The sequence below is a fragment of the Phaethon aethereus genome (genome assembly GCF_964289735.1).
Source record: "Phaethon aethereus genome assembly, chromosome: 1".
NCBI classification, from domain to species: Eukaryota; Metazoa; Chordata; class Aves; order Phaethontiformes; family Phaethontidae; genus Phaethon; species Phaethon aethereus.
The window spans coordinates 58,077,880-58,218,729 of record NC_138575.1 but is presented as its reverse complement, the minus strand read 5'-3'; the positions used below and the strand labels follow the sequence as shown (position 1 = coordinate 58,218,729).

At 52.9% G+C, this 140,850-nt stretch overlaps 4 protein-coding genes across 5 annotated transcripts; 2 read left to right on the top strand and 2 right to left on the bottom strand.

The window, feature by feature from the left end:
- Window positions 1-6,553: 6,553 nt before the first annotated feature.
- On the bottom strand, window positions 6,554-19,904 carry PDGFB (platelet derived growth factor subunit B; the record flags this gene model as incomplete). Its single annotated transcript, XM_082014118.1, has 6 exons — window positions 6,554-6,690; window positions 7,099-7,240; window positions 8,994-9,199; window positions 9,693-9,776; window positions 13,012-13,108; window positions 19,749-19,904. 6 exons carry the CDS (start codon window positions 19,902-19,904, stop codon window positions 6,554-6,556), a joined length of 822 nt encoding a protein of 273 aa, XP_081870244.1.
- Window positions 19,905-55,497: 35,593 nt separating this feature from the next.
- Window positions 55,498-64,224, bottom strand: RPL3 (ribosomal protein L3; the record flags this gene model as incomplete). Its single annotated transcript, XM_082014577.1, has 10 exons — window positions 55,498-55,607; window positions 56,338-56,457; window positions 56,955-57,050; window positions 57,543-57,644; window positions 57,934-58,094; window positions 58,488-58,674; window positions 59,896-60,031; window positions 60,918-61,086; window positions 61,695-61,887; window positions 64,219-64,224. The coding sequence occupies 10 exons, from the start codon at window positions 64,222-64,224 to the stop codon at window positions 55,563-55,565; spliced, it is 1,215 nt and encodes a 404-aa protein (XP_081870703.1). The 3' UTR covers window positions 55,498-55,562.
- A 2,460-nt stretch (window positions 64,225-66,684) lies between these two features.
- Window positions 66,685-84,343, top strand: SYNGR1 (synaptogyrin 1; the record flags this gene model as incomplete). Of its 2 annotated transcripts, none has more annotated exons than XM_082003975.1 (4): window positions 66,685-66,783; window positions 79,850-80,087; window positions 81,550-81,695; window positions 84,125-84,343. In XM_082003975.1, the coding sequence occupies 4 exons, from the start codon at window positions 66,685-66,687 to the stop codon at window positions 84,341-84,343; spliced, it is 702 nt and encodes a 233-aa protein (XP_081860101.1). The 2 variants fall into 2 exon arrangements, with proteins under 2 accessions (XP_081860101.1, XP_081860102.1); XM_082003976.1 differs by lacking the exon at window positions 84,125-84,343 and adding an exon at window positions 82,845-82,943.
- A 9,558-nt stretch (window positions 84,344-93,901) lies between these two features.
- On the top strand, window positions 93,902-102,283 carry TAB1 (TGF-beta activated kinase 1 (MAP3K7) binding protein 1; the record flags this gene model as incomplete). The annotated part of the gene is made up of 11 exons (XM_082000199.1): window positions 93,902-93,934; window positions 94,756-94,892; window positions 95,083-95,236; window positions 95,872-95,958; window positions 96,525-96,663; window positions 97,148-97,261; window positions 99,594-99,705; window positions 99,814-99,958; window positions 100,351-100,573; window positions 100,873-101,029; window positions 102,076-102,283. The coding sequence occupies 11 exons, from the start codon at window positions 93,902-93,904 to the stop codon at window positions 102,281-102,283; spliced, it is 1,509 nt and encodes a 502-aa protein (XP_081856325.1).
- Between the last annotated feature and the right edge of the window lie 38,567 nt (window positions 102,284-140,850).

Genomic DNA, 140,850 nt, shown 5'->3' with positions numbered 1-140,850 from the left:
CTGCAGTGGAGCTGCTTTGCCCAGCATCTCTAAACCGTCCGTCCTTTGTTTTTGCAGTTCACGCAAAAAAAAAATCACAGCAAACATTTTGAAACGCGCATCGACTGTCAAGCCACAAAGCTCCCTGCTGCCCAGGTCCCTGCTGTGTTTGGGTTGCTGCTTAATCTCTTGCAAACAGCTCCTTTTATTGAGTTAGTAATTACAAAGGAATGGTTTCCCTTGAGGCTGCTTTCCTCCTGGCTTTGCCTCGGCCTTTGCTGTGAGACCAAGGCAGTCCATCGTGCCCGAGAGTCCCGTTTGGCATCTGCCTGGCTGAGGGAGGAAAAACGGTCAGTGAGCCCTGCCATAATTTCATATTTTGTTTTCTTTGCCCTCTTGGCTCCTCTGCCGAGAGCCCCAGGGACCCACCGCTGTGACCAGGGCTCTCGCATCAGCCCCGTGCCTGCTCTGCCTGCAGGGAGGCCCTGGCATTTGGGGTTCCTTCCAGTTCCCACCTTCTTCCTGCTCATTTTTTGTGGGGCTCTGTTGTTCCTTTAACCCTGCGATGAAAGCCGAAAACAGCCGAGTCTGCCTCGCTTCCTCGCAATATCTTTTAAGATGGGAAATTCCCAAGCCTGCAACAAGTTCACTTGGTCATGGGCAGATCATGGCGTGGGGGGAGGCTGGCATCGTTTGGTCACGGGCTGTGTGAAGGAGAGTGGAGAACAGCTGCATGCACAGGCAAGGCTGTTTGGGTTTTTTTTGTTGGTGGCTATTTTCCCCTAAATAGCTTTTAATTCTTCATATTTTCCTCCCTCTTTGTACCCTGCTTTTCCCTTGGCACCGCCGGCTTCTCCACCCCCAGGGCCCACCAGGCGCTGGTGCATGGACAGGGAGACGGGGCCACCCTCCGACACCTCCCCGTCCCACCCCGGGATCCGGCGGGATGGCAATGGCTCCCACCGAGACCTCTCCACGCGTCTGGAGCGTGGGCAGGTGGGGCAGCAAGACAGGGCGGCCATCGTGGGGGGCACGGGTTATTCCAGCGAGGCGTGACCTGCTCACGGGGAGGGGAACGCCTGCGTGGGCTTCCTGCCACATGGCTGGGCTGAAGAAGGCTCTTCCTTCGAGCCACAGCCAGGTGTGGGGGAGAGCTTAAGCTGGTCGTATCCTGAGCACCAGTAAAATAAGCGAACAGTCAAGGGTTTTCCTGGGCCCGGAGAGGAATCTCTTGCAAACTGATTTTTCACTTCATTTAGCCATGCAACAGCTTTAGCGTTGCAAACCCTCAATGCTAAAAAGCCCAAAGCCTGGCTTTAAAACACGGGAGTTTGCTTTTTGCACCTGAATAGCCCAGAAGCTCGCTCTCCCGTCTGCCTGCCCCTTTCGGGTACCGTGTTCTCGCAGGAGGACCCACTGCCGAAGCCTCTCTCCACTGCCTGGAAAGCTGGATGCGCTTCCTCTATCAAAAGATGAACCTCCTGTTGAATGACATATCCCGAGGCTGGGCCTTTAGGTAAAGCAGCAGTCGAGCAATTAAACCAGGGAGCGTTTCCAAGGCTCCCCGGTTCCTCCGAGATCACCTGTAGCACCGGGCGAGCCAAGCTGGCATCCCCGCACGGACGAGATGCTTTCCATCGGCATGCTGCAGCCCTCCTGGGGTTTATTTCGGGATTTATTTCCCGAGCTTGGCTTTGCGGGGTGGATGTAAACCACCTGCTCCAGCCTCGAGAAGCGGCGTGGGCACCCGCCTTCCTGCACCCCACGCTGACCCGTGCTGAATGCGCGCCAAGGCGCTGCGAGCAAACGGCGTTCAAGCGAGCGCCCGAGCAGCTGCTGCGAGCGGACGCCAGGCGCTGCGGAGGTGTTAGCTCCAGGCGCCCGGGCCCATGGCTTCTTTCAGCACCTATTCATTTCGAGCTGTTAAAAGCAGAGGCGCACGCTTGCGGATGGGGTTACATGCCTCTCCCGGGACCGCCGCAGCCAAGCAGCGTGCCGGCCCCCGGGGATGCCAAGCCCTTCCTCCCACCCCCTGGTCTAGGCTGAGGCACCCACGCTTCCTGTGCCTTGTACCTCTCTTTGCACCCATTACTCCCCAAATTCCCTGCTGACGGGCCCTCAAGCCCAAAGAAGTCTCACGCTTCTTGGGAGACTTATTCTTTCTTCTCACCACATTATCCTAAGGAAATCAGAGCAGGGGTGCGATTATTATCCTCGCTGTGATTTTGCCCATGCTATCCATCCTCGGGACTGGATAGAGCTCACCGCTACTCCAGCTCCCTTCGGAGGATCAGGGAAAATGTGTCCCCAGCCGAAAATGAACCATGCTGGAGCGGATCAGGCACCCGGCAGTGCAAGGCTTGTCCTTCAAGGACAGCCTGGAGCACACCCCGACACCGAGTTCCCCAGCTTCACCGTCACAGCACAAGCCCCCACTTGTCTCTACGTTCCTCAGAGCTGAGCCATGGACTGGGGGTGCTGTGCGTGTGCCAGGGTGACCCCGAAACTGAGGTACGGGGCAGCAGCTGCCTTCACTCCCTGCGGCCTCGCGCCCGAGTGCCAGATGTGCGATATCTCCCTTGCTGGGAGGAAAGGGAAACGCAACGGCCTTTCCGACCAAGGGAAGGACCGCCGTTGTCTAGACGATGTGACTAAGGAGGGAAGGGTACAACTGTTTGTACAGCTTCGGGGAGTGTAAACAGTGCCGGCTGTCCCAGGCTCTTCAAAGCGGTGGAATCCGGAGATGGGATGAAAGCGCAGGGAAATTCTGGCTGGGTGTCTGAACAGAGCAGCTAAGGAGAAGGGGACCTCTTTGAGACGAAATCCCCAGCGCCTGAGTCACTTCAAACCAGCCCGAGCGCTGGCGACCGGCGGGAAGGAGGAGGGCAGCGCCGCCGGCCGTGGGCAGGGCTGCGCGTGGGCTCCCAGGACTTTCCCAGCTTTGGTCGCTTCTCTCTGCAATCTCAGAATAAGTGTCCTGAAAACGAAACTGGAGGCCCTGGGAATCCCGCTCTGCCCCATGGTGAGCTGGTTTGGCCTCCACATTTCATACAGCTCACAAAAGAAATAGAAAATGTTGTTTGAGAGGTTTGGTTTCCTTTTTTGCCTTTTTTTTTTTTTAACAACTTTAAATACAGTACTGAGTATAAATTAATCTTACATTTAAAAAAAAAGCAAAAAAAATCAAAATAAAATAAAACCTCACCATCTTTACAAACCAAAGGAAACAGATTTTGGAACAGGAAAACAAAGTGTCTTAAGACTTGAGGGCTTGGGAACAGAGGGAGGGAGCAACGTGCCACCTTGCCAGTGGAATGAGAAGTGCTCTGGGCTTGCAGGAGGCGAGGGCTGCGTCCTTCCACCACTTGTAACAGCTCCCAGGTTGCAACTTCACCTCCTCCCCCCAGCTCCCTCCGGGGCTTTGCCCCGCAAGAGGGGTGCGTGTGTGTGCGAGGGGAGAAGCGGCCGGAGGCAGGAGGGGCGGGGGACACCGCCGTGCTAGCTCTGCACAGGCATTTTCTTCACATGTAACTCTGCAGCGCCCAGCATGGCACGATCCAAGACCGGGACCCCAAGGCGACACTGGAAATTCTCATCGTACGTAAAGCTTCTGCTAATGGCAACCGAGTATTGGGTGTGCAGAAATAGCCCTTGCCCATGGAGTCCTCCTCCCTCCTCTGGAGCCAGCAGTGGCCCAGGAGGGACTTTACAACTGACTCTCCAGTTGTTCTCCGAGACCTCCTCAGAAGAGCTCGTTTCTGTCTCAGATGGCTGCTGCCAATGGCAAAGACCATCCTCATTTCTTTTTCTATACCTACACAAAGCTGCCCATGTCTTGGAACAACTTCCAAGCTAGGTGGGCTGGAAACATCTAATGGGCAAAAATCCAGAATGAATTTGAGAGGGAAAATATAAGGAAAATGATGGGAGATGTGGGGACATTGGCATGGAGAGAGCAGGGGAGGCATGGTGCGCAGGACACCCATGAAGGGTTAAAAACCTCGGGGGAATGACATGATTCTGCTTTCAGGACCACAGAGCAGGCAAGGACAGCTCACTGAGATTAAGTCATGCTTCTAAGTTTGGCTGTTGTTGGTCTTGCTGTGGTGCCACTTCGCCTCCTGCAAGGAAGTTTTTTTGTGCTAGGAGGGTTGGTGGAGAGTGAGAGAAAAGGGCAACGAGACAGAGATCAGATGATGTCTCTGCCCGTCCCGGACCTCGCCGGCACGTTGCAGTAACAGTGTGCTTTTCTGCCAGCCCAGCGAAGCCGATGCATGCACATGCCCCTGAGCTTCCTGCCACTGGGGAATGAAATCCATTTAAGAACATATATATATATATATTTATATATGTATGTATAAATACACATACACACACACGCACGCACACGTATATATACACACACACACATATACACGCGCACACATACAGAGCGAATTTAAAAAATAATTTGAGTCCAAGCCTGGAAAGTTGAATTCTCCACCAGCATGTGCAAAGATGGCTCCCCTTGGCAGGGGCCAGGGGCGTGGAGACGATCCTGCTGCCATCTGCTCGTTCCCCACAATCCAAACACCTTCCAGTCAGCACCAGGAGCAGGAGGGGAAAGGGAGGGGAGGAATGCATTTGGCTTCTTTGTTTTGTTGTAGGTGTTTTTTTTTGTTCTGTTCCCCGAGATGCTGTATATCTTAGTGGTTTTGGTTTTTCTTTTTTAAAATAAAATATACACAAGCACGTTAAAAATATATATCTGTCCAGGTAGGGCGATAAAAGTCCTTTAGTGCATTTTCCATCATCGGTCACCACTCGCAGTCTGAGATACGCCTGTTTTCAAAATGTAGGTCCAGTGCAAGGGTTGATCTCAGCCAGGCCCCCAGCCTTACCAGAAACACGACAGGAAGGGAGAATATTCTCCTTCTGCCCTCTGTCCATTTTTTTTTCCTCCTCCTCTTGGAAGAAATTGGATCCACTTTCCCTTTCACATTTTCCATCCTGTCCTCTGGAGCAGGCAAGGCATTATCCTGTCCTCATCATATGTTGTGGCTGCCGGGGTTCATGGTTTTATTCGTATTTATTTGTTCTTTTCTCATATATATATATATAGGTCATGTTTGTCCTTTTTTTTTGCATGTAAAACTTTAAAATTATGCTAATAAATGAAAGAAAGGAGAGGCTTTGGTGGGAGAAGGTCCACTGATGGAAAGGGAAGCACCAATTGCCGTCTGAATCAGACGTCGAGGCAGACGGACAAAGAGGAAAAGTTATCACTCCAAGGACCCCATGGGGGCAATACAGCAAATATATTAAATAAACCTGGAAGTGAAACAAAACCAGAAACGACATTAGAAGATGTAACCCTCTCCCCCTGCAACTCCCCTCCTCTCCCATTTTCTCCTCTGGAAATGTTTGTGTGGAAGTGCCAGATTAGAAGCCCAGGAGGGCTTTTGACCTTCTCTATTTTTTCCCCTGGACAGAGCAGCTAAGGAGAAGGGGACCCTGTTCCCTGGACAGCTTGAGCCAGAGCTGAGATTTGCATGGGATTGCATCGTTTCTACCCTGGGAACCTTGGGCTGGCCGGGAAGATCCTGGGATAATCAGAGTTCTGATAGTCTAAGTGTGGGAATACCAATCCCGAGACACCGCCCGGTCACCCCTCGTCCCCAGCTCCTGAAACACCACACGATGGAAGCACGTCGTCCCCCTCTCCTGAGGCAGGGGAAGTGAATGTGAAGTAAGCGGCCCAGGCTCTTTCCAGGGGCCACGGCAGAGCTGGAACTGCTGAGCCATGGGCCAGGGCTTTCCCTGTTAGGCTGTGCCACCCCTCCCTAAATTCAGTTCCCCAGGTCTGCGCCCTGGCTACTCTTTCTTTTCTGCACCTTTCCCTCTCTCACAGGGAACCAGGCCTTATTCTCCTTTCCCTTGTACCAGTGAAATTCTTCTGATGATGAGGGAATTACTCCTGTTTATACAAGTCAGGGAGAGAAGAATCAGACCCTGGGCTGACAAAGTCCAGATCTCTTGCCAGAGATTCCAGTTCTCCTTTCCCCTGGTATGACCTTTCTTATGCACACAGGCTAGGAGAGAGATGAACAAAGTGTTGCTGCTTTTCCGTCTTTCTGCCAACTCAACTAATGAAATAAAAGGAAAAGGGATCCCCAGAGCAACATTAATTCTCTGCTTTCAACAGAGAATCAATAGAGAAAGGAGAACAGGAGTTGCTCCACAGAAGGCATGAATTACATGGACCCCGGGGGGATTTAGGTGTAGAGAGAAGTCGGGCTCACTCTGCCTGTAAGAGAGCAAGTATGGTTGCAGCGTGATCCTTCCACCTCTGCGAAAAGCTATAAAGCCATAAATAGGATGCACACATTGGGTCCCAGCCTAGTCCTTCCCCCTCCTTCAACCTAGGTTTTATCACACCCAGGCCCTGCAGTAGCCCCACACTGAATGAGCGGCTGGTGCTGTGGGAAGCATCCGAGGAGCTTGGGCAGAACCATGTCCTGGGCGAGCATCTCTCCTGACTGGAAAAGCAGCTTGCTGTTACCTGCCTTGTGCTCTCTCTCCCCGGCCAGCACTTCTATGCTATGAGGATTTCTTTCAGCACTTTCTTATCGTTGACATGCTTGTACTTCTTATGTTTCCTCTTCTGCGCCGGCGGCCGGCGTACTCGCTGCCTCTGTGAGACAGCGGCTGTGGTGAACGACGGTGACAAGCCTGCCAAAACAGAGGGGAGAGTGTCTGTACAGCGAGGGGCAGCTGGGTCATGTTGAAATACCTTTCCACACACACTATCAACAAAGAGCTCTGCAACAGGAGGGCCACAAGGCCTCCTTCTTCTGTTTTTCTATCCCTTATTCTCTGTTCTCCACAGCCTCTGCTCTCTCCCTTTTCCCACAGTGACCTTCCCCTCACCTCTCACTTTCCCCTCCTTCATTTCGCTTGGTTCCAGCCCCTTGCTGGCAGCCAGACGTCCTGGGAAAGGTCCCTCGGCTGGTATAAACCAGCAAAGGCCCATGGGATTCACTGGAGCTAACCAGATTGAAACCAGCGGAGGGCTCTTCCCTCTCTCCCCAGTCTCTCTTCTCACGCCTCCCTCCGCTCTACTAATGCCAAGATCCTTACGTCTCTGTTCACGCGGCCCTGGCCGGCTGTTCCTGGGGGGCTGACGGGACACCGCTTCACACCGACACTGCACATGGTCCTCCAAAGGCACAACGACTTTTTTGAATTTTGGCTTCCTTTGGACAAATTCGATCTTGTTCACCTATTTGGAACAGAGAGGCGAGCAAAAGATTAATACAGCTGTGGCTCCCACTCTGTAAAAATAATCAGTGTCGGTACGCTTCAGTATTGGTTTTCTTCCTAAAGGGTCAGAAGGCAGCTTATAGAGCACAGTTCAAATTCAGGGGCGTGTGTATGGGAGCTAATTCTGCACATACCAGCAGAGCAGACCTAGACCAGGCAAGTTTGGATGTGACTGGTTGTTTCTCCCATTCCTAACTATTCTTATAGTGCTTATCCCTGCTTAAGCAGGGTGACTGGTTGATCACAGACAGAAACATGGGATGTGCAGAACACTCTAGCCTGTTTCTGACAGATGTGATGGCAGAGACCTGGGGGCAGCCAGAATTAATTCCCACAGGATCCTACAAGAAGGGCAAAAGGAGAAAAACTCAGGCCCGATGCAAGCAAATGCAGCTTCACCAGCTCTGCTGAGGCCTGTCTGAATTTGTCTCAAGCTCTTTAATAACTTGCAGGGCTGAAGCCCTCAGCTCTGTGTTTCTCGGGAAAGGCGGTACTCTGGAAATTCCCTCGGACTCTCCACCAGTGCTGACTCAGAGGGAAGACTCACTGTTCCACATCCCACCACAGGGCACGAGCTTTCTAGGGGGTCCTCCCACTCCAGGAGTGGCCAGACCTGACCCCACTCAGCTTATCTAACAAGACTGTGGTCCCTGAAGTGCTCCGCAAGCTATAAATACTTGCTCTGCCGCGTGTCTGGGATTGAATTCCTCTAAACCCACTGCCCCCAGCAGCATCCCTCAGCCAGCGCCGAAGCAGCCAGGCTGTTTATCTTTCCTTGAAAGCCCACTCCACACGCTTCAGACCACACGCTGCTCACTAGACAAACACTTCCAGCCAAACAATAGAGAGACCTCTGTCCTCAAAGAAACCATTTCCAGGTCACTTTTTCAGGCTGGCTTTTGACCTCTCACTTGTTTTTTCCACAAAAACAACTCCTGCTCCCCCCACATTTTTCCCTCATTCAGCCTGGCTTTTCTGAGAAAGGAATTTCCTGATGAAAAGGGCTGCGTGAATACAACCTCTCCCAGCCAACCTCTGCCGCCTGCCTGGGGGAGTCTCTTACGGCTCAGGCAGAGGATTAGTATGGGATGAGTATTATTTTTAAACAAGCTGTCTGGGAGGAAGCTGTGAGGAGTTCACTGGTAGCTGTGAGGAGGGCAGGATCAGAGCAAGAGGTTACCCATCAGGTGTCTGCTTGCTGCTGGAGCGGGTCAGAAGGTAACCATGGGGCTGAGAAAGAGGAGAAGCTGCTCCAGTGCGTGTCCTGGGAAGAAGCTGCAGCAGCAGCAACAGGGGGATGGAGACTCACACTGCAAGACCTCCTCTTTTTGCACCACAAACAGTTCCTGTGATGAAAGCGTCCTGTTTCTTGTGCTCTAACACAACAGACAAGGCCGCCTCCAGCCACAGAAATAGCCCCGAATGGAACTGCAGCTGGGGACGGTGCCCTGTAGCTCTGCTACGGTGACAGTCCCCAGCTGCTGGACAGCACTGGCCCTCCCAGCAGCTGGCACGGACGTCACCCCCCGTCACCCCGCGCCAGAGGCTGCAGTGCTGTGTGGCTAATGCAGAAGACGTGACTGCAGAGAGGGTGTGAGGGAACAGACAGCTGTGTGAGCCTCGCACCTGAGACCCGCTGTGGTTTTGGCTTTGGGGGGTAGGGATGGAGGTTGGCTGTGGGAGGAGGGAGCAGCAGGAGGTATCTCCCTTACCTGGACATGCCGGACGCGAATCTGCGTGGGTCGACACTGCACGTTGCGGTTGTTGCAGCACCCGGAGCAGCGCTGCACCTCCACGCAGGGTGGCCACACCACAAAGTTGGCGTTGGTGCTGTCCACCATGTTGCGGGAGATTTCAAAGACCACTGCCCGTGTCTTGCACTCTGCCAGGACAGCTGGCTCTGCTGCTGCCAGAGCATCTGTGGAGGGCCAAGAGAAGAAGGGGAGATGAAACGGGCTTTGCAGCTGTTACCAACCCACTGCAGCCACCTCTGCTGGAAGAGAAAGACCCCACACAGCGCTCACACACACACATATGTTCTTTCTCCTTCTCCCACTCCTCCAGCTCCCTCCCTGGACAGGGCCATGCCTTGTGGAGGAGGCCCCAGTGAAACTGTGCTTCTCACTTCAGTGACGTTCCTAGGCAGGAGATGACAGTTCTTTACAGCAAATCCGCATCAGCGAGATTTAAAGCAGAGCAGCTTGCAGAGCTCCCGACTCCCTCTCCTGCCCTCCTGGGGTGTAACACCCAGCTCCTATGGGAGGCCCAGACCCTGCTTCTCATCTGTCTACACATCCATGCCCACTATAACTTCTACCCCCACACATGTATCACAGACGTGCATCTGCACCCACCCACAGCCCCTCAGATGAGTGCCCCAACAATCACAAGGTGCAACACTGCCGACTCACCTAGGCTTCGTCGCTCTCGAGACAGGACCACGGGGTTTTGACCGGTCTGAGTTGCATTCAGGTCCAGGCTTGAGCTGTCCTCCTCTGCAAAGGGAAAAACACGACCTAATAGCACCGGGTAGAAGCAAGAGAAGACAGCAGGCACTTGTGCTCTGCTCACTAGGCAAAGTGCAGACATGTGGGATAAGCCATGGCCCCAGTATGTCATGCTAGGTCTAAATCCACCAGCAAGGCCACAGCTGTGCTGGGACATGGAGACTCTAGGTTTGCTCTTTGCTCAGGCTAGGCAGTTCAAAGCAACAAGCCTATTGTGAAAAAGGGATCCCAGTCAGGTCTGGGAGAGGAAAACTCCAGCTCAAGAACGACAAAGCCTGCAACAGGGCTTTCTGGTGTCAGAGAGGAGTAGCAGAGGGATCCAGATCAGCTGGCTGAAACCAGGATATGGCAAGGAGGATCAAAGACCAGATTGGACCAGCAGAAAGGTTGGTATATAACACTGAGGTGCCATGCTGGGATGACTTGGGACTGGGAGAGTTGGGGTGTGAGGTGGCAGGTGAAGGGGATGAATGGTGGGAGGTGAAGTGCTTGCTTTCTCTCTCCCAACCCACTGCAGCCACTCTAGGTTAGAGTCAGTTTTATGGCAGAAGAACAGAAAAATATAGTTCAAATTACTTTTGCCCTATACTAGTCTAAGGTAAGCTGCAGGATCTGGAGGTAGTTCAGTCAGCGATGAGAGAGGAAGGCAGATAGCATTCAGGCCAGCCCTGAGCAGTTCCCTCCCACCCCACTGCTTTTTCCCATAGGAAGTGCTGAATAGAGAAATGCCCATAATCCCCATGGAGCACTCCAACACACAGCCCCTCCTGAGCTCCGGACAATGGCCGCGCTCGGAGATAGCTCCCACCCAGCCACAGCTCTTTCCTTCTCTGACCTGCTTTAGCAGCTGAAGGAAGCTGAATGGACGTCAGCATCAAGGGAGCAATTTTCTTAAAGGGAATTTGGGGCCAGTGGAAGATCTCTGTTTATCAGATGTGTGGAGGAGCAGACTTCCCATACCTATCATGTCCCATCCCTCTTCCTCAGTCCTGCCCTAGTGCAGCCCTCTTATAAGGGGGAGCAGGGACTTTGCTCTCCGCTCAGCTCTGAAGCAATTGCTGAAGGACTTGGGATGGGTGCACAGAGGCTGTATTCACAAGGCAGGAATCATGTGCCCAAGGAGTTAACATCTACATGTGAGGTGAACAGACAGACACCCTTTAAAGCAGCTGGAGAGAGGTGATCAATTCTAGGACACCATTCATCTCACTCTGAGGCAGACACCCAAAATGATATCTGGAGGATTACGCTCTAGAAAGGGCATGTAGCTCTTCCAGGGGGCTACAGAGGGTATCTGGATGACTGGCTTAGGATGGTCATGCCTGTTTTGCTGGCAGCCACAGTTAAGGTCTGCAGTAGTGTCTAAGGTCAGGAGAGCAGGATCTCAGCTCATCTGCCCCTGGAGCTGCCTAATCCTGGCTCCCTGTGCAGTCAGTGGAGGGCAGCAGCTGTGACATATACATGGGGCATGGACAGCACAGGGAATAGCCCCAGCCGCTTTGGGGTTATTTTGCTAATACACTTATTTGCTAATACACTAATTCCACACAGAGGAAGCAAACAGTGATGCCCCTCGGTCACTACCTGGAAGCAGGTGAGAGCCACAGGGTGCAACAAAGAGAAAGCTTTGCAGCACCGTTTTCTGTTTCGCTGACCAGCCTTTCCCACCTGGGACCTGAAGTGAAACCAGTGACTCAAAGCTCTGCAGCCCTCTCCCATACCCCTGGGCTTTTCAAGCCAACAAGAGAAGCCCATTTTACTTCTTAATTGTGAGGGCGGTTAGTAACTGTGATAGAGAGGTATCTGTTCCTTAGACACCGGGACATGACAGACTGCATGCATCTTCCCAGCCACTCCTTCCCCACCCCGCCACGCTGTGCCACCTGGCATCTTATCAAACGAGGGTGGGGGCTGCTTTTTGTGCAGAGGTTGAGTTTATGAGAGGAGAGAGAGGGGGGAAAAAAAAATAGCAACAACTGTTGACTAAAACAAATCTCCCATTGAAAACCAGGTCCCTCCCTCCCCCAGGTTGTCCTTCTACACCCCGGGTCAGCACTGAAGACAGTTGGGGTGGGGGACACCAGCCTGGGACAATCCAGCACAGCTAATTTTGGAAGTTGCCCCATTGTGTGGCTCATGGAGGGAACTGGCGAGGGCAGGGAGCGGCCGTCGCGGTGGTGGGGAGCCTCGTCGCCTCTTTCTAAGGCAAACAATAGCTGAACGCAGCTGGTGCCCTCCCCCTCGCATTCCCCCCCCTTGCCCCTCCAGGGCCGTTTTGAAAGGCAGCGGGAATGCTTTTGAGACTGCGCCAGTGGTTGGACTGGCATAGGAAACAAAAGCAGGAAATTCTGTTCCCCCATAGATAGTGTCTCGGCAAGGATTACAAAGCTCCAAACAGACAAAACACGAGAGAGAAGGCGAGCTGGGGGGGCCGGGGGACGACGGGCGGGAGCAGGGTTAGAATAGAAAGGAATTTGCTCTGAAGAGACCGTTTATAAATAAATTCCTGGGCCAGCCCAGCCGCCGAGGCGCGTGCTCCAATTCCCCCACGTGCTGACCCCTCCAGGCTTCGCCGCCCCTGCCGCTCACTGCGCTCAGCCCTGGCCAAGTGACCCCGAGGCACTGCAGCCCCCGGAGCTCTTATCTACAGGCAGGAGGTGAAGCGACACTACCCTGACTTAGCCCCTGGTCCGTATCTCACCCGTGGACACGTGCTCTGCTGCTCTCTTCCTAAGAGCCTCTGGGAGCCAGCAGCCTTTTGTAGATGCTAAACCTAAGAACTCACTCGGCCCTTTCCTCCTCTATCACCCTATTTCCACCTCCCATGCTGCTCCAGCATGAGCCCTCAGTGAAACCACAAACTCCACCTCCTAAGCTGATCCTTGGCCAGTTCAAGCCCTGCTGCCTGTGCATCTCTCAAGGTGAAAAGTGCTGACCTCAGTTCCTTCCACTCACTTTGCCCACCTCCTATCATTTTTGGAAGCCAGTGTTCCTCAATAGACCACGCAGTTGGGAGTATATAAAAAAAGGCATCTAGTTGTCTAACTCCTACAGGTTTCAGGGTGGCTGGGAGTGTACATAAACAGGTCTTGGGTCCTGAATGGTTCCTGTATTTACAGCAAGGTCTGTTGATAGTGTGCCTGCTGGAAAACAGAATATTCCCTCCCTTCCCCTCAAAGAATTAAGAAAAAATAGAGGAGTGTTTGGTGAAGAGGAGATTTACCTACGGAGTCTATCCGCAGGGCACGCTGGAGGTCGCTGATGGAGCGCACTGAGCTGCCACCCAAAATCTCATAAATGTCTTCAGGTATGGGGTCCCCCTGCCAGATGACAAAAAGAAAAGAAAGGGAGAAACAAGTGTTAGAGAGGTGATCTGTAAATACTGACTGCGTCACGGAGCGGGAGTGGGGGGAATCGAAGGAGCACAGAGGAGGCACAATAGAACCAGCAAAACGCTAACACATGCCCTCATCGAGGCAGGAGCTTGAAACCTGAGCAAAAGTGAGAGACCCCCTCTCACTGCCTCTCACAAAGCAGCCAAGAGACTGAAAAAGCCAAAAAATGCCCGGGATGCGCTGCAGAGCCTCGAACACTATGCAAGCAGCCAGCAAGGCTTCCTTCTCCGGTGCTGTATGACTTCTCCAGGTGGCCTGTCATTCCTGCTGCCTGCAGTAAAGGCGTTTTAACAGACTTCCCTTACGCTATCAGATAAAACCTTCCCAATATTTCCCTCTGTTATGAAACTCCCTCACGGGCTTTGTCAGATATCGTGTGTATGTGCGTGTGTGTGCGCGTGTTTTCAAACCACAGTGGCCCAATAATATACATCATTTGCATGCTCTTTAAAAAAAAAAAAGGTGGGGGTTGGAGAGGAAGATTGACCTTCGCAGCTGAGGCTGCTCCGGCATGAGCCTGCGGTGAAACCACAAACGCTGCAGGGAGGACATGAAAGACTGTTCAAGGTGGTGGGCTGAGGAGCTGATTTGGATGCACAAACACATGGGAGTTTGGATGTCATTGCATGCCAGTGCCAAAAAAACTGAAGTAAGCAGGTTTATAGACATCAGACGATGGGCCAAATTCAGGGTTTGCGCGGGCAGGTGCAACGCCATCAGTCTCTCGGGAATTTGACTCTGGCATCAGGCTTGAACGGGCCCCAGTGACAGCACTTAACAAGACTACAAAGGAGCAGTGTGGGAAAGCAAGCACTGATTAACACATACTTCCAAAAGAGTAGAAAAAGAGACGGAGGAAAGCACTGGCCAAAGTGTTTGCTTAGCTCCTAGCTCTCTTCATTCAGGGCTACTCATGTGGAAAAGCTGCTCTTTCAGCCGGGTGCTGGATGCTGTCTGAGCCACAGCCCTACACATGCCCCTGTAACTGAGAGGAGAACTTGGCTCGTGTGCTTGTGAAATGCAGGGATTTTCATGTGGGTTTTTATGGGCAGTTGGTGGCATGTGTGTGGTCCTTCTAGTGTACAGCTATTCCCTCACCGCCTGCCTTCAGTGCAGAACATTTCCCTTCTACTTGGAGTCAAGGAAAACTGCCAGGCAGGTGGTTAAACGTTGGTTTTTAAGCCTTGAGGGCTTTAGCCCAAACCTGCAGACACTTTTGCATGGCTGCTTGAGCCTGGCGCCCTCCCACACGTGCTTGTCCCTTGGCCACCCGCCCTTCGCCTCTACTAACAGGGCAATAGGAGTGCTCCCTCCTCAGCCCCGCTAGCCCACCCTCTCATACTATAACTTAAACTAGGACACGGTGGCTTGAAGGACGCTGCAGCCCAAGTCACGGGGCAGAAACCTGCTGGGATAGCTGCAAAGCAGACAACGCCAGCGTCTTAAACCTCCACAGCCAGATCCACCAGAGAGCTCGAGTCAGATCGAGCCTTTCTGCCCCACTCCGTCCCTGTCACTGTCACATCTCACCACAGATCTGGCTGTCCGCCCGCAGCAAAAAGCAGATTTTACATCCCCAGGCATTACTTCCTCAGTCTCCAAGGGAGAGGGCAGCAGCATCAGTGATGAATGCACAGCGAGAGAGAGACTTGTATAATTCAGGGATCACTGAATAGCTGCAAAATGAAGATGCCTTCTGACAACTCCTGCTGCGTGCGGAAGAGTGGGACCAATAGCCCAGTGCCGGAGAGGCTCCGCAGTGCTTCCCTGCCTCGCGCCACACACATTCACTGGAAAAGGGATCATTTGCAATTCCCAGTACTTGCAGCCAGAGCTCAGCGCTGGGCAGTGAAATTGCAGGCTTTTTAATGTTTGCACCTGTCAGCCAAATGCATTTGCGTACGAATGCTGCTGTGCGTGGATGCCCCTGGTCCTTCCTGACACTTAATACGTGTAGGAAATGGAACTTTTTTTTTTTAAACTCCAGCACTCACTGGGGAAGAGCGTGGGCAGGTGTTATGAGACTCGGTGACTTTGGAGGCAAGCTGGGAGGTGTCACCTTGCTAACTGAGCAGGGGGAACAGATACGAATCAGGGATTGCAAATGCAGGCCCTCAGGAGCTGGATTGCTAGGGACTGCCTGTAGGAATAAGCTTCACTCCCTGCTCACAGCGTCAGTTTTAGGTGCCAATTTTTTCTTGTTGCAGATACTATCAGCATGGCTACGGCATATCACCAGCCCACATGGCTCATAATCCTGTCCTCCTCCCTGGGGTTTGTGAGGCAGCTCTGCCAGTGACAACCGCAAGCCTGTGAAGCTCCTCACTTTCCTCTAGTGCTGCAGAACCGTGTCCAAGGCTGGCTTAAGAGCAGCTACGCAGACCTGAGCTGCATAGCTTGTCCTTGCTGCCTTTGGAGTCTGTGACAGGGAACTCTGACTCCCCATCCCAGCCCTATGCCTGGGAGGCTCTGAGACTGCGGCACCGCACACACCCAGGCTCAGGGCACTTGGTGGGGATGGGACACAGGGCAGCAGGGGTCCATCAGCCACCTCCACCCAATCCCATGGGGTCAGAAGGTAGAGGAGCATTGCAGGAGGTGGGATCCCCAACAGACCAGCCCAAGCAGCTGGTGCTTTTCCTGCTTAGCAGCTCCTCTGGAATTATTTGTCTAACACAAGTTAACAATCTCCTTTTTTAACGGCGCGGCAGATCAAAGAAGACTTTTGTCTCAATGGACTCCTGGCGGGCTGTCAAGTGCCCCAAGGCCTGGCCTCGTATTCCTGCGAGGCCCTGAATTCCTAGAAGAAAGTAAGTTTGTTCTTCCCTCCCTCCCTCTGCCCCCAGTGCCTGGCTCTCCCCCGAACCGCAGGGGCACCCCCCACTCTGCCAGTCCCCTGGCAGGGACGTCCCTTCCTCCCCTCTGCTGGTGCTTGGGGGGGCGAGAGCCGTGGCACACCTGACACAGGGCAGCAGAGCACCTGGGCAGGGGCCCTGCCCGGCCAGCAGTCGCTCTGCGCTGCGGCTGTGACGCTGGGGCTTCTTGGCGCGTCAGCTTTTGCCTCCGTCCTCCCAGACATCAGCAGCACTGTTTGGCCGCTGCAAACCCATGCACACGTGCAGCAATGCCCTGCAAAACAGGACAGTCCCCTGTCCCCGCTCCCCAAAATCAGCCTCCTCCTAAACTCCACCACCCCCATGCCTCTGGAGCTTTCTGCCAACATATGCTTTTGAGCGCCAGGGATGCTGAAAGGTCCCCTTGCCATCAGCCGCTACCGAGGGCCACAAGGGAATATGCAGGGCTGTGCCCTGGTCCTCCCTCCAGCTGTGCACAGGCGAGGGTGTCAGAGCCTTGCCCACAGGTGTGTCTCTCTTGGTCACACAGCAGATACAGAGGAGGAGGGAGCAAAGGTTGTGCAACTGGCAGGGCAGGCAGACCCTCAGGGCTCAAAGAAACCAGCCAAGGACACTCCCAAGACGAGGACTCCTCCAGTCCTCTTTTTTGAGGCGGTGTGTCTACACACCCACGTGTGACCGCACATAGGACAGAAGGGTAGCAGCAGCACCAGACCAGGGCAGGGAAGCACCCAGCTATCTGCTCCTCTGCCCAGGAAAGGAGGACTTTCCTGAGAGCCTCCACGCTGACCACAGCAGGGGATCTTGGCAGCAGGGTCTCAAGTGATCAGCCAGGCGAAGAAACCCAAACAAACAGTGTTTTTTAATTCCCTCTGAAGCTGATGTGAGGACCCTGAGGGGAGACTCCACCACATTCCCCGGCAGAGAGCAAGACCTGCAGCATCTGCCACCGGCCCGCTGAACCCCAGAAGCTCTTGCTCCCCCGGCACAGAGCTTCCACCCTTCCAGCACCACTCCTGGCTACACGGGGACCCCAACATCTGCTGGCCAGAGGACTACATGTGTCTCTCCCCACAGCAGGCACAACCCTGCTCACACGAGCCCCGTCCACGTGGGACAGTGGCTTATGTTTTCCTTCCTTAGAAGAATCAAACAACGTTTGATCTAGCTCACATTCCTAAAGTACAGCCAGGCCTACAAACCCTTTTCTCATTTCAAGGGGGACTCCGCTGCCCCACCCTGCTCCTCCACGCTCCCCCCACACCTCCCCTGTGAGGGCTGGAGGCATTTCCACCCCCGGGGCCGGTTGTGTACTAGCAGCACTGGAAACAGCGCAGGAACCAGGGTCATTCTCTCCTGCTGCTGCGCATCAGCTGATGGTGAGAGGGAGGCAGGGACGACTCGCCTGGCTCCTTCCACCAGTGCACCCCAGACATGTCATCCATCCTGGCTTCCACCGCTTTGTCCTTGTCACAGTCGCATGCTAGGAAGACTCGGGAAGAGCCCCGGAGACTTGCACCAGGAAGACGTGATGCAGAGCTGGGCCGAGGTTATAAGCAAAGCGCCTGGCCGCACCCCATTCCTCGGGAATTCCAGAAAGCCCTGCCAGTGGGGCTTCACCCCAGCACAACCACATCGGGCTCAGCCCGTCTCTGTAAGTGTTGCAAGGCAACTATTGCAGTCCCTGGGGCAAATGCAAATCGGTTTAGCATCCTCGCTTCCCAACTGGCAAATACCTTCCCGCTGAGGCTCGTACTCCCTCCTGCTGGAAGAGCTCCAGGGCCCTCCAGCTCCAGATGGGTGTGATGGAAGAGGGAGAACGGACTGAGGAGGCTCCATCTCCAGGCTCAGGCCTCTGCTGATCAGGGGGAGCTACTGTTCCCTGTGCACTTTCTACAGCAGGGCTGGGGAGGAGGTGCAAGCCCCTTTCAGAGGATGACTACGGTTCAGAGCCTGGTAGGAGTCATGTTGTACACGCCCGGTGAAGGGGTGCAACACACTGCCCTCAAAGTAGATGTGGGGGCTGGCTGCAGGCAGAAGCACCAACTCAAGCAGAAACCTTCTTGGTTCTCTGGTCATAAAATGATGAATACTATGATTCCTCCCAAGAAACCTAGAGCAAGAATTCACAAGCTCTAACCCTGCTAGGCTGTCAGAGAGCTGTGCAGTCTTTTAATGTGATTACAGCACAGAATGACAGCCCCCCTTCGGATCATACACTTCTATCTTCACCCTGCCCCAGCGCCAACCATAGCTGATGTTTCACATTGCATGTGAGAAAGAGATCCGAGCCACCCACAGAGGAAATACCATCCTCTGCCCAAAACAAACATAACCACTGGGCAGCCCACAGCTCTAACTGCTTCCCTTTGTGGCTTGGGCAAGGGCAAAATGGGCCCATAAGGAGGCGATGGGATGCTTCGCACCCAACCCCTTCCCGGCTGCCCACAAGAGGGGATGCCTGAAAATGAGGAAGAAAGAGAAAGAAATGATGCAAAGGGAGAAAAGTTTTGGTGGAAGGATATTTCGTGCCCATGACAGCACCCAGGCTGCAGATCTGACCCATGGTTTTGCCACCTTGGGTAGCACTGAAGTGGGAACCGAGTATCGTGCATAAACAATCGTGCCGGGCTTTCCGATCCCCTCAAACTGCACACGATCAGACCATGAACGTGGCAGGAGAGGTTAAAGGATTTGGGGTCCTGGGGCTCCCCTTCCTTAACCACAGGAAACCAAAGAGGGTTGGAGCGTACATACGTCAACCAAATCCACCACCTGGCCCCCACCCTGCGCCTGGCTTCTTCCTGAGCCGAGCGTGCAGGAGGGCTGCAGGACAAGCTGCTTGCGTGACCGTGCAAGCACAGCAGAGACACTCATCTCCAGCCTTCTCCCACGGCTCCAGCTAGAAACACACCTTCCTGAATAACCGTGCCACCCCAGCATCGGTGCCATCCAGCGTTGGTGCCTCTAGCCACGCTGTCCCCTTCAAAGCCACCCTGCCCTTTCTCCATCGGCCCCTCGGTGATGCCAGCTTGGGTGTCACGCTGTATGTTATTCTGGAGGTGGCAACTAACCGGGCCTCGGTCCCTGCCTCACGCACGCCGATGCCAAAATAACCGGAGGGAGCGAGATGCCCTGCGGAGCTGCCACGCCCCGGGGTGACAGCCGCTGGGCAAAGCCGCCGGCGGGGCAGGAGGCTGCGGGCTTGCCCGGGGCTCCCCGGCAGCACCCCTGCTCCCGCATTAGCCAGGGACCACTTCAGCCTGCTCTCCCCTTCCCCGGCAGCCTGGGAGGTTACACGGGGGTGGGTTTGTTTCCACGCGAAGCCTCTCCGGAGGGGCCCCGTCCTGAGGCGAGGCGACCCCTCCTGAGGCGGGGGGGGGAACATCCCACGCCGCGACGCGGGAAGCCGGCCCAACGGTTGCTCCCCCTCAGGGTGGGGGGTGGCCGGCTCTGCCCGCCATTAGCGCGCTCGCGCCCCTGCGGCGCCCTTCCCTCAGAAAGGGGCAGGAGAGCCGCCGCCCGCCCCGGGGCTCCTCGCCTCCCGCCGTGCAGCTCCGCTCCCCCCGCCCGGCCACTCCGGGGCTTCACCCGCCGCACCTGCGGGGCGAAAGCAGCCGCCGGCGGTCTCCAACCCCCCCCCCCGCCGCCTCCCCGCTCTGGGGCTCGCAGCTCGGCAGCACCGCCCGCTGCCGGCGACGGAAGCTCACCTCCAGGCGGGCCAGGGGCAGGGAGAGGATGAACGCGAAGACCACGCCGAAATTCATCCCGACTTCAGGCCCCGCCGGCTGCGGGCACATGGACGGTGAGCCCCGGGAGGGAAGCGGTTCCCGCAGACAGCCCCGCGGCCGCCCGGCCTCAGGCATCGAGGGCGCCGCGCGTTCCCATTTCCCCTCCGGGCCGGGCTGCTGTGGTGGGAGAGTTGCAGGAGCCCTTGGAAGAGGAGGTGGTGGTGGTGGTGAGGGGAGAGAGAAGTAATTCTCGGTGACTCGCCTGCCTCTCTGCTATCTCATAAGCCCGGTGGTAAAAAAAATGCAGTCCCTCGAAATTATACGCATCCGGAGTCTGCGTCTCCCTCGCTGCAAGGGATGCTTCAGTATTGCCTTTTGCTAGGTGGTCCACATGCTATTTCTCCTCTTGATTGTCTTCCTTTTAAAATATATATGTATGTAAAAGATTTTACATGCAGGTTAGCAATGACTCAATGTTCTTAGAAAAAGATGCACAAAATAATAATTAAAAAAAACTTTTCCAAAGTTTAGTACAAAATCCAAAAAATAAAATCTTCTTTAAGGTGTCCTTTTCTTAAAAATGCTGCTTCTCTTCCTTACTCCCGCTTGCTGTTTAGCGAAAAGTTGCTAGTGTACACTGAATTTCTTCCCCTTACATTAGATTCTGGCTCGCGTGCCTTCTTGTTCGAAGTGTTGGCGGTTTGCTTGGACGTGAGGTTTGCATTGGGTTTGGAGACAGGTGAGAGCAAATGTTTTCGCTCTGGGTTGCGTGTGTGTGTGTGCGCGTGCGTGCGTGCACTGAGCCTTGACAAGCCTCAGAGCAGAGCTGCTGCTGCCTCCCGCGCTCTGTTGCAACAAGAAAGGGGGGGGGGAAAGAAAAGGCAGAAAAGGTAAAATGAACGGGGAGGTGAGCGAGCCGATGGGTCTTTATTTTAGTCTGCAAGCTGCAAGAGAGACTAAACTGGCATTCGGGGCTGCTCCTTTTATAAAGGAGAGGAGATGGGTGGAGCATAACTTGCCATCCTCCTCTTGGCTGGGTATCAAGGCGAAAAATCTAGTGAGGGAGTAGCAGTCCATTGCTGACAAAATAAAAAGTGTGTTAATTTAAATGATAAATTAATTAAAAATGACTGATGCTGTAATAACCCGTATAATGTGGCTTTAATATCGCGTGAGGAATGGGGACAGAAATTCCTTCCTCCTCGGCAAGAGATAAGAAGAGAGGAGTTCCCAGCACGGTAGTTTGTTATTTTTTTGGCCCCGGGTTCTCGCTGTTGCAGTCTGGAGCCCATTTCTCTAAGCTCAACTCGCCTTCTTCCCTGCCCTGCTACACCACTAGCTCTGGGGAGAAAGACAGCTTTAATATCTTACATCTCTTTGTGTGCAGGAAAAAAAAAAAAAAAGCCAGAGAAATTTAAACGTTGCTACAAGACAATCTGGTGTTGCTTATGGCACTGGGAGGTATTTTGCTGCATGATTATCTCCACAATGTAATAAACATCTGAAGGGAAATTAAGCAAGCAGATATTTGCTGGGGGGAGAGGGATGGGGAGGGGAAGGTTGCTAACAGGTGAGTTCAAGAAAGAGTCATATCCTATTGAAAAAACACCCGTACACACACCCTCCCATCTACGTACAAGTTATCTCCCGGTGCGGAGTTGCACACTCGCAAAGCACACTCCAGGCATGACCAGGAGGGGTTTCTGCACCATCTTTGTGCAGGCTCGTATCCACCGATCCATTCCTGCACCGTCATGCACGGCAGGCACTCGGCAGGCGTTCGCTCTGAATCCCAAGCATCTTCCCTGCTTTTTCTATGCTATGCACACGCTTCTATTTGAGCCGCTCACATGCACAGCTACGTGCAAATTTTGTCTCATTCACACATCCCTGGGCATCCATGTGTTCTCCTTCATTCTCTCCCTCTCTCTTCCTTTCTCACATACGTACACCCACCGGCATACCAGTGGCCTCATCTCACAGCATCACACATGCTCCCTTAGACTCTGTAGGTGCTTGCGAGTCTCATGCAGCCAGCCCGCTCTAAAACACATGGGCTCACACCAGCACTCACGTATGCACCATCCAAAGTGTCTGGGTACGAGAAGCAGCTATCAGAACCAAGGAGCAGGCAGCCCACCAAATGCTCTTCTGTAGTAGGCATCTGACAACACCCCCCAGCTTGGCTAGCTACACCCCTGAACCTGACTTTGGTCTCACAGATGTGGATATTGGTCAAGAAGCACAGGGTCACCAGAAGGACTGGGGGTCCTCCATACCTTTCTTAAAATAGCATAGCTCCTCTGCTCCTCCCATCACAGAGACAGGTAACTCAAACACAAAATGAAAGGTCTTACGGTAGAGCAGCATGTCAAGATGCTCTTGGGTCACAAGGGATCACCAGCACTTCACCCTGACCCAGAAGAAGAGGGGGCAGATTTCCCCACAGGTGGGGAGTTCGTCAGAGCCAGGCCACCTCCAAACCCCGGCCCATCTGAGGTGCATAAGTGCAGAGATAAGGAGTGTCCTGGGAAGCCCTCAAACTGAGTCTGAAGTGGCTCGGTCCCAATTTTGGAGCTCAAGTGGGAGGAAGTGGAAATGCAATGCACACCTTTGCTCGCTTCCACTGCCAGAGCGCTTAACAGGACTTTACCTTAGATGCTCCAGCTGTGCTAGCCCTGTCCCACCCCAAATTCCTCAGGACGCTCTTAGAATTCCCCTCATTCTCCATCCTGACCTGCCAGCAGCGTACCAGACATTTCATGTGATGACAATTTGGCTCTGACCCCCCGGCAGTGTGAAGCTACTGCCCTAATGTCTACCTGGGCGCTGAAACTCCTTCTGAAATCTGTAGGAGGCTCCAAAAAAAGGTTTTAAAAGGGTGTGGTCCATGTCGCCTCATTCCAGATGGCACTGGCCAAAGGAACTCTGTAGCCCTGGGCTCCTTTGTGGTCAGCAGGGGGAAAGCCAAGGGTTTGGGATGGCCAAACCAGCTTCCGTAAGTCCTTCTGTCTGTGTAGAGGGAGCCGAGTGCAGCTAGGTCCTGAATGTCCTTGACCCCATTACGTGTTTTAAGTTCATAAGGGGTAAATGGAGGCTCAGGTGTCCTTTGAGGATCTCTGCCCTCGAATAACCTGGTGTGGTTCTACCACCTTCACACCACCTTGTTCAAGCTGTGTAGGGGGTCCCCCTCGCCATAGTGGCTGCCTGGCCAGGACAGAACAGCCTGCATGTGGGAGGGTTGATTCAGCTCCGCATCGGGGGGAGACAGCACTGCCGGAGCGGAGAAGGACTCAGCAGTAAGCTAGCAAGGACTGCTGCAAATTTCTTGCTCAGTTGAAACAAGAGCTGCTGCAGGGCCTGGTTTTTGGGGGGTTATGTGTGGTGTGGTGGGGGTTTTTTTCTTAAATATCCGGCTACATTACATGCAAGCTGGGATAGAAATAGAGTTATTTATTTTCATGTGGATGATGCTGGGCAGTTTTTAGAAGCTCGACATCAGAAACAAAAAGCGAATTCCCACTGAACCTCCAGACAGCAAGGAAAAGGATGTTTGGAATTTGACTAATCATCTACCTATGACCCTGCCTGGAAATAGAGCAAAATTATATTCAAGCCACTCGGGCTTCAGTTGCTTTTCCTACTCTTTCTGCTTTTAAGACAGGCAAGATTTTTCTCTAGTGAGGTCTTTAAATGCAGGCTGTGCCAGTCTTACTGGCATTGAGTTCAACAGGGGTGCATGCACTTAAAACTGCTGTGCCCTGAGCTGGGCGGGTACTCCTTTGATTCTCTTGCTTTTGTGAAATTAGTTTGTCATTATCCCACAAATCCCTAAATCTGATGGGGACGACTCTACCTACCCCTCACCTGGCCTGCGGGGTGGGCGTGGAGGCCTGCGGGGCTATCGATGTCCCAGGCGTCACAGGAAAAGAGTTTGAAACCACCATTGCATATGGCGAGAAGATATTTCAAGGCTACACGAAGCAGCTGGACCATAAAAACGTCCTGTTAGAGCATTGTGACTTGACAAGGTCGGGTGGCAACTATGGTAGCTGGCAATGGCCCCGCAGACAAACCGCAACAAAAACAGAGATTTCATAAGAGCCTGTAGCAGGGGTTTCTTATTAAAACACTTTCACCACCACTACAGCTTTCTAACCTGCGAACAGCTGAACTCATCTCCTCGGTTATTTTCTTATCACTAGGGAAGAGGGCAACACGTGTCTGAGGACAATAGGCAGTTCCTTGCTGCAAGACTGCTCTCCCCTCATCTCATATCGGTGGAAAAAATGATCTACTAGCCACCATCCTCAGAGGCACGATGTGAGGGGTGATATCTTTTTTTATTTTTTTACCTTTTTTTAGAGCGGGGAGAGAATTGTGAAACAGCAGGAAGAAAAACAGGGCTTACAATGGAAAGCAAGACTCAGTCTGAACAGCTGAGTTGTCTCAGCCTCTCCATGATGAGTCCTATTTTGAAAAACAATCAATGGAAAGAAATTAGGAGGTGTTGACAGCCAACGTGTAGTCAGCCTGCCCACGCAAGGTATCTAACTTAGGTGTTGCTCCCGCTACGGTCTCTAAGTTCAGGAGAACGATGAGCAATCCCTACGCCTACCCTGTGGGGCTGCCGCAGCCGTCAATGGAGGGGAGCAGCCGTGACACTGAAATGAAGCACCTAGAGTAAGTTTCATGCCTAGTTTACACCAGGAGGCCCATTCCATGGGCGCATCAGTTTTGCGCCATGCCGCCCGCTTGTATGAGGTTTGTCCCGACCCAAGCGATCGGAGCAGAGTCATCGTACGCAGCTTATGCCGCTGTTTGCCCCAGAGGCTGCTGCCATGGGAGCTGCCCCGACTTCCTAACGACTGAGTTTGGTCTAACAGAGGAAGAAAGCAGGAAAGGAGAAGAGAGACCAAAGGAAGGAGACAGAGGCAGGCAGGGAGCCTGGTGTTTATATTTGATGCTGGAGGAAGGCAGAGCCTCGGGGTACCCAGGACTTGCATAATTCGCCGTCTCTCCCCTGCTGCTGGCAGGGGAAATGCTTTCCAAGGATGAGTAAAGCCCTTGCAGAGCATCTGGCTCCCGGGGAAAGGGAAGGTGTCACCTGGCAAGCAGGCATTTGATGGGGCCTGCCTCTCTCTCCCAGGCAGAGGGGTTCCCCCTGCCCCTCACCACCTCCGTCATCTCACACATTCCTGGCAGAAACCTGGCAGAGAAGAGAGGATGGGGAAGGGGGACGAGCGCACAGACTCATGCAGGGGGAAGAGCAGGGACCCTGTCGATGGCAGAGCAGGCCACGCTGGCTGCGGCTTGCAGCCCCACGCTTCAGGGTGAAGGAGAAGGCAAAGGCATTTCACATCACCGCAGATGGGCAGCTCGAGCAGGATTCAAAAAGAGAAGGCAAAGCTGGCGGGACTGATTTCCCAGCGCTTTCCCATGTGCATACACGTTCCAGGTGGGGAGGAGGGGATGCAGCCTTCCCTGCTCACGCTACCATGTATTTCTGCCCCCACCCCCAGCCCCAAGTTTAGGGTAGAAGGGAACAATTTCCTTACTCTGGCAACCATCCATTATGTCTATGGATCTGCTCCCCACCCCATTCCCCCTCTCTTTCCTGTTTTGATGGAAGGAAAAAATGTTCTGCTTTCCTTCTTTATTTTTCCAGACTGGTGAATAGCACTCGAAAGGAATTTCTCTCCCTCCCCCTTCCCCTCTCCCAGTATAATAAATGTATACATATGTGTGTGTGTGAGTACACCACACATCACAGGTCATCTGTTGTTTTTGAAGAGGCATATACTATTTTTGTTTCCAAATTGATTAGGTGGGCAGCGGTCCCCCGTTCCACTGACGCCACCCCAAACACCGCTTCCCCTGCCCTCGGCCTCCGCCACTCACCGTCTCCCCATCCTTTGCCCCTGGGTCCGCAGCGAGCGGCGGCGGCGGCGGCAGCAGCAAGAAGGAAGCTTGCTGAGCTGGAGTAAAAATAGCCCCAGCAGTTACTCAGCTCAGAACGTAACATGACTCATGATGTGAAATGAAGATGAGGGTCGAAAACCAAAAGCAAGCGGCTCTCCCTCCCCCCCCCGTCACCTGCTATCGCTGCTCACGTCGCAGAGCAAAACCCACTTTAAATCCTGCTTGCCGGGGGTCAGGGCACCGGCCAAGGCGGAAAGCCCCGTGTGCACTACCCGTGAGAGCTGGTTCTCCCGCCTGCGCCGATTCAGTTGCGCCGACACCAGCGGCGGGTGGATTTGGTGACGCTGCGGCCAACCCTCAGCTCATTTACCTCCCGTAAGCCCCGCGCACGACTGGCATCCCACTGACAGAGCGGGGCGAAACGCCCTGCGGCACCCTTGTGCCGGCGTAGCCAGCGGCTGGTTCGCAACAGCGCAAATGCAGCCGGGCACCCCCCTTTGCCTGCACCCGCCGTGGCCTCAGCCTGGGGGGGGGGAGACGAGCGGGTTCGTGCCCACAGCCCGCCCCGCGCCCCGTCCCCGGGCAGGGTGCCCCCCGCGCGGTGTGGAGGACACCCCGCTCCCCGGGGCGCGGGGGGAGAGCAGCACCCCTGGCATGGCGGGAGGCAGGCCGTCGCTATCTGCGGGCCTGTGTAATAAAGGAGGGAGCTTAAAAATAGACTTTGAGCTACAATGCCGGAAAGGCAGTGAGACGTATAGAGCGGGCGTGTATTTATCCTACACGCCCTGCGTCCGATGCCCCGCTGGCATGGGGACCTGCCCCAAAGCAAAGGAGCCACTCGCTGGCCACGGGCGCTCGCCGAGGGGCCCACGTGCCAGTCCTCACCGCCGCCTCGACCGCGGATGGCGGTGGGTGCGTGGGGTTGAGGGGACCCCCGAGCTCTGCCTCGCAGGTACCAGAGCTGCTCAGAGTTGCTCACCCACCAGCCCGTCCCAAGGGTTTTTTTGGAACAGTGGGACACGTGCCTCTTGCCCATGCCGGACTGACCCGATCTGCAACTCCTCCACCCCCCTATACCCAGACAAAGTGGCATCTCTCAGGACAAAGCCTTTCAATAGATCCCCTGCCCTCTGCCCTCTCCTGAACAATGAGAAATCAAGGAATATTGTCCGAGCTGAATAAAAAGATCTAAATTTAGAGTGTCTGATGTGTTCTTGGTTTCCTGCCATGACTCCCCTCCTCCTCCCCAGCCTCCCTCTTCATTGCTCGCTAGCCTTGTGCACAGAAAGGTTTCTGATGGGGTGAGATCACCACCAAGACCCTGTCTCCCCAGTGATGAGGCAGAGGGGAATTCCGAGTTTGACTCTAGTCTCTATTTTTGTAGGGCAAGGAGGAGGAGAGCACACCGTTTTTTGCCTCACCGGCGTAGATGTGCAGAGAGGAGAGGGAAACCTAAGGTCAAGAGAGAGAGGGAACTTTCTCTCCCACTTCAGTCTCCTCGTGTCCCGGCCCTGACGTGCCCCAAACACTCCGTCCATACGTTTCCACCTGCTCAGGACATCCTTGCCTCCAGGTCTGCCACGGCGAGTCCTTGGAGCAGTGCTGCCCCTGTGCTGTTCCAGCCCAGAAGCCCTGGCTTGTAGGACCCTCGCTGCCCTCCCACTTTCCCTGAGCTAGTCTGGCAAGAAGCAAGCAGCTCAGAAAGAGCAAATAGAGGCAGAAAAAAGCCTGACCCAACCGAAAAAAAAAAGTCAAGAGGGGAGGGAGAGGAGGGGTGTTATCCAGCAATGTACTCCTGATGTTTAAACAAGGGACTCCCTTGGGTTTGTGCCTGATAAGGCTGGGTGTCAAGGGAATCTATTCATTTGTTTTCCTCTTTAAACAAAAAGGCCTTCCCATAACCACAGTGAGGAGGGAGCCAACACCTCTTGATGAACAGACTTGTCTTAAGTGCACACATGGGAAGCCTTTCTGTCTTGCTCCTGGAGAAGAAAAAAAGCCTAGACCGGGAGTATTGACCACAGTGCTCAGTATCAGTGGAAAGGGGAGCGTGGGCCAGCAGTATTTTCTGCATGAGGATGGACACCAGGAGCTACGTTGAGCTTGCCAGCACATCTGCGGGGTGTCTGGAGGTGCAGAGGTCCTTTCCGATAGCGGGATTCAGGCAGATGGGCTGGGGGACTGCCTTAAAAACAAGGAAAACTCCTCCCGCCCTCCCCCAGCGTTGAACAGAACCACCCGAGAGCCTCCTCCGACCCTTCCCGGCTTGGTGGCTGAGTCGGCGAGCAGGTGGAGCAGGGCTTCGAGGCCAACCAGGCTCTCCCACACCTCGCTCCTCTTTCCCTGGCTGCATGATCTGGCAGGGGGGGAGGGGGAGAGGCGGCGATTTTGAGTCTTTTTTTTTTAAATTTTATTATTATTATTAATTTCTCTTTTGCCAAGAGTTTGGGGGCTGGCTCTTCGGAATGGTGCTCACGTGTGCCAAAGACAACAGGCCAAGCGTGCCAGAGCCATCGGTGGGACAGGAGGGGTGAAGGAGCAGCAGTGGGTGCTCACAGGAATGGGGAGAGCCACCACAGCCCCGGCCGATGTCGTGTGAGCAGGCAGAGAAACCAAGCGGGGCTGGACTCGCTGGGGCAGCGGGGAATGCCCCCCTTCCTTCCCTCTCAGCCAGGGTGAACGGCACGTGGGACTCAAGAAGCAAACGGGAGAGCAAGGAGCCGTTTGTTGGTGGAGGGTGAGTATAATGCCTGTTCCCAGCTCGGAGGGGTTGGCAGCGCCAGAGGTGGGGAATGGAAAAGCTCAGGTCTCCCGTTCCACATGCCGCCTCTGCCAGAAAGCATGAGGCTAATGGATGCAGCAGGGTGGGAAGGGAAAAACCAGCCTCAAGGCCGGTGGAGATGAGACCTCTTACCATGGTCTGGCTTGTCACCAGTGTGAGGGAGCAGCAAGAACAGGGCTGCTCCACAAGAGAGGACAAGCCAGGAGCCAGGAGTGACCCCAGCCCAGCTGGTGACCCTGCTGATCCAGGTACAGTCCCTCAGTACCTGAGCAGAGACAGAGAAGGGACTGGAAATGAAACGACCTATAAAGTGGGTCTAGAGTCCATCTAGGAAAACCAGTCAGTACGCCAGGACGGCAGGAGACAGGACCAGACGTGGGTACAACCTACAGCACAGCTGGGGTTAAATGGAACTCCTGGGCCATGAGGATGTCTGGGTGTAAGTCCCAGGTGAGGCTGGCCAGGACAGATAAGGCCCAGTAATGCACCTGGGGTCTTGGCAACCATCAAGGTATGTTCTCACACCTCGTGGAGGTCTGGGCTCGATGGACGGCTCCTTGTGAAATGCCCTGGCTGCTGTTGGTTGGGTGACACATAGCTGGGGCAGGGACATGGACCTGGGTCAGGATGGTGGCACAAAACCAGGGCAGGGTCACAGTGGGGAGACAGGGGACTTGGGGCTAGGTTGGGATCATAACTTGGAAGCAAGGCAGAGACATGAATCTGCTTCAGAGACACAGAGATGGAATAGGGGTCCCAGAGGCAGGCAGATATGGGGAGGCGTGCCAAGACCCCACTCCAGAGGCAGTGGTAAGTGACATGGGAGAGCCAGCACTGAAAAACAGCAGGGACAGAAAAAAGGATGCAGTAGTGTCCTAGGGTCACTGAGGAAGCAGTGGGGTGCAAGGTCCATGGCCTTCACCCAAGGAGGAGGCGTGGGGCCTCAAAGCCTGAGGACCAGGCTCCATCGTGCACAGCTCAGGGCTGTAGAGACCTCAGCTCATGGTCAACAAGCAGCAGGAGCGGGGCTGCCCCACACAGGTGACTGACCCAGGGCCAGGCACAACCCCAATGCGGTCCCGCAGGCGATCATCAAGGTGAGGATAGGGTCAGATTCCACTCACAGCCCCAGACAAGGCAAGGTCCAGTCAGGAGCAGCAGGAGACAGGGCTGGAGACAAGGCTGCAGCATTAGGTTCAAGGTGCATCCTGGAGACAAAGCTACCACCAGTTAACGTCTGGAGTCCATCTAGGACAACCAGTCAGGGGAAACCAGGACAGCTGGGGACAAGGCCCGGCACAGATACACCTACAACATAGCTCAAGCCAGAAGCAGGTACCTGGAGCTGAGCTGAAATGGAGCTCCTGGGCAGAGGGGTGCTGGTACCAGCTGAGCCTGGTTGGGGCCATGTGCTCAGGGCACTGCCAAGCATTAGCCATCCCCATGGCAGGACATTGCCAGCTCTTCAGGGTGTGGGGCCCGTAAATCTGTCCCTGGTGAGGCTCACCATCCAGGCAGGATGTTGATTACCTAAACCAGCCAGAGGGAAAAGAAGCTTGAAAGCCAAGACACACCTGAGCAACACGTAGTCAAGCTGAACTATCCTTGCCTGGCCTCATCCTTCTTTCACTCACTCTCCCTTTCCCTCTGGAATGATAACGCAAGACACTGCCTCCATCTCTGAAATCCATGCCAAGAAACTTTTATTTTTAAATTCACAAACAATGACCTAGCAGCTGCTCCAAGGCTTTTTTTTTCCTTTCTAACAGAGTGGAAATTATATATATATTTAATTAGCTCATCGGAGCTAAATTTCCCTTCCCACCATTCTTCATTAAAGGCAGATGTAAAATGACCCCCGACTCCAATCTCTATTGAAGGGGGTGTGACCCCTCTCCATCTAACAGAAGTTACCAGAAAACCAGTTTCTCCCATCCTGCCTCTTTGCTTTGTCCAATTGTTGGCAGAGGGAGCCAAGAGTTTAAAATGCCATTTTGGCTGCCTCACCATTATCTTGGGCAGAGGGAGGGTTGAGATACCTCAGAGAATGGAAAACTCCCGATAAAGTAGGGGAGTGTGGTATAGATATACGCTCATGTCTCGCAGGCCCTTGCACCCAGCTGGGATCCAAGGATGCTTTCTTCTGGGTAAAAAAAAAAAAGAACTTTTTTTTTTTAAATACCAGCTGTCTCAAGTTCTTGCTGGACCTGAAGTCAGGCCCAGCCTGAAGGTCTTTACCTTCTGCACCCAAACACTAGCCCTTCCCCATGCATTGGCCATGAGCCACTCCAGACAATTCTCCTGACCTCACGCAGGGCGAACGTGGCCCGGGAGCTCCCCGCAGCCTTGCACTGCCCGGACGGGGCTGCCTGCACCACTCGCACACTGCGCTGTGGGCAGTGCTGCCAGCGCCAGCAGAGGACCATCATCACCGTGTTAGGATTGTCTGACACAGAGCGTGCATTCATCGGCCTAAGCCTCCTGTTCACACCTCTGATGAAAATTTGATTAAAACATGGAAAACATTTTGTTTTCTTCGTGTTACTGCTGAAGGGATTCCCTGAAGGCATTACTTTTCTTCTCCTGTCCCCTTTTTTGAGGAAAGCTGCTGGGCTGACTGCCCTGGTCCCTAAGGATCCATGTGAAGGAGAACATGTCCCCTTTTTTCCCCCCTGCCAACCTGTCAAGATATTTGTGTGGGAGACGGAGTTCATTGCACACACGTCCTGCACAACCACCACTCCCTGGTTTGAGAAGGGTCATGTGCTCCAAGGTGCAACAAGACCTCGTCCTTTCCACTGAAGCAGCCAACCAGGGATACCTGAAACACGGATTTTGGTACCTTTGCCACATCTCAATCTTTCTGCCATCCTCCTTCTCATTCCGCCCCCCCCAATTATTTATGGTGTGGAGCTGGACTTGTCTTAACTAAGCAGAAAATAATAGCATGCTGGATACTTCTGTCATGCTTGTCTGCCACAGTGACTTGGACTTGACTCCAAGTCATCGATCTAGGTGGTTGGCTCTTGCTTTGAGAGGTGTCCTACAGGATTTTGGGATCATCGGTCACTGCATGCATATGCTGTTAGACCCCTCTGGACACCCCAGCCTCCCAAGCCAATCTGCATGGCATGGGTCCAAGACAGGACATGCCCGACCAGCTTATTTGGACCTGGCAGCTGTTGGCAAGTCTGGGCTTCTCTGCATCGCCCCAGCCCCGTGCTAGGTATGCCTCAAAGTTTGGGAGTTGTTTGCTTACTGCCTTAATCTCCTCCAGTGTCTGAGCCACAATAGAAGGTCAAGTCAGACGTAAAGGCCGGCTCCTGCTACTGCTCCGGAGTGACTGCGAATAGGTCAGACTTATCTCGAGAAAACACAGTTTCAGGAATGGCGCAGCCCCTCTTGTCAACCTGTCTGGCCTCTCTTTCTCCTTCGTCCCCACCCCACTCGCTCCCTGCTCTGCGGGGCTGCCGGGGCCACGGGAATCTCAGCAATGCCAGTCGCACAAAGCCCTCTCCGGTGACAATAGCTCCTTCCTTCCTTTCCCCGTTCCTCCTTCCATCTCTGCAGCTCGCACATGTTCCCAGGGCTGCTCCCTGTGCCTTCCAGAAGGTCCTGAGCAAAACCTCCCTCCCACCCTCCTCCCAAAGCCCGACTGGCCCCCACTGTACAAGGCAGCCAAGCGGGTGCTTTTGGGGAGGGGGGGTGTCCCCACAATGCGGCTGTGCTTGGGAACAGACGTATTCACATCTCTGTCTGTGACTGAGGGTGTGGTTTCAAATTTGGCGCAAGTTGCTTGGAAAAAACTTCTGGAGAAAGTGTCTCTCCTGCCTTCTCCCCTCTCCCTCCAGCTGTGCATTCCCTCTTTTTTTCCCTGTTTTTTTCATTTTGCTGGGATCATTTTCAGCCGGATTAGCTCCAACCTGCCACCCTGCCACCTGCTCGATTGTGCTGACGTAGGAAGCTGGAGAAGGCACGGCCAGGATGGACGCACCAGCCCTTTTGCTGGCAGCAGAAGCTTACACCTGCGGAAACCAATCCTGAAACCACCCGCTCCCAATCCCTCTCTCTTCGTGCTGGGGCATATCCCTATGGCTATGTAGGGATATATGTATCTATGGCTCTGCCTCCACGCAAGAGATGCTCCATACACCTCCAAAAGGCCACATAAGCGTGTGAAGGGAGATTTTTTCCATATAATTTCTTGCATGGGGAAGGATGTCATACAAATGGCCCAGAGGTTCTCTATGGACTCGTGGGTGTCCCCGTATCTGTGCCTGTGGGATCATCTGTGTTTCGTATGTGAGGTGGCCATGCACCACAGCACAGCTTTGCCTTCTCCTTGGCCACATGGAATTTAATGAGCCTGGAACTGGGAGACAAACCCACATGAGCTGCTCCGTTCTTTTGGGCCTCGGCAGAGGGAAGTGAGGCTGGGAGAAGCAGCAGGGCTGCCGTAACCCACTGTCTTCCCCCCCTCCTCCTCCGCCTGTTTCCTGACACAATTCCTATATAGGACAAGTTTCTGTTGCAATCAACTCTTAGGTTAATGAAACCCTGAATTAACCCCCCTTTTCTCCCCCCTCTGCAGGGAAACGGTCCCAGCAGGCAAAGCAAATCCCGGGTATCTGTTATCGCTCTGAGGGAGGCACATTCCCAAGGACACATGTGGGAACTCAGGCTGGAGTGTCCTGCGGGGAGAGGGCTGGTTGATATGGACCTTTAATCCCCCCTGCACATGTGTGCACAGGGACACTGACCACCCTCACCAAAGACATAGGAAGACAGGGAGGGAAAGGTGGGATTCTGTAATTGGGATTTCTCTTACCCAAGAGACAGCAACCCCCCAGGACACCAGCAGGTAACTGGGCAGTAGCTGGTAAAAGCATGAGAGCTTTCAGGCTTTGCCTGGCAAGGTGTTTGCTGGCCCCAGACAGGCTGGTTCACCGGTGGTCTGGAGGGCGACCTGGCTGTGTGGCTTGGAAGAAATCATTGGATTTGCAGAGAGGCTGCTCCCTTCCTTTGGGAGCTTTTCTACCCAGGAACAGAGCTAGTGCAGGGCTAATCCGGCTGCTGACTTAGGCAGGGGTGGTGAGCACCTTCTAAAATCCGCTGATGCTGGGCTAATCAGTGTGTTTTTCTGATGTGGTGCCTTTCCTCATTCGAGGTTTGCTCTGAAGTTCCTTCCTGACTCTACATGTTTCCAGAGACTTTTTCTGCCTTTAGCACTGATGGAAATTGACAATCTAAAGCCTTCAGTATATTAATACTGTGTATTTGTTTTCCTGTCTCTTCTTCTGGACTGAGGGGTTGCAGCTTAGCTCATGTGGGGCTGGAAGAGCCTTTCCCTCTGCCTTTTATGTTCAAGCTGGCACACTAAAGGAGCAGGCTTCCCCCTCATTTGCACCTTTACTGCATCCCAGATGTGGAACGATGCTGGCCTCCTTCTGCTGAGGGACTGGGCTCGTCAGGAGCCAGCGGCAGTGGGGTGTTCTCTGGTCCTGCTCTAGCTCCGGGCAGGGATGCAGCAACGGCTCTGGATGATAAAGACCTGTGATTTTTGCCGAGAGGTCGTATTGGGTAAAAATGCCAAACTTGGACTGATGTTTCTCTAAAAATGCAGGCAAGCTGGAAGGGCCTGTGGGGAGGGAGCACGAGTTATACAGAACAGGTCCTTTAGTCCTGTCTGGCACTAGCAATAACAGCAACAATAGTAATATTCATCATCATCACAGCATTCAGATATCAATTTCCATCTTGCAATTTCTGTGTGTGCACTGACTCATTTATTTTCCCTGGTGAGACAGGGAGGAATTGTTAACCCATAGCAGATGTGGGGAAGCAGACATCCCAAGTCCTGCAGAGAGGGACAGTAGTGGGGTTTAGTCGATAAATCGGTCCTTGCCTTCTAGTTCCACGTCCACAAGACTCTGTGTGGTAAGGATCTACTAAAAGACAACTAACCTGTCATGGTTCCTCAGCCACAAAGGGCTTGGAGAATCAAAGTAACCATCTCTCCAAAACTATTTGAGATCATTTTTTCCCTAGCAAAGCTGTTACGGTGTGTGGGCACGTGGGAAGGTATTTACCACCACTGTAAGCTCCCGAAGTCCCGTTATGGACCTTAACTCTCAGCGCCGAGGCTCTGGCACCTCGCAGTGGGACTAAATCGGCTAAGAAGCATATCTAACCGCGGAGCCATCCGCGTGACGCGTGAGCCACCGAGTGCCGTGAAAGGCAGGCTGGTGGCTGAAGCCTTTTTCCCAGGGCAGCCTCCCCCGCTCCCAGCTGTGCTGGGCAGGACCCTCTTTGCAGCCATGGGACCGTTGCGTCTGCAGCTCCGTGTCATCGGCGGCTGTGCCTGCCCGGATTCAATAGCAGCCATTGTCCCTGGGAAAGGTCACTCAAGCCAGGCACGCAGACAGCAGCGAGCGTGGAGGCCGCTGCTGGAACAACGGAGCATGGGGAAGGGAAGCAGGGGCAGAGGGCAGAGGGGGCCAAGGGGATGGAAGGGGCAAGGACGTCGGAGGAGGTCTGGGTTGCCTCCTGCTTGGGGGAGGTTTTGGGTCTGTACATGGTGAGGAATCGGCCAATTTCCACAGGGTTACGCTTGCGTTTGTGTGGGCAGCACCTGGACCCTCGCTGGGAAACGTCTAACACCAGAAAGCTCAAGGCTTTCCTAGGCAATCTGCTTTTCCCATTAACTGGCTGCGCCTTTCTTTTCTTCCCATCTCGAGCGCAGCACTTGCAGGATTTTAATGGTTTTAGCACCACACCTACAACAGACATCATCTAGTCTCCACTTACATGTCTCAGTCCCCAGACAAGTGTTGTGATTTAGTATGTCTGACCTGGTGCTGTGTGACATACTGAAGGAATGTCCTCTGCATGGGATCCCATCGCCTTTATTGTCCCGAGGAGGTGCTGCATTCACAGTACCGGGCATTTTTACACCTGTTCAGCGAGACCTTCTCTCCCCAGCCTGTTAGCATTGGGTTATTTTGTGCTTCTTACTGAAGCTTTACAAAGAAGCAGGTCTGGAACCATTCTGGCAGTCATTTCCTTTCCTCTCATCCCCTCTCTGGAAAACACACTGGAATTTCGCTAACAAATATTCCTCCAGTTTCACGATCCGATGTCTGGGCCATGATTTGCACCCTGGTTTCTGTAGCACAGCTTCCACCAGCCCAGGGTGGGCGTCTGCCTCCACCAATTCCTGCCTGCGAGGATATCCATGAAACCACTCACAAAGTCAAAGCAATTGCCAGCATTTTTTCCTAATCTATTCATAGTTCTGTATGGCTTTAGTCAATGCTCTGGAAGCATATGCCATTGGGTGATCATCTTGCATTTGAACAGCTGCTAATCTCTGCAAATTTGCATTCACCGGGGTTTTTAGCCTCCTTGTTAATCTCAGGGCATTTGGTTTTGGGGTTTCTATAACAAGTATTTTTTAATTTTCGAAAGCAATTCTCATTATTGGAGGGATCACCCTGGGACAATCATTCTCCAGGGAGAACAGAATGGAGATAAATTAGAGATGCATTTAATTTTAATTCATTTAACATGCCCAGGATGAGCTGGAGGGTGGGCAGGGCAGCAGGGGAGAAAGAAAAGTGAGAGCAGTTTGCCCCCGGGTACCCATTGAGAGAGGCCTGTCTCATTACGTTATGAGACATCCTCATTTAGGAAAGATCACAGACCTGGGTTTTGCCCCAGACCCTGTGGAACCTCGCTGTGCCCCTGGATATGTCTGCAAATCTCCAGGAGACTTCTCCATTTTGGGATCCTTCTTCCCAAACTATTGCTTCCCAACCTTCTCCCTGTCCTTCCTCTGCCAGGCAGGGACTAAGCAGAGGGAAGGCAGAGCTTCTTTTCCAAACTCTGCCTGCCAAAGGAGGTCCACCAAAGCACGCTGCCAGCAGGAGACCCCGGGAGAGCAGACTGTGCGGTGCTGGTTGCACCGAGCTGGTGAAGCCTCCAGAGCCTGACTTCCCCTGGCTGAACCTGCTTGAACCTGCCCTTGTGTTCTGCCAGGCTTCCTTACGTTGGCACCGGCTCCTCTTCAATGAAAAAATAAGGGGACTTTCCCAGGCATCCTACTTTAGTGGTACCAAAACGAGACAGCTCTGAGAACGGACTGTTCTCAGCTACGAATATCCCTCTGCCTTTGCTGGGCTTGACTCTGCAAGGAGCTTTGGTGGCTGCTGCTATTTGGGTCAGAGTTCCTCTCTTTGGCTGATTTCTGCTTTGGACTCCAGTTATGATTTCTGATCCATTTTATTCCAAATCAGCACATCAGCCACAGGCAAGTTCTCAAGACCTTCAGAGACGTGCTTCTGTGAGAGACCTCAGCTACTGAGAGAAGGGTCCTTGCAACTTCCAACATGAGAAAAGACAGTGGAAATATTTGAGCTTTCTTTGCCTTTGGCTGTACAAAGATTTCATCCCCTATCCCTGTGCTGAACAGACCCTTTTATTTTGATTGCCTTATGACCACTTCTTCAGAGGTTTGTCTGTGCTACCTAAAGTCCCCAAGCACTATCAGAAAAGGACCGAGCAGCAAAATTAAGTACTTATTTTCTTCAATATACCCATAATCCTGGGATCCTGTTGCCAAAACAGAGTTGTTTAGAGCCATTTGAGATGTCTTAGGGTATCTGAGACATATGAAGGGGGCTGGCAGATCTGCCACGGGACTTACTGGAGACCAACACCCGTCTGGAGTAGCAGCTGGAGGCCAGGCAGGCTACGCTACTGCATCTAAAATGAAACTGGATACCAATATTTGGGGAACTGCATCAAACCACAGTTGAGTGAGTTACGAGTGCATCCCCAACTTCAGCAAAACAACCTCAGGATGAATAAAAATCCAACACCTGAATGAACGCGGCGCTACCAAGCCTTGCAAGCACCCTGTCCTCTCTGCCAAATCAAATCCACTTCTTGCACTAACACTGAATCGAGCTGCTTGTCAATTCTGCAACAAAATAATTTCATCCCTGCTCAGGCTGGCCATCTGTTCACTCTTTGGATTCACATGATTTTATGCCATAGCTCTGTAACCTGATGATCAATAGCTTCACCATTTCTGGCAGCTGGCGTGCTGCGTAAAATCTTTCCCAAGTGCTCTTCTTACATGGATGGGTGGAAGGAGCCTTGAGATTTCATGATGGTGTTGGCCAGCAGTTTCTTCTTGCTGCTGCCAGAATGGAGCACGGGTCTCCGCCATCTCTGCCTCTCCTGCATGCAGCGGCATCGGCTATTTCAGCTTTTCTACCTTCCCTTGAGGACCTCGCTGCTTCGGGGACATCTAACCACCTACGGCTACCTCCCTCCCATCCTCAGCTGGCAAACTCGACCCGCTCTGCTTGTGCTGGAGATTTAATTGGCTTTGGTCACTGTGCAAGTGTGCTGCGGTTCATTGCAGGGCTGATAAGAGCCTGAGTTTTATTTCTCAGCCTCAATTACATGGCGCTGATCAAGGTCGCGGTGAGTTGTGTCAGAATAACGTGGCTGGGGCCACTGCGCACTGCCCGTGCTGGCTACCCAGCTGAGCGTGTGCTGGGACTGGCACAAAGACGTCGCACCCCCAAAGCAAAGCAAACGGCGCTCTGTTCCCTGAGGGATCTCCGGTGTGTTTGATGAGGGGTGCAAAACCCAAAGGGGCTGCGGTGGGCGCTCAGGTGAGGGCAGAGGTGCAGGCATGGTGGGGAGCATGTGCTAAGGGGTCCCTGGTGAGCTGTGGAGCAGGGAGTGCAGGCAGCCGGGAGCCCCGTCGCATCCACAGGGAGCAGGGGAGGAGAGGCCCCTGAGGAACAACAGGACATTGAGTTGCTGTATCTCTCCAGGGCGAGGGAAGCGGAAAGATGATAAGAACCCTCTCGGATGAGGAATTCCTTCTCATTTTCCCCTTTCTGTTTGCCTTTTGTCAGACAAAACTCGAGTCTCAGGCAGCTTACTGGGACGCTGAGCTGCCAGCACGAGAAGGGACGGCCGCAGCCACCCCTGTGTCCATCCCCAGAGGCACGTACCCATGCCTGCCACCCTCTCCAGTGGGCCCCCACGGGAGCAGCTCAACCCCAGCCTCCTCTCCATCCCCCCGTCTGACCCATGTCCTCGGGTCCCCTTGTGCAACGCCCCATCGATTACCATCAGGAGCTGTAACCTGAGCAGCGACTCGGAAAAGAGGAGTGAGATTATGGGCGGTAAAGCCAAGGCTGATAAAGATGGCAGAATATTTGGGTAGCTTTTCATTGTGGCACTACCTACCTGGGAGGGAGTAGGGAACATCTGAATGCCTGCCCACACTGGCTCTAGTCTGGGCTGCGCACACCTTTAGGAGAGTCAGTCCCTCCTAGCCCTCGGCATCCTTGAGCCCTCCAGCTGCACTGCATGGTGGTGGTCTTTCCAGCTACCACCCAGCAGAGGCTCCTGCAAGCTTTGCCTAGCGAGGCCACGTTCTTAATTCTCAGAGGCCCCAAGTCCATCTCCGGCCTCCACAGATGTGGTGGGTTTGAAATGAGCAGAGGTCTGGGAAGAAAGGCCCAGAGGATCAGCCTTACCAAACCACGAGTCCCGTCTGTAACTACCTGAACCATCTCCAGCAGAAGAGGTTGACTTCCAGCTGCCATTTCTAAATCCAAAGACAGCCACTCTGACTGTGTAGTCCGACCCCCTTTTCCCCTGCCCTGCATGACACAGTCCAGAAAATCTTGCTTGCCAAGCCTTTCCCCCAGCCCACATTATTGTGGCTGTGATGCTTCCAGCGACCTCTCCTAACGATGTGGCACAGCGAGGTGCGAGCACATTATGGGCTCGGCGGGAGCTCTCTGGGAGACGGGAAGAAGACAGAAAAGTTGCAAGCAGTCGGACCCAGTGAGGCTCAGCCTGTGGCCAATTTTCTCAAGAGAGGCTCAGCTGCACAGCGCTCGGGAATCCCAGAGCATGACTGGGCTTGCTGGTTGCCTCCTCAGCAGATATGACTGATGAACATTTGGCTGGAGATTTGGGCTGTGGTGGTGCCCAGCTCCACACCTTCCTGCCTACACCCTCTTGCCAACAACAGGGAGATTGGCCATTTGCTCTTGCAGTTCAAGAGGAATAACCTGCCAACTCTTTGAGGTGGGCATAGACATCCAGGCCAGGGTCTACCCATTGGTGCGAAGAAGCAGATGAGAGAAAAAACAAGGAGAAGAGGCTGGATGATGGAGGAAGAAGGCCAAAGCATGGAGCTGATGTTTTATCTGTGGCGTGGGCACAAACCCTTGGAGCAGGAGAGGGATCCTGCCTCTGTCTAGGGCAGGATCTGGAATGGCCCTTTAGCACTGGAAAAGACTGCAGTCCTTTTAGGAAGGGACTCTTGAGCACAGTTCCCAGTGAGATGACTTGGAGATGGTCCCCAGCCCATGCCACTCAACTATGGGCAGTGCCCAGTCCCCTGCGGTGCCACGGCTGGGACACACATGGCAGGATGCCCGGGGATGGGCTGCTGGTCCATCAGCCATCCCAGCCTCTGATTCATTCCTGCTGTTTGTTGCCAGTCCTTGCCAAAGGGAAGGCTGAGGAGAGCACGGGAAGAGAGGCTGACTCATCCTCAAAGCCCAGGTGGCTGTCCTAGCCGAGGGACACCTGAGGGCTTCCGGCGTGGCAGGAAAATGATAGGAAGGGCAAACATTCCCGGAGGAGCCGTGTGGAATAACTGCAGGAGAACAAGGGTTTCCCTGCCGCATTGTGTGCCTCTGCATCTGGGAATCTCATCAAGCCCACGCAGCAGAGTGAGCTCATAGCCACGGTGGGAAGGAAAACCCAGGGCTTTGTCCGCCCTGAAGTCTCCTCCAGCCATTGCTTTGTCTCCCTGTTGTGCTTCCAACACTGGTAGCTGAGTTACTACCCCCTTGTCCCACCATGAGTGGGTTGGGGTGATGCCGTGGTCCCTCATGGTGGGATGAGAACATAGGATGGCCCTCAGGAAGCATGTCTTGAAGATACAGGCACACCTCTGATAGCATCAGTCACCTCCCTGCCACAGCACACCCCTGTGCCAACACCTCCAGAGACCAAGTGCTCAGGGGAAAGCAGGGGCAGAGAGCACTCAGGAGAGCAGAAAGAAGGGAGGAGGGAGAAGAAAGTATGGATGAGGGCAGAGGAGATGGTGATCCAGACAATGGGAACTGGAGCCAGCCAGGGAAAGCTTGGGGCTGAGTTTTGGAGAAGTAGGTGAGATGGAGGTGGAACTGCTGTTAACAAATAGTGTATTCGACCTGGCAATTGAGATAGATCATACAGCAAGATTAGAGGTCATGGAAAGTGTATTACAAGCTCTGCATTGCTTTTATTCACTGGAGACTGTTGGAAAAACAAGCAGGAAGGCAGCACAATGGGTCCCCCAGCCACGGACATCTCAGCACACATTTGAAAGACAATGGAGAAAACGATTAACTCCAAGAGTCCTCTATCCTGTCTGCAGTAAGATGCATGCCTTGTTTTGCCTGGCTAGGAACTAGGGATCACACGGACAATGCCAATTAAAAAAAAAAAATCTCAAAAATTTCTTCAGGGGAAAAAGGGGGTGGGGAGAGGGGAAGCATGACGCAGCCGCCGGGATTAAGCGCAGCCTGAGTAAGCTGGGCCTTTGGCGGAGGCTGACTTGCGACGGAAAGCAGGTCTGCACATAGCCTGGCCTGCTGCAGTGGGACCCCTCCTCCGTCCCAGATATGGGGTGCTTTGTTTCGAGGACGTGATCTGGCTGCTGGTTCCCACAACCCCCAGGTGCTGACCACCAGCCAGGCCTGCAGAGGTGTCCCACCTGGCCGCCGAGGGCTGCCATCCACACCTGGATCTGCCAATGCCATGGCTTCATCCTGGCGGAGGGAAGGGCTAGAAATCCACACGCTGCGGAGGAGAGGGCACTTGGAGGCAAGCGAGGGCCTCGGGGGCTCAGGGCCGCAGCCAGCCGGCCGTGCTGTGGGGCCATGTCTCACCTGCACCCCTGCAGACAGGAGGGCAGCCCGGGGAGTGGCAAGGAGGGTGCTGGGGACCTGCCACCCCTCTTCTTGCTCTGGCACTTGGTCTTGGCTGAAAGGACAAGGTCAGGAGCATCCTTGCTTGAGGTGCCTCCAAAGGTCTCTCCAGGAGGGAAATTTGTAGCCTGTCACCCGTCTTGATCAGATAAATTATCAGATTAAATTGCTCTTCCATTGGTATTCTTTCTGGTAACAGATGGTGGCTTCCTTTTCCAGGGCCCAGGAAAGCTGTGTCTCTCTCCTCGTGTGCTGCCACATCCCCACTCATGACCACATCCTCCCCTCTGTGGATAACCATTGGCAGCTCACTGGGCTCTACTGAAGATTTTGAAATTCAGACAGTCCCATTTGTCTGACAGATGAGTGGAGGGACCCCGAGGGACCATACAACCTTCCCTGCATGAGGTGACCTGAGTCCTTCAGCAGTGACTTGTCTGCATGACAGAGGCAGGCCAAAAAGCATGGGCATGGCCTCTTGGGACTTCTGGTCGCCACATTGACGGGGCTTCCCCGTGCCTCCCTGGGAAAGCACCGCTGGGGATCATAGCTCATTTGAGCGATGACAAACTCCCACGCACATGCAGTGGAAATAAATGGGATAACGTGCTTGCAAGGTCCCTCAAAGACAAGAAAGGCCCAGTATGATGTTCATGTTGGTCTCCTGATTCTCCTGCTGCTGCAACATCAGCCTGTTTACACTTCCAGTCCTCCCAAAGCCCATCTCATGATCCCCATGGCCTCCCCCGGGTCAGCAATATCACCTCTCTGCCACTACGCTGCTCCCTGCTCAGTCCTGACCCACGTGTATCCTGTTTGTGTGGGCTTGGAAGGTTTCAATCGCAAATTCTCATTTCAAAATGAAAAACGGGGTGGGAGGAAACAAGTGCTACAAGCGGAGGAAGGCTAGGAGAAGTGGAGGAGGAGGGAAGGTGTGGGGCAACCCTTCCTGGGAACACCTGCTGCAAGCAACCCCCTCATCATTGCTCTCCATGGAGCCCCGGGGAGGTACCGTCACATCTTGGCTCTGGAGGAGAGGGGATATCCTTAACATCACTTCTTAAGGTATTTTGGCTGAGCATCCGGTCCCCTCTTCCTCTCCCTGAGTTCCTGTTCTCTGCAATGAGTGGTGACCTCAACTCGGGCTGTTGAATTCAGAGGCATGAGACCTCCCCATGGTCCCTTCTGGGCCAGTGGGCTACTTGGTTCATTTCCTAAGTCTAGAAATAACCTGTTATTTCAGAAGATCCTTCCCAATCTTGAAATTAGCCTCCTCGAGGGTGCTATGTTTGCTGCTTTGACTCATATACCCTCTTCTTCCCCCTCCTCCAGCCTGGAATGGTCTCGGTCCCTAATTTAACCATGGGTTGATGTAGTGCTATGAGCTTGCAAAAAAATGGAGAGTCTCCAGCTGAACAGGTCCTCCCTGGAGGAAAACAAAGCCTTACACAGGGTGGGGAGGTTTTGCCACTCCCTACCTCCTCAGCTCTCCCTGGTGTACCTCAGCAACCTATTTCCATTGCCCTCTATCCCTCAAGCTTGCTTTTGGGGCACCTCTGTCCCTGGAGGTACTCTGAGCATCTGTTCCCTTGCCAGCACGGTCCATGAAAGAGAAGCCTTTCCCGATCCTGAAAACATCCCTGCTGTAACCTCCATTCAGCACGTGACATTGCTGATCTCCCCTCCCTCTGCTTGCCCTTCCATGTTTCCCTTCCCAGCCCTGCTCCGGGACACGTGTGACAGCCCCCAGGTCTGGTCTGCAGCAGAATGTGCCTCCATCTCTGGCTCCAAGATACACCAGCCCCTGGCTGTATCCTACTCCCTGGGAGCATCTTAGCTTCATGATTCCCAGCCCTCCTGTCCTTGGCAGCCTTACCCCCTCCACCACCTGCCCCAGGAACCACCGTTCAATACGAAGAGCAGCAGGGCTGGATTCTGCTTCCAGATCAGCATTTGTCTCATGCTGGGCTCCAACCCTCGCTAACCAACACACATCCTCAAACCTTTTGTATTCTGCATAAACATCTTTGCCTAGACCTCCTAAAGGGCCGAGCAAGAGAGGAAGCAATAGTCTACAAAGAGCATGAAACCTTTGCAACATGGTCTTAACCACTTGTCCTTCACAGATGCTGACAAGTCCGTCTGTGCTACTCTGAGTGAGGCAGGGGCTGCACAGGGAGCAAACCAAGATATCTAGGACCTGAATGTGCTGCAGAAGGCCAGCATGTGTCAGGGATAGATGTAGAGCCCAAATTTCCCACTTCTTGAGTGCCCAGTTTCCAAGCTGGGTCCCACAGAGCATCCCACAAGCCACCCAGCACCTGTGGCATCCTCCCCATAACTGGGAGCCCACAAAGCATCCCACCTGCCACGTTTTTCCTTGCCTCCTTGAGTCATCAGAGCCCTGTGGCCATGGCCTGCCTGCCAGGCAGAGCTGGGCTCCGGGTTCCACGAACAGGGAGAGAATCCAGGAGGAAGAGCAGATGCCGATAAATTTGGAGCATAAGGAGGCAGAAGAGGACTCGCAGCCTGGCGGAAACCAGCTGCTGGTGCGGGGGTAGCCCAGAGGAGGGGCGGCAGCAGCAGCACGGCGAAGGGCAAGGTCGCAGGAGCTGGGGGGAGGCTCGAACGGGGAAAGGGGGTGAAGCCGGTGAAGAGCATCCGGAGATGTAAGTGAGGTCAGGTAATTCCTCATATAGCAGTTCCTGCACTACTCTGGGAACAGACAAACAAGGCCTTCCTTCCTCCCGGCTTCCTCCTCCTCGGCAGCTCTCCTTTTCGGGAGAGGCGGCCAGCTCCTCCCGCATCGCTGGCTGTGTCCTACGGGGTGACGCACTTGGCCCTCGCTGCGCTCCGCGGCTTCACACCTCCCTGCCCCGCATGGGCAGCGTGGGCAGAGGGCTCCCACCTGGGACCCACGCAGGGCAATCACCCACCGGCGGTGGTCCGGGGTGGCACAGAGCAGCCGGGCGGCAGCTGGTGCCGCTTTGGGGAAAGGTTGCAAAGCACCTGCCCACTTCCCAGCGTGGTGAGGTTGCGGCTGCAGTTTTAGGCTGGGAAAGCACAGGAGAATAGACCCGAAATCTCCCGGCAAAGCCGCCATGGGCACTTGACCAGGTGTCAGCTCCAGCGCTGGCGAGCCCGAGTGGCAGTGCTATTTTAGGGACATATTCTTTCCCTCTGCTGGGGCTATTTTTGGAGGCTGAGTGGGTACCAAAAGGACCCGGATATGTTGCAGATAAGGGGCCAGTGACATTTTGGCGCTCGTGTTTCATCCACAAACACTGCTCACGAAGGCTCACCCTGGGAATAGCAGCACTCCAGGCAGCAGCAACATCCTGGCTGTGCTGCCCTTGCCGCAGGCAGCGGGATAGGGATGCTGTGAGCTTCCCCCCAGCAGTGCCACCCCGCATGGCTCCACGGTCCCCCGTGCTCTCACAGCAGCGCTGAGCCTCACGGCGTCACTGGTGGGAAATTCTTCCCCATGGCTCTGGAGCAGGCAGTGCCATGGGGATGGGGTTATGGGCCGAGAGGGTCTGCGTCTGATGGGGCTGGGACTGGCTCCTGCTCCTCAACCACAGAAAGGTCTGAGATGTGTGTGCTGCCCCCCATAACGCAGAAAAGGAGGGTCTTCATCTCAGGCAGCTGTGGTACACATCCTTTTCTTGGAATTAGGGATACAGGGACTGGATGGGGGGAATTTCCTGGGCCAAGCGTGTCGAGGAGAAGGCTGCAACTAGTGTCGTTACCCTCCACTGCTAAGCACGAGGCCAGGGCTTAACGAGCTCCCCAGCCCAGCCTGGCTGGGATGCCTGCATCCTGCAGGACCAGGGGCTGGGAGACCCAAGGGCTTTGCCCTGTACTGGGAGAGCAGGTTTCCTGCCCCAGGGCCACGCAGAAGAGCCCGTGGCACCCAAGATGCAGCACTGCTGCCCACATCTTCAGGAGAGGAAGCACATGGGGACTTCCTTGGGACACAAAGGATGCAGTGGATGGGGACATGGACGGGGGCTGTTCGTGACTCTGCAAGGCAGAGGCTTGCACGCTCTTCCCGGCCCCGAGTGAGACCCTCTGGCCTTTTTACTCAAAGTTTCCATTTGTGCCCATGGGACAGAGGGCCCGTTGTGCATGCGGGGCATGGGGACAGCCCTCCTGGCATTTCGGGGTGGCGGAGGGGAGAGCTTTGAGACGGCGGCGGGGCTGGCACCCACGCCACTGCTGCGCGCTGCTCTGTTCCCACAGCTGCCCTCGCTCCACTGCGCCAGCAGCTGGTGCCGGGCTAGAGGACATCCCCCTGGGTTGCCCTCCCCGGGGCTTCTCCGTGCCAAAAACTTCGGCATTGGCCGACTGCTTCCTCCTTTCCCCACCCAGGGCTCCCCCGAGGTCTGCTTGCACCCCAGAACTCGGCGCGAGGGTCTCGGGCTGGGGGAGACGGAGGCACAGCGTCTGGGGCAGGAGCTGTGCAATAAACTGGAACTGAGACGACTTGTCTGGGCCGTCTCCAGCACAAGCCCGTGCATAAGCCCTTCTGAATCTCCGTCTTTGTTCCCCTCGGTGGCGTCGGTGGCGTCAGTGGCTCTTCGCTCCCTCCAGGAGATGATTCTGCTTCCGTCGCTGCCGTTTCCTGTGTTTCTCTCTCCCCCCTCGCTCCCGTAGAGCCAGGCAACACCGGCACAAAAACAGGATTCGAGCTGCTGGAGAATTACTCTGATAACAATGACCGAGGAGACAGTCCGCTGGATGGGACCCTCCCCGGAGCCAGACTGAGTGGGGGCCCTGGCCAGCTCACGCCAACCTTTGGTACCCCCTCCTCCTCGTCCCCTGGCGCCGCTGGCGCACAAGGGAAATTTCAGGCAGGGGAATGAGCAGCCAGAAGGGGGAAATCCTGGGTGACCCGCTGCCCACCAGCAGGTCCATCCATCCCCACACCTTGGCCGTGGTGTCCAGGCACAGCAGCTCTGACACTGTCCCCACGACAGCTCCTGACCCCACCAGTGGTCAGCAGAGCAGCAGGGACCACACCGTGCTCTCCCTTGCCAACCCGCCCAGGGGACAGAGAGTTTTCGGGGAGCAGCAAAGGGCAATGGCGATCTGGCTTCATCCGTGAGCAGAGCTGAAGGCAGCTCTGGCTTGCAGGCAGGACCGAGGGATGTAATGCCTGCAGACATGCTCCATGCAGCAGTAGCTCTGGACCCGCACGTCCATTCATCCGCCCTGGGCACGCCCAAGGGAGAGCTGGGATTGCTTAGCATCCCAGACGGAGGTCTGAAATTTGGGGAACCCTCGCCCATGGCCCAAAAGCCTCGTCCAGATCTAGCTGTGTTTTTGGAGGAGGTCCCATCCCTGGCTGCCGGCCACCGCTCCTGGCCGAGGAGTTGCCGCCCTCCCAGCGTGCTGGAGGAGCCGTGGGGGGGACATCATCTGCTTCGCTTCGTGCGAAGATGGCCGGCGCAGCTGAGGCACGGGAAGAAGGAGCCTGAGCGAGCCTGGCTGACGTTGCCTGAAGCAAGCTAGGAAGCGCAGGCACGGACCGATCCGCTGGCAGGTCTGGAGGCAGCAGCAAGCGCTGGGAAGGAGCTGCCGAGCAGGATCGCAGCTGGAGCCCAGAGAAGATGTGTTTGTAGCCTCGCACTGGCTTGTTGAACAAGCCGGGTCCATACACGCGCGGGTGTCTGCGCCGCCCTCCCCCTCACAGGTGCTCGCTCATCCCTAACCGAGTGCTCCCTTCGCCTTGCACGGCGGGGCCTGCAGCTTGGGGGACAGCAAAAATTGACTCTGCGTGACAAAAATCACCCGAGCGACATCCCCCCTGGCTTTATGGCCTGGAAAGCATGCCACCATGCCCCACTGTAATGGGGCATCTGCTTCCCACCGGGGCTGTGGGCACCTCAGAGGTGGTGCAACACAAGAGATGTCCTGGAGATGGAGGAGCTCAAAGAAGTCCTGCCTGCCTCACTCAACAGCCGGCAAACATCAGTCTTGCAAAGCAAAGCTGGAGTAGGACGCTGTCTCCAGCCTTGCTGATCCCGCCAGCCTTACTGACCCCTCCAGCCTTAGCCCTGACCTTGCTGCTCCAAGGGGAGATGGCCACCACCCTACATTGTAGATACCGAGCAGATGCACAGGACCTCAGAGCAACTAGTAGGACAGAGGCCAACCATAGGCGTGAGTCTGTCCTGCCAGGGCCAGGGGGTTGTAATCCCCCAGTTACCGGCCATGCTGCTGACCCATAAATTCCCAGCGAGGGAGGAAAAGCTGACTTTTGGCCAACACAGGAGGTCTCTGACCAACAGAGGCAGGAAATAGCTACGGCAAGCGAATAAATAAATGGTGCAACCGTAGCTCTGCCTTACATGGGCTTTGTGGGGAGTTTTCCTTTGTTTTTCAGGTTGGCTATTTATACCGCGGAGTGTGAAAATTATGTCAGCGAAACCTCAGCTCTTGGCCATGAAGAAAACCAGCCTCGAGAACTTTTGCAGGGCTGAGAGACCTCCTTGAGCAGCAAGACTCAGAGGCTGTTTGCAAGGCTGGCAGAGCCAGCAAGAAACCTCAGCTGCCATGAGATTCCTGAGGAGTCCCTTCCGCTTCCACGCACCCAGCTCAGGAGGCCAGTTGTCCCAAACACATCTAGATATGTCTCTGCCTCTGTAAAAGTCGGTCTTGTCTAAGATGGACTCATAACTCCCTCCCAGAACATCTCCAATCCATTCCCAGCCTTCCCTTTCTCACTATCTTTCTTTTTTGCCCCTTTTTTCTCTATCCTGTTCTCCATCTCAGCCTTTAAGGGTTTCAGCTCCAGCCTGCTCAGCCTGGTGGTGTTGCCCCAGGTCTGCTTTGAGAGACAGGGGAAGAGGGGACAGGACATGTCTCTCCTTTGTGGGGCTTTGCTGCTCCCCTGGGAAAGCCCAGGAGGTCATTTTGGAAAGCTGAGCTCCCAGCCAGGCTGTCCCCAGGCTTCCATGCGGTGGGAAAGAACAGATTCCAGCCCAGAAAAAGAAGGTCCACCAAGTTCAAGCTGAGCCTGCCCGGTGGGGAGGCAGCAGTGGCCCTGCTCTGGGAGAGGGGAGGAGGAATACACCCTCCCTTCCCATCACGCTTGTCCCCTGCAATTCGGAGCGGCAATGACGAGCCCACATGAGGCAGCCAGTGAATCCTCAACCCTCAGCCCTGGTGCCCGTGGGCAGGGGCGGCTGGTGGTGGGGTGGGAAGGGAAAAGCCAACAGAAGTTCAAGGGTTGCCGGTGTACTTGAGACGAGAAAAACTCTTTCTGGTGACACATGCGTCAGGTGTTTCCAGACAATAACAAAACCTGCCTGAGGTCATCGATATTTAATTAGCAATGGGCTCGTTAAACATTATCCCGGGGGCGGGAAGGAGGGGAAAAGTTCTGAACTGAAGAGAGAGATTTAACTCTTTGCAGAGGAAGAGGAGGAAGAGGGAAGGCTGCCTACAAGGAGAAGGGATCTCCATGGTTGGGCCCCATCGGACTCTGACATTAGGCGGGCTGGAGGGGAGGAAAAGCTTTGGGGTACACATCTTGCTCAGGGCTCCAAGAGAAAGAGGTGCTTTGCCCCGTGGAAATTAAAAAAAATTGGGAACTCAGCACTCCTGCACCCCAACAACCCCAGGGAGGCTGAGTGCAGCGAGGCTGGTGGCTTGTCTGGTTTCCCCGCCGGAGCCCTCCCGGCTGCGGCTGTGCAGTGGCTGAGGCACCGCGGTGCTTTCTCTGGGGAGGCTGAGTCACGGCCCTGCTACCTGCGCGGGTTCGCACCTGGGTCCCTGCCTCGCCGCCGTCTCCCCCGTTTCCTCCGGCGGCTGAGCCCCTGGCACCTGTCCCATGCCCCCACCCCGGGGAGACCCAGCTCCGTGCCCCAGGGACAAGGAGGAGGAGGAAGGAGGCATGGGAAGGCCTTACCTAGGGCTTCCCTCTGGAAGGAAGGCTCAGGTTGAAGAAGAGACGCCAAAAGCTCGGAGTCGGGGGGGATGTGTGCATTTTGGCCCTCCAAGCACAGCCTGACCCCCCGGCGTGCTCCAGGAGGAGACGCTGTGGAAGTCCGGCTCACTCTGGGGCACAAGAAGCAAAGCAGCATGCGATGGAGGGGGAAAGACATGTCGTCAAGGGAAAGGAACCGCTTTGGGGCTGCAGCTTTCATACCCTTCACGCTCCCTCCCCGGTCCTGGCTGGTGCTGGGCGGGAGCTGCTTGTGCGCAGCAAAGGAGGGGGCCAGGCTGCACACCGGGAGCCACTGCTAGCGGAGCTGGAGCGTCCCGGTCCCCGCAGGCGCTGCGTGTGGTTGTGGGGGGGAAGCTGCGGACCCTGAAACAGGGAGCTGGCACCTGACTGCATGGGGCGAAGGGCTGCCGTGGCACCTCCACATGGAGCAGGGCAGGCACCCAAATCCCGCTAGCACCCACCCCGCTCTGTCCTTCCCCCGGCCCCGCACTGTCCCCCTGCTGCTCCCTGCCACATCCCCCCCTCCAAAATCCCCTCTTGGCTGCCCCGAACCTGACACCCGTAATTACCCCTAAGATCACAGGGACCTGCTGAAAGAGCGAGCGCAAGCCAGGCTGGGAGGAGGGACATGAAAAGCAGCCGCAGCCCCTGCCCGCAGCCGGGCCCCCCCCACCGCGCCAGCAGCCCCCCGGCACCAGGGACACCTGGGGAAGGCGCCTGCTGGGAGAGGGATGCGGGAACCTGCTCGAGAGACAGACAGGACAGCGCAGCCCGGCTTGGGATGTGGCCAGCCGCCGCTCCCGCTGACTGGCCAGCGTCCTCGGGGTCTACTCCTGCCCCACAGGGAAGCCCCTCTCGGAGGGCAGGAGGGTGAAGCTGAGCCAGCGTTCGCCCACCACCTCCTCTGCTTGCCAGTGGCCGGGTGCCGGGGGGCACCTGCTCCACCCCATGCAGAGTGCGGGGGACGGTCGGCCTTTGCCCGTGCGCGGTGTCACCTCCTCAGGGCTGCTGCACACTGTCCCTCCTGCGGCCCCGGCAGTGGTGGTTGAGGTCTGCCACCCGTGAGCCCCAGGGAGGGATCCCCAGAGTAAGACGGCCTTTGGGGAAAGGGTCTGTGGAGATCCCCGATGAAGCAGCAGGGAGAGAGGTCTCGGCTGGGATGGGGTCAGCAGCAGCAGGTGCCCACAGCCAGGATGTCAGCCCCTCATGTCACTTGGTGACACAGAGAACCCAACCAGCGCAGCTGTACCGAGCTCCTGGGACCTCACCCTCCCCTTTTCCCTGCTCGTCACTAGGGCCAGGCACCAAGGAAGAGGAGGGAGGTGTGGGACAGAGAAAAAAACTCCTGCCAGACACCTTCCCCTCGCCAGGAGCAGGCGTACTCCTGCTTTCTTGCCTCTGGACACAGTGACATCCATGGGCACCGCCTGCACAGGAACCCTCAGACCCCGCACGCGTCTTCACGGAGGACCCTCAGAAGTGGGAGAGGGGATGAAGCCAAGCTGGGGAAGGTGCTACAGTCCCAGTCCCCCTGCACCTCTTGCCCACGAGCTCTGAAAATAGAGGAGGGTGGGGAAAAATGAGCAAATCCCCCATTTTGGGGCAGCAGAAACAGCAGCAACGACCCCCCGAGTCTTCAAGTGAAGGAAGAGGCTGCAGCCCCGGGCAGGGTGGAGCGGGGAGGCAGATGCAGGGATTTCATCTGCGAAGAGCGAGGAAATGTCCCGGAGCTGTTTGATCTTATTGTATGGAGGGAAGCGGGAGTGGGCGTCCAGCCTTGCTGGAACCAAACAAAGATTATAAATACCTCCCGCCATCAACAGCCCTTTGCCGACCCGGCCTGCCACGGCCCCGGTTGCTGGCTTATTCCCAAGGGGAAAAATGAACTTCGGTTTCCATCCAGCCCTCGAACGCGGTGGTGGATAGGAGCCGAGTGCATGGCAGACGGCTCCGGCCGCAAAGCTGCGGGGGGATTTGTCTCTGGGGGAGGATGTGCGTGGCGGGAGCCTCTTCCATCGGCCACAGGTACGGCTGTGTGCAGCAGGAGTGGCTCGTGCTGGCTCCACTGTTGCTGGCACCAAGAAAGAAGTTAAAAAAATATATTTAAAAAGCCCTGTAATGTGGTGGCTGGGCATGAAGCAAAGCCTGAGCCCAGTGAACAGCCTCGGAGAAGTGTCCCTGTATCCCTCAGGGCACCGGGCCAGACCCAGGCGTACGCCTTTTCCTGCTTCAATCCTGGGGTTTGAATCCGGTGCCGCACGTGCTACCGAGAGTGCCGCCTGGCATGGGGGGGTTCGGGGCTGGCGGGGGGCCGAGCCCCAGCGCTGCCTCTGGAGCAACACTTTGGGAGTCCCGAGGACCCTGGCACGGCGGCTGATCCCACCGAGAAGGGAGGGCAGCCCCGCACCACATTTTGGGGAAGCTGGGAGGCAGCAGGAGATAAATCTGGTCTTACCCGCCGTGCCCAGTGGGCACCACAGAAACACGTGATTCCCCAGCGCCAGGCTGGGTGGGATGAGAGGACTTCCCAAAAGCCATGTGGGCTCCCGTAAGCCCTGTGCCCGGTCGGGGAGCAGCGCTGCACTGGGACCACTGAGACCCACCGAGCAGGGAGGCTGTGGTGGCCATGGGGACGGGGGGGCTTCGGGTCCTGGAGCAGGGCTGCCCACCACCCCCAGGCCCCATGCAGGGAGGGCCTGACCTCCGTGGGGACCCATCTCACCGCCGCATCCATCCCCCCCAGGTCCTGCAGGCACTTCTAAGCGTTGGTGAGAAGCCAGAGAGTTGTCAGGTACGAAAGCAGTCCTCGGGCCGGGGGGCTGCAAATCAAACACACGCTGTGCTCGGAAAAGCCCAGCGGAGTTGCTCCAGCACAAAAGCTGCCGCGTGGCGCGTGAACCCGGCCGTGGCTCCCCTGGGGCTCCTTCGTCAGCCCCTCTCCCCCATCGAGCATACTTGAAGCTCCCTGCCTGTCACTGGGATCAAAGGCAGGGGCTGGGGCGGGAGGCAGGGGCGTCAGCTGGGCCACTTGTGAAGCTGGTGGCGGGAGCCAAGACCTCCAACTTGAACTTGTTCCCCCCCCCCGCCCCCCCGGCATCCTCATGCGCTTCTAATGTCTCCGCTCCAGCGTCGCAGCTGCATCTCGTTTCATCTCCGGCAAGGGAAAGAGGCAGCGCCAGAGCCAGATGTGCCCAGGGAAGGCTGGAAAAGCGGCCCCCCCGCCCCAGGAGCGCTGGGTCCCAGCCCCTGAGCTGCTGGCAGCTGGGGAGCACCGGGTGCCGGGGGTGAAACCCAGCCCCGCTTCCCAGCCGCAGCCCTCTGGGCACCAGCTGGGACGGGGCACGTTCCCACGGTGCCCAGCACTGTTTCGGCAGGATCAGGGCCGTGCCTGTCCTCCCGTGGGTCTCAGGTTGGTCCAAGCGTCACCGGGGCATGGGATCTTTTCTGAACAGACAGGGGTGTCGTTGGCCATTTTGGAGCAGGGAAGATGCGCTTACGCAGTGCCACCACGGCGCTCGGGGAGCTGCAGGGGATGAGACGACTGTGCCAAAGAGAAAGAGCTCAAGGTCAAGAGAAGGTGGTTTAAAAAAAAAAAAAAAGCCACCCTAAAGCCAGTTTCTGAGCTCTCGGGAGCTGTTGGACCAATGTGTGACCTGCACTGTTTGCTACCTATTGCACTGGGGACTGTCCCCAAACCAGAGGACAGAAGCTCTACAGGAGCTGCAAGGCTGGGGGGATGAGGGCTGCCAGGTGGACCCAGCCATTAGCAGCAGGAAGCTTTGCCAAAACCAGCTCAGTGTCTCCCAGCTTCGCCCTCCACCCGCATGGCTTGGCAGGGACCTCCCAAACCTGGATCCAAAGAGCTCCCAAGCAAAATGCCTGGGAGGCATCATGGGGCTTTAGGGAGCCCTCGGAGGGGCCAAGAGGGACCACGTAGCCCTGGGTTACCTGACATCAGCTAAGCAAGGTTCTTCTCCAGGCCAGCCTCACCAGTGAGCCCTTGGGGACAAGTGTCCCGCACACCATCTACAGAGGGAGGAGCGCCACCTCCTGACGTTGGGTGTCCTCTTATCCCCAGGATGGAAAAGAATTAAAAACCACTTTTGTGGGGTTTTCCCCCGATCCAGTGTTTTATCAGTCAGCAACCATCACTTCAAGAATAAACAAACCAAAGTCTGGCACTGGGTCCCAAGCTGAAGCAGCTCCTCCTGCTAGACATGCACCAAACATCTTCAGCAAGGACAGCGTTCCTTCAGGACTGCTTCCTTCTTTCTTAGGTGCTAATTTGACTAAAAATCCCCCCTGCTACCATTGCCACTTCAAAACACATTCACCAGCTCCCCAGCCTCCACCAGAGCCCTCACCACAAGGGCCGATTTGACAAAATGAGGTGCTTTTAACAGATTTTCATCAAGGTGGCACATAGCTCATCATGAATGCTCATCCTCCACAAGTCACTATTTATCACAATAATCCCAGTTCCCCCTGACTGGTTTGATTGAAGCAGCAGTAGTCAGCAGGGCTGGCTTAGAACCAAGTGCTTGCTAGCCAGCTAGCACATACATGGTTTAAAATGCCCATCTCCAAGCCAAGCAAAAAGACCACCTAAGGCTCCCTAACGAGCAGGAAAGCCTCAGTCTGGGGAGCTGCTTTTAAAACTGTGGCCACAAGCTAGACCAAGGTTGGAAGTGCCACTTCCCTGCATTGGGGGAAATCCTAATTTAGGGCTCTTCTCTACCTACGTGCTGATTTGTGACTTGTGGGGGGGAAAAAAAAATAAAACTAATGAGCAAAACCTCTCTCGTTACACTTGGCTGAAATCAGGCAGCAGGTTCATGTGTTAAATGAGGCTGACAGGGAGCCAGCCAGCCTGAGCAGTCATGGAGTCTGGTTTCTAGGGAAACAAGGTAAATGTTTTTCCTCCTTCTTACCACCTTTTAACTCTTAGAATGTTCTCACGCATCACCACAGGAACTATTCTCTACATCCACCTTTTCTCATTTCAGTTAGAGCAAATAGGATCAATCTGGGTCCATCTTTGGTGTGTAGACCTGGAGTTACTGCCTCAATCACTGCCATGTCTCCAATTACAGAGTGAAGGATATGCCAGCACCATTATCTAAATTTACACAACAGCCTTCAGTCAGACTACAGGCCGCAGTGCAGGTGACCTCACTACTGCAGCTGGAGGCAGACAAGCACTAGCACTGCCTTTCTTGGTATAAGGCCTCAGCTCCCATAGCCACCATGCTTGAGTCAGGTCTGGTGCTGTGCGCAGAGCCAGCCTCTGCACGCAGGCCCCGCGTCTCCCCTGCCCGTCGCCAGGGAACAGGGCTGGGACCACCAGCCAGAAAGTCCCCCCCCAGGACCCGATGATCACTTTGAGCCATGCAGGAAGGTAGCACCAGCAGCATTTGCAGCTCTCCCTCCTCCTTGGAGGGTGGGATGCAGAAGTCACCCTTCTCTCCTCCCAGGTGGGCCTGTTCCCAGCCACCATGCACAGCTTTTCCAGCAGGGATGGGAAATGGATTCGGGAACACAGATGTGCTGCAGAGGTTGGAATTTACTCTCAGAACAGCAATGAGCTGCCTTAGCAAACAGCATGCAGGTTACATCCTGTCCATCAGACAGAAACTGGAGGGTTGCCATGGCAACAACAGCCAGCATCAGCCACCTACCCAAAATTTAGTGATGTTTCAACAATCTGAAGTAGTTTCATTAATTCCAAAACCAGCTTGATTCAAAGGAGCTCTCTAGCCACCTGGCAGAGGATTAACATACAGAATAATATATCAGCAACTGCAAACAAATGTAGGGCTCCTGCTGCTTTGCTATTTCACACAACTAGAGGGGACTTCCTCTGACCCAAAAACCTTTGCTCTCCAAAAACATTAATGACAACTTCCTTCTCATTACAGGATGCTGTTACAAGTTGGATGCTCATGAATTTGAGCTTTACACACTGCTTCAGTTTGGTTGATCCCACACACAGGGCCTGCAGCAATAGCACCAGACCTGACACAGCTACGTATCAACAAAGAGACCAAATTAATTTCTTTAAAATATTTATTTTTTGGTCTGAGAGCACAGAGGCCACAGGACTGTTCCACACATTAAGCTGTCTCCTCTTTTGCAATTCGATCTTTCTTGAGAGGTCCCTGGGAAAAAAGAAAAGAAACTATGTAAACAGCAGCCTGTAGCCAACACCATATCACATCCCAATTACAACACTGTCATTTCTTCTCCTCTTGCTACAAAGAAATTAAGGCAAAAGCAGCCCTCAGTGTTGCAGCCAGCTGGAAATCCCAAGCCCCATCCCCACAGCTACAGGTTTTGGGGGAAAGCTGAACTTGAAGCAGCCACACCACACCAAACCGATGACTTCATACGTAACAGAAGAAATGCTGGTGCCACCTTGTGGAGAAGCTCCTGTGCAGCCCGCAAGCAGCTGGGTCAGAGCACCATTCAGCAAGGGCCTCACACCCCAGGCTCCCCACTTGCTTTCTCCAGCAAGTGACAGATTGAGAATGCCACCTGCAACCCACTGTGAGGACCATCACTCAGAGCTGCTCTCACAAGAAATGCAGTTGCAAAGCCACCCCCCATGGGTGTCAGATACTGCTCTGTGTTTGTTTCCACCTGTGCCCAAACATGGCAACACCCCTCAGGCACCAACGGCTGCCTGCCACAGGGGAAGGGAGACCCCAGCCCTTGCTGTGGTTATAACCAAGCTGGCAGAATGAACCCTCTCAACTGAAGCTACACACTTTGTTTCACAGAAATGTTGGCCCTGTGGTAATCAAAAGGTCAAGCTACCAACTGCCCTTAGCTGAAAGGCAATACAGAGATATGCAATACAAAGCTGCCAGCTTCAGAAAGTGTCCTTACCATGAAAGCCTTCTTCTCCTCAGCTGTCTGGAATCGGCCGTGACCAAATTTGGAGGTTGTGTCAATGAACTTCAAGTCAATCTTCTCCAGGGCTCGGCGCTTGGTCTGCACAAGCAAGGACTACAAGAGAGACGCCAGGTGAGTACGCAGCAGCAGCTTGCAGCCTGCCAGTATGCTGGCTGCTTCTCCTTACCACTTCCAAGTCACTCTGACCTCATGCTTCCGCTGCTATTATGTGCAAGGAGCACTTACCAATAGGCCAGCCAGCACCTTTGGCCTTCAAGGCTGGCCAAAGACTGGTTAGCCCACACAAGCATCAGCGAGCAAGCCCAAGCCTGCCCTCCAGCATCCTTACAGTCCACAGGACTTCTCAACCCTAAAGCACACCCTTCACTGCAAACAGCCCAGGGCTGAATTAACTGAGGAAAGAACCTCATGCTACTCCCGAGGGCATTGATAAAAGGCAGGTTTGTGTGCACATGCCCAACACTCTTCTAGACTTTTCTTTCTAGCTGGCTACATGAATCCCCACAGCAGCAAGCAGCAGCACCGTACCAGAGGCAGTGCAACCAACTTAAGCTGTTCCAGCCCATCTGACCACAGGCCACACTACTCACCTTGCGTAGGGTTAGGACCCTCTTCTTGGTCCCAACAACACAGCCTTTCAGCATGATGAAGTCATTGGTCACCTCACCGTAGTGGACAAAACCTCCCTGAGCAAGGAGAGAACAGTTAGTGCTCCCTACAAAGCAGGACCAGCGATCATGCCTGCCTAAAGCTCAATGTTCTCACAGCACTTCTGGGTCTCAGCCATTCCCACATTTACTGAAATCCCGTTCCCAGTATTACCTTTCACTGGTCAAGTTTCTTGATATAACAATTTACTAGCTGCTGTAAGACTTTTGCTAAGAACAGCAGCAACAAGATGCTGACAAAACAGCAAAAGCTGCTCTCCCTAAGTTATTCCTTATTTACAAGTATAATTTCTAGGTTTGTAACATCTCTCTATACTATTGTCACACATCAAATGCAATTAGCAAGTTACACAAGTCAATACTGAGAATGACTATGCAACACCACCTCCCACAGCAGCTGAGTGCTATCTCAAGAGCTCTTCATGCATTTTGCAACTTGCACCAGGCCCATTTGCCTCTTAAGATGGCAGCTCACAACCAGACTTTCACCACACAGCTGCAACAACTCACCAGAGGGTTAATGCTCTTGTCAGACAAGTCATAGTCAGTTGATGCATTGTTTTTTATCAGCTTTCCATCCTTGATTTGGTAACCCTGGCCGATCTTGTAGATCTAAAAATAACAAGACTTTCTACTTAGCAAAACAAAGAAAGGGCTTGTCATCAGCCAAAACACAAACAATTCTACATAAGGTTGGAGAAAAACGTCTATTGCACTTTGAAAACATGTGGCCATACAAGGATTTTGTGGTTATCCAACATAATGGACTATGGTTACTGCCTCCAAGATTGCAATCAAAGAGCAAAGTGTCCAAAGCAGAACTCTCCACACTTATTCACTGTCATGCAGTAAGTGACCGTGCCCAGCTCCCATTTCCTCCCAGCAGTTCAGAGACACAAACCTTCTTATTGATTTCAGTCCGGTGGTGATACCCCTTCTGACCAGCCCGGGCCACAGAGAAAGCCACACGAGCGGGGTGCCATGCACCAATACAGGCCACTTTGCGCAGGCCCCTGTGAGTCTTGCGGGGCAGCTTTTTGGTGTGCCAACGGCTGGTAACACCTGAAACAAGAAGCAAACAGTGTTGCTAACTATTGTCAAGCAGAGGTGTCACCAAATTGTTCAACTAGAGTTTAAGTTACCTTTCAAGCTGCTGTCCACAGGCAACAAAAGGGAAGCCCAGACACAGCATCCCAGCACCCTGCCTCAGAACCACCCATCCTCCTTCCCTGGCTGTCACTGGGTTGTGTTCTCAGAAGGAAGGCAGCATGGAATGACTCCTCATGGATGTCGGGCACTGTGCCCAGTGCTTATTCCATGGTCTCATCATTGAACCGTGACAGCAGTATGGATTTACCTCCTCTGCTCTTAGCCCACACACTTGGGGAAACTCAAGGCTGGATTTCATTGAAGTCTTTATCCCAATCACAAGGATGAGAACTTCCATGCATTTACCTTTATATCCTTTGCCCTTGGTGACTCCAATGACATCTATCATCTCATCCTGGCCAAAGACACTTGACACAGGAACCTGCTGTTCCAGCTTCTCCCGGGCCCAGTCCACTTTCTCAGCAACAGTGCCACCATTGACCTGGATCTCCATTAGGTGAGACTTCTTCTGTCTTAGGGGAAGCAAACGCATCTAGGAAACAAAGGATGAAATTCAGCTCCTGCTCTTTCAAGATGGACCTTTCATTGACTACCCCAGTAGTGTTCTGGACCCAGCCTAATCAGCTTTTCTAACTAAACATATCCTTTTCCAAGATATAAATCTTCAACACACAAAAGTAAAAGGCCCTGCTTTAAGGCTGTGCTGTAGCTTAAATGACAAGTCACAGTATCTGGCAGTTATATGCCAGCCACAGGAACTGAGAATTGTCTCTAAGCCTACAGCCATCAGTCAAACTCCATCCAGGAAGAACAGTAGGTAACAAGGGTCTTGAATTGAAAGAGGGTAGATTTACATTGGACATAAATTTTTTAGTATGACTGGTAAGACACTGGCAGAAGTTGCCCAGAGAAGTTGTGAATGCTCTGTCACTGGGAGTGTTGAAGGTCAGGTTGGACAGGGCTTTGTGCAACCCGATCTGGTGAAAGACATTCCTACCCATGGCAGTGGGTTGGACTAGATGATCTTTAAAGGTCCCTTCCAACCCAAACCAAGTTATGATAAAGCCTGCTACAGCGAAAGACACTTTGGGTAAGGTCACATTTACAGTTACTTCTGTATTTAGCACAGAGGGACTGATACAAGTCTTACAACAGCAGCTGCAATATTACCTTTGCTGTCTAGTATGGGAAACAAATTCTAGTAAGATTAGCAGTCATAACTAGACATCTTACTGCACTTACAGCGAACTCAGATTTAGCTACATTTCCCAAGTGTGGCAGAGCACTGATGGCTAAGGGAGATACCATGACACCACTCAGCCATGCACCTCCTCCAGCTGAGGAACAGAAGTCACCAAAAGCCTCCGAGTGTTTGCAGTCCCTATAAAACACAGCCTGAAACGCTGAACACAGGAACCCCAGAGTTAAGTGTTCAGCCTGGTTTAATTTGTACCTGGAATTAAGAGACCCCAGGTCTACATGGTATGAGCAAAGGACTGAGTCCAAGAAGTTCCTACCATGGTTCAGTCTTTTGGACACTGCTTCAGAAGATTGAAGCAGTTGCCCTCAAGGTTCCTCAAGCACCTTGTGAGCACCCGCTCTGTACAGAGTGAAGAGAGCTAGTATTTGTACTGTGCTGAACAGTTAGCATCAGGCTGCAGGGGAGGGTAGAAGTCTCCCTCCAGAGATGGATCAGGCTTTATGCTTGCTCTTAGCTGTTTCCAGTGTACATCTGAGTCCTGCAGGCACTTACCTGAGTGTGAGCCATGACTCTAATAACCTGGCAGTATTTCTTCATGCTATTGAAATCTTTCTCCAACTGCTTTTTGCCCTCCTCATCTTGCCACTTCTTGCAGTATTTGGTGAAGGCCTTCTTCTTGGACTTGTGCCTTCAGGAGCAGAGCAGAGACAAGGTTTGGCTAAGCCCTTCATCAATCCCCTGGGAAGTGGGGATGAGCGGAAGGAGCTGCCACCTCAGCTGGTTTCGGCTCATTGCCAGCTTCTAAGAACTCTTTTCCACTGGCAAGCGGAGCCTGGAGCTCATCAGACAGAGGCAAAGTTGCCACAGCTGAGCGGAGCTGCCATGAATTCCAAAGCACATTAACAGTCACAGTACAGAAGACTGTAGAGAGATGTCAATAACAGAAAAAACAGATCTTTAAAGCAATTGTCAGGTCACTGCTATCCACTTTAGAATACTGTAATTTCCCCCCTCACAAGCCGGAGCTATGCCCAACAGTAAGGTCATTACTGTAACGCCCTTGAGATCATTATTGCTCTACTCAGACTTCTGGGCCTGCAAAGTTCATAAACAGGCTGTAAGCTCTAGACACACTGGAGCCGCACTCAGGCAAACGTGCATACTTTGAATCACAACAATAATGCCTGGAACAGTAATCAGAAGTGGCACTTGTCTTCCCCTTTCCTGAGAAAACAGGGCTACAGTCAGGACTCGACACTCAACAACAAGCGCCAGAGGCGATTTCCTTATGTCCGCCCGTCGAAGTATCATCACATGTAGCCTGTTAAAGACATCTCAGGCAAAAACCAACACTGTCATGCCCACACCAAGGCGGCCACTAACTAACATTAGGCAGTCACTCTCCCAAGAGCCATTCCTACAGCCTGTCCCATTATTAGGCCAGTTCATCAAGGCCAAATACTAATTGCTGAAAAGCCTCTTCAAAAAGCTGTACTAGCATAACCTGTAACCCAGCAGAAAAAATACACCACGGCAGGAGATTAAGGTATCAAGCAAAAGCCCTGCTCTCTTACCAGTTCTTGTAGAAGCGACGCTTACACTCATCACTGATGTGCTCAGCAAAGATGGTCTTGAAGCTGCGGAGACCACGAGGAGTCTGCACATAGCCCACAATGCCCACAATGACCATGGGAGGAGTCTCCACTATAGTGACTGCCTCGACCACCTCCTTCTTGTTCACCTCTGGATGAAGACAAATACAGCACAACTAACACCAGCATCAGCTACTAAACATTGTCTGTTCTTGCTCACTCACAAATGCTTCATGTGAAAGGTTAAATGAGTCAAGTTCTTTTCACAAAGGCCAAAATGATGCATGGTAAAATGACCAACGACAAGTTTTAATTTAGTGCCTTGCAAAAATTTGAGGCTGGCTCAGTATGAAGTACAGACAAAGCCTGACAGGCAAAATGGATGATAGCGAGCAACAGAACTGCATTGAGGACTCAGCAAAATAAAGCTTGAAGGCAATTTACTTATGTCTGCCCCTCGAGAAGAGGGCATCACAAGTAGCCTGTTACAATACACCTAAACCAAACCATCAGGTGACTGTGCATCTCAAAACAGGACTGTTAACAAGACAGCCCCTGCTAGACATGAAGTCTTGCCACTGGGACATCACTCACATTGAAGTGGGAGGGGTTTGGGCGCTTTATACTCCACCCACTCAAGGACTTTGAACAGGGTAAAGTCAAGCCAGGACTAAAATCCAGAGCTACTAACAAACAGGTCATCTTTCGCCATTCATAAAGAAAACCACCTCCTCTATTAAGAGGAACATTAATACATACTGGATCCAGGTCTGTCGACTTCACGAACAATGTGGGTCATGCCAGCTTTGTATCCCAAGAAGGCAGTGAGATGGACAGGCTTGCTGGGGTCATCTTTGGGAAAGCTCTTCACCTTTCCCCTGTGCCTGCTACTGCGCTTGCGGGGCAGGAAACCCAGAGACCCATGCCTTGGAGCTGAGAACTTGCGGTGAGACTAGAGAGAAAATAAACATTCAGTGTTTGCTATAAAGATTCGCTTATGCCCACTTAAAGGACAAGGCCAATTCTCTTCTTGTCCTGAAACAAGACATTTTGCATTCTATAAATTCTTCACAATTATCAGCTGGTTGGCTTCTGAAGTCCACTAGAGTGTTTTAAGAATGTAATCATCATGCCCCAAGTATGTCCTTCCTAGATTTCCTTGACGGCCCCTCCCATTAAAGCTTATTTTAAGACACCACCAAGTCCCACTCTGGTTAGGGAACCATACAAGCTGTAGTTTGGCCACAGCATGCCAACAGAATTTCAATGCACCCCAGAAGCCTAGAAATGGAGAAGTACAGATAACTTTATGGTATGTCAACAGATCACTAACACTATGAAAACAAGCATTATAAAAACAAATTTATGTTTTAAAAGCTGCAGTAAAGCAGGATTTCAACATCCACATTTTGAGCCATCTAAGATGTTCTCAACTACCAGCCCTGCAGCCTCCCTCTGCAACCGGAGAGCCAAGTAAGGCTGGGTTCTACCCAGAGAACTTTTAGCCCAACTAAGAATTACCCATCTAATCTCAAGCCCAAATTTAAGGAGAATACTGTACAACTGAACACGGTGCCTAACAACCAGTAACTAAGAAATGTCTTCCTTTAAAAAAACTTGATCCTATAGACGACAAGCGGTGAACTGCATTATTCGACTGACTACTCCGTGCGCTCGCACCCCCCGCCACGGCCTCACTGCGCTTGCAGAAACGTACCAAGAAGCCTCATTCTGACCGCTCTCCTGGCCCGCAAACGCAGACCTGCGGGCCTGTGACCTGACGGCCTGGTCAAACAGACATTACTGCCGGGACCTCTCTAAAGAGCACCATCTCCCCGCTAAAAAAAGCGACATCAAACCCCGCCACGAGTAAGGCGCCCTCCTGCCAAGCCCCCACAGCCGCCCGCCACCGAGACCCCGAGCGCCCCCAGGCACCAAGCAGGTCCGGCCGGCGTCCCCAGGGCAAAATCTCGCCCGCCCACGACGCCTGCCGGGGCCGAGACCCGAAATAAGCCCCGCGTCGCCTCCCGCAGGGCCCATGGCGCGGCGGGAGCGGGGCCGGGCAGCCACCGGGGGCGGGATGGCGCCGATCCCCGAAGGATGGCGCGTCCGGGCCCGGGCGACGCCACCACCAGCATCACCCACCATCTTGTCCCCACGCCGGGCCGGAAGGGCCGAAACCTCCCGCGCGCGCGGCTTTTATAGGCGCCCCGCCCCCGGTGACGTGTGCGCAGGTGCGTGCCGCCCGCTGGTCTCGCGAGAGGTCGTTGGGGCGGTGCGCGTGTGGCGCTACGGGTCCGTAGGCGGCCGTGGGGCGGGGCTGTGCTGGTGCTGCCGGGTCACGGGAAAAAGAAAACATACAGAGCACGTGGCGGGGTTTGTTGAAAATGTAAGTGCCTACACTCACACGTCATAACCGATAATGTGATGTTGTAGTTCAAAAAAGCAAAGGGAAAGAGGAGGAACGTGATAAAATACAGCAGCTCCTTACAAAGATGTTTAGCTGCGGTTCTGTCATCACGTTATGCAAAACCACGATGTCCCTGTGTCATCATTCAGATGTATATCATGTCAGAAAGTGTGCCCTACTGCAGTCTTCCTCCTTGAACTGGCTAGGTGTTTCCAGGAAAATAATGTGCTTGTTCCACGCTGGGAGTGAGCTCCTCCCTCGCCAGAGCACCCCAGTGTGGTGTTTTAACTGGTTTTATTAAATAGCTCCAGATTCACAGGAAGCTGTAATGACCCCTGAGTCAAAAGGCACTCGGCAAATCTTCATCACAGTTTGCAAAGGATGTAAGGCGATGTGAAGAAACCCAGTAACAAGAAAGAAAAAAAAAATTAAAAATTAATAAAGATAAAACAGGTTTTGCTGCTAGCGTTGGCACCCATTACTTTTGCATATATCTCAAAATAAGAAAAAGGCATTAAACAACTTCTTTCATGCAGGGACACATTCTCAGGCCGATCATGTGTTCTTCAGGGGCTGCGTCCTGCTGCGTGTTCACATGGTGCTTGGTACAGCACAGCTCCAAACTCAATCAGGGCCTCTGTGTGCTACTGTTGAATTAATAATAAACAATAAAACCAATGTAGATGCTAAAGTTATTCTGTGAAAGAGGAACTGAAAATAAGACTTTCGGTAGAACCTGCCTGGGGCTGTTGATACTCATGCTATTATTTCTTTTTCTCCATTTACTGCAGTTCTGGCACATGGATAAGCACCGTCAGGACCAGCCACGTCTCTGGGAGATGTTGGCCGGCTTGGCCCATGCCAGAAACTCACCAACATGGGGGCTGGCACCGGAGCGTCTCTTCAGGGTAAGGGCAAAGCGGAGCTAGAGTTACCCAGCTAGAGTGAAATAATTAAGGAGGGCCTATCTGAGTGTTGAACATGCTTAATCAACTCCCAGAGACCTTCCACCTCCCCAACTCCAGTCCCTGCAGGTTAAATAAAAGCTAAGGCTGGAGGTTTTGCTGGAGGGGCTCTGCGTGCAAACCTGTGTGAAAAAGCCTGTACAGACTGAGAGGTGCTTCATTTGGAGGGTGTTTCATTGCCTGCCCTAACCTGGCAGACAGTGGTAAGGGAACCACTACAAACTGGAGGGCTGAGGGTCCAGCTGCACTGGCACTGCAGCTCATCTTCCCAAAACAGAGCTGTCCCATCCCTGGAAATAGGTCAGGTTGGACAGGGCTCTGAGCAACCTGATGTAGTTGAAGATGTCCCTGCTCACTGTAGGGGGGTTGGACTAGGTGACCTTTGAATGTCCCTTCCAACACAAACCATTGTATGATTCTACGGCTGGATGTGATGGGGGAATGTCCATCCTGGACCACCAACCTGCCCCTCAGAAGGTGCCCCACAAAGGATGAGGGATGGTTGCTCATTTTTTAGGGTGCTACTCCTAGTGGGTGACCAAGGGTGGGCTTTAAATGCTCTTTTATATCCCACATACATTTGCCTCTAGCACCCACACTGGGCTGTTGATTTGTGGAGTCGATTCATAGACTCTGCCAAGAAAATGGATTCGGACTTGGGCAGAATGAAATGGTGCTAGAGGGGTGTCAAGCACATTCCCCATCCCACTGGTCTGCCCTTTGCTCCCTTGCTGCTAACCTGACTCTCTGCATAGGTGTGACCTGGAGGCGAGCAGGACGTAAGCCATCCAGCTGGTCATTCCGCTTCATCAGCAGCGTTGGTTGCAGCACCATCACTCTGCCTGAGTTCGGAGTGGAAGCAGCTGGTTTTGCTGCGTACCTGGCTTGTTTGACCAGGTCCAAACCCTGTTCATCCAGAACACCAGAGCATTTTGGACACCTATTAGCAAAACCAAACCTTTCCCACCTTTCATTAATCTCCCCCAAGTCATGGGGATTTAGCTTTCAATGTGGCAGCTTTCAACATGGGCACTTTGTACTTCTGAGCCCTTCGAAGCTGTCCTGGCGCTGTAAGACATTAAAAAGTGCTCACAGTGTTCCCACCTTGCCCTTTGGCTGGCTGCATCCAGCAAAGCCCCTGCCTGGTATCTCTGTAACGAAGAGCTAGAGATGTCCCATGGTTTGCCTGGTGGAAATGCGGCGCAGAGCATCTCTGCTCGGATGAAGTATTTGAGCAGTTGGTCTTTGGTTGTCTTCAGGCTGAAGTGGACAAGCAGACTCAGAACGCTTTTGGCTTCTGCTGCTGAGCTTAGGAAACCACGTTACAACCCAAGGGCTTGCTTTTAATTTCACTCATATTGATACAGATTACTGGGGACTCTGAAGCCGACAGACCACCGGTACGCAGCCAGTCTGTGCAAAAGGCACAGGGCCGAGGAGCTTGAGCCGCCTCTAAGGCTGGATGGCTTCTCCCCAGGCCTCCATTCCTGGTTGTGCTGGTGGCCGTGGCGGTGCTGTGGGCATCGGCGCAGCCCAGGTAATGCCGAGGCTGCAGCCTCGGATGTGAGGTGAGTATCTTGTAATCTCTGCCTCCCGCAGCCAGGGGGTCACCCCAAAACCTGCAGTCTTCATGTTTGCAAAGGACCTTTTTCCTGCTGCCCCCTCCCAGGGACGTGGTGCCTGTTGGGTGAGGGGTGTTAGAAACGAGAGCCTGAGGCTTTGCTGCAGTGCGGGTTGAGGCTCACCCAGCACCTCTGCAGGGAGCACCCAAGGGACCGACCACTCCCCTTGGACACCCAGGCGGGCCAGCCTTCACCCCCGTCTCTGGGGGCTGCAAGTGGCGAAATACTGGTGCTGGGCGGCATGGCAGAGGGTAGAGGGTGTGAGCGGGCAGGGGGCTGGCCCCGCACTTCTGCTAGGCCCTACCAAAACAAAGCGGGGCAGCACCCCCGCCTGCCCCTCTCTGTGGTGGTGGGCTGCCTTTGTTCGGCGGCGGTGTTCACACACACCCCCCCCAACACGCCCCACACCCCCATGCCGCACCCGCCGTGCCCTCACCCTCCCACACACGCCCCCAAGCACCCCCTCCTCACATTCCTGCCCCACGGACACCGCACTCCTCTCTTCCCTGCCCCGCGCGATGAGCCGTGGGCGCAGGCAGCGGCGGCGTGGGGGGAGGGAGTGGGTGCGCGCTCCCGGCGCAGCGCGTCCCCGTGAACGGGAGCGCGCGGCTCGTCGCCGCCGCCGCCGGGCTGCCAAGCAGGGCTCGGCGCGGCGCGGTGCGGCTCGGCTCGGCGCAGCCCGGCACGGCTCGGCGCAGCCCGGCACCGCCCGCCGAGCCACCCGCCCGCCTCCCGCCCACCGCCGCGCCGCCATGGACGGGGGCGCCTTCGGAGCGGGGAAAGCCGGGGGCGCCTTCGACCCGCACGCCTTCATCCGGCAGCCGCACACCCTCCTGCGGCTCGTCTCCTGGGTAAGGCCCTGCCACCGGCACCGGGCGAGGCGCGTCCCGCCGGGCTGCGGGGGCGCGGGGCTCCCTCCGGGGCGGCCGGCCGCTCCGGCCCCAACCCTGACCTCTCTACATACCCGCGTGCATATATGTATATATATATAAAAAAATTATTATGTTATATGCTATATACCATTATATATTATTGTGTGTTATTATAAGTATAAGCCATTAGGTATTACCTATTTATTGCTATATATCTTATATATGCTTGTGTATGCATATGTATCCACATATATAAAGTTAGAGAGATATCCATATATATAGATATGCATATGTCCATTGATATGTCTCCACACATTTAGATCCATACAGACACAGATGTATATGTATACGCCTCCATAAGCATTTATGGCTATATCTCTGTATATATATGCACGTATGTTTGGATGTATGGATCTATCTCTGGGTTTGTGTATCTCCATATGTGTATATCTCTCTATATATATCCATATATGTGTGTGCACACACAGATGTACAGCCGTATGTACATATAGATCCCAGTGTATGGATATAGGGCCATGTGGGGTGGGAGCACTCTGCTTTGGGGTTTGTTCCCTGGGGAGGGAAGGGGTGAGCTGGGTTGGGCCGTGACCCCATCTCCATATGCTGTTTTGGGGGTGGTGGTGGGGTGGTGTCTTCTCTGCCCTCTACACCCCTCATGCTGGTGGGTTTATGGTGGGCGCGGGGAGGCAGCGGGATGTGGGGTGATGTGGGGTGATGTGGGGGGAGCTGGGGGTGATACTGCAGTCCTGGCATGGCTCCCCAGCAGGTCGCGATTGGGGGTGCTGGGCTCCGGCTGTGCCAGGGCAAGTCGGGGGGGTCTGGGGGCTGGACGTTGCTCTGTGTTTTATCCTCATCTTCTCACCCCCCACAACCTCCGTTCCCTGTAATGCTTTCCCCTCTGTACTTTGTGGGGAAGGGGGCAGGGGGAAAGGGGAGGGTGTAACAGGGGCGGTGGGGAGGGCACGGGGTGCCAGGGGGAGGCCTCTCCCTCTTCCCGTGACGCCGATCCCATGGTTGCCCGTGGGGCCAGCGCGTATGTGCAAGAAGGTCATTGGGATTAAGGGAGCCAGAGCTGCAGCACCGAGCTGGCGGGCGAGAGATTGAGGTCTCGGCCGGGAGCGGAGAGGGGAGGGCAGGGAGAGAGCGCGGAGGAGACACATGCGCACCGGAGCGAGGAGGAGAGGCGTCAGGCTGGCTTTGAGAAAATAAAATAAAAGCAGTGCCAGGTGGGGGAAACGAGGAGGAAAGGGAAGGTGGCCTGGCTTGCTGCCAGCAGTGGGGACGCAGCCCTTGTGCTCCCAGCTGGGTGGGTGATGTCCCCTCTGGGTGCTGTGAGTCGGAGGGCAGCCAGAGAGCCCTGAGACAGCTGAGGACATGGTTAATGCAGGCAGTCTGTTCGTCCGTCCATCTGCCTGGGTTTGTTTATGGAACAGCACATCATGCTGGGAGCGGACTGGCAGTGCTGGGGCTGCTGCTGGGCGCCGGGCAAGGGGGTATGTGTGCCCCCCGCTCCCGGGCGGGTGGAGTGGAGCCAGCCTGCGTGCCAGAGGATGATGGACATGATGTGACCTACAAAAGCTCTCCCGTTGCTAATCTCTGTGGCAGAATTTCCTCTTTCTCTCTCTCTCCCTCTCGGTCTGCTGGTTTTTTTTTCGCCTTCATCCGAGCACTGCGGGATTTTGGGTTCCCAGAGGTGCCAGGTGAGGGAGAGAGAACAGGAAATATGTTTATTTTTTAATTAGGCACCTACTCTGCTTCACATTATCTCAGACACTGTCGGCTTGCTCGCTGAGCTCCGCTCCATGCCCCACAAGGTCTCACCAGGCAAAGGGCGCTTCCCAGGGACTGGCATCTCCTTGGGACCCTGTGTTTTTTCTCCCTGACTATCTGACCTTGACAGAGGACAGGACAGGATTTAACCTGGACACTTCATTTGGCCATGGAAATTAAAGTCCTTTTGCAGGAGCTGGAGGTGCTCCACGTCAGCGGTCCAGCAAGAGGGGCTGGCCTGGCTGTCATGGCGCAAGACTATGCATACACCTCTTCTCTCCCGAAATAAAAGTTCCTTCTGCTGCTTTTCTACCGGTTTGGTCTTGTCTATCCTCCTGAGCATCTCTCCCTTTGCAAAGCTGGGGAGTGACAAGCTCACCCCAGATACCACCATGTGGTTTTGGTCTTTTTTTTAACTTGAGACGAAGAGGGGTCCTCATGGGCACTGAAGTTCTATCTCAGGCTGACACAAGCATCAGACCCTTTATGGGCCGTTACATAAATTGGTTGAACTTTGCTGAAAAACGAGTGATTCATGGGTTTTTTGCTTTTCTCACTCCCTCTGGGAGAGCGTTCAGCAGCTCCAACAGTCAGGGCCTTCCACTGTAAATCTATTTGTGGCTGGGTTTTTATCCATTTGTTTCTGTGCTCTTGTGCCCTTCAGTTTAAATGGTGCTTTTTCCTCCCTGGTGTTTTCCCCTGGGTGTATTTATAGACTGCGATCACATCTGCGCTTAGCCTTTCTATCGCCAGGCACTATGAGCCAAACTCTTCCTGGTGGCAAAGGGCTTTCCCTCCCCGTGGTCTCTGTGAGTCCTTCCTTTCACCTGCTCCTGCATGCACTGGAAGTACCTCGCCTGCCATCTCCTGAGATCTCGTTTGCCTTTACCCTGCTCGTGGTGTGGGTAGTCCGTTGTCTCCCTGGGGCAAGCTGGAGATTCCTTTTGGCCCGTTTCATGTGATGAGCTTTCACTGAGAGCAGAAATTCTCATGATCGTCAGTGACCTTGTGCTCAGGTCATGCTGCCTTTTAGCAGACTTGATGATGTCAGAGAGGTGCATATGGCTTTTTACCAACAGGCATCAAAACTGGCTCCTTCCTAGGGAGTTTGCAGCCCAACTGAGATGGTGGGAAATCTCCAGGGAGAGCTGGATCAGGAGCACTTGGGGTGACTGAAGATTATTTGTGTTGCTTGCTGAGGAGGAGATGGGATAGGTTTGACAAGGACGATGCTAAACTATGGAAAGAGGTTAGCAGTTCCGGAGCATGTGTCCACCGCGACAGTGTTGTGAGGCAGCTCAGGTTTCGTGGGTGCTTTGGAGGTTGGGCACAGCAGAGTAAGTATGTGTCTCCCTACAGAAAGGATGCCTGGTATGGGTGCTGGTCAGTGGCGGTGGTCCTGCAGAGCGCCCGTGTCAGGTTTGGATGTTCAGCCTCAGCGCGAGCTGTTCCTCTGCTGCTGCGTGCCCCATCCGCGCTTGCCTGGATGAAGCAGCACCTTGTAGCACAGGGAGGCAGCCCTATGGAGCAGTCCTTCCTGAGCATCTCTGCTGAGGATGCCTCCAAGGGCATCTGCATCTTGCAGTGAGGGGACTTGTCCAATCTGACAGGGCTGAGGCTTGCCGACGAAAGCAATGTGCTGCTGGAAGATCCTGGAGGCTTCTCCACATCTCTGTGGGGAAGAGCGAAACGACTCCCTATTCCCAGCAGTGGCGAAGACAAAATTCAAGCAGCTCGCCCTTGTTGTGATGGGTGGCTGGGGTCTACTCCCAGTCCTGGTCTTTCAAGGCATTGCTCCGCTTCGCTTGCCACCAGCTGCAACACAGAGGCATGCTCTGAGCTGAGCTGCATCGCACAACTGGTGCCCCACACTAGATGAGACATGGGTGCATGGGTGGGTTTTTTACCACCTTGATATATAGACCTGCCTTCAGCCTACTCTTAGGTGACCCAACAGCTGGAGCTGGTGGAGCTGGGTGACCCGCACCGAGCTAGAGCTGTGCTACGGTGCATAGCTCCAGTATCGTTCCTGAAATAAAGCAGGCGAGTGTGGGCGCATCCCTGCGTAATCCTGTCGCGCCCTGACCCACAGAACTCTCCACAGCCGGCGCGGGGGAGCTGGGAGGCTCCTTTGCAACCTGCGGGCATTGGATGTAGCTCTGGCTCCATAAATAAGTAAAATGCTAATTGAAAGAGGTTGTTCCACGTGCTCCTGACTGCTTGGAAACCTGCTTGCGGGAGGAACTGCAGCACTGCTTGATGTAAAAGCCTAACAAGGCAAAAGTAACTTGCTTTTTGGAAGTAGGCCCAGCTAGGTGACTTGAGTATTTCCAATGGCAGCCGTGCAGGCAAAGCAGCCCATTAAAACTTGCCACATGGATTGAGACACCAAATCTCTCTCTGACACCGAGAGCACTGCCCCTCCGGAGGGAGGCTCGGTGAGGAGAGGTGCTGCCTGCCCTCCGTCTCCTCCTCCACCACCTGCTGCCATTGCCGCCGTGTCCCCTGGCTGGTGTGAGCGCCGGTGTTTTGAGCCAGGATGGGAAGCGCTGTGCCCTGTCTCTGCAGGCACGGCGCGTCCCGGGCGGCTCTGGCTGAGCAGGCAAGGCAGGTGAAGGACGGGAACCGTGTCCCCGGCCTTGCCATGACGGGCTGGCGCCTGCAAGCTGGAGGATGGGGACAAACCCCGGCGTGGCAGGGAGCCCCGTCTCCTGTCTTGCCGGCTGACGCCCTGCTTACGACACTGCTTGTCTCTTACCCCAACACCGCCCTTCACCGTGCGGAAAGGACACCCGGCGTGGGCTTGCAGTGCCAGTTAAACTGAGCCTTAGAGCCTGGGGGCCCTGTTAGTCTGAAACCAGCTGCAGCCTCCACCTTCTTTCTGTCCCTAGCTGAGATATTCCCCATGTTCATGGACCACGGCTGTGCTCTCTCCCTCTGCTCCTCCACGTGATTTTTTCCTGAGCCACCACACTCGCTGGCTGCGTGCTTGTGAGAGAGATTGGCGCACGATGAAACACAGCGGTTCAAAGCATCTGCTTTGATTCAAGCCCTAGGTACAGTTCTTCTCTTCCCTGTGTTGGCTTCAGGAGGGTTTTTTGGGGATCACTGTGGGTGAGAGGCCATGTCACAAGATGAACAATAGATGTGCACAGCCACAGGGTTGGATTTGGATTGAAGATTCAGCATTGAATTTGAGTTGGAGATTCAGGGTTGCATACAGCAGGTCATGTTGTTTCCAGCATAACATTTCCATGAAAAATCTTGGAGCAGGAACAAATCTCTCATTAATGGAAATTGCCAGATAAAAATCTGAGAAATAGCACATAGGGACCAAAGACAGTCAGAAATATGAGGGAAAAAAAAAGATAATCATATGTAATCTGCTATTTCAAAACATGAGTAGCAAAGAAACTGCATGGCAATGAGACATGGCTAAGGTAAATGTTTGTGGCAAGACAGGGCAGAAGAGAGGACTAGTGTGGTGGTGAGAGGAGCAGACGCAGGTGGCAGTGGATGTGGTTCTCCATCTAGGTTAGCACAGCCAAGGAGGGAGAGATGTGTTGCTAGAAAGAAAACTGAACTCTTCCTCATGGAAAAAGATGTGGCTTTTTGAGTGGTCACTTTGCCGAGCAGTGACCTGGTGATGTAGGGACCATCTGGAAAGCACAGAAGGACCTGGATACCACCATGGAGATATGGCCATGGGGAGCTGTTGCTAGGAGCGGTGGGACAGAAGATGCTGTTTGGCCATGGGAAGAATGTGAGACTTGTGGGATGGGATGGAGCTTCTTGAGGTCATTCTCTGGGACACAGCTCCCTGTTACACCAGTGGGCATCTTCCCACAGGAAGACTCTTCCTCCCTCGCCGGGGTGGCATGCAGGGCCACTTGGCCAGAGCCTGTCTGCTGCCGGAGGCTTCCCAGCTGCTGGCTCCCAGGGTGCCGCAGCATAGCCCTTGGGCTGCTGTGGGGGAAGGATCGACCCAGGCTCCCAAGCGTGGGTCTGGCAGGAGGCAGAAGGGTTAATGGCCGGCTTTTGGGCTGCTAAGCCATGTGTGAAAAAAGCTGGCTGGTGAGGAAAGCCTGTCCCAGATCCCGTGGCAGGAATTAGGGATGTGGAACCTTTCCCCCCTCCATCACCTGCTCCGGCTCAGCTCCGGCTGGGGAGCTGGTGCCACGTGGCTGCTGGCCAGGGAGGGTGAGCTGGGAGGGACGTGCTGGTGTACCCGTGCTCTTCCCCGTCCCACTCTCAGAGGAACTGGGTACAAATGGGTACGGGGAGGCTGGCCGCTCCAGCACCCGCTCAGGGCTCAGACGTGCCATTGAGACTGTGGGCAGGAGTTGTTCACTGCCTGCGTGGTGCTGGCTGGAGGGAATAAATAGAGGCTGCCTGTTTCCAAGCTGCCAGTACCATGCGTATCAAAAGCTGCATATGTTTTCTTCAAAATGAACTAAATACAAGTAGATTTAATGATGATAACAATAATAATCCATGTCTGTGCAGGGCTCTCCAAAGCTTCCCAGAGACTCCATTTGCGAGTGGCTGAATGAAAATGAAAGCCAGATCATCTCTGCCGGTTTATAGTTTGCACTCTCCCCAGCTCGTGCTTTCTTTTGAAACAGATTTATTCCTGGTCATTACAAGGTCAGACACAGAAGAGGTTATGGCTTCATTCTGCTCGAGGTTGATTTGATTTAAAGTCCCACGCAGAATATTATGTCACCAAACTATTTCCTCTCTATAACAGAATAAAAAGGGGGTTTGGGAGGGGGAGAGGCAACATGCAGTGTGACAGCCTGTGACCACAGGGCACCGCAGCAAGCCCAAACAGGCGGCTTGACAGAAACCCTCTTCAGCCTCATCCCCACTACGACCGTCGTGGGGATCTCGGGGATGAAGTCAGGAGGCAGCATGACGAACTCCTGGGATGAGGTGCAGGAAAATCCTAGTGCACCGCCGGAGGCTGGCCGTGCTGTGCATCCATCACATGATGCTCAGGAGCATCTGATGCACGGCTGGGAATGGGCAGCGTGGTGGAAAGCCTCACATGATGCTCAGGAGGTTTCGCACGGATTTCTGCGGGGCTGAGCCTCCAGTGGCGAGGTGGGGAGGGACTGGAGGGCCTCTTCTCTGAGGGCTCATCTTGCCTTTGCCTCTGGCAAAATCAGATCACCCAGTTCAGTGAGATAAAAAAAAAAAAGAGGTCTTTTATGGTGGGATGCAGCCTTTTGCCTGTTCTGCACTTTTCTCACTGTAGCGAGCCCTCACATGCCTGTAATGGCCAGCACGAGCCCCTTGAGAAACCGGCACAGCCTCTCCCCGTCTCCTCCCCGCAGTGCTTAGCATTATGTGCATTTTGCTGCGCCTTTCAGCAAGTTGCTCTGTCTCGGTCAGCTTTGCTAAGTGCTTGTCTCTGGGCTTCGCTGGGTGTCTCGGAGCTCCTGGATGAAAACAGAAGTCTAGGAAAATCATTGCAACAACTTGTGTTGATGCGATGTTTAAGGAGCGGTGAGGTCCAGAAAAGCCGGGTTCCATCAGCAATGCTGACTTGGTCAGATCTTCTCCATGTGCTGTTTTCTATCCCTTTTTTTGAGCGTAACCCAATATATTATTACTGCTTATTAAATGCACACCTCCAGACAGGCTGCACGCCTGCTCAATTAAGATTGGTCTCGGAGGCTTAAGAAAACCCTCTCAACCTAAAAATCTAGTTACTTCAAGTCCTATTAACTGACTTAAACAGCCCCGCTGAAGAAATGAGGCTGCTGAGGTGCACAAAGCTGGGGCTGGCTGGCTGGTTTTCGTCGCTGAGCACAGTAAAGCGGCTTATGGTCCTTCTCCGTGGAGCAGGAGGGTGCAGTGCTTTGCCCCTGCCTCCTGTCTGCCTTCGGACAAGCCACTTCCCTGTGTCTCGGTGCTCAGTCAGGGGAAGACTCCTGCCATCTTCTCCTTGCCTCCTCTTCGCAGCTGGGTATGTATTTTGGACCATTTTATTAGTGGCTGTAGGCGAGGCCTTGTGCAGCGAGGATTCGCCATGCCAAACGGGTCGAAGGAACAAGCAGTGGTAACACGGGGGGCAAGCGGCTTGTGCCAGTGCTGCTGGTAGCTGGCATTTCTTCAGAAGGGCTGCAGGTGTGATGGGAAGGGGAATGGAAGTGCTTCATCCTTGCAGGCTTGGTGCTTTTTTTATAATCCAGTCAGCATTCATCCTGCACCTGCTGCCTGGATCATCTTTGCACGGGCACAGATTGTGAAATCAAGGAAATAAAAAATACTTTTTCTTTCTAAGATGACTTGCTATGTCAGGGAGCTTCCACCCACCCGTCCTCTTACTGACAAGTAGCTGCCATGAATTAAGTGTGCAGCAGTTTCTCCTGAGGGCTGCGAGATCTGGGCTCTCATAATTTTTTCTTGAGAATTTGTTTGTCTGTGGACCCGTCACAACAGCTTCTGGGTACAGACCTCACGGGGATAAAACGGGTGAGGCTGCCTGTCGGCAGCAGCGGCAGTCGCCTCTTCTGCTCTCCAGCTCTGCCTGTCGGTCTGAGACCTCTGGCTTGAGCCTGCCCGTTCCTGCCTAGTCTCTGTTACCCAGCCCAGCAGACTTTGTCCTCTCTTCATGAAGCACCAGGGAGCGGAACGTGGACCAGAGCTGATACCAGTAGAGAGGAAAACATGGATAGAAGGAGACATCCCTTAAGCTACTGTGCTTTGGTCCATAGCAAGCTTTCCTAAGGACAAAGAGTATTTAGGGGTGGCTGTTTCAGGACACAGAAGATAAACATCTGCAGTGACTTGTTCTGCTCACAAGTGAGAATACCCTGAGTGGAATCTCTCCAGAAAACTCCTAGGATCGGATGCTTGCCATTAAATCAAACCTTGAGCACCTCCAGGCTGTAAAACAGGTTTCTCTTCATGGGAGAGAAGTTCTGGCATCTTGGCTAACCAAAGATGGAGAAAGGAAGTTAGGAATGCCACCTCTGCTTGAAATTTTAGGGAGAGGGAGATGTCACTCTGATCTTGTGACTCTGAGCTCTGTCTTCATGAAGGGCCAACATAGGTATAAAGGGCAAAATGCAAAAAGGAATGGTTCTGCTTCTTCACTCACAGATGAGAGCCCTTACAGGCTAGCAGCAAACCCAAAGATAAGAGCAGAGGGAAGATATGTATCAGGATACGAGCAGAGTAAACAGAGGTGTCTCTGGGGAGAGGCCATTACAGAAGTTCATTCATCCCAACTGAGTAAGCAGAGACTCGCAATACAGCTCGTTGCAAGGGTTGACCTGGCTCAGGGAATTGGCATTTTACCAGTTTTGATCCCTAAACCAAGACTGAACACCAGGCTATGCCACTTTTCAGGCTGTTTCTTATCTTCCAAAGAGAAGCTACGCTTTTTTGTCTAATGCTTTGGAAAATGGGGCACCCACTTTGTAATCCCAATATAAGGAGGTTGGTGCTTCAGGTGGCAGCATCGGTGCTGGTCACAGCCTCACATCGGGACGTCACTTCAAGGAGTCTGTCAGCTCCCCCTCAGGTTAGAGGAACACGGTGTTACTGCTGATGATCTTAGGCAGATCTGTCAGCCCAGCCTGTTGAGAAGGTGTGCGAGACTTCCCACTGAAAGAGCCTAGCTGTAATTGTGTGCAATTCTGCTGCCTTTCCCAACCACGCAGGCTGAAATTTCAAAGACCAAACCTTTGCCTCAGGCAGAAGAGATTTTTATTTGATTTTGTTTTTCACAGGTAATTTCTGCAAAGTATGATCAATCTCTATTTTCAAGAAGAAGGAGGAGGAGGAAGACAAATCAGTTGTTTTACTTCCAAGCTTAAAAAGCTCTTGTGAACTTTCAGAGAACCCATACAATACCCACACTTAGGAGCAACGGCTTCCAACTTTTTTAGTTTGCTCTAGTGTGTCAAAAATATGCCCAATGTCAACAACCCAAGTGTAGTCCAATTATGAGCCTTGGGGTGAAAAAATATTATTGGTGTCAGTGGATACTTGTTAGAGTTTGGCAGTTGAGATGTGGTCAGCGTTGAGTATCTGCCCAAGGGCTGTCAGGGACCATGAGTAAGGTTTTTCCTCTGGTTCTTGATGTCACCGGTCAAACAGCAGAGGTCTGTGCTATGGATCTCAGGCATCCAACCCCAGTGATAATAGATGGTGTATCAGGTTGGTATTAATCAACAGCTATTTTCCCCTGCATTCACAAAGCTGCTTCTCCACTTTCTAGGTTGTCTGCTGAGTGCTCTCCCGGTGCTTGGTTGGGTTAAGTGGTCCTGGCGTCCTTCTGACTTAGCAAACCCTCAGACCTACCTCCACTCCCTGCAGGAAACTTGGCCACCTCATCTTCTTGTGTGCTGCTTCTCCTTGGGGATTGGGTGGTAGTTCCAAGGGTGCCAAGCTCCTGTCGCACAGACAGCTCCCAGGCTAGCAGAGTGCTCCAGTAACATCTTAGCGCACGTCATATGTATGTTCACCTCACACTTGAGGTCCTATTTCCCGTCTGCCTGGGGCCTTTGCAGACAGCCTGCAGGCAAACTGTTCTTACCAAGGGTCTCAAGATGCCCTGCAAATTAAAATCTGTACGTGCTGCCTTAATCTTCCCCTCTTTGTCCTGTGGCTGTGAGGGGAAGCTGTTTATGTGAGATGCAGGGCCGGGGCTGCTGTAAATAGCTCTCTGCTTTGGTGAACCTGCTGTGTCAAAGAGGAATGGCCTTGTGGCAGGTGACAAAGGCTAAGCCTATGAGCAAAGATTAGACTGGCAACTGTGGATTATGGCATTTCTACCTGGACTCACCCTTAATTCTACCTGATTTAAAATAACATGTAGAGGCAGTGGCAATGACGAGTAGGGAAGGCTCATAGTGGGCCTGCCAGGTGGACCTGGAGGCGAGATGTTTGGCCCTTGAAGTCCTTAGGAAGGTTGGAGGGTGTTGGCATACAGGTGAGTGGGCAGAAGGATAGGTGGTGTCCATGGGCTGGGCTGATGGAAAACTGGTGGAGAGAGGTGTGTGATGTATAGGGAGATGGGGAGAGCAGGAGCATGGCAGAACGGAGCTGTAGAGCTGTGGATTGTGGGAGGGTGGATGGGGAAAAGAGCATAGTAGCTGGATAGATAAAATTAGTGAACAAATGCGTGGTAGAAACAATGAATTCCTAGAAGGCAAAGGAGTGGGTGGGAGAATAAGCGCAGACTAAGAGGATTTACTGACAGACTGGTAACAATGGATGAGGAGAAGGCTGAGATACTCAGCAACTTCTTTGCCTCAGTCTTCACTGCCAATCTCTCTTCCCACACCTCTCGAGGGGATGGACTGCAAGATGGGGACTGGAGGAACAAAGTCCCTCCCACTGTAAGAGAAGATCAGGTTTGAGACTACCTGAGGAACCTGAACATACACAAGTCTATGGGACCTGATAAGATGCATCCCAGAGTCCTGAGGGAACTGGATGATGTAGATGACGAGCCACTCTCCATGACATTTGAAAAGTCATGGCAGTCCCTGGTGACTGGAAAAAGGGAAACATTGCACCCATTTTTAAAAAGGGTAGAAAGGAGGACCCTGGGAACTACCGACCTGTCAGCCTCGCCTCTGCGTCTGGGAAGATCATAGAGCAGATCCTCCTAGAAGCTATGCTAAGGCATATGGAGGACAGGGAGGTGATTCAAGACAGCCAGCATAGCTTCACCAAGGGCAAGTCCTGCCTGACCAACCTAGTGGACTTCTGTGATGGAGTGACTACACCAGTGGACAAGGGAAGAGCTATGGATGTCGTCTATCTGGACTTCTGTAAGGTCTTTGACACAGTCTCCCATAACATCCTTCTCTCTAAATTGGAGAGATATGGATTTGATGGGTTGACTGTTGGGTGGATGAGGAATAGGTTGGATGGTCGCATCCAGAGGGTAGTGGTCAATGTCTCAATGTCCAGATGGAGATCGGTGACGAGTGGTGTCCCTCAGGGGTCTGTATTGGGACCAGTACTGTTTAATATCTTCATCAGTGGCATGAATTCAGCAAGTTTGCACATGACACCAAGGTGAGTGGTGCGGTTGACATGCATGAGGGACGGGATGCCATCCAGAGGGACCTGGAGAAGTGGGCCCATGTGAACCTGATGAGGTTCAACAAGGCCAAGTGCAGGGTCCTGCACTTGGAGCAACCTCTGGTATCAGTACAGGCTGGGGGATGAAGGGATTGACAGCAGCCCTGCTGAGAAGGACTTGGGGGTACTGGTGGGTGAAAAGCCGGACATGAGCTGGCAATGTACATTCACAGCCCAGAAGGCCAACGGTATCCTGGGCTGCATCAAAAGATGTGTGGCCAGGGAGGTGATTCTGCCTCTCTACTGCACTCTCATGAGACCCTACCTGCAGTACAGTGTCCAGCTCTGGAGCCCTCAGTGCAGGAAAGACATGGACCTGTTGGAGTGGGTCCAGAGGAGAGCCACAAAAATGATCAGAGGGGTGGAACACCTCTTCTATGAAGAAAGGCTGAGAGAGTTGGGGTTGTTCGGCCTGGAGAAGAGCAGGCTCAGGGGAGACCTTATTGCAGCCTTCCAGTACTTAAAGTACTTATAAGAAAGATGGGGTCAGACTTTTTAGCAGGGCCTGTTGCAATAGGACAAGAGCTAATGGTTTTAAACTAAAAGAGGGCAGATTTAGACTAGATATAAGGAAGATATTTTTCACAATGAGTGTGGTGAAACACTGGCACAGGTTTCCCAGAGAGGTGGTAGATGCCCCATCCCTGGAAACGTTCAAGGTCAGGTTGGATGGGGCTCTGAGCAACCTGATCTAGTTGAAGATGTCCCTGCTCATTGCAGGGGGTTGGACTAGATGACTTAAAAGGTCCCTTCCAACCCAAACTATGCTATGATTCTATGACTTCCACTACTCAGAGCCTTTGTACACAGGCACCTGCACCAAAACCATATCCCAATTTACACTCCACGTCGCCTCCTTGTGTGTCTGTGGGAAGCCACCCTTACTCCAGACTGCAACTGCTGTACATCGCTTTAGATCAGATGGATAAAAAGGCTCAATCTTAAAGTGTCCTATTTTAAGTTTATCCTCAGAAATAAAATGAGACCGTCTCCCCAGTAAGTTCCCCAGGCAAGGCAGCGGGCTGGGAGCTCAGCAGAGCAGACAGGTGCCTGCGAAGGGCGGCTTGTCCTGCGCAAAGCTCAGCTCCTTTGTGCTGGTCCATAGAGACCTTGACTTGTGTCCTGCCTCCCTCCTCTTCAGGTGTTCTCCATCGTGGTGTTCGGCTCCATTGTCAATGAAGGGTACGTGAACCGCCTGGACGAGACACAAGAGCACTGCATTTTCAACCGCAATCGCAATGCCTGCAACTATGGCATTACCGTGGGTGTCCTCGCCTTCCTCAGCTGCCTTCTTTACCTGGCTCTAGATGCCTACTTCCCGCAGATCAGCAGCGTCAAGGACCGCAAGAAGGCAGTGCTCTCGGACATCGGAGTCTCGGGTGAGCTTCCTGGCTGGTTGGCCATAGTGCCCCTCTCCTCTGCTGCGAAGGGAGAGGAAGGGAGCTTCTGCTGCCTTTGCAGGCCAGGTTCCTGCTAGCAGGGAAGTTTTTGGGTTCCTTACTCTCTCAGGCCTTCTATCTCTCTCTCCTTTCTCTTCTCAGCCAGTCTCGCTGATGCCCCTCTGCTGTTCTCCATAGGCTTAGCTCAGGTAGCCCTTTAGGCTCAGCAGGTCTTGCCTCCCTGCATGCTTGCACTTGCTAAGGCCAAGTGTTGATGCCTCTGGAGATGGTACTTCCTTCTTTTCCAGCTCCAGGTGATTGAACCCTGAAGATATTTTAACATAAAAAGATGTTGAGGATTTCATGCAGGCTGACTAAACCAGTCCTCCTAGGTTACCTGGCATTCCCCACATGAATAGCTGTGCAGGACCTCATCTAGTCCTGAAGCTTACTCTAACTTACAGTCAGATCGCTCCATCCCCAGCGGTGTGTGTAAGGGACACGTGTAAAGCCGGTCAGCAGCAGCGTGAGGAGGCGCTTTGCTCTCGTGCAGTGACCCTGAATCGCTCTCTTGGCTTACTCTGGCCATACTGGCAAACTTCTCCACCTCAGGGTCCCCCCCCAGGTTGCCAAAGGGGCCACGAGTGGAGCGAGAGCCGGATCAGGTGCAGCATCTGAACTTCTTTAGGAGTTCTGGCTTGCAAGTTTCTTCACAGTTACCCCCTTGCCAAGCAGTCCTGTGTACAGCTAACAAGAGAAGGAGAAGGGGAAGGGGAAGGACTGAGCCCTGTTTTACTGCCACTTAGGAATGCCCATTTCCCTCGCTGCCAGGTATCCGGCTGCGCCCGGCAGAGAGGGTGAGTCCCACTGCTCCCCACCAGGTGCTAGTCTGGAATGGGGGCTTCGCCCTACCTTCACCCCTTCCCCGGGGGTGCGGCATGTTAATGGTCCTACAGCACCTTTCCTCGGTGTGAGTCCCTTAGCCTGTGCTGTCCTGAGCAAAGGCCAGTCTCTGTGCAAGTGCAGGCCAGCTGCTTCCCACGCTCCTGCAGCTCCCTTGGAAGGAATTGCTCTTCGCTTGACCTTGCAGGACAGGGTTGCAAAGCAGTCACTGTTTCAGAGAGTCCAGGTGATTGCTCCTGTAACTGGAAGCCCTTCAGGTTCTCTCCCAAGGCCAAATGTAAGTCCCGCGATCAATCCAAACGCAAGCAAATGAACTCTCCTCAGGTACTTTCTGCAGACACCTATCATCACCTTGACAATTTTGCTGTTGGCGAGCCTGCCAGCTCACTTAGGCTTAGACAGGCTATGCCATCAGAGTTTGGCCCAGTCTGCAACACACTGGTGGGTCTCATAGGGTTGAAGTTTCCAGAGAAACTTAATGTGTTTATGTTCTGTTCACACATACCTTCTTGATCTCTCTCCCCTTCCACTTTCGCATGCTGCTGGTGGTCCAATCCAGCCTTTTGGGCGTTCCTGTGGTTCGTTGGCTTCTGCTTTCTGACCAACCAGTGGCAAGCTTCAAAAGAAGAGGACAACCCAATGAATGAGGGAGGGGATGCAGCCCGAGCAGCCATCACGTTCTCGTTCTTCTCCATTTTTACCTGGGTGAGTAAAGCAGCAGTGATGTTTGATCAAGTGTCCTCTGTGGTATATTAGCTTGTGGGGAATGGAAAGTGACTGGCTAAGAGTGATTCTCTCTGAGATCTCAGTTCACATGGCTTCTGAGAAGGAAGAGCAGAAGGGGAGGTGGTTAGGAGGTAAACTTGGGAAACAAGGACTGAAAACTTTTGTGGAAGAAGGTACTAGAGTATTAATAAGCCTGATGGGAAAGTGGGTCCTGTATCCCAGTGAGGAGTTTCCTTGACAAACCTCTAATATGACCTTGGACAAGCCAGCACCCCAAGCATCCTTCTCCCTGTGCATCAGAAGAGTTGAACAGCATTTTCACCTCAGAGTGCTGAGCAGAGAAGGGAGCTCCAGGCTGCAGGTGCACCCGTCTCCCTCCCTGCTTTGCTCCCATCACGTGAAATGTCATTAGTGGCCACAAGAGGCTGCGATCGTCGTCCCTCTGGGCTCCCCCTCTGCACCCACGACTGCAGCTCCATCTCACTGGGTCACCTCTTAGGAAGGTGATGGTGCAGTCTTTTAAGACTGCCGTTTCCCCAGCAGTTCCTTATTCCTAGTTTCCTGGAAAAACTACAGTGTGCAATATAAATATCCCACCCAGTTTCCTCCAGTCTCTGAAAGCACCAAGTCCGAGTGATTTTTGTCTGATGTGATAGGATAGTGCCAAGCAATAAGGCATTTTAGGCCAGTCTCCATGCGTAAATCCTCGTGGCTTTATCTTCTCTCCTTACAGGCATTAACATGGGGTGGGGGGACAAGTAGGAAGGGTGCCGTAAGACCACGAAGCTGTTACAGAGAGTGGGGGACACGCAATGGGTTGTACGGTCAGCAGGCTTGCCAAGGTGTTACCAACTGGGGGCAAGGGACAGCAGCGCATGTGTCCCCTCACGAGAGGTGTCCTGCTCTCAAGTGCTGCTGAAGGCCCCTCACAAGCTCCAGCAGAAAGTGTGACGAGGAGCGAGGCTTTTGCAAAGGGCCACCCAGGACCCTTTTTGAGGTGCCACCACCTGCAGTGGTCCTCCCTGATGCACAGGCTTGCGAGTTCCTTCGGGTTTTTATTTCAGTGAAATGCTCTGGTTTGCTCTTCCTTACTAGTTCTCCTCCCCACACCCCTCTCTCTCCTCACAGGGCTTTCTCACATTTCTGGCTTTCCGGAGACTCAGAGACATTACTTTTCAGGAAGAATACAACACCCTGTTCCCTAACTCCCCATCCTTGCTGCCTTAGTGCCCCTCGCTGATGGGTGAATTTGCGGGAAGAGGTGGAGGGATGCAGCTGGAGGAGGATACTGAGCACAGACGGTTCCAATGCCCTGACCACGGGTGTCCGTGTGTGATCACGGCAGAGCATGGGGTGGGAAGAGATGGGCCATTGAACCAGAGTGGGCCAGGTTGTCCACTGAACAGGGAATCTCCCCCTGGGGAGTTGGAACAGGCAATTTCTCCTCCTCCTCCTCTGCCTCCTTCTCTCCCTCACCCGCACCCTGACTAATGCTCCGTAACACCGCTGTGCCTTTCTTTTGGCAACTGCTCAGCCCTAATCCTTCAGCCAGGAGATGCCCTCTGCCCCCACCACTGTATCTCCTCCATTTCGCCTAGCCCTTATTCCCCAAAAAACCTCTAACCCGTCACCTGCTAGATCACTTACCTCTATCAGGGATGCTCTGGGACGACGAGCCGTGCCTGCTGGGGTCCTTGATGCTGAACCCCGTGCCTGGGCTCCCTCAGTCCACCAAAGGGCATCCTGCCTGCAGTGCCTGGGGCAGCAGGCAGCAGTACGCTTGCTGACTGTCCCCTGCTCTGGGAAGCAGCGGTCTTGCCTCCTGCTGCTCCTTCCCAAGGTCTGCGCTGCACCAGACAGATATTGGCCAGTGAAGGGGTTACGGGGGGAGACCACTACCTCGCTACTCTGGGTCAAACCCTGCGCTCCTTCCTGGCCTCTGCAGGCAAAACGGCTGCATGCATCCAGCCCTGCAGACGAACCTGCGGTGGAGCTGAGGCAGATTGCCTCTCCCAGGGGCAGGAGGGTCCGAACGGGATAACCACAGGCTGTCTGAGCCGCTGCGACCTGCGCCATGTCGGTGCGACCCCAGCGCCGGGCTGGAGGTGCCCAGCACATGCCAGAGGCAGCACGGAGCTCCGGCAGGCTGCGCGCAGCCAGCGGGGCCCACAGCCGTCGCTGCCTGGCCCTCCTCCCTCCAGGTGGGCTAGTGCTTCCTGTGGGGCAAGCCTGCACCTCAATGCTTTTGGGGTTTTTTCACCAGCGATCTTCCAGGCAGGCTTCACACACTAATCCGTAACCACTACTAACCTCACTTTTGTTTGTTTCTCTTTCTCGGTACGTTCCCTCTCTCTTTCTCCCCTCCCCATTCTGCTTCCCATCTCTTCCCTCCGCCTCCTCCCTTAAAGGTGGGCCAGGCATTCCTGGCGTATCAGCGTTTCCGGCTGGGTGCCGATTCGGCCCTCTTCTCCCAGGACTACATGGACCCAAGCCAGGACTCCGGCATGCCTTATGCTCCCTACACGAATGAGGAGGATGCTACAGACGCGGTGGGGACATACCAGCAGCCCCCTCCGGCAGATGCTTTTGACACCGAGACACAAGGGTACCAAACGCAGAACTACTGAGCCACCGATGCTCCCTTCCCTTCCCCCTTCCCTTCTGCCCCCTTTCCCACTGCCGGCAGAAAGCCGAGGCACAAACCAGACACGTGCGTAGTGGCACAAGAGGTGGCTCTCAGCTATGCTCCAGCCTTCTGGGTCATCTGTTTTTATTTATCGTTTTTAAAAAAGGAAAAAAAACCCCACAAAACCAAAAAAAGGTTTCCCCATCACCTCTTCCTTCTCTTTTCCCCCCAAATGTACCTGCCAGAACCAAATTCTTCCAAAATCTGGCACTGCGTTGCGACAGGACGGTCCCCCCTTCTCTCCTCTCCCTCCTGCCTTGCTGCGGAGAGCAGAGTCCGGCCGGTGGGCAGGAGAGGGACCATGGCACCAGCAGGGCAGAGGTGAGGGTGCTGGGGGCAGAAGGAAAGGGGTGAGAGGGACCAGGGACCTTCCTAGAAGACACGATGTCGCTGAAGGCTGGAGTAGATGTGGGAGCATCTGAATCGGGCAGGAGGGCCTGGTGGCTCAGGGAGGGGGACAGCGTTGGAGTCAGCATGCAGGCGTGCAAGGGTGGAGTGGGGGCTGGAGGGGAGAGGGAATGGCATCCCCTGTGCAAAGATGGGGAGGCTTTTCTCTCCCACCCACTTACTGAGGGAGGGGTGCCTTATTTTTAGAGGGTTTGGGGAGAAGTAGTATTGCGGGGGCACAAAGGGGTAAAATGGGAAGGGAAGAAGGAAGAGTTGTAGGTACAATCAAAAACCACAGACCACAGGCATGTCTCTAGGTTACAGCAAGAGATTCGGCAGAGCAGAGAGGCAGTGCCACGAGAGTCACTCCTTCCCCAGCCCCCTTGGATTGAGGTGGAGGTGGTTCCCCTCACCTGTACATCTTCTCAGACCAGTGTTTGGTGAGGCAGGAGGGGAGCCATGCCCAGTCCGTGGCCCCCAGGCGCAGTCCCTGTGGGAGGAAGGATGGAGGAGGTGGGCTTCTATGGGGCTCTGAGAGCCCTCGTCCCCAGCTGGGCTGGTTTGAGGGGGAGAGGAAAGCTTTGCCGTTTCACTCTGGGCATGAGGAGGAGAGAAAGACGCTCCTCAGGTCCTGCTGAACCCTCCTCTGTTCCTCTGCTACCACAGTGCGATGCCTCTTGCTGACACCATCTTTGTAGCACACAGGAATGGAGCAGGACTCCCCCTGGAAAGAAATACCGCTGCTGGGATGGCCAGCGTGCGTCCGGCTCTTGCACAGGGGTACAGCCATGTGGAGAAGGGTCCTGTCCTGCGCGGCTGCGCTTTGCCTCCCGCTTAGATGGGGAGGAGGTCTTGGTGTGCAGAGAATTGGTTGGGGCCAGACTGAGCTCTCTGAAAACTGGTCTTACTGTACTGTACCTGGACCGTACCCTTAGCGAGTCTTCTGCAGTATCTCAGATCCTGGCTCTCTGTAAAGCCTCGCCTAGGTGGCAGCAGCGACTCTCAGATAGAGCTCGTATGGACATCATTCCGCACTCCTTATGATTTTGCTTCAAGTAAAGACACAGCTGTGGAAGCACACTCTTTATTCCAGGATAGAAGTAAGGTCTATGTGTGAAGATGCTCCCTAAAGGGAAATAATTCAGCAATAGCCACATGGACAATTCTCCCCAGCACAGACATCTCTCAGAGCACAAGAAGCGGGGTGTGCCTTGCAGTGGTGAGGAGCTCCGTCCCCCAGGCAGCCACCTTGCTCCACTCAACACTGGCCCCAGTAGCAGAGATCGGGAGCAGATCCAAAATCCATAGGTGCTCCCCCTGAGCATCCAGCCTATTCCATGTAGCACCCTTAGGAATTGGGAGGATGTGACACAGGTCTGGCCTGTGGTTGTGTGAACATCTCATCTGGAGGACACTGAGGTTACCAGTCCTTACCATCCTCCCTGTGCGACTCCTCTCCAGCTGCCCCACAACAATAGGGAAGGTGTAGAAATCACAGAGCTGCAGGCCCCAAGAAGGAAGCGGGGCAGTGGTTCTCTGCTGTATATAGGCACCATTTCTACCTGCTCCTACCAGCAGACTTGTGCTGCCAGTGGCTGCCCCTTGGCTTGTCCTCCCCATGGTTTTCCCCCCCTTGCTGGTGGTTAACCCCTGGTGAGGATGGGAAAGGAAGACCGGCTAGCCCTGTGGATGCACCAGGAGGGACTGGGCACACATCCGTTGCTCTGTGGCTGCGAGCGAAAGCAGTACTGTAAATAGGAGGGGTATTTTTTGAAGGGAAGCCCCTCAGGCTTCTTCTGTGGGCTCAGCCTAATATTTAGGCTTGGGAGGGGGTTACTTTATTGAGAGAAGTTCGTTATGACTGTGGCTGTGTGGGGACTTCCCTCCAGTCCATCTCTCCTGCTGGGGGAGAGGAGAATGAATGACGAGGTGGAGGAGGAGAAAAACTAGTTGTACTCACTCAGACTCATCTGTGTCATCCTTCGTGCTTTCATTTTGGGTGTGGGAGGGGGAACCAAGAGGAGGAGGCGGCTATAAATAACCAGCCCTCAGCACAAAAATGTGTTGTACTTTTTGGGAAGAACTGCCCATTACCTGTCACTTGGTGAGGGGATGAAGGACCAGGCGCATGAGAAGGTACAGACCATACATGGAGGGTCTGTCTGGGGCTCTGTTTTGGGGGGTAGCACAGGAGCATCTTACATGCTCCCTCTCCCATCAGTTACATAGACAGCTGAACACCATTTTGGGCTGACTAATGAGCAAGCTTTTCTTTATCCTCTTTGGCTTGCTTCCCTCATGTAAACAGCTGATGGGCTCCGGTGGGCTTGAGGTAGGAAGGAGCCTCCTCCTCGGAGCCGGCACTTCAGTGAGACATGAGCCAGGTGGCTTCATCCCGAGTTACTACTCATCTCTCTGTCCCTTTCCTCCATGCTTTGTGTTGTAGGAAAGGCATTGGTGTGGCAGGGGACACTACAAGAGTAGATACTTGGGCAACTTCTTGCTTCTGCTCACTGGAGAAGACATACTCTCCTTGGGTTGACATGCTTTCAGCCTTTGCAGTGGAGGGTTGGTGGTGGCAGACCTGGGGGTAGAACTCTCCTTGTTTGCATGTAGCTCTTTAAAACGCAATTTCCAGTGGCATTTGGCTGGTTCTGCAGCTGATGAGAGATATGGACCTACCCAAAGGGTTTGTTATCTTAAAGCGCTTCTGATAAGGTGCTGCCTATTTCTGGTGACTATAGGCAAGCCCTGAACAGCTGGCTGGAACATGTCCCTTTCAGATCCTAAACGTGGGTGAGATCAGCCCCACTCTAGGGATTAGGAGATCAGAAGGAAGACTGTATAAGCAAAACGATAAGGCGGCTTTCTTCTCCCTCTGCCATTTGTCTGGATTACAGAGGATTATGCATCCCCTGTTGGGAGCAATGGCCCCTTGATGTCTTATCTCACGAAGCCTCCGAGTAAGGGACTGTTTTGTGGAAGCACGGGCTGTGAAGGGCGGTGATGAAACTTTGCCCCAATTCTACCTGTGGCTTCAGTCTCCTGACATGTCCCCATCCTTCACGCACATTGCCACAACACTCTTCATCACCGCATCACACACCCTTCTCCTCCACGTTATTCCTGGCAGTTCCCTCAGAGGAGGAGGCATCTTTGTCCCTGCACCCTTGCAAGCACTTGGGAGGACCTGGGAAGGCAGTGTTGTGGGGTGGTTCCCACAGGAGTCTTGGCTCCGGTCCCCAGAGCAGGTACAAGGCAAGGAGCCCAGCGAGGCCACCTCATGCAGCACGTCCAAACCATCCATCCAGACAACTCCCTGCTGCCTGCGTGGCATCTGTAACACCACCTGGGCTGCCCTGCCCCTTCCCCTGCCGCATTACTGCCTGTGTATAGTATATATATTATATATATATATTTAAAAAAATGTATAATATAAAGCTATACATATATACGTGTATACGATGACTCATGGATGGCCTGCTGCATACAGGATCCCCTGAGTGGTCTTGTCTAAGCCCGAGTGTCCCTTCATCCCTCTTCCCCCTCTGCCTCTTGTCCCCATCTGTTCCAAAATCCAACTACTGCGAACCCTGCCACCTCGGCACCTGTGTTTACAATGTCCTATATATTTGTGGTTAACAAAGTGAAGGTGGTAACTACTGGTGTCTCAATAAAGTTATGACGTTCAAAATAACCAAACTATATGGAAAAAAAATGGTCTGGATTTTCTTCTTTGGGGAGGGTTGGCTTTTTTCTTGCTCAGTTTGCTACAAGAGCCTGGCTGCTGTGCTCCTGCACAGCTGGCCAGCAAGTTTAGTGATAATCGGTGGTTTCAGTGGAGGAGAGAAACCTAAAGAACTGCCCTTACTGAGATAAATATTTCAGGGGGAGCTAATGGTTGCTTGTTTTGCTTGTCCCAAGTTTCAAATGACACACACCGTCAAGTGTCTTTTACCTAATCAGTAGGAAAACATGAGAAGGAGCTTGACATGCCATATTAGAAGTGGACTCTCATTGTGAAAGTGATATAGAATCACAGAATCATTAAGGTTGGAAAAGCCCTTTAAGATCATCAAGTCCAACGATCAACCCAACACCACCGTGCCCACTAAACCATGTCCTGAAGTGCCACATCTACATGTTTTTTGAGCACAATGGCTATTAATATGGCTATAGGAGGTGTGGATGGGCGACATACAGGAATAAACATCTGTGTTTCCACACCTGGGGAAGCAGATCTGTTTCTTCCTTTGATGTTCATCTATGCATGACCATTGCTTGGGTGTCTAGCAGAGTACACATTTTCAAAACATAATCAAATACTGGGAAACAAGAACTCTCAGAGCACTGCAGACAGTGGGTGTCAGTAATTGATAGCCCACCATTAAAAAGGATCTCATTTCAATGAGCTTTGCAACAAAAATAAAATTCAAAATCCCGTCCCGTGCTGATGCTTAGGTAAAGCTTCATTCTCATCCTCTTTTAATGAGCTTGTCCCCCAAGTACCTGAGTATCGCATTTCCCAGCCCTTGTGCAGTTTAAGGACAATAAGCAGACACACACGATAGCAAACAGACTCTACCCAGTCCTCCAAACTGTCTCCCCTCATGGGGACACAACTGAGCACAGACATGATGTAGCTTCGCATCAGATTATATGCAAAAGTGTTGATACACCCATCTGTTTCTTGATTAATTTTTGTTTGGACAAAGACCCGTCCTACAGTCCCAGCTTTTGGGGTGGAAATGTTGTGGAAGTATCATGCCCACAGAAAGGCAAATGTCTGTGTTGGTGACAGTTGGAGTTAAACACTGGTGAGACAAGATGTTGTGAAAAACAAGCATTTAAGATTAATAAGACTCCTGCATTACTAGTTTGTTTGTGTCTTCGAATCATTTGAAATATCTTTTTCAAGCTCTTATGAGTCATGTTTTGAAGCTTCTTCCTGCAGCCATGACATCTAGAAATATAATTCTATTATAAAGTTTTGTTGTTTTTTTTTAAAGTTCACATAATCCCAGGACTCAAAGAGATGAGACTTTGTTTAGTGTATCAAGGAATTCAAAAAAATCATATGTTTTGGCATGACTGAAACAACCCCATTTCCCTCCCTCAAAAATCTTCTGGCCTAAACCTCTGTACAAACTCTGTTTTGCAGTGATATTTGGCTCTCTCTTGGGGGGATCAGCACTCCCTCACCATTCCCCCTTCCCCTGCCAGTAGCTCTCTATGTTGGCTCTCCAACCCTCCAGAGGGTGCTGGGGGAAGGGAGCTGCTGTTCCCAGCTCTCCTTCCTTAATGCTTGTTGTCTCTATTGCTCTACCTCCATTTCTTTGCTGTTCCAGCCTGCCTGGAAATAGTGGCCTGCATAGGAGTGAGAAGCATTAGGGCATCTGTGGCTGTGGGAAGCACCACACTGAAGATGGTTAGAGGTACCTTGGGGAGACCTCGGGGTGGGGCTGCATGAGGGCTTGCAATGCCACCCCTTCTACCATCCCCTTCTGTAATGGTCTGCCGTAGGAGATGAATAAGTGCGGCAAGCTGGCTCTGTCAGAGAGACTTCTTTTTTTCCGTATCACCTTTGCAAGCCTTGCCAAAAATCATGACTTTCCTTTCCAGCCCCAGCCCCCATTATCATCAAAACAAAGCAGAAAAAAAATCTCCCTAAACATATCTCACACATGATCAGTAGAGAGAAGCTAAAGGATGTGATGGCTTCTGGTGGCGATCCTGTATTTGCTTCCCATTCTGTATGGTTTCCAAACGCCTATGAGAGCACTGCGCTGGGGCTGCCTTGTGCTCCCTGCTCCTCACGGCACGTTGTTCAGTCATGTTGTTCATCTTTTATCCAGCAGCCCAGCAGTGACCATGCTTCTCTCTTTTCTGCAGAGAAAACATTCGTAAAAACAGGAAGGCAGCAGTACAGCTTGGCACCAGAAATACCATGTGTCTAATCCCTAGCACTGGGGACAGAGAAGCAATGAGAAACAATAATTATAAAAAGAGGGAGTTGGGGGGAGAGAGGGAGGAATGAGAAATGTGGGAGCTGTGTATCTGGTAGTCACTGAATCATGTAATTCATTTATTGGTGCATGGATGATGAGGTTCAATGACCGATATCCTGAATTCTTGGGGACGTTTTAGCTGCATGAGAATACAGCATGGTAATTTCTGAGAGGATTTACAGAAGGTAAGAAGCATAAATAAAACAAAGGATAAAACAAACTTGATCGATACAGCCAACAAAACCTCTGTTGGTGCAGTATTTCATCTTGCAAGCGCTGCATAAAGCTATTGGTCTCTGTGAGCAGATATTCATGAAGCAGCACACCAGCTTTGGTAGCTCCTTCCTTTGGAGGACTGTGAAATGCTGAACAAATATGAATTTAGCACTGCCTCATTTGGTAACTCTTACTATTCACTTTTTGCAGGCCAAAGCAGTTAATGGCCTCACTCAAGGTTAGGGCAGAAGTTCAGTGACAGAACTATGGGAATATCCAGGCAGAATCTGGCACAAGTATTTTCACCAGGAAAAAAAAGTTTTGCACCAGGTCTGTGTTCCAGCCCAAACGGGCAGGAAAAAAATAAACCAGAATGACAAAGATTAGTGACTATGGGCTGAAGCCAGACATTTAAATTAGGAACAGGGCACATTTTTAACTGCAAGAGGTGACTAGTCATTGTATAAACAAGGAAAGTGGCAGCTTTTCTGTCTCATATCTTTAGGAAAGTTGTGTTGCTCTCTCATTGAAATCACATTCTGCGCTATCGCACCCACATGCAGAGTCTGCTCTTGTTAGACTCAAAAGGACTCACTTGGGGATGTAAGAAGACAAAAATGACTCCTAAATTCCCAGTCCTGCAATGCGATACACGCTGGCAGTCTCTGAGCACGCCCGAAGGCTTGCTGATTTCAGTGGCGCTCTGAGCAAGGACAGGGTCTGTCTGTGCTCATCAAGATGCATGACTGCAACCTTGAATGTCATTAAATAAGCATAAGCTTCTGCTGCAATGCTGAAAAAGTGATGCTGTGTTTTAAAGCCGAGAAACTCGCCTGTTGCTTTTTAGTGACACCGACAATGCTTTCTACACATACTTCTGCAGCTCCAGGAATTTTTCTCGATACTGGTAAGAAAACAAATCTTTATCAGTACTAGATCTGTTCATCCTACTTTTAATTTTAATGCAGACTCGAAACTCATTCCTGTATTTGTAGCCACTCACAGGAATACTCCAAATGACATCAGTGAGACCAAGCTTATACAGAAAGCTAAACATGTGGAAACCTGTTTGGAGACTGAGGTTCTAAATTTAGCATTTTCTTCTATCTTTAGCCAATATAACCTTTAAAAAAGTAATTCTGCCTGTGTACCTAAGTCTGTCGGAATGGCTGAATATTTGTGAGCCTTGCATGAAGGATCTGTAATCTTTGTATATTTGGAAGAAAAGAGATGAAACAAAACAATAGATGAAGGATTTACAGGAAAGGGAGCTAGAATCCTCCAGCAGGATCCCCTGTAGTAATAACCATCGTTCCACAGAATGAGGTTAATTAACTGGCAGTTATTTCTGAAGTGCATCTGAATCTAATATATTTGCCACAAAGTTGTCATTAGAAGAGTATCAATCCACTGCTGGAAGTCAAGACTACTTAATGCTCTCACCTTCACCACAAGTGAACTGCTACACATGACTGAAACTGCACATCTCTCATGTTGGAGCCCCTTCAGCCTCAATTCACACAAGGAAATGTGCTCTTCCCCAAGCCCCCCACTGCTGCAGCCTGTTTGCCATCCATCACTCACTTGAGGATATGTCACTCATACATCTGGAGGGCTCTTCCACCAACTTCTAATGTTAAGGAAGTGGTGGGAATGCTTGGGTCTTCCCTTCCCTCCTGCTCCAGCTGAGCTGATTCAATGGAAACTGTCCTTCCTGAAGCAGCCTACCTCAGCCTAGAAAGGATCTTAAAGAGCAAAATCAGTGATCTCTGGTTTTGTCTGTATCGTTCAGGCAGGCACATGAGCAATTTTACTGTTGCGCCTGACTCAGGACTACCGAGGACTGCTGCAAACTGCAGTGGGTATTGAGAACCACCTGTCAGCTGTTCTAGACATGTTCCCTTTGCGGGCCTGAGGGCACAGTCCCGCTATGTCCTTGTTATGGCCTGCAAGAGAGGGTGGGAAAGGGCTGTGGATCGCCTCGGCAGGAGACGGACTCCAAGCTGAAACAAATAGGACATCTCTTCTGGCGTCTACAGAGCAGCAGTACAGCTGACAGCTGGTACCTGGGCTTGGTCTTCCCTGGACGTTGCACAGAACATGACGTGGTGCCAAGAAAAACATTTCAAGACCAGGCTCCCTCAGGTCTCTCTGGTGCCCATGGTGACCCCATTTCACAGGATCCTCACAACCCTGCCCCTCTTCCCTCTCTCTCCACACAGGCTTGCAGTGGTGGCCAAAAAGAGCTTCTTTCTCACAGAACCAAAAGCCTTAAGGCAAGAAATGGAGATGTCTCCATTCCCCCTCCACCACAGGAAGGGGTAACGACAGGGAAATTTAAAAATACTTCACTTCCGTGGGGTTGCTCTCCTCAGGGAGGCGAGCTGGCCATGCTCTCCCCTCCAGCCACGCAGGCATTGCGCTGGGCACCACCACAGACTCCCCCATACCACAGGGTCTGGGGGGGGGGCGGGTAGGGGGGTGCACGCCTTTACAGGGTATCGTTTCGGGAGCCCCAGAGGGTTCCACAGCATCACTCAGGCCACGTTTTCAAGTGCCCTCAAAGCCGACACGCCAGTGAGGCCGCAGGGTGAGAACACCACGCTGCGCGAGCGGCGCGCGCCTCCAACCCCCAGCGCCGCGGCCGGAGCCTGGGGGGAGAGGGGCACGCCCACGCCTGCGCTCGAGCACACCTAGCCTCTCCGGCCCATTGGGCGGGTGAGAGGGTAGAGGCGTGGCCATCTTCGCGCAGGTGGGTGGAGCCGGTTGCCGCCGCGGGCCGGCGGGGGGCGGGTTCTTGAGGAGATGTCGCTCTATCCGGTGGACTCGGCTGCTCTGGAGGAGAAGGGCGGGCGGGCGGAGGGGTAGGAGGTTGCTCCTGCTCCAAGATGGCGGCGCAGAGGAGGAGTCTGCTGCAGAGTGTGAGTGGCACCTTTCCCCCCTCCATGCACACGCACCCCCCCAGGTGGGTGCGAAAGGGTATCCGGGCCTCCTCCTCGTCCGCCCCCCGCAGTGCCATGTGGGAAGGGGGAAGACGGGCGAGGAGCGTTCCCCCTCAGTGGGGAGGTGGGTTGCTGCCTCCTGTGCCTCCTTGCGGGGGGTCCCTGCGTGGTCATCCATCCCCACCGCGGGCTGGCCTGCCGCTCTGCAGCAGCGCTGTGGGGCTGAGGGCGGGCAGCGGCGGCAGGTGTCTGGGAGGGCCGTGCCTGTGCTGCGGGGTTCGGGGCATGAGAGGGCAGCTGGCGTTTGCAGGCCGTGTGTGTGTTTGTGTGTGTGTACTGGCAGTGTGCGCCGGGGGGATGGCGGCCCCAGGGATGCCACTCGAAGTGCCGGCAGCAGCAGGGCCACAGTCCCCTTGCCCTGGGTGAGTGTACTCCAGTGGGGAAGCAGAGCCTTCCCTGTACTCCCGTGCCACGGCTGCCTGAGGGTCTGATTCACCAAATGAATAGCTAAGCTAGTCCTGTGCTGTATCCAGTGTAAAACTCAGGTGCAAATTTCACTTCTGGTTTCTTGTTAGCAAGAGCCGGAGGTGCAGCCAGAGTACAGCTTCAGAGGGAAAGGAAGTGGTAAGTGATCCAGTTCTGCAGCAGGGAACATGAAGTTACTGGCTGGGGTGGTGCGCTACCTTGTTAGCAAAGGGAGAAGGGTTGAGAAGAGGGTGGGGATGGACTCGTAACCTGTACTGGACCAGGATCAGGCTGCTTGCGGTTTACATGGTTTCTTTCCTCTTTCTGTCTCCCAGGAACAGCAGCCCAGTTGGACAGACGACCTACCGTCGTGCCATCTCTCTGGGGTGGGTTCAGCTCCAAACCGTTCCTATAGTGCAGATGGCAAGGGGACAGAGGGTCACCCCTTGGAAGATAACTGGTTAAAATTCAGGTAAGTGGGTTGCACTTGGGACACAGACTCCTGCAGACACAAGGGCAGGTGAAAGTGGTATTTAGTTTGTCACACAGAACTCAGAAGAAGAGGGTGGGGCCTGAGCATGCAGGAGGTGTCTGAAGGAACTTCTTATATATGTCTGTCTCGCAGACATCTGTGACCTTTTTGCTTCTGCCCTCTCTGACAGGAGTGAGAACAACTGCTACCTCTATGGTGTCTTCAATGGCTATGATGGCAACCGAGTCACCAACTTCGTGGGTCAGAGGCTCTCTGCAGAACTGCTGCTGGGCCAGCTACATGCAGATCACAGTGATGCTGATGTGCGTCGAGTTCTGTTGCAGGTAAAGAAGCTTCGGCTGGGAACGGCTCCTGCTTCTCGCACTACCCACCTCCTCTTTTTGCCACCAGGCGAGCAGCATCTGCTTTCTGTGGGGGTTGGAAACATCTGCCAATGGTTGCAATTGCACTCGGCCTGAGTAGCTGTAGTGATTTGTTTCACTCCCGCCTCATACCCATCTGTCCCCCTGGCTCTGTCAGCACAGTGCTGAGAGCTCTCCAGGAAGCTGTAGCTAGTCTTCACTGGACATGTAGGAACAAGTCAGCCTGTGAAGGAGATGACAATGAGTGAAAGGGGGAAGTTAATGTGTGGGGAGATGGATTTGTGAGTGTGCTTTCTTGAGTGATAGGCAAGTTCTTACAATCAACACACAAAATCAGATAGGTCTCTGACATTGCTGTGAATGTAATTTTTATGTTTCTGTCTCCTGTTTTGAATTGTTGCAGATTGTTTTTACAAGCTATTAATTAGTTGCGCTGAAATAATTGTGTTTCAATGCAATGTAGTGATCATTGAACGTCTGTATGTACAGTGATCATTCACTCTTGTGAGCCCAGTCTTAGGGAGGTGGAGATGGGTAGCATCAAAGGTCTGTAGGCATTGGATAAGAGCTTAGTTTCTCTTTATGGCCTTTTTTAGGCTTTTGATGTTGTGGAAAGAAGTTTCCTGGAGTCCATTGATGATGCTTTGGCAGAGAAGGCCAGCCTGCAGTCCCAGCTACCAGAGGTAATGTAGCCTTAAGAACAGAGATTGCCAGAGGTCCCACCTTCTGGATTGCTGGATGAGGTTTGGGCATATTAGTCAGTCTAGTCCAAGGGAGACTGTAACTGAAAATTATTTCTCTGTGGTTCTCTTCTGGGAGCTTGCATGAAGTAAAGCAAGTGTCTTGGACCATTTCTCTGAGTTGCCACTGTTCATACTGGCACTACTTAGACCCATCATTGGTTATCTTAGTAAGGAACTGAACAAATCATGGAGAGGAGTTCAGCCTGTATGTGTGGCTCTTCCAGGATAACACCATATGATGCAGATGAGAGGCAAGGTCTCAAATTTGCATGGCATCTGGGCAGATGTGGATTCTGTTCTTCAGGTGAATCGGACTGTCGCCTCCAGAACCTTATTGGAGCTGTGTCATTTGTTAGGATTGAACAAATAATTGCATGTCTTGCACTGTCTTGGCATGAGGCTAAGATGTGCCAAGATGAGTCTCTTGCCTACAGAATTTTGATTCCAGCTGTGGTTTCTGTGCTTTGGACTGTGTGTTTAAGCTTCCCGCTCATTTTGGGTTCCAGGGTGTCCCTCACCACCAGCTGCCTCCTCAGTACCAGAAGATTGTGGAGAGATTGAAGGTTGTAGAGCAGGAGATCTCTGGAGGAGCCATGGCTATTGTGGCTGTTGTTCTCAACAACAAGCTCTATATCGCCAATGTGGGTGAGTTGTTTTTTGTCAGCAGCTCAGTCTAGGTGTTTCTGAGGATGGCTGTGGTTCTAGGAAGTGAAAGAAACTTGAATGTGGGGGACAGTTTCTTTGGTCTGTGGCAAAGGAGCGATATGCTCGTTACTTACAGGAGCACTTGAAATCAGCCTGGCTCTTTGTTTCTGCAGATGTTGGCTGATGCAACACGTATGACCAAAGAACAGAGGGGAAAATGGGTTGAGAGGCAGTAGTGCAGGTTCACTGAGAAATGGAAAGCTTTCTTGCGACGTGCCAGCTCCGGCCTGGATGAGGAGCTGCCTAGCAGGCTTACTATGCTGGTAGCAAGGCTACTTTTTGGAGATCGTGATGAGACAGTACATGAGCCTTTCTCTTTCTTTTCTGTCCTTATTCTCCTTTCCTGTTCCTTTTCCATTTGGATATGTTCTCCCTCTTAACGGCAGAGCTATGGTGGTGCCTCATCTCGCTGCTCCCACTGCAGGTACCAATCGGGCACTGTTGTGCAAGTCCACCGTGGATGGGCTGCAGGTGACTCAGCTGAACGTGGACCATACGACAGAGAATGAGGATGAACTTTTTCGCTTCTCCCAGCTGGGTAAGTGTTGGATTTCGTGTTCTTATCTGAGAACATTGCATGCCTCCATTCATCTGGGGCACCAGGAATGACTCAAGCCACTGGAAACAATAAACAACCACAAAAAGGGGGTTACTGTGGTTTCAGATGACAAGTTTAGTGCTGCCTTTTTCTGCATGTCTAGCCATTATGAGGCTACAAAGTGAGTAAGTTCAGCTCACTGAACCAGCAGAAAACTATCCTTTTTTTTCAAGTTTTGAGAGTTAGTTTTGTGTCTGACTGCCAAACCGACATTGATTTGCCCTCCAGCTGTGTGATTGCTGGAGTTGATAGGAAGGCAGGAGTGTAAACATGCAGCCAGAGGGTAGAAGCAGGATGGACAGTATATGACTGCTCCTTTGGAGGCAAACCACAGTTATGCTGGGTTAAGTTCTGTGTGATGCTGCACCCTCGGGATGGTGTGTTTCAATATGCCTTTGAACAAGCTGCTGCTGAAAAAAAGCAGCTACACTTCAGACAGAGCCAGGCCAAGCACTGGCATTTACTGATCTCATATCAGTAACTATTGAACTCATAATGCTGACATTTTGCTTTATGCAATTTCTTTTCCTTTACAGTGTTTTGACATGTTTTCTTTCTTGGTCTGGAAGTAGCCTAGAACGCTTGTGTGATTGCTAGTACCGAATTCTTATTGAGATACTTATGTTCTGTACCTTCATTTAGGTAGATCTAACTAGGCATTCACCTAATGAACAGATAAGAATATATCTCGTGAGGCTGTTGATGCTTTTGTGTGGTGAGGCTGACAGGTCTTCTTTTATTCTATTTCTCTTCCATTTCCTCTTTTACTCATACTCCTGCAGTAGGGGTACGTGCTATGAAACAGAAGACTGAATACAAGAATCCAGGAAAAGACACCCTTTGCCTTTCTACTGCCAAAAATGCAGAATTTAGCTGCAGTCCATAGCAGAACAGGGATCTGCTATAAATACTGCCCTTAACGTGGCGCAGCAGTGGCTCTCCTGCTGGCAGTCCCAGCAGGAGAGAGAGCCTGTGGAATAAACCAGTGTGCACAGGTTCTTTTGGGGGCCCAAAGCATCTTGTTGTAGGGCCAAGTTGAAGCACAGTGATAAAAGGTAGTGGGGATAGCGTTTGTCATGATGGTGCCTGTGTCACACTTCTCTTGTGGGAAGGGAGGGAGAGGTCTTATGCCTTTGTGGCTCTTCACCCAGCACATGGCAGCTTGTTCAGTGTTCCAGGAGAGTTGCTGTCATTTAGACACTGCTGTGCTGAGAGCCTCCCTGTGTTTGTGTCTGTCAATAGCATGTATCCCCCTGCCAGGAGCTGGCAAATGAGCCAGGCCATGTTGATGAGTCAGCTTTGGTCCGCAGCAGATGGCAGAGTTGTGTCTTACTGCTGGGGTAGGTGTGGAGCCATCTGTGCAGTGAGGCTTGGTTTGACTTGGAGAATATCAGTTGGACCCCTGCCTTCACCTTGTACTGAGGACAGTCATCCCTAGACAAAAATCTCAAAATAACATTTTCTGCCTGTTAGCTCTAGGCATAACTAGGAAAGGGGAATTGCCAGAACAGACCAGGTAAGTGGTTCATCTGCTCTGAGTCCTGCCTCAAATAATAGCCGCACCCAGATGGTCCCTGTTAAAACCTTCTTCAAGATGGGATTCCTTCCTAGCCTCTGCCAGAGATATAATCCCTTAAATTTACTTAAGTAAATACTTGTTTGGTCATTGTCTTTATTTTAGGAGTAGCCCAAATCAGTTTGAGCACTTGAGCAAATTTAGTGCCTCTTGTAGATCTTCTTTTCTCCCTCTGTAATCTGGTGTATTAGTGGAATTGTCATGTGGAGTTTAGGAGCAGGGATCGATAACAGGCGAAAGAAAAAGCAGAGTCCTTCACATGTGTTTTCCTCCTTCCTGTCTTCTCCTCCCATCACAGTCTGGAGCTGACAGGCACAGATGTTCCCCTACTTTTGCAGCGAATGCCTGTGCACCCAGGCCAGCTGCTGCCAGTGGCTTTGGACCGGGATGTGGGCTTTGTGTCGGTGCCAACCGTTGCATTTGGAGTGCACACGTCAGGCTGTATGCATCTCTCCTTCTCTCTCCTTCCCAGATTATAACAAATGAAAAGGTGTCCCTTGGAACACAGTGAACTGCTCTTCCTTTTCTCCCTGTTGGGCTCCTGATGATTCTTTGTCATTTTGTTTTGTCTTACTATACTCTTTAGCTGTTGATGTTTTGTTTTTTTTTTTTTTCCTCATTCCTGACAGTGTAACCGGAGGAAGTCCTTCAAGTTTACCAAAGTCAATTAAACTTTTTTGGTTTTCAATCTGGCAGGCTTGGATGCAGGGAAAATAAAACAAGTGGGAACTATTCGTGGGCAGGAAAGCACTCGGCGCATTGGTGATTACAAGGTCAAATATGGCTATACTGATATTGAACTGCTCAGGTCAGAAAAACTCCACTTTGTGGTTTCAAGCCCTCCTTTTCTTCATGACCCCTCCATTCTCACCTCCTGTGTCACCATTAGATACTAAATAACACTGTCTCTTTCCAGTGCTGCTAAATCTAAGCCCATCATAGCAGAGCCTGAAATCCATGGAGGGCACTCCCTGGATGGTGTGACTGGCTTCTTGGTGCTCATGTCGGAAGGGCTCTACAAAGCGCTGGAGGCAGCTCACGGGCCTGGGCAGGCCAACCAGGTGAGCCTGCTCACATGGGAAATGTTCCCCTGGCTATTGACTCACTCCAGTGGTGGCAGGTGCTTTTGTACAGACTTTCCTTCTCGTCTGTCCTTTGAGTGCTGGCCAGATTGAATGCCTGTGCCACCCCATTCCAGTCTGTAATAATATGGGAGCTGCTTTGCCAAGCCAGTTCTTCTAGGCAGCTGCCTGTCCCTTAGGAGTAGCCCATTAAAGGGAACGGGATGATTCAAGGCACAAGGGCATGTATCGGCAGGTGAGACTGGCAAGCATCACAGTCAGATGAGTTGCCAGAAAAGCCTTTTAGATTAGGTGTGGGGAAAAAGCTTCCTCCAAAATCTCCTAAACATCCTTCCTCTTCCTCCCTTTCACCCCTGCCCTTCTCTGCTCAGGAAATTGCAGCCATGATAGCCACAGAGTTTGCCAAGCAGACATCGCTGGATGCTGTGGCACAAGCAGTAGTGGACCGGGTTAAGCGGATCCACTGTGACACTTTTGCCAGTGGTGGGGAACGGTCCAAGTTCTGTCCCCGGCATGAAGACATGACACTGCTTGTGAGGAATTTTGGGTACCCTCTAGGTGAGATGAGCCAGCCCACACTGACACCCACGCAAGGTATGTTGGGGAGAGAATGAAACAAAATGGAGGGTGGAAAATAAGATCTCTTGATTGATCCAACACTGACCTAACATTGGGAGAGGAGGTAGTCAGTGTAGAAGGAATTTTCTTATTAAATGGATTATTGGCTTCTGAGACACAGAGCCTGTGCCAATTTGACAGAATACAGTACAGCATCTAAGAAAGGCAGTTTAATATAAATTCTTGGGTTGTTTGACCTTTCTTTGCCCTTGTGCAACCGCAGTCACTCATGTCTCAACTTTAGTTTATAACTCTCTTGTTTTCTCCTTTCTCAGGAGGCCGCGTCTACCCAGTCTCTGTGCCGTATTCCAGCTCCCAAAGCACAAGCAAGACGAGTGTCACGCTGTCCCTTGTCATGCCTTCCCAAGGCCAGATGGTCAATGGTGCCCACAGCAGCTCAACTCTGGATGAAGCCACCCCCACCCTCACTAAGTATAAGTCCTGCTCTCTTGCTACCCGCAGTTTTTCCCTGCACCTCACACTGTGTAAAGTGGTTGAAAAGCAGAGACGCATCTGTCAGTTACCTATCAATCATGTCCTTATCTGGAGTGTGTCCCTCCCGACTGCAGTATTGACATCCAGCATAACATGTTAGCTGGAAAGTGATTGTGTTAGGAGTGGGAATGAGTAAAGTGAGCCGCTCTGAAGCCAGCTGTGAGAACATGCCTTTGGAGCAGCATCTGTTCATAGAGGGCACTCTGGCAGAGAGCAGCCCTTCTCTCTGGATCGTGTGTGCCAAGTGTGTTGGGTACTGTGCATGGAGGGAGTGTGGGTGGCCTTCATTTTAATCGGGAAGAGAGGCTATGCAGGTCACCTGTAAGGCTGCTGGAGAGGCTGCGCTGCACAAGTTGGCTTGTGCAGGGACCAGGGTAGAAATAAAGGATAAAGATTAGAACTAGATCCTGTTTGGATCCACTTTGCGGGATCTTACTAGTTAGTTGTTCTGGTTTAGGTTCAGGCTTTGGCACAGGGTGGTATGTGTACACACTGCAAAGTGAAGAAGCTCTCTGGTTATTGTCTTCTGGTAGCTCCAGAAACAATAAGGCTGACGCACTAGAGCTGCTTTGGCTGCATTGCAGGTCACGCAAGAATAGCTTTCCTTGCTGCCAGACTCTTCCCGTAAAGCTCATACTGTATGGGTATGGGGAGGCCAGCAGAGTGCATGCCTTTGTTTTGTTTTGTTCCCCCCCCCCAATTTTTTTTCCTGCTTCCTCTGTGTTCCTCAGACGCCTGGTTGTACTTAAGGCCTTTCAGTTAAATGCGAATCAGATATCTTTGGCGTTCATCAGTTCCAAGCAGTTCTCAACACTTCTAGTGCTCTGCTAGAGCAAGAGACTGCAACTTCTTACCTGTTTGCCGCCACAAAATCTTGATCTGTGAAGAAGCTGGCACTTGTTCTAGTGCTTTTATTGTCCAAAGCAGCAGATGGGGAAAAATAAAGATGCTTGTGTTCTCTCTTTCTCTTTTTCTCTCCATAGCCAAAGCCCAACTGTGACACTCCAGTCAACTAATACTCACACACAGAGTAGCAGCTCAAGTTCAGATGGGGGTCTCTTCCGCTCCCGACCCACTCACTCACTCCAGCCAGATGAAGATGGGCGTGTGGAGCCCTATGTGGATTTTGCAGAGTTTTACCGGCTTTGGAACATGGACCATGGTGAGCAGGGAGCACTGACTGTGTCCTAACATGGAAATCTGCCTCCTCCAGACACCCTGCGCTTGGCTGTGTGAGCCAAGACTGAGGCAAGAATGAGAGCGCTCCACCAAGGGCTGTGTTCTGCCAAGAGTTAACTCCTATCCAGGATGTGCTGAACACTGGGCTGGGGAGCATCTGCCATGCACCTAATCCTGACCAACCTCGTTCCCTCGGAAGCCCTGTGAATAGGGGACGGGGTCTTGAATGCAACCCTCGCTGCAGGTTTTTGCAAATAAAGATGCAGAGAGGGCTCCCTCTGGATAATGCAAGAGTAGGGGCCTGTACAAAGGCTGTGTGTGTGTGTGTGCGCGCGCGCACGTGTGTGTAGGTGTACGCGTGTGTGCCTGTGTGTGTGTGTGCTGTCATAATGTTTTCACAACTGTTCATAATGCTGTGATTCCAGTGTTCAACTCCATAGAAGATACCTCTATTTTGCAGAATAAATAACTTATAGCTACACTCATTGGCATCTATGTGGCTTGCTCTGTTCCTTACAATGTTGTGTGTGGGTGTGACAGCTCTTCCTGGTGAAACCCTCTGTTCCTGCAGAACAGAGGGTTGCACCTTGCAGCAGGCAAGCTGCTGCTGTAGAAGTGGCCTGAGCCCTTGCAGGTGACTTAAAAGCGTAAGGTCTTTGTCCTATGCCTACTTATTTGCTGAGCTTTGTCACTGGATTATGGCTTGGAGTTAAAGTCTGAATTCAGATGATTGTTTTTTGTAGGCAAAATGCACATTGTTTCCCTTTATGCAGGCTGTCTGGAAAGTTGTAGAGGGCAGGTGGAGTTTGCAACGCCGCTTTCCTGCACAGGCTTCTGGGAGTGCACAGCAAGAAGTCACATGTGGCTGGAACCAAAACTATGTTGCGAAGCGGCTACTTTGAAGATGCAGATGTGCACCTTATGTGCCAGAGCAGAGAGGTGGGCAGTGAGGAGAGGAGGGGTCCTGTTGGTCTGCTGCTTAAGCATCGGGGCAGCCAAGGCCTGGACTAGCTGGCAGAGGCATCGGGATTGCTGCGGTCTTCCTCTTCAGTTCAGGCTTCTGACGGCAGGCGGCAAGCGAGCCTCTTCCCTTCCTGCTCCAGCCTTCCCCTTCAGGCTGCCTCGCTGGCTCCCTGGGGAAGGAGCCTTTCCCAGCAGATGCGGGGAGGCCTCGGGGGTGAGGGCTGTGCTGCAGCGCCTGGTGCCGCAGTGGGGAGTTGTGATACGGCACAAGGCAAAGCCAAGAGAGGGCTAGAGGAGATCACAGGAGAAAGGACAAGTGAGGGAACCAGCCTGGGTGCCTTCCCAGATATATTTTTGCTTCCAGGCTGGTCACTGTGGGAAGGAGAAGGAGAATGGGAGGAGATCAGGATGAAGCAGCAGAGGATGTTACAGCCAAGGCCAGCGTGTAATCAAGCCCTGGTGCGTGCAGGTTCAAGGCACTTGTGGTGTGTCAGCTTAGAAAGGAGCGGAGGGGGAATTATCCCTTTGGATAAATCAAATAGCACCGAGAGCCCTGAGGCAAGATCTGAGTTCATTGGGAAATATGTGGGCAGAATCAAAGCGGTGAGAAACGCCCGTTTCCTCGGAGCGCAGAACAGGGATGCCTTGCACATAGGTGGGTGGCTCTGCCGCAGCCCCTTCCAGGTCCCGCTGGCACGGCTTTGCCCTGCGGGGTTTCACGTGAATCGTGTGGGGCTCTTGGCTGCTGGGCTGCCTGCGGAAGCTTATGTTTCCCTGCTCTTCTGTAGTTCCCAGGAAGGCTGAGTGTGCTGAATGTGCTGGCACAGGCACCTGCTGTCAAGACTCTCCCAACCCTGCCAAGGAAGCGGTGGTCACTGGCATGGAGAGAAAGGCAGCAGAGTTGTGTGAAGTTTGGTGCCTTGTCCCTGAGGCTAACAGAGGCAGGGGCTGGCAGTCCCTCACCTGTGTCCTTGGCCCTTGCGCCTGCCCTGCGAGGAGCAGGAAGTTCAGGTATCTGAGCCCAGCCTGGCCTTGTTGTCCGGGACCACTCCAAAATATTGTTTGACCCGTGGATCTTATCCTTTCCTCCAGGTTGTTGTGTGGCTACTTAATAGGATAGTGTGATCCTGGTAGAGACTAAATTGGAGTTGAAGAGTTTTTATCCTATTCTGTGTTCCCTAACCTGGCATGGATTTCGATAGCTGTATAAACAAGTCTTTCTTGCTTATTCCCCCATCCCATTTATCTATGGTATTTGCTAACTTATACCGAGAACAGTTCCAATGGGAAATATTCCAGCATGCGGATGCTCCAGATAAAAGTTTGAGAATTGCCAAATGCACTTACATAAAGCAGATCACACAAAACAAACTTATCCTTTGGCATAATTATCAGTTTATGAAGTACAAAAAAAAATAAAGTGGGTAGGAGCGGGTGGATCACGCTAAGCTGTGTCTGTACAGCCACTGGAAAAAAGATGAGGAAAATAGGTTTTCTGTACATGCTATGTAAGCCATGGCTTAGGAGTCCGTGTCAAAGAAACAGACTGAATGTTGTGTATGGGGGAAGGAGGCTCATGAGCAAATGTCGGTATTTAATATTGTCCTTAGGGAGTGATGGGAAGATGCAGGCTCTACCAACAGTGGAAAAACCTTCTCTCCCCAGTGCCTTTAAAATGAAGGAGTGGATGGAAGAGGACAGAACCAGAGCTATCTGGAGAAACAAGAGCAGGGGCCTTTTTGCAGTGTAGTGAAATTCAAAACCACTAGAAACGTAAAGTCCTAGGCAGAAAGAGAGAGAAAGAGTGCAGCTATGTACTGCAAGACTGCTGGAGAGGAGCTGGCAAATTAAGATCCGAATACGGAGAATGTCTGCTGTGAGGCAGCTAATCTTATTTTTCAAGAGCTATACCCATGCGAGACAACGGTAGAAATGAGAAGCCCTGTCCCTGGAGCGGGAGCAGTGGGGACGCTCTGTGTGTCCCCAAGCTGCTGAGGGTCGTTAGAGGTGCTCAAGCTGCGGCTGGTGAGACAGGCTGGGAGAAGGTCCCTGTCCCAGTGCTCACGGGCAGGCAGTGAGGTGAGCGGGCAGCCGAGCTGAAGCAGTGTGCTGAGGATTTGGCAGGGCTGAAGATGATGCAAAGACTTAAGATGCTTTTGGGGAAGACCGAAGCCATATGCACCTCGCTGCATGCCGAGGGTGTGGAGAAAACCCAGCAAAGACTGGAAAGGCCTTTGTAGACTCTCTGCTGCCTTTGAGGACCTCCAGAAAGAGCTGACCAAAGGAGGAGGCTGGTTTCAGTATGGAGTTGGGGCTTGTGCTTCTCTGGAGTCAGAGTGGTGCCTCTGTCTTGAGCCATCCCAAAAAGCCTTCTCTTGGCTTGCACTCTTGTGAAACCTTCCCAGCAGCCCGGTGGGGAGCACCCAGCACGGGTGGAGGGGGCTTGGTGGACATTGGCAAGATGCCTTTCCTGGCAGCTGACTGCACCTTCTGGTCCCCCATACATCCTGCAGTCCTAGGACAAGCAGGGGGGCCTCTGCAGCACTGGGAAAGGGCAGTTTCCAAAAAATACTTGGCAGGGTCATGTCCACGGGTGGAAATAAGCCATCAGAGGGAGACCTGGAAACTCCTGGGCTGCCTTGGGGTATGGTGGTCTGCAGCCATGGGGGGGCCTTCAATGCCACCTAAAACTGAGATCCTCACCATCTCTGCCACTGAAATCACCGGGGACTTTCTTATTTTAAGTTCTCTCTCTCTCTCCCCCCCCATTAGCTGAGCAGCACACCCATTTATAACAAAATCTTTAAATAACAGAAGGGTAGCCAGGCAGGGTCACGGCTGGCAGTTAGAGCCCAGCTCCAGTACACGGTCTGTAGGCAAGTCACACAGGGCTTGGGTTTTCTTCAGCAGCCGAGGCATCAGCAGAAGCTAACGAGGGCTGGTTTGTTCCCATTCACCTCTTACTTCACACTTGGCTGCTTTTAGCACACCTGGACTTTCCAACAGGGAAGAGGCACGCGGAGAACGAGTGCCACCAGTGCACCCTGGACCATGCAAGGGATATGCAGCATCCTTGACCAGACTCTCTGTTCCCTCAGCTGCCATGCCTTGAAGGCAAACGAATGTGTTCCTCTCTCCTCTCCCTTTTTCTCTTTCACCACATTAAAGTTTTGAGAGTGTTAGGAGATAGCAGAAGGGTTTGTGGCACCACTGAAAAAAAAAAATGCAGCAATTGGCCTTCTGTCATCATGGGGCAGAGATAGCCATAGCTGAAGGGTGAAACTGCCTCAAATGTATAAATAATTTTTAATTTGATAGATAGTAGTTTATATATACCAGCCTGTTTTTTTTCCTTCCCTGGAAATTCTGAGGAAGGGCTTTAGAGTAATCCTTTATAGTTCATTACTCGAGTGATTCTCCTTCTTCCAGTTAAGAGCGTCGCTGGCATCCTAAAACGTCAGTGCTGTTAACGTGAGTTGTAAATAAACCACCAGGGATGGGTTAGTTTTTTTAAATCCTATAGCTCTTTCTGTAAGCATAGGAATGCTATTTGGAGTATTCTGGCTAAAATTCAGCCCGAGTACTTATATTCTGCCAACTCCAATCCCCTCCTGGAGTCTCAATTGGATACGATATTTATCTTCACTTCCTGTCTTAACTATTGTGTGTTGTCGCTGTAGGTCGCTAAACAACTGCTGTCTCATCGGTGGCTGCATTTTGTTGGCGAATAAAGTGAGCCCCATGTGCATATGAACCATAAAGCTATTTGGAGTCCTTGCATAAGAACCCCAAGATACATGTAAGCTGTTAATATTTATTATGTGGAGCTGAGAACATCAGTGAAGATGGAGGGATTAGAGTAACTGAGTTCAGGCTGTTGAACAGCCAGACAGAATGGAAGAGAAAACAGATGCCCTGGAGGAATAAGAGCAAAAAGCATGAGGAATTTTTTGCATGCAGGATTAGACTCCAGTGGAGCATGGAAAGAAAAAGCCTGGGAATGCTCCGGAGAGCCAGGGTGGATAGGACGGATGCAGTGTTACGGCTTCTTGCTCGGAGGCGAATCTTCCCCTCTCCGCTTCCCCCAAACAAGCGGCAGCTTAACCACAGGCTTGCTGGGCTGCAAACAGCAGGAGCCCCGTGAGCAGGGACCTGGCCACAGCAGGAGGCAAGTTGGACGATGCGTTTCCAAGGCGCATGAGAGAAGACTTTGACTTCTGAGCCGTGCAATCCTTGGGCCTGGCCCTCTCCCTGCTAGGTGTTTCGGTAGTCTCCTAACCTGTTTTCTCTTTTTGCCTCAAGAACAGCATGACCTAGAAACTCTGCATTTCTTCTGTGGGTTTTGCCTGAGCAGGCAAAGAGCTTTCCTCCGCCTTACAAAAACCAAGAGACAGCAAGGAGCAACACCAGCCCCTTTCTGCGCAGCAAGGTCCTCAGCAAAGCGCCCGCTTTGATGTCCAAAGGACGGGTAGCAAGGAAAAGCAAGGCTTGAAGAGCCAGAGGGTTCTGGAAGGGCGGCCAACCCAACACCTCTTCATCTGGGAGCTACGGAAACGCTTCTGCACAAAGCCCTTCTGGTTACCGTGGCACGAAGGTGGGCAACAGACACCAAAACATCTTGGGAAGCCGCTGTGGTTTGTTTCCAAAGGCATCCGCAAGCCCAGTCATCCAAAACTGAGGTTCCTAGAGGTGGTTGGGCATTTCCCAACAGGCAGCGCAGAGCTCCCAACCGAAGCAAAATCAGGCAAATGCAGCCAGCTCCGACCTCTGATGAGAGTCAGTTGCTTTGGAAAATTCAGGGCTCCTTTCAAAGTACAGGGATCAAAGTCGAGCTGTTAGTGGTTTCATGCATCAGCGATTTGGAAAGTCCCTTGCTCCAGCCAACAGCAACTGGCAGTGGAAGCAAAGCTGGTAGCCGCTCTGGTTTGCTTGTGTGCCGTGGGCTTCTCCTGCCCTTGTCGGCGCCCGAGCCACTCCACCCCTGTCCTGGCTGCAGACCTGCTCAGCAAAATGGCCAAAAAAATGATGCACCCATCACCTCCGAGGCAGCTGGGGTGTTGCTCCCAAGGCCATGGAGAGGGTGATTTCATATCACCGTCACGCTGACAGGGACCATATGAGGGAAGGCGAGAGCCCTGGTGCCTTGTCTCAACCAAACCTCCACCCCAGACCAGCTGTGCAAACCCTGTGCAAGGGGCACCTGATTTCCTTGAAATCAGGAAAGGGACGCCTCTGCGCCTACTTTTAGGAAAAAGGGAGCAAACCGGCTGGGTCACCCAGTTTAGCCTTGGTTAAAGGTTTGCTGCGGGTGCCTGCTGTGGCACGGGTGTGAGGGCAGAAACGAAAACCCATTTCTGAACGGGCTCGCCAGGCGCTGCTTATTGGTTTGGCACGGAGGCTGGACCCAGCCGGCCCTCCCGCGACCCACAGCATTTTTTACCTGCAGCCACGTGCTGTATGAAAAGGGAAGAGGCTCTTCCCTCTGAAGCAAGAAATATGCAGAGAAGCAGCTTTAGAGCTCATCCCCAAAACACTTACAGCTCTTCAATGTAAATGAGAGTCAGACACTAAGGCAAAATAGCTTTTGGATATAAATTCTTCATCCAGGTAGTTCAATAATTTACTGAATTCCCCCCTCTAATCCCAGCATATTCTGGAGCCAGCTCTGCTTTTCCTTACTGCTCTTGTCGTTAGCTCTTCCAGGAGTTTTCAGCTGCTGTGATGAGAAATATCCAAAATAGCTCCATGAGGGACTTCTCACAGATCTGAAGCCTTGAAAAAACAACAGGGGGAAAAAAAAAAAAGGCTAGATGGGAAATTGAAAAGGTGAGGAGACAAAACCAACATGCAGTCAATAAAAGCTTTCAGAGGAAAGATAAGAGCAACAAAACACAGAATGGCTTACTGCTTGCTAAAGGTGTGATGGGAATGAAAAGAGCTTTTTGCAAATGTCTGGAGGGGGAAAGACATTACAAGAGAAGTGTATCCATTAGTAAATGAGTGTGTGAGTGTATTATTCATCGCTGTGAATATCTGAGCTGCAAAAGTGTGACATTTTTATTTCTGTCTGCCTTTAGTGGCAAATCTAAGGATTTTGGATAGCAAGGAAGTAATTAAGACCTAATAAAGCAGCTTGTGCCTGCCACTACAAGAGAGGAATGTGGCAGCATCCCTCCCGAACTCCGCAGGGCTGTTCACCTGCATAAAGTTACTCCGTGTTTGCAGAGCTGCAGCTTGAGTCAGCATTAAAAAACCCAAACAGATAAGACACCTTGACAGAAATAAGGTGCAATACTCAATGATTTAGCTGAGACGCAGACCAGCTGGTGCCCTTCGCCAGGGGACTTCATTTTTGGTAAGTCAACGAGGTCCTGCAGCTGTTTGGCACCAAGGGACCCTCACTGTCATCTCCTTGACCCCCTTGGAGAGGTGCAAGAGGACTATGCTGCGCCTGGAAGCAAGGTGGGCGGCCAAACCAGCCTGCGGTTTGCAGCTGCCGTTGCCAATCCCACCACAAAGCGGCTGTTAATGGTTACGCTCGGCACCTCCAGGCAGCCTGGCTACATCTGTCCGGCCGCATGCCAAGCGTGCGAGCAAATGCGTAGTTCTGGGGAGACACGCTGTCGCGCTGACCGCTGTATGCGCAGCTTTAAGTAGGCTGAGGACCTGCGGCTCTCCCAAGCAGGGGAAGCATCTCGCTCTCCTCTAATTAGACCAATTTCTTGAACCGGGGCACTGGAGCGGGGCTGCGACTCCCGGAGAAAGGGACGGCTCCACAGCCCGTTTGTGGAACCTGCTGCGGGCAGAGGGAGGGACGTGGCCTAGCAGGGGAGCCGGGAGGCACGCTGCCACGCCGAGCCTTTGCTGCGGCCTCAACCGCATCCCACGGCTGGACGCGTGCCAGTTTGGTGGCTCGCAGGGAGGCCAATACCCTGTGACACAAACCAAGACGTGGGGCAGAGGAGAGATCTGAGGTCTGAGTGGTAGCCGGGCTCCACATCCACTGGAAAAGCCAACTTTGTGCCTGTAGCAGAGAAATGAAGGTAGTTTCCAGAAGAAGAGTAGCCACAGCTAATGGAGATCAAGGGATGAGAGAAGTTTGTTGTGACAAACTTTGTTTGAGAGGTGGCTGATGTTTATTGAACGACAGGAGCATAACAGCTTCGATAGGAAATTTCAGCAGAGAATACAAGCATTTCTGTATTTCTGAAGAAAAAAAAAAAAAGAAAATTGGCATGGCTATAAATACAGCCATGCGAAATCACGCTGCCTGGAGGACATGGGCTGCAATGATAAATGGCTGCTGAGTGCTATTTAGGGCACGGAGGCCTAAGGAAGTGCCAGTGAACTAAATATCTAGTCAAGTCTTGGCATCTTCACTAATAAGTTCAAAGGAGGATGGCAAAGGGAACTGCTCCAGGCTCCCTATTTATACGGGGCTGGAGAAGTCCCCATGCTGGAAAATAGCTCTGGGAGGCAGGAGCTGCAGCAGTGCCGGGGTCGTGACAGCCTCCTTAGAAGGCATGTTCACTAAATGGCATTAAGTGGATCCTCTGGGGTAGGGGCATGGCCGGGAGGTAGCACAAAAGTGGTCCATGGTGGGGACAACCCACTGGAACATTAGGAAAATCTAATGGGCACTGAAATCAAAAGGGATTGGTGGGACACACCGCGTCAGACAGCCTCTGGTGAGAAAGCCCTGCGGAGCTGGGCTGTCCGAGCAGCCTGGCCTGCCAATCGCTCCCTGCCCGTTTGAGTCCTATTTATTTCTGCTAGCGTGATCAAAAAACAAGTCACGGAAATGTTCTCAAATCTGAACGATTCCCGAGCCAAACACCAGTGAAATTTCAACTTTTTATTCCTGTCTGGTATGTAAACACATTTCAAAGGGCTGCAGCGGCGGAGGGAAAGGAATCTCCGCTCCAAGCCAGCTCCTGCTAGCTGGGAGCGGCGGCCGCACTCCCGGGGCACTGGCCCTTCTGGGGGAAGGTGCCACTCCTGGCCTGCGGGGAGGAAGGGAAGGGAACAGCTCCAGAATTTGGTATTTGAATGTGCCTCGGACCGCTGACGTTGCAGCTTTATCACTGGTGGACTGAACTCTGCAGCATCCTTCTCCTCCCACCTGCCCCTGGGCTGCCCTTCGGCTCTTTTGGAGGAACCGGAGGAAACCAGGTTGAGGAGCTGAGCTGGATTAAGAAATAACCCAGGGGAAAAAAGATATTTTTTTTAAATCTATTTTTTTCAGCCAGATCAGTTCCCCAGCTGGGCTTGACGAATGGACTCCTGTGCAGCCGAGCTTCTTGCGGCGCTCGGTTTTGGAGCCGTTCCCAGCGCGGGGGTTGTGCTGTGGACAGCAGGCTGGAGAGGTGGAAGGGGCGCCTGGGAAAAACGAGCCAGACGCAGCAAAAAAACTGGACTTTGCTACGCCGGGGGTAGGAAAGGGTTGAAGAGAGGAGGGTAGAGAGGGATAGCGTGGGCACAGAGAGCAGAGGAGGGCCCGAGTGACTGTCCGCGCTGCTTGCCCTGCTCCCGGCTGCTCGCGGCAGTGGCCGAGGTGCCCAGAGCTTCCTGCCGTCAAACAGCTCCAAGAGCCGGCGCTGGGGAGGGCTGTGGGGTGCTAGCACGGGCTCGGCAGGTCGAGGACTATAAAATGGAATCAGTCCCCTTCTAACAGCTGAGATCCGAGGAAAGATGTGTGGACCACCCCATCAGTGGTGCCCCTGTTTCTGCAGAGCCCAGGACAGGGCTCCCCGGCCTCCTGAACTTCCCGACTCCTGTGCACGGGCGGTGGCTGCTCGCATAGACGTACAGCGGCATCTCGCTCAGCCCCGGCTCCCTCGCTCTCCCCTCGGATCCCCAAATGCCTCTGGTTTATCACTCCAGCAGCAGCGGCGTTCCCACGAGGGAGCGAGCGCCATCGTTTGCTAACCGAGGCATGTCCGAGAGATGCTTTCGCTCCCCCTCGCTCCAGCTACGCTGCGCACACGGGCTGGCTGGAAATCAGAGAGACCAGGGGAGGTCAGCCCCGTGGGGAGTGTATCCTCCCCACGGCATTGACCTGCTGCTCCTGGGGAGGATCGGCAATGGGGATAGAGTCAATTCTCCGTTATCCGCAGCCGGGGCTCCGCGGGGAGCTGGCAGGAAGATGGAGGAGCTGAAGGGATGCAGCGGAGTTTGCACTACATTTACTAAACATGCCTAAAACATGAGGCCAAGCCATTTATTTATGGTCTGGCTGATGTGCAGAATTTTGACCGCAGTGACTGCTGATAGAGAGAGACCAGAAAAGGTTCTTAGAAAGGCCGCCAGCGTAAACCCTCCGCTTGCCACGTTCCTCCTGCGCCGGTGCAAAAGGCTGCTGCGGACTTACAGGAGCAGCACTGTTGCACGCAGAAGCGTGGGGCACGAGCACGAGGATGCAAGGACCAGCACAGGGGAACTGCGCTCGGAGAACTGCTCTCAGCTCTTTCGCAGGAGCCTGAGCCTGCCCTGAAACACCGTTGCTTATTCCCAAATGCCTGCAAAACACCATACCTGGACACTGCGTGAAGCAGAGACCTGAGGGCGGGAGAGGGTGATCTATGTAAGGGGGAAGGTGGGTGGAATGAGGTAGCCATAAAACTACTACCATCACCACCACCATGAATCTTGCTAATTTAACTAAACCCCTACATTTATTCACTGATCCATAAGGCCTTGATTAGAGATTGGCTAGGAAGACATTTGTTTTAGATTATACGCAGGGAAAACCTCATGCTTCTGAGAAGGCTCTGCTGCGTATCACTCCCAGGTGTTCAAACACCATGAATCAGATCCCTTAATATTCTTGTGTTTGGCTTAAAATAAAAAGAAAATAATACCAGCTCCGTTCCACTTGTGTTCTGCTCTTCCAGCCTCTGAGGTGCCTCGGGTAGCTTCTCCGGGTGGTTCTTTGCCACCCCCATGGCCCGTAGCTCCCAGAAAAGTGAAGGGGGCAGAGCAGGGGGGATGCAGCCGGGGGACGTCGCCTCCTCGCTCTCCTCCCCAGCTCGGCAATTTCCCTCATCCCCCTAATGCTAAAGGCAACTTTCACCAGGCCTGAGCTTGTTCTGTCCTTAAGGCATCTGTGGTATTTTGGACACATGTGTGTTCCTCCCACTGTCCAGCTCCCAGGACCCACCTAAGGAGTTGGGGAGGGGGCTGCAGCCCCAGCCAGCAGTAGCTCCCACAGCTGCTGCTTCGCTCCGGGTGGGCGAGCGCTTCCCCTCGGCACCAGCACATCTGCTCGGCCTTGGCTGCAAGCAACAGGCTTCGTGCGAGCGATCCAGCAGCCCGGGGGACCCAAACTAAAACTGAACCACGGGAACGTCTCCCTACATCCCCAGCAGCCGCAAGCGGGGAAGCAGGGGCCAGGGAAGACCTTTTTAAATAGAGTCCACTTATCCCTCTTAAATCTGGAGGAAAGCTCCGCCAACATCTAAAACCTGCCTCCTTTCACCTGCAAGGATTGTTCACTACAGGAAAAACAGGTTTAAATAAGCAAAGAGAAAAATAAAAGAACATTTGAAAGGGAAATAGTTCTGCAAATTGAGGCCCAAAGAATCCCGGAGGTATTTGATGCTTGAATGGCTGAATGAGATGCCATTCTGCAAGGCGAGGCATTTGGACTCATTTATTTATTTAAATTGGCATCGAGACGCAGCTCAAATTTGCTGCCTGCAGCTATCCATCAGCAGGGATCCAGCGGGCTGACAAGGGCACCGCAGGCATGGGGGGATGCAGAGCCGTCCTCGCTCAGCGCCTTCCTCGGGAGGGTTTTCTTCCACGCGGCGGGCGCGGAAGACGAAGCAGGGGAGCGCGTACCCCCCAGCACCCCAGAAGTGCATCACCCTCTGCTCCGGCCATGATTTCCCAAGCCGGATGCCATCGCATGGGCAGAACTGGGGTGACCCTTGGGGACGGGACCATCCTTCACTCCCCTGGGCTGTGACATTTCTGGTATCATGTTGGATGGCATTAAAACAGCCCAGCAGCAAGGAGAGCAATAATTCACTGTGTGGTTTGGTCCTCAGCTGATGATCCTTAAGCACACCAGGGAAACCCGGCTCTGGGGCACCCACGAGATGGGGCCAGATGCCCCAGATGAATTTGCGAGGGGGACTTAGCAAAAGGCAGAAGTGGCCTGTCAAACCTGTCCCTCCTAAGGGTCTTACAGTGCCAGTAACACCTGTACCTGCCTGCACAAGTTGTCAGCAGGCTCCGGGATGGGATGTAGAACCCATGCAGCGATGTGGAGCTGGGGCTGGCGGCCCAAACACACTGCTGTCTCCCGAGGGGGGGTGCACACAACTTGGATAACTGCTTTTTCCACTCTGTGGCATGCAGGGACGGAGCAGTTTTGGCCCTGGCATGGGACAACAGCCGAGGGAAGGAGCCAATAGCTCTCTCGAGCATCCTCGTCTCCCAGGCGCAAGACCCCTCGCCGGGCGGGAGGGCACCCAACACCAACCTGCAGATGGAAAAGGTGCTGGTTTGGAGGGGTGCGTCCTCCAAATAAAGGACCCCCCCTTGGAGGTACCTGCCAGCCCCTTGCTGTCTCCGTGACCCAAACACAACTGCTGCAGCTGGTGGGGACAGACACCGGTCAGGGCAGGGAGCAGCAGGAAGTGGGAATTAATCGCATGAGGTTTGACAGGTCCACATAGGACCAGACCACCTCATTTTTGGCCGCCAGCCTCTTCCTGGTCTCTTGCGGCTCAGGATGTATAAAACATCCCATGGGTTACTGCAGCCTGTCAGGACTGACCCACAAAATATCAGGCAGCTAGGAAAGCAAGGAGAATTTTGTTTCCCGTCCCCAGCAGGACTTGAGCTCAGCTGCATTCAGAGGAGAGGTTTGTTTGTTCAAGGTGGAAATAAAGGTGAGCTAAACCCAATCCAGGTTTTGTTTAACCACGTTACACTCCTCTCTGTAGGGCTCTGCTGACATTGTACGTTGTTTTCCAGACTAGCACCAGACATATTCTGTGGTCACATTCCCAATGGCTTTCCAGATGAAGAGCTGTGACAAAAACCTAACCGGTTGTGTTGTAGGGCACTTCCTCTTCACCCTCATCCCTTCATCCAGGAATGGGATTTATTTGGGATATTTACAGCTGCAAAGGAGCTGCACCTGGGTAGAACATCTCACCAAACAAAAAGGAAAAACCCCACAATTAAAATGCAGCTAAAGAAAGCACATGAAACCCGAGATATGGAACAAATCCCAGCTTGAATCATCTGGTTCCAAGACCTGCGTGGAGCCCATTGAGCTTGAGCTAATATCTATTCACAACATGCAAGAAGCAAAGACAAATAGGAATGGCCCGGAGCTAAAGTTACACGGCGCTGCATCCGGAGACGGTACCAGCCCCCTCTTCTCCTCCGACACGCGGCCTGGGCACCGGCCCCGCTCCTCGCGTAGGTGCCTCTGTGGTGCCATCACTGCGCTCTCCTCAAACCTCAAGACCCTTCTCCAGGGAGGGCAGGAACACCACCAAGGGGAGCACGCAGCTCTGCAAACTCGGGAGCTTTTTGATGACTGGACGTTGGGCTTGGAAAGTGCCTCGGCGTACTCCTGGCCCTGTGGCTGGCGGCTGCACCGAGCACTTTCCGCTGTCCCGACCCCCAGCTCAGCCCCACCAGGGAGCCGGCTGGGGACCTGGCAGCTCCCGGCCAGGTATCCCTCCCACGGGAACTAGCCGAAGGGGCCTAACACTCTTAGGTGCTGCTCCCACAGAGGTGTCCCCAAGCAGACCGTTTAATTTTGACGCCACGGCTAAGGGAGCGAGGCGGAGCGAGCCCCATGTAGCGCTTCGGAGCACACATACCTGCCGAAGCCTCCTTTGCAACCCTAGCTGGCCCGCAGGACTCGATCTGTTGGCGGCTGCGCCCCAACAAAAAAGCCACTTCTTCTTCCCTCTCCCCCGGCCGGGACGGCGCTGCGCCTGGCCGCCGGCCCCACGCGAAGCCCTGCCGGCGCCGGCAGGGGCTGAACGAGCGGAGGCTGCCTGATGGAACGGTCGCAGTTAACCCGAGTCACTTGAGCAAAACGGGTTACAGAGAGGCTGAGCCAGTAATTTGGAAAGTGCCCGGGAGGAGGCCGAGCCTGCTGGCGGGGAGGCTGGGGGTGACAGCTTTTCGGGCTCGGTTACCTTTTAACCCCGCTCAGCTGCAGGCAGCTCAGATGCGATCAGACCTTTAGGTGTCATTTCCTTTCCAGGTTTCATTTCGCTTTAAGGGTGTTTTCCTGATTTTGCATTTCTGGGCTGTCGGGAATCTGTCCTGGCTTGGAAGACGAGTAGAACTCTCTGGAGGGCTCTGTGCCCACTTGCAGCTCCCCGGTGAGCTGGAGCGGGGCGCGGAGGCCCTGCGCAGGCACGGGCCGTGGGTCTCCGCGAGAGCAAAGCGAGCAGCTCGCTGCTGCGTAACCGCATTAGCCCTGCAATAAGCTGTCACCCCGAGCAGGGTTTAATAGTTTAGTTAGATTAATGAGCCTGGGAGAGCTGATCTGGTTCACACCCCAGCCGTGTGGTTCAGTTACTGCAGCCAGGGTGAGCATCGCGGTTAAGCCGATGCGGCCAAATTTTGCCAAATAAGAGGCTGTGGGGTCAGGGTAGTCCTGCTAACGGTGATCCCGCTGGCCTTCCCGCCTGCACCCATCGCCCCTCCTGAGACAGGCTGAACGGTTCTCTCTGGGATGCTTTGATAAGCCCCTGTCTCTCACAGGTACTTCAGAAAAGAGCAATAAAATGAGATGAAGGGCTGACAGGACAGGCACATGAGGGGAGAGCAAATGGCGCACGTGTTGTAGTTGCCAGTTGCCACACATAGACAACAGTCTCCTCCTTGGGGTCCCTTTTGAAGAGACAGGCAGCTGTTGTCCTTCGGGGATGTCCCTCTGCTCCATCTCCCCATCTTCTCCTGGGGTGCAGGAGCCATGAGTGAGTCCGTACGAACCAGGCGCGAGCAGGGATGAGGCGAGCAGCTTGCCAGCACGGTGCGGGACAGGCTGAGGTCTCCCTCCTCGTCCTGACAGCTGCCCCAGCCCAGCTGTGGAGCACGGGTCTGCCCTGCCTGCTCACTACTTGCAAGGGATGTTTTTCGGGTGCTGTAAGCGCTTGCTGGTACCTGCCTCCAGCTCCCCTCTGCCAGCAGTGAGGGAGCCGTACCTTTGAGACAGCCCTGTCCAACATCGATAACTCCTCTCCGCAATGTTATCAAAGGCCTTATCAACGCAGGCAGCTGGCACTGGTTGCAATGAAATTGGTTTCAAGCCTGTTTTCTTTACAATCCTCTGGCTGGACATGCTTGTATCAGTCACAGGGGCCGTGGAAATCGATTCAGCCCCAGTTGAAGCGCGTTCACTCAGCAGCATTTTAACTCGTTCGGCTGCAAACCCCACCGCGCCTTTGCCTGCGTCGGAGGTTGGACGAGGGAAGGCAGGGGCGGCAGCGCCCGCGGTGCTCCCAGGGGAGGTCGGCCGCAATGCGAAACAGCCTCTCCTTGCATGGGGCTGTGCTCACGGGGGGGTACAGCGCTCCTGGCCCTACCCTCATCCCCTCCCCAAATCCACTTGCGACGTCTCTGCATGTCTGGGTGGGCTGAAGTCCAGCCTGCGGCTCTGCAATAGATGTAATGCTGGTGAGACAAGAAAAGATGCCAAAAAAGATGGTGAATCGAGGGAGCCACAGATCAGCATCAAGGGCTAAGAGGGGAAGGCAGAAGGGATAGCTGGACTGGCACCTCACCCGAGACAGCCAAGGACGTGGTTTCAGGGAGGCTGTGGTGGGAACCATGCCGTGGGGAATATTTCAAAGCAAACTCCTGAAAACACCATCCCAGGAGCAATTCTGCATGTGGATGGGGACGATGGTGGTTTAATGTGGCCCCCCCCCCTTTGAATCGTGGGAGGAAAAGTCACAATTCAGAGGCATCAGGATCATCCCCACACGACAGGCAGCCAGAGAAAATCCACTGGCTGTGCTGAATCTACCTGGTCCTGGACAACAGACCCAACTCCTGCAAAAAACACCCAAGATCCCTTCCTGGATGCCCCAAGGCAAACCCCTCATGCTCTCTGTGCTGCTGGCGACCACTTTAAGTCCCTGCAGCATGCACCAGGGAGTAGGTGCTGCCCCACGACAACCACAGTGAGCTTCCCGTGGTTGCTCGCGCTGCGTGCCGTCCACCTCTTCACCGCTTTCTCACCCGCTCGCTGCCCCAGCGACTCTCTGCGTCCCTCTGACAGTGGGCTGCGCGCACATCGCTCGCCGAGTGGCTTTGCAGCTGAACGGTCAAGCTGCAGGTACACGCGAGAGCTTCGCTATGACTCAGGCTTCACATAACGGGGAGGACGTGGGCTCCAGGATTTGGCCACGTCCAGTCTGACGGCACCTTCCTGCATTTCCCCGTCTTTCCTCCTCCAGCTCCAGAAGTTACCGACTGCGTTAAACACCGCGATCAGCCCCCGGCCCTGGCTCAGAGCCCCAGGGCTCAGACCCGCATGGCACTTTTCCTCTTCTGTGCGTGCTGGACGTGGCCAGCATCAGCAGCACTGGGGGTCACCCCAGAAGCTGATGGAGGTGAAGATTCACCTGGAGTGAATAGAAACAACAAAATAAAACCCTTCCAGACTGCGGCCACCAGACAAAACACACCAGCGCGCCATTTTCCTTCCCTCCCATGCTGGTAAAGTGACCCTAAGCCATGGGCCTTTGAAAGAAGAAGGTGTTTCTCAACACATCCTTGTTTTGTCTGTGGTTATTGCCTGGGACACTGCTGGGAGGGAATGATGTGCCTGGGGACATGGCATTCGGTGAGTAATGTGACATGGAGATGCTGAAACTCAGGTTTGGAAGAGGCCCTGGGGTGAGGATTGAGGCTGGCAGGGCTGGGGAGAGCACGTGCTGGTCTCGTCTTCCCCCCAGCACCCCTGTGGGACCAAGGCTTCCTTCTCTGATCCGTAAGCACAGCTCCATTTTAGGGGATTTGGAAACTATACCCAAGTGGCAAATGAGAAAATGCCCTTTGCTGCGTCGTGCCGCCCCTGCTTTCCCCACGGTACTTCTCAGCCCTCCCTTGGGAGCTCCCGAGGGCCACAGCAAGGTGAGACGTGAGGGGCACGCAAAACGAGGAGGCAGCAGGCTCCGAGAAGCGGGGAGGTGGGTCGGTTTGACCTGAGCCTGGTTAGGCAGGGAGAAATACAGCGTGGGTGTCTGCAACATCGCAAATTGGGGTCTGGAGAGGGGTGACAGGTGATAGCTGAGGGGTGCTGTGTGTGAGGAGGAGAGGGAAGCATGGTTCACTTTTCTCCAGGCTTTTTTTCCCCTCATGTTGTGATGATTATGTTTGCAAGACCAAATTAAGACTCTCAAGTGTGAAGAGCAAAACTCAGCCCTGGGAAAGAAGGAGCAAACTGCCTCCCTCCAGGAGGACACTTGCTTCTCCTTGACAACAGCTCTGTGCACCCCCAAAGCAGGGCTGCTGCACCCAAATCTGTACATCCAGCATCTTCCCAGGCTCCTTCCACCCCCTGTCATCGCATCGCTCAGAGAGATGTGTTCCTTTTGACTTCTCTTTCGTCTTTGTTTTAGACAATTCTGCACACTGAAAAAAAAAAAAAAATCTTCTGGGTTTTTTGGTTTCCAAGGTCGAATGGTGTTGACTTGCTGGCTCGTGCATCTGTCACTGGGTGAGCTGGCAGATACTGACCCCTCTGCAATCTGGAGGGTGCAGGCTAACCTGAGCTCAAGCAGTGACAAGAGCTAGAGAAAAGAAGGCAGGTGACGTTCTACTTTTCTGTTTGCTGTTGCTCCTGAGGGGAAGACACCAGAAAGCTCCCAGCCAGGCAGCATTTCTTCCACAAGAAGGGGTTTGCTGTCACACTTGGAACCGGTGACTCAGAATAAGAGCACTCAGTGACACCAGAACTCTGAGTGCCCTCCAGTGCTTGCATGCGATTGCTGTTAGAGACCTCTTCTGCCTTGCTGCAGAAAAACCTCTGAAGCCACTTCTGCATGTGCTTTTTCTTGAGTGCATAGTGGGGTTTTTTATCAAATTTATATAGAAACATACTCTGTTGCTGCCAGGCCGAATTTTTGCTCAACTTTTCCTTCTCAAGCCATCACTGACTTGCTATTATTTACATTTCGGTTGCTCTTAGAGGAAGTGATGGAAGGTCTGATACATCAAGTGGTCTAAAGCCATACAGCAAAATATAGCCCCACGCTGAAGAGTGTGCAGGCTGGAGAGGCACGGCTTTAGCAGGTACAAGTGGTGTGACCTGGGCCAGGCAGGACGCTGGTGGCAGCAGACACCCTCACCTCCATGCCCACCGCTGGCAACTGTGCCGCGGCTGCTGCCCCCCGTGCCCTCCCAGCTGCGGAAAGATTGGATTTTGCATGCTGCCCAGCATCGCTCTGTAGTAGGAGATCAGGATGAAACTTGATCGCTTTGCCTTTAAGATCACACACTGAAGAAAAGCCAAATGCATTTCAGCAAATAATCCAAGGAGCTGGGCTGCCAGAAACCCCTAAGTGAAAGCAAACAATCCTTATCTGGCAAAGTTTTACGTTACTTCACACCAGTGCAAGTTTAAAGGCATTTGTTTGTTTCTGTTACACACAAGGCATCTTTTCTGGGCGGATCCTGTTATTAGGGTTAGTCCCTGAGTGTTTGTACCAGCACTTGTTCATCTTCCCACTTGCTCGACTACAGCCTGATTGCTGGAAATGGTAATTGCCAGTGTGTAATTTTTTTCAGATCTGAGGCCTCAGAGCGCTCAAGGAGGAGATAAATATCATTGTCTTACGCCGTTTGCCTTGTGACCAATGATGGAAACGTCACTTTGTTGCTTTCCTCCCTGCCACCAGCAGTGCAAAATGAAGAAGGCAATTGGCTTTCAAGACTGGTTGGCTCAAAGGAGGACTCTCTTTGCGGAGTCCAGCTCAAAAGGGCGTTAAAAGGACTGTAATCCCAAAGGGGGCAAAAAGAGGTGACCTGTTGGTGATCTTCTGGAGAAAGGGCGACAGTGAAAGTTCGGCTTTGCGACCATTAACTTGGCTCTGTAACTCAGTGTGAAGAAGTTAACCAAATGTCAAATGACTTGCACACAGGGCGCCTGAGAATCACTTATCAGTGATAGCCACATGGTGAAAAAAAGATCGCATAATAGCGACTGAGTGGCAAGTGTTTATAATTCCTCTCAGGGAAGGGACTGGCAGAGTCACCTCCTTCTGTAGCAGCAAACCCTTAGGCAGAGCCCCTCAGATGTGAACCGAGTTCACCCAGAAGGGATGGAGAAGCACCTTTCCACCCCTTTGGCTGGCAGGTCAGAGCTACCTGTGGCTCTGCTGGGGTTGGTAAAGCCCAGCACATGCCTGACACCCTGCCCGGAGGCTCTTGCCCACGCCACCCACTTTTGGTATTGCCCAAGAGGAAGAAAATAGGGGCGCGTCAACAGATACTGGACACCAAAACCTAAAAAACCACACAGGACAATGTTCTGCTTCAAAGCCTTGCACCAGGCAAAGCAGCACCTTGGGGAGGTGCCAAGGAGTCCACCTCGGCTTCAATTGCAAACACAGAAGTGTCTTGGCTACCAAACAAGCTGAGCCAAGGGCTCGGTTGTGGCTGGGCGGTGTTTTATCTTGCTTCTTCCATCAGAATTCATTAGCATGCAGAGGTTTGGATTTTTAGGCCATTTAAGGTTAACTCATTGCAATATGTTAATCGGCTGCTTTCCCGGAGGAGCAGCCGGCGGGGGTTAGGGAGCGCGGAGAGCAGAAGTTGCTCTGCCAGCGGCGGGATGAACGGTCTCTGCCGCATTCGTGCCCAGGGCCACTGCATGCCCAGGACATCCCTGCAGTGTGCTCAGCTCCTTTCCGGCCTCGCCCATCGTGCCCGGAGCTCAATCCCTCTCGCTCGTCCCGGAGAGGGGTAGGAGGCATCACGCGCCGTGCCAGGAGCGGTGTCCGGCCACCCTGCAGCCCGCAGGGGCACACTCTGCTTTCTCCCTCTCTTCCCTCCCCTATTTCGGCTCATCGTGGAGCTCGTCCGAATTGCTTTGCTGTAAGATGCCTTCCTTGCTGCCAGGTTCGCTTGAAATTGGCCGGTGGATTCAAACCATATTGTGGGCGGCTGATTGACAGGCAGATAGACAACATGATTGCGAGAGCTTCATTTCTGTAAGAAATCAGGCTAAAAATGACTCCTTATCCCAAGGGAGCTTGTCCAGCATGTCTCAGACTGAAGTATGCAAAGCAGAGAGAAAACACTACGCAGACAGCAATGGTTAGGGTGCTAATTTGAGATCCACAGTCAAATTTCTCCCCCACCACAGCCTTTCTGTTTGGCCTCCAGCAAATCACATAATTTTTCTAATCCTCTGTTCCTTTTACGTAAAACAGAGCCAAAGGTTTAGGGTTTTTACCTTTTGGAGAGGGTATGATGGCTAAGTAAATGAGAAATCATGAGGTGCTTGGATACTACACCTAAGCCTACATCTTCAGTCTGGTGCCATCAAAGCACATAATACCATTAAAAAAGATTAAAAAAAAAAAAGACTTCTGCTGTCTGGGCCCACAAACACAGAACCACATGGGTTTGGAAACAAGGTCCCACTCGGGAGGAGGTACAGATACAGCTGCACTGGGCTGAAGGAGGTACCAGCATGCTATTGCATCTGGTAACGTACTAACACATGCTGAAACAACAGCATCATTCTGCTTTGGGGTTAGCCTGCGGAAGAAGGGCAAAATCTTGTCTTTCCTCAGATGAAGGTTGAAAGGTGAAGCTAAAATCTGCCTCCCCCAATCTTTGCAGGGTGTAATAGAGGGACAAACACCTCCAGGGAGGGTGCGGGAGCCTGTCTCCCTAGTTAGGAGCACTCAGCGTGGCAAACACTGTTTGTCACAGGACAGGGAAGCTGTGGTATTGCAGCTGCCTCTCCGTGCGCAGGGATGTTATTCTGCCTCTAGATTTGTGGTCTGATGTTCCTGAACATTTGCAATCTCTGGGTGAGCCCATAAGCCTTTAATTTTATCACATTAACATGGAAAAGTGTTGGCTGTCTTCAAACCGCTCCGGGGATAATATTTGAAGCAAAGGGATAATGTTTTGCGAGCGAAGAAGGCCCAGAATTGCGATGTTTTCTTCCCATTAGTGCCCAATCACTCCTTCTGTGATGGGTGTTCACTGGCTGGGGGAAATGAATCGGTGATTGCTGCCCATCCCTAATAGGATTTATACTCCCAGAGCTGAAATCACCCACACAAGCAAGGCTTGCCAGCCCTCTCAAAAAAAAAAAAAAAAAAGCAGTTGTGTACTCAATGCAAATTGAATCATGGCTGCCAAATTCCCCCTGGGGGTGCAGGAGCTGAGGGCTCTCTTCAAGTCCAGTTTTCTGCTAGGGACCCATGTCTGTCCTGGAGAGCATCGTCCTGTGGATGAGTGACTTAATCTCAGACACACAGAGATGGGGATATTCTTGCCTTGCCAGCGTGTTCCCATCAATATGGTATTGCTGTCATTAAGGTGGAGCGTTTCGGTGTCCTCAAGGACATGTGCTGGTGTGGTATTGTGTTCTGCCACAAAATGACCTCCCTCATATGGTGAGAACTTCACTTGCCTGTATCGTTGCCTTCCTCCTCCATCCTCATTCTTTTCCCTCAGTACTTCTGCAACACTCCTAAGGCACTTCTGATTCCAGCTGACCTCCAGCTGTCTTTAGTCATCCTTGTAGCTGAGTTTGTAGTGGGGAAAATTCCCCTTCGCTTATGCTGTCCCTTTGCCTGAGCTCTGACACGGTCTCCATCTTGGCCTTAAAACTCAGAATTAGGATGCCCCTTTCGCAAGGAAGCCCTCTCTGGTGCTGGCTAGGGAAGATGAGGAGAGGCAGAAGATCGGTCTGTAGGGCAGACTCTTGCGCATCCCCATCAGGTTGCCGCAAGCACTGCTCAGGACAGGCAACGGCAGTTTAACAGAGCCGCTTCTCCCCTTCTCCCCAGCAAGCCGCCCAGCTCGCCCATCTGATAAATGGCAAGTTGGAGAGGCGTTGGCACCTATGCTTTGTTTTTAATGCATTGTTTTTCTAAATTCCCATCAAATCGCGAGGAAGGGTGTATTCTGGTTCTGCTTCCTTTTGACCTCTCGTTAGCTCTTGGCCGCAAGGGGTGAGGTCCCACGCTTGCGTTTCAGCATGTTTGTAGCGGTGCCGTTTGGCCGGGGGGTGGGGGGTGTTTTGGTTTGGCTTGGGTTTGTTTTCCTTTCCAAAGCTGGGCCTGATGAGGAAGAAGGCAGGGAAAAGTTGAATTAAGAAAAGGCAGCTTTTGCGGTTGGGGCGCAGGATCGGGAGCCAGCAGGCGCAGGTTCTATTTCTGGCACCGCAGCAAAACTTCCTGGATGTCGCTGGGCAAGGCAGCTCGCACATCTCCACCTCGCCTCCCCTCCCGCCCGCCACACAACGAACGCCCCTGCCCTCCCTCGCCCGCCGGGGCGGGATGCTGCCGCGCCGGCGGCGGGGCCGGCTCTGCCGTAGGGCTGCGGGGCGGCACCGCGGCTCAGCCCTGACCCCGCAGCATCCTTGGGGGGCACCGCCTGGCCCGGCACTCGCTGCCGCAGTCGGCTCAGTAGAGCACCCTCGGCCCTGCCGCGGGCCGCCGGGCCCCGGCTACAAGGCGCTCCTTTGTGCGGGGAGGCGGGGGGCGGCCGGGCCGTGCCCGGGGGGGCGGGCGGCGGCGGCAGCGGCCCGGGGGGCGGGCGGGCGCGCCGGGGGAGGAGACAGGCGGAGAGGGCGGCACAAAAGGGGCTGCTGCAGCCCTGCCTGCTGCTGCCGGCGGGGCTTGCCGCGGCTCCGCATCGCATCCTTTCCCGCGGCCGGGAGGAGGTGCCGGGCCGCTCCGCGGAGGAGGAGGAAGGCGGAGGGGGGCTGCGGGCTCGCCTCGCCTCGCCGCGGCCGGCGCCGAGCCATGCCGGGGGGCGGCGGGCGGGCCGGGGGCGAGCGGCAGCCTCGCCCCGCCGGGGGCCCGGCGGGCACCGACGCTGCGCCGGCCGGGGGTGAGTGAGTGAGCAGGCGGGCGGGCAGGACGGCGGGGCTCGGGGCGGCGGAAGGGGGGGGTGCAGCGCACACCCGCCCGCCTTCCCTCCGCCGTGGAGCCGCTCCGGGGCGGTGGGCTCTGCGGGCGGCGGCGGGACCCCTCTCGGCCCGTCCCCCATCCGCGGCTGCCGCCACCTGCAAGTTGTGCCTCGGCCCGGGGGTGCGGCGTCATCCCCTGCAGGAGCTGCCGGAGAGGCTTCCCCCGCCGAGCCCCCACCTTCCCGCTCCTTATTTATTTATAATAGTGTTATTTTTTTATTCTCTTCCTCCGCCCCCCCCCCCCCATTATCCCGGCATCCCCTGCTAGGGAGCATCGGCGGCGGGGAGGGGGGAGGCGACGCCGCCAGCCCCCGGCCCGCAGGCGCGGGCTCGCTGGGGGTGGAAGCAGCCTCCGGCCGGGGCACTGCAGCGAGGGCCCGTCCGCCGCCCCTGCTTGGCTTGCGAGGAGGGTACGGGCTGGGGATGCGTGCCAAGCCTGCAGCAAGCGAGCAGGAGTAACAGGAGTGTGCGCGTGGGAGGGAAAACATACATACGTACAAATATATGTGTATGATCATCGTCAAGCGTCCCCTCTTCCCCGCCCCCCCGCTCCATCTCCGTGTCTGATTGCTACAGTCCCCCCGCGTTGGGGGCTGGCTGCAGAAGGATGTGGGCACCCAAGTTCTGCCCGCTTGCCCAGGGCTACGGGCTGTTTGTGGGCTGGGGGTAGCTGTGTCTCCTGCTGGAGAGGCAGAGGCTGGCGTAGCTGGGTCCTTGGGAGAGTTTCGCTCCCTGGGTGAGCGTGACAAGGGTGATGGGGAACACGGCATCTGCTGCAGCTCTGGACTTGCTCAGACAGCTCAGTAAGGGAGGGGAGCACGGAGCGGGATGGAGAGAGGCTCCTCTCAGTGCCTCAGCCCGTGGTTTTCCTCCGGGGATTTCCGCAGGCTGCATTTCTGTGAGCTTTGCTTGGCAGTCCTGCCTGTTTCCCAGAGCCGAGGATGGGGTCTCGCACTTCCTTCCAGCCCAGCGGACAGCCTGGGTCAGGAGAGAATGGGTCACGGCATGGGTGCTGAGCACCTCTCCTCCCAGAGAATGGCCCTCCAGTTAACTCCAAATCCCTCCCCTTGAGTGGGAAGTTCAAGCCTGTGGAAACACTCGGTGGCACCACTGCTAACAAGTATGACTTGAGTCACCAGGAACCCCCAGCCCTGTGCAAACTGAATTTCAAATTCCTGCCTGCTCCTGCCCCTGTCTCCCCCCACCCCAGCAGGCTGTGAGTCAGCAGGAACTTTTCAGGTCCCCCTCCCTGAAGGGTGGCTCTTCTGCTCTGTAGATACCACCTGCAAAAGTGGTGTTTGAGTCCAGCTGGAGCCTGTGATTTAGGAAGTGCCTGCAAGTCCCTGTTGCTGAAGCCTGGTTGCTGCCAGCTCCTCTGAGAAGAGCTGAAATCAAGCAGGACCTGCCATTGCTTGACCCTCAGAGAGAGTCAGCGGACTGCCAGCAGAGAGCCATCTCTGGAGTGAGGGAAAACCAGCAGGCTTCCCACCCTCCGGCACACCTCCAGTTTCCAAAAGCCCCCCTGAACACAGCTGTAGCACCTGTGCTGACTTTTCATCCTCAGTAGTAGTGCTGGGAACATGTCCTCCAAGCTGGGGTGGGACAAGAGCAGACCTCTGAGCTATTCCTGGGGAGCCTCCAGCCTCCCTGTAGCATTATAAAGCAAGCTTTGAATGAAAGCCATTGCCAACTGCAGAAGAGGAGTGAAGCTGCGATGCTGCTTGCTGCATGTCATAAAAGTCCCTCAAAGATTTATAGCTCCTCTACACTCTCAGGTGATTTTTGCAGTAGTGGTAAGAAATCCACTGCAAGGTATAGCATTCCCTCCCCACAAGGACTCTGTTATACACACATAGCTTGTTTCTTAATGCCCTGGATGTGGCAGTTATATTCTTAGGAGAGGGGAGGGATTCTGGCTAGCTGCAGGTGAGTTTTCTTGCCCCATTCCTAATGTGGTGGCCCAGCTGCTGCCTTTTGTGCTGGCACGCTTTTGGTCCTAGGTGATACTGAGGCTTATCTCTGTTGGTGGTGCCCAGAATGTGGGGGACCATTTCCAAATTGGTTTCAGGGGCTGAGCTCCCTCCCTCCCTGCAAATGCCAATAAGATTGGCAAAAGAAAGAGTTGCCTGTGTGGCACACAGGGTCCTTAGAAAAGGAAGTCAAGAAGAGGAGGTGGAAAACAGTGCGTGTATTTGCATGGATGTTAGCTTCAGAGGATGCTCACAACTGTAAATATTTACCTAGAGTACTTGTGCCTCACAGGAGACAGGGATGGCTGGCCTGGAGGGTTGCTGGGGCTGCTCTGTGGTCGCAGAGCCTGCTTAACCCAGGCCAGGTGCACGGCAGCAAGCACAGATACGCTCCGTGTGTTTGCCTGGGGAGCGCATCTATGAAGTTTGTGTGCTCGTGTGTTTCCCATGCGCTTTGCGTTTACCTTTCTCCTCCTTCTCCCACGCGCAACTGGTTAAGTATGGTGTGACTTTGTGGCCTGCCAGATTGGTGTAACATGCTTATTGCATGTCTTTAAGGGATGCTTGTGTGACGAACGTGGGTGGGTGTTTGCTGGGTGCATGTAGCAACGCACACAGGTCATGCTGGCTGCACTTACCATGGAATGCATGCACTTCTGTAGAGTTTATGCCCACAATAAATGTGGTGTGTATAAGCAGTCATGGGTACAGCAGTTGTTCGGGACTATGCATGTAGATGTTATTGTGCATGTTTAGTGCATGAAGGACACCTTGGAACAGACACCTTTCTCTCTCTGTTCCTCCCTTGCTTTGGCCTGTCAGCAAGCAGAGATAAACTCTGTCTTATGGCAGAGTTTATAGACAAGTTTTCAGCTTGCTGTGTCTGAGCTTCCTCCTACCTTGAGAACAGCATTTTCAAGGCGCACCTGCTGTCACAAATTGACATCTTCCCCCCCCCCCCCATCCCCGCCATTGGATCATAAAGGCAGAGGAAGGAAGTGGGGGAATTAGTTGATGGATAGATGGGGCAAACTGGGCCAGCATTCATTCCTAACGGCTGATTAGGTTTTAGGTGGGGTTAGTTGCTCTAAAATGAGCCCTTTGTACATTGTTGGAATCTGTGACCGAATCAGTGGGATGTAGCTGGAGGAGGTGGTGCTAAGGAAGGCTGGTACAGCTGACAATAACTCTGGCAGCGAGGAAGGCGGAGGGTGTACTGACCGGCACAAGAGGCATCTTCATGTTTAGGTCAGTGTAAGGTGCCTCAAAGGGCTGGTTCATGTTATCAGCCCTGACTGTAGAAGAATGTGTCTAGTTGTCCCCATCTGCTTTTCCCTACTGTCACACATCAACTCTGCAACAAAAGGTCAGGCTGCATTGCATTTGTCTTGGCGACAGGATGGCATCTTGTGGTACTACAACAAAATGTTATAGTGGGATCTGAAATTTGGGGAAGGTAGGCACATGGGGCAGTGCAATGCAAGGGGACATGGGGGTACGTCTGAGGAATGCCTGCTGTTCCCTACCCTGGATGTTCTTGGAAAGGTGGTGACATATCTGCAGTGCGCATGTGGACTGTGCTGTCAGGTCAGAGCCGCAGGCTGGCGCTGAGGAGCCTCGGCGGGCGGAGCTGCGTGGAGGGGTAAGCCTGGGATCGTGGGCAGCTCCGGGTCAGGTTCGCAGAGCTTTGATAGAGTTAGGTGAGTGTGTTGCTAGGACTGAGCTATGCAGGTCAGGGCTGTGCCACAGCAGCAGTGCTGTGGGGGGTGCCAGGACCAAGTACTTGTCCCAGGGGCCAGGCCAGAGTTGCAATCACAGAGCTGCTGCGTTCCCCCTTCTCCTGGAGAAGGTGGGAAAGGATGCTGTGCATAGGAGCAGTGGTTTAGGGTGCACAAGAGCACTCCATGCCTGCACCCCTGTGAAAGAGATGCTGTCTGCAGCTCTCAGGAAGGCAGAAACATGATTTCTTTACCCTCCTTTTCTGACTTCTTTGCGCTCCCTGCAGTGCAAACCCTTTACTTCCCTAAGCTGCTTCTGAAGCACAACAGGTACCTCCTGCTCTTCAAACCTCTGAACACCTGGAACAGGGCGGATGTATTTTTGTGCTCAGGAACTTGCCTGGTAGAGGTGATGGGTGAAAGGGAGTGCAGCACTGCACTCCAAGCTTTCATCAAGCAGACTGAGGGGAAAAAGAAGCATGAAGGGAGCTGGCTGCCTTACAAGAAGTGAGGGCTTGTTCTTGAGCCGTGATTTAGGAAGTGATTATTCCCCGCTTTAGGATAGCGAAAGTTACCTGAGCTGCTTGCTGTGGGGGCCTTGGCCTTTGATACCGAGAGAACCCCCCTGGTTGAATAGGCAGCTTGATGAGCTCAGTTAACATTCCCTGTTTTCCCAGCTAGGGGAGTGCCCAGGCCTGTGTCTAAACAGGCTTTTTTTTTTTTTTTACCTAAAAAATCAGCCATGGCTGTGGGGTATGACCAAACCAAGCTCTGCCAGCAGTCTTTTTCAGCCTATAATGCACAAGCTGCAAGCAGCAGGAGAGGTGGATGTGGCTGTTCAGAGGGAGAGGCAGGCAGTGGGGGCAGCTCCTCATTCTGAGGGGCATAGGTGTCCTGCATTTTATGATAAGGTTTCTCTCCACAGGCCTCAGAACAACCCATTAAGCTTCTTTTAATTAGGCTACTCCAGGCTCCCTTTCCTGGAGTAAAAAAGCGTGTCACCCATTTTCCACCCAGGGAAACTGAGGCATGGAGCAAGGCTGTGACGTGCCCAGTGGCACACTCGGGGCTCAGCAGCAGAGCAGCAGCTGTAGCACAGCAATTCCCATACTTGCTTCGCTGCCAGCCGTCTCGGAAATCCCAGAGAATGACCAGGTGCAAGTGCTGAGCCAGGGGTTATCGATAACTTTCTAGTCACTGCTTGGATCCTGCTGTCCTTTTCACCACAGATATCGCCTCCTCCTTGATCTGCTGCCTAATCTATAATCCCAGCTCCCTGCTGCCTTTCCTAGGAGTGCTGTTTTCCCCTCCGTGTGTAAATCCTTACAGGTTGGGCCAGGGTTAGTGAGCAGAATCAGACTCTGTCTTCTCTTAAAGGCTTTGGGGTAATTTTTATCTCAGGATATTGCTGCATGTGTCTTGCATGATACCAAAGCTGCAGCAAGCAGATTTGAAGCGTACCGAAAGACTAATGCAAATTAGACCCGCTCCATAACAGCTTCAGCAACTGTGAAACCTGTGATCTAAACGCAGGTATCTGCTACGCTGACTTTATCTGCGTTAGGATCCCCTGTTTCAGCATGCAGATACTGGAACCGAACAGAAAGCAAGAGCGACAGCGTGGCAGAGAGATATGAAAGGGAGTCTCTCTCCTTGATGCTGAGCCCTTTAAGAAAGAAGGGGAAGGTAAGCTAGAGCCCTGAGATTTTAAGCTGGTTGTGCTGAGGCTGAAGAGACGGCTATGGTAGCGCTTTCAGTTCCTCCTTCCTCTGGCACAAATGCTTCTAGCTGGGCAGCAGGGAAAAGGAGGAGGTCGGAGGTCTGTGCAGACTGAGCATGTTGGGCATGGACAGATCGCGGAGGCTGCGGGAGCTGGGAAAGGTAGGGTTTTGGAAGAAGGGTTTGCCTGTGTAGGGGCTGGGAGCGGATGGTGCTCGCTGTGTATGAGGAAGTCCTGCTTTTGTGGAGCTTGTAGTGTGACGGCCGTCTCTGAGGCAGAGCAAAGGGCAGGGTGAATCAGGAGAACGGTGCCCTGGGGTGACCAGCGTGAGCTGCACACTGTTATTTAATGACCCCATTGCTGAGAGAAACCTTGGTGGCCCTGGTATTCGGGGAGGCAGTATCTCCCAAAGGCAAAGGAGTGGGGCAGAAAAGCAGATGGTGATTCTCTCTGCTTTCAGCTCAGCCTTCCCTGTATGTTATTTGTGCTAGCAAAACTCTTCCTTATTTACTGCCTCCAGAGTGTTTTCAGTTCCCTTTTCTCCTTCCCACCTGCCCCAGCGGTCCTCTCCTCCCTGCCTGGCTGTGCCAGTGCTGTCCAGCTGCAGCTCTCGCCAGCTAACCACAGCTGGCGGAGGCCAGATGGACCAAGAAGCCTTGCTTGAAGGGGACATGATTTGCTGCTTTTTCTCCTGGGGCCATGTGAGGTCTCTGGAGAAGAGGTGGGTTAAAGAAATTGCTATGTTCCCACCAGCCCTGTGTCTCCAAATACCTTCTGTCATGCTGCTGTTTGGTGTGGGCCTGACTGTTAGCAAGTGGCCGTTGTGTTCTCAGATATGTGCTATTGGCACAGAGCCTCTCTGGCCTCGAAATCCCTATCTAGCAGTAACTTTTGGAGCAAGGGTTGACCACACCTGCATTTGGCTTGGCCAGGGGTATGATGGGATTGCTTTTGTATAATTTAGCAGTCTCTTGAATTATTTATAGTGCCGTTGTGCTCTGGAACAGAGTCTTCTCACTTCCCATGAGTGCTGGGGTGGGGAGGGAAGGGGATTTGTCAGTCATCCAGAGTCTATCACTTAGTGATGAAGAAGTGCTGTGGGTTTTCTTTCTGCCCATGTTTGTTCACATGTGCCTCTGTGCAGCAATGCAGTTTCCACATCACTTAGGTGTGTGGTACTGCAGAGCACCTCCCTGGCTTGGGACTGTGCAAGAGGTCCCTGAGGTTTGTTTTTGCAGTAAAGAGACTGTGTCAAGCTGGAGACAGTGTATCTGGTGCTTGGATTTGGTCCCTGACTCAATTACAGTGCTGTGCTGTGGATCTAGGGCAGGGATCATCGGGACTGCTCTCTGAAATATTCAGATGCTTGGGAGCATTTTTTTCTTTCAAAGGCCCATCTTGTCCTGCCAAAGTGTTTTTTAGCTTTGGCATGACACGGTCCATTGGACTTCACAAGAGATCATCAGGACCTGAAGACTTGAAAGATCAGGTGGTTGAGCAGCAAACTGTGCATCTGAGATTCCCATCATTTCCCTGTGATTAAACCCTGAAGAGCAACCAGTTGAGGGTAGAGAGAGCCTGGGACAGTTTTTTACAGGCTCTTGCCGCAGAGGAACATTTTGTGAAGATGAGCTGGGCGGGCTGAGCACCCACCCCAGCTATGTATGAGCTTAATGCCCTTTGGCCCTCTGCCTCGCTGTGGCAGGTTGCTGTACCATGCAGATGGGCTGTCCCACTCCTGCCTTGCTTGTCCTGGCAACTTCATCATGACTGTGACTCTCCCTCTGCATTGCACATTTCATGGTGTGCTTACGCAGTAGTTTTGTCTTCATCCTCTCCTTCCTTTCTGACCTGGCTGTGGCAGCTGCCTTCTCAGAAACAGTTAGAGTTCAATATAAATGTTTGTGTTACTGAAGACCTGAAAGGGGAGGGAAAGGGCTGAGGGTGGAGAGGGAAAGGAACCTGGCCTGTAATCAAGCGATTGTGGCAGTCAGCTGCTGTCTACTGTAAAATTGAGCAGAAATGCTCAGGTTCCCCGTTTTTATCTGTACAGTGTCAATTTGTGGCTTTTGTATTTGGGGAAGAGTTGGCCAGACAGTCACCAGATGTCCTTTGGACAAGCCGTGCTGTCCCACCTGGCCCTGGCCTGGTTCTTGTGTTCTTCAGCATGAAACAAAACCCATTCTTTCATCGAATGGTTTTACCTCTTGTCAGGGATGTTGGTAACTGGCTAAATACAAAATTCTTCCTCATTCTTCTCAAGAAATAAGGCAATCTAAGGGAAGAATGTGAAGACAAATGGTCCCAAAACCTGTGTGATGTCCAGGATGGCATTTAATTTTACTGATGAAGACTAGCGCGCGCTCTCTCTCTCCATAGAACCATAGTTCCCAGTTCTTTCTGCTTGGGTTAATCTGGAGATCAGGGTACTGCTTTGCTTAGTGAAAGGGAATGTTTGTACAGAAGGAGTAAACATATTGTTGAGACCCAGGCCTGCTGCAATGCCTGTAAACAAGATCCAGCCGTCTGTGGGAGGCAGAAGAGAGATTTATGTGACCCTGAGTTAAGTGCATTAGGAGGCTTTTGATTTCATTCTGGGAAACTGCCCCTTTTTGTGGTACCATATGCCTGTTACCGGCATAGAGCCGTTACTGAAGATTTGATTCGTGTGGATTTAATCCGAGGGGCTGTGATGCTGCGATCAGAAGGATTACATAAACAGGGGGTTGTCTCTGCAAGCTGGAGCCTGAGGTGCTCTGCAGAGCCCCCAAGCCTGTGCCCTTTGTCCACCCCAGAGGTGGGAGTCTGGGCTGACTCACTTCTGCCTTGGGGCAAGGCATTGAAGAGGTCTCTGCCTATCAGTGCTTTCTTTCTGAAAATAATAATAAAGTGAAATGGCAGCGGGGGATCCAAGCGGCACTGTGTTGAGGTCTTGCCTAAGTCTTGAAAGAGGAAATGAAGAACAAAGGCAGAAGAGACAAATAAATAAGGATCTGTTCTCAGTCCAAGAAAAATTCCCATGGGTTCGTGTAACATTCTTGGGAAGATGCAACACTCCCAGGGCTGGAGTTAGTTTTTGAGAAATAAAAAGGGAAAGAGGAGAGAGAACAAGGGGGGTGGGGATGGGGAGGAGAGAAGGAGGGAAGAGACATCCTTAGAGAAACCCCTCAGCATGAAGTCAGGTTTCTCTGTTCCCGGTGAAGAGGGGTTAATGCTCTTTGCATGGGATTGGCTGGTCACCAGACATTCACTAAAGAGGGGGATCCGGGGGCTGCCAAGCGGGACCCCTGTGGCCTGAAAGGAGGCGAGGAGGGGAAGGAGGAGGCTGGGAATGCTCTTCCAAACAGTAATAGATCGGCTACTGTGGGAAAGTGAGCACACTGCCAAACCCCAAGTGGTTGGTGATGGATGGGGGAGGAAAGAGGGCAGGAATGGAGGGCCAGCTCTTCTCCATGGCCGCTAGGATCTCGCTGCTGTTCCATGGCCTGCCTTTATTTATTGTTTTCCTGGGGTTTAATTACTCCCCTCCTCGATCTGTCTTGGAGAGCTTTTATCCCAGTGATGCACAAACAACTGCCACCCGCTTCAAAAATAGCTGGAGGCAATGGGATTTCTGCCTGCCTGTGTGGGTCTGTGCACTCTACCCATCATCATGGCATCAAGGCTCCTTCCTTCTTTAACTGCCTCGCTTCAGGCCCATGGGGCACCCACCTCACCTTCTTCTGGGCTCTTCAATCTGCATCGCCCTGTTGCTTGGGCTGTCATGTTGGTCCCCAGGAGCTCTCCTGCTTTCCTTTGCATGGGGTTTATGTGCATGATCTGGCACATGTCAGCCATGTGCTCTTCACCCATGGGCCCTCAGCTCCAAGGGTGATCTTGATGGCCCATTTTGGTGCTGTTCTTAGGATTTGTGACTTGTACTTCACTTGCTTGGCATACATGGACTGCCTGCCAGGTTCTGCTTTGAAAGCAGTTACCTGCTGCTGCTGCTTCCAGATCCCTCCTTGAGATGTGCTCCTTCCCTGATGCTGCTGGGAGGAGTTAGAGCTTATGGTAGTTGAACGGTGCTTGAAGTCCTATAATTTTGAGTCTCTGAGGATGTATCTACATGATACCACTCTGGTGAGAAGTGAACTGGTGAAATAATTCAGAGAGTTTCTGCTGGTCAGCTGCTTGTTCCCATGCCTAGGCACTTTTATGGAAGTTTATTTTTAACCCAGTTGGATCTGCTGCTGATTTGGCTTTACAAAGCACACTTTCATACAATTGACAACTTGAATTCATACAACTGACAACTGAGGGGTGGTGAGCTGTGAAGGTGGTGGGTGAGGGGAGAGAATCTATTAAACAACAGCCTGTGGTTACCACATGCCTCACTTGAGGTCTTTGAAAGCATGATTTTCTTTTATCCTTGGACAAAATGGTTTTATCCTGTTCCTCTCTGCAAGACACCGAGACTAGTTGGGAGTTCTTGCATACTTCTTTGATTACCCCCATGGCCTGTCTGAGGACATATGTTGCTTTTTTGTGTAGTTTTGTCCCTTTTTCTTTTCCTATTCCTCATCTCATGATGGAGCATTCCTTCCCTGCAAGACACCAAAGTCAAGAAGCAAAAGAATTAGCCAAATCCGTTTTGCACTGCTGTAACCACTGCACTCTTGAAGCAGTGAGCAGCAGCTGTACTGTATTTGGCTGGGAGAAAGGCCTTGCATCTTTGGGGTTGTGTGTGTGTATTGCAGAATGCAATGAGCAATGCCTCAGCTCACCCCTTGATGTCCTGAGACCTGATCTTGGAGCCAAGTGGTGATGCAATCTCCAGGGCCATCACAGCAGTCTTCGTGGAACCAGACGTTTGAGGAGACAGTAAGCAGAGTTGAGGAAGAGTCCTTCCAGGATATCGGGCATAAGTGAAGGGGAGAAGAGATAGAAGTGCCACTTCTCCTTTAGCAGAAAGAGCGCTTAGACTAGTAGTGCTGAGAAAACTGTGGCTTCTGAGAGTGTCGGAGGATCAGTGTGCTGAGGCATCTATGGAACCATGGAAATACCTATGGTGAGACTGATTGTAGCTAGAGAGAGGACATCACTTATAAGGGAGCCCAGTACAGCTGAAGGGTACTGAGAAGAATATTTCATAGATTCCAGTGGAATTGGAAATCCAACTTGAAGTTTTCTTTAGCATGTGGTACTGTACTCTTGTGATGTCCAAGTACTTCTTGGATAAAATTAAATTGGTGTCTCACAGGCCATTACTGGATTTCAGTAGAGTTTTCTAGTCTTCTCAGAGCAGATCTTCTTTTAAACTGGGGGATGGAGAATTATATAATAATGCTGCTATTAGTATTATGGTAGTTACAGTAAGAACAATCTGTTCAAGTGGAGGGTTTTATAATGGACTCTGAAGGTGTGCAGATGCTTATCTCTTCTGATGACTTCTGGAATCTCAGACTTCTGGTCTTGAGCTAAAATCCTGTCAAAGACCACTTTATCTCCAGGACCCACGTGCTCTATATTGGAGGGTTAAGAGCCACTTTGTCCTAGGGTGTACAGCTATCTTGCTGTGGCTGGAGATGTGGAATCTAAAATATTCAAGGCCTAGTCCACCAAAGAGCAGGACAAGACACTTGAGGGAACAGTTGAAACAGTGCAAGCCCATGGAAAGCGTAGAGTCCAAAAGTACTGTGCTTCCAGGAGTTGGAGAGGTGAGCAGCCACAGAACTTAAAAAGCTGGAGGCTTTGTATTGCATCCATCTTAGTTTCTGTACGCAGCAGATTGTAGCTACTGGCATGGAGCACTTTGGTTTCCTATAGGAGCATGTAGGAGAAGAGGCACCTGTTTTCCTTTTGACCACAGATGCTTCTGGTCACTTCAGGCCTAGCAAGGCCTTGCACACAATCTTGAGGCTTGTGGTTGACATGATGTACATCATGTGTCTACCTTCATTTGGCAGGGGAAGGCAATGCCCTGGTTTCTCAGCTGTGCTCTCATCCTTCCCTGGCCAACCTCACCTTAGCCTTGTGTTGATTCACCCTTTAGCTGTCCTTCTCCCCGCCTCCCCCCCCCATTCAGTTGTCTTCCTGGCTTGACGATACCCATTAATGGTGTGTGGACGGCAGCTCCAGAAGTCAAATGGATGCTATGGTGGCACCCTGTTGAGAGTGGTTACCTTATATCTCCGCTCACCTACCTGTTGAAAGGGAGGGAAGGTGCTTAAGGACAAAGCCTGGCTCTCCCTTAGTCTGACCTTACTTAGAGAGTAACTGTGCTGCATGACTCGGTCCAGCTGGTTGTGCTGGCAGCAAGTCAGTGGCACCTTGTGGTCAGTTGCCTCGAAGCTGCAAAGGAAATGCATGGCATGAGGTGTTGCTGTTTTGCATTAGCGCTGTGGGCAGCAGCTCTTGATGAAGGTTGCAGAAGAACGTTGTATTCTGTCCTTGAAACTTGACTGGAAGCTGATATGGACCTGCCTGCATTCAAACCACCTTGTACTGTGGCTCCCCAAGAACTTCCTGCTGATGTCCTCTTAGCTCGCAGTCCCTGAAAGCACTATGGCATCCTTCACGTGAGAGAAATGCAGAGCCCTAGCTACTTTCTGGTACACCCCACTTCTCTACTTTTCCTGCTGTCCAGCTTTGTTGGATAATCTTCTCCTCCTATGCTTAAGCAAAGCACAGTCCTGCTGCCCCTGAGGTAGTCACATTTCAATTGTAGACAAAATAGTAAGTTTTACAGTTTCTCTTTACTTCTGTGGGTTTTTGCAGGACAAAAGTAAACTTGCGAATTTAGAGTGTTTTGAGGTATTGCGACGCCAATGCATGTTGCAATTCCTGTGCCCTGTGGATGGCAGGTAGACCTAGTATTTCAGAAGTATGGAGCCTGTTCATTTCTCTCTAGCTGGAGCAGAGAGAGAGTTTGGCCCTCAGTGTGGAATGGAGGATGGAAGTCATGCTGGATTTTAATATGCTGTGTGAAAGAGATGCTAATTTGAATTGTTGCTTTGCGTTGAAGTGTCTGAGTGATGGGCAAATATGTTACTGCATGGGTGTTATGGGATAACTTTAGGCAGAGGAGATGAGCATCTCTGTACCAGGGGAAAAACAGGAGCTTTTACTCTTGACTTGTCCTCCACAGCAGTTTTTCCCCTGTAACCACAGGAAAGGTCTAGGGAGTCTTGAGTCCCGTGGCCTAACAAGATGGAGTGTGGGGTATCGTGCACCCAGCGGCCTGTTGCATGGCCTCTTGCCAGTGTCTTCCAGAAGAGAACATTAGGAATGGTGAACTGCCAGCTCTTAGCGGTGCATATCTTTCTCTCTGGCTCCTTGAAAAATCAGGATATGATTTCAGGATGGTATAAATCAACTGGTCACTTGATATAATGGCAGAGTAAAATGGTAACAGGTGCCTGTTATGCATACCACTTCTGGCTTTCCTCATTCTCTGAAAGTCCTTCCTCTGTGTGGTAGAGACATAACTTCAAGCGAGGAAATATCAAAGGGATCCCTTATAAAAAAGAAGCTTTCAGCTTGTCTTGCTGAGACTGAATGTTGCTGAAGTGGTTTATAACTGTGTGTTCCCTAAAGAGCTTTGTCTTAGGAGCTGACTGTCCATACTCCTCCTGGCTTTTTCTTCTACTTGAACATTAAAGCTTTACTTGCTGTTGTTTTTAACCTGACGGCAACTTGATCGCTCTCCCTGAGATCAAGTTGACTCCCTGACCCACCCCCCCCCCTCCCAAATTGTCAGAAGGGAAATCTCTTCTTGCTGTTTTCTATGTTCCTGGTAACTGATGGCTGCTTTGTGACAGAGCAGCTGGGCTCTTTTATGACAAGCTGAGATGTCTCCCAGACTGGTACCTCCTTTCTCGTTTCCACCACACACATATGTTCTGGATGGGGAAGGTGGGTAATAACGTCTTCCTCTCCTGCTGGCCTTTGTCTCCAATTAGCTACCACTCAAAGACACATCTTTCACTGCAGCGCCAGTTGGAGGATATGGGAAGGGATATGTGGGTGATGGTTTTTAGCACCTTGGCCCACCCAAGGGTGCATGAGTGCTCTCCGCTCCCTGGCAGAGGAATCCCTGGCATGTGAGAATGGAGGTGGCTCCCAGGGAAGAAGTTCTGAAGACGACACAGCTTTCTTCTTTGCTTCCCCGCTTTTAGGAGGGGATAGGAAACAGGTTCATGTTCCCGCTCCCTAACAAAGGCAACTGAGCAGTGAAAATTGCCTCCTGGGACATGTCAGCATCAAAACAGCAGAGGGTACTGCAGGGCCAGCTTGCTTTGGCAGAGCTGCAGGGGAGGGCTGCGCGCACCAGCCCGCTCTTCCAAGCGCAGACTGCAATAACAGGGAGGTAACGCAGCCGTGCGCGGACTGAGTATTGCCAGCGGGTGAAGAGCTGCAGAGCCATGTGCTGAGCCTGACAGATACTGTTGTATGCAAATGTCAAGTGAGGAAAATATGCTTTGCTTCCTAAAACCGTGTGTCCTGCTATGTCAACACAGCACATCACATCCCAGAAAGTGAAGCAGTTTGTTGAATGTCAAGAGTTATGGCCTTTTGTCTGGGAATGAACCATGGCATGCAGAGCATCACAGCCAGCTGGGAAGAAGGCGGACATGTGTGTGCCTTGTGTGACTTCTTCAGCACCTGCCTGGGCTGGCCCAGAGAAAACTGGCTGCTCTGCATTTGTGTGTCCTGTAGGAACTGGAGTGAAACCAGTGTTACCTGTCAGCTGTTGCAGTCGCCTTATTGGAGCAAGCCAGCTGTTGATCTCACCTGAGCTTCAGCATCTGAGAGTGAGCGACCTGATGTCTGGAGGTAATGCCTCGAAGAAAGCTCAGGACACCTGATTGGAGAGAGCTGTGTTAATTGGACAGGGAGGGATGTTTTTCTCCTGACAGCCAGTTGCTGCTAATTTAATGTTTTTGGCTACCTTGGGTCCTTTTCTTCCCCACATTTCAAGAGCAAAAACTGGTAACGTGAGGAAAAAGCACTGGATGCTCCTCTACTCTGCAAGTAATCTGACTGCTCCAGTGAGGCATGAATGGAGCCTTAAAGAAAAAAAAAAAGCCTGGACACAATGAGATTCTTCTCGAGGGCCCCTTGTTTTGTATCCATGAAGAAAGCTTGACAGCAAGCCCCAAGACAGTCCTTTATGTCTTTGAACAGGAGAACATGCAGCCCCTTCATGGCTGGACCACCACAGAAATGGCCTCCCACCAGCTGGGCCATGTCCAGGTGTGTGAGGCTGAGCCGTGGGGCTGTGGCAGGTGAGTGCAGGAGGCAAAGCCCTGCCCCACTGTGGCCCCCTGAGGAGAGCTGCCATTTCTTCATTCCCAGCCCACCTGACAAGATGGTCTCCTGGGGACTCTTGAAGCTTGGACCCTGCCCCTTTGCTAACCTGTGTCATGTCAAAGTATATAAAAAAACATAATAAACATTAACAAATAGGGATCACAGTCCTCTGTGTTTTGTTTTCTTTTAAATTTTTTTCCCCTCCCATGGCAATGCTATAACTTTTCTGCCAGCAGCCTGCCTCCCCCAGTTCAGAGCTTGATGTGGGACTCCTCATGCTGCCACCCAAGTGAGGGGGACGGTGTCGGTGGATGGTGGTTCTCACTGAAAAAGTGACTGCAAAGTGTCCAGAAACACTTGTTGCTGAGCCATAAGGTGTAACTGCAGACAGCCCCTCCACCAAAGTCCATGTTGGAGCTATCTGTAGAGAGCCAGATATGTTTTCCTTTGGGCAGTTGCCATCTGTCTAAATGCTTTATGGCTTTTCACTTTAGTATTAAATTCTCTCCAAGTTAATCAGTAAACACGCATTGCTGTATTTCACATAATAACCTCCAAAGCGGTGGGAGCGTGCTGGGTGCTTCTTCCCTCCACTCCCACAGCAGGACACGTGTTGGCTGTGAGGAGCCCTGGGGCAGGGTCATGGCACAGCCCCTGCGTGGGGCTGGGGGCATGGGGTGTCTCTCCCGTGCCCCCCAGGAGTGGGGACTGCCTCCTGCGAAGGCGTTGCTGGCACCGTTGCGTGCTGGGCAGAGGGTTTA